The sequence below is a fragment of the Phyllostomus hastatus genome, unplaced genomic scaffold, assembly GCF_019186645.2.
Source record: "Phyllostomus hastatus isolate PE091 unplaced genomic scaffold, TTU_PhHast_1.1 phas_scaffold_78, whole genome shotgun sequence".
NCBI lineage: Eukaryota > Metazoa > Chordata > Mammalia > Chiroptera > Phyllostomidae > Phyllostomus > Phyllostomus hastatus.
In genome coordinates, this window is record NW_025334041.1 from 105,411,870 (window position 1) to 105,555,718 (window position 143,849).

The 143,849-nt window shown below is 48.6% G+C and overlaps 1 protein-coding gene across 1 annotated transcript; it reads right to left on the reverse strand.

Moving 5' to 3' along the window:
- Positions 1-21,186: 21,186 nt before the first annotated feature.
- Positions 21,187-105,849, reverse strand: EPAS1 (endothelial PAS domain protein 1). Its single transcript, XM_045827459.1, has 16 exons — positions 105,252-105,849; positions 58,971-59,161; positions 51,909-52,060; positions 51,392-51,476; positions 47,787-47,905; positions 47,466-47,671; positions 37,669-37,775; positions 32,018-32,165; positions 31,148-31,362; positions 29,817-30,004; positions 29,179-29,289; positions 27,151-27,641; positions 25,990-26,116; positions 25,578-25,695; positions 25,098-25,271; positions 21,187-23,386 (listed from the first exon to the last, which is right to left on the reverse strand). The coding sequence occupies exons 1-16, from the start codon at positions 105,275-105,277 to the stop codon at positions 23,235-23,237; spliced, it is 2,610 nt and encodes an 869-aa protein (XP_045683415.1). The 5' UTR covers positions 105,278-105,849; the 3' UTR covers positions 21,187-23,234.
- Positions 105,850-143,849: the final 38,000 nt, after the last annotated feature.

Genomic DNA, 143,849 nt, shown 5'->3' on the forward strand with positions numbered 1-143,849 from the left:
AGTAGGCCCTGTTCTAGATCCTGCGAATACAGCGGTAAACGAAACACATGAGATTTCAGCCTTTTTCATCTCATGGCACAAATCAAGGCCAGCTGCTGCAAATCACCAGAACTCAGACCATTCTCCAATTGGTCCCCTTTTACTTGCTCATAAATATGACATCATCTTGAGAAGGGGTCTTGCCCTGCAAGCCATTCAAGAGCTGTTCAAAGCCCTGGCTGGGTGGCTCAATTGGTTGGAGCACCATCCTGTGTATCACAAGGTTATGGGTTCAGTCCCCTCTCAAAGCATATACTGAGGTTGCAGGTTCAATCCCCAGCTGGGGTGCATACAGGAGGCAAGCAATTGATCTCTCTCTCTTTCTCTCTCTCTCTCTGCCCTTCCTCTGGTCCCCACTTCCTCTCTCACTAAAATCAATAAACATATCCTCAGGTGAGGATTAATAAAACAGGAGCTGCTCAGGATTGGGATCCAATCTCTCCTTGCCTTTATTGTCTCTACAGGCAATTCCGTCTGGTGCCACCTTGTCCCCATTAGAGAAGGCAACTCTCGACCTGCTCAGCTCACCCAAGAGAGCTGACTGAGGGTTACTTCTGAAACGAGTGGCAGCTTCTGTGCAATGAATTTTAATTGGGACCTCTTGGTCCCGTGTTTTACAAGACGTGAAGGCAGGCTCCAGGCACAGCTCTGCCACTTTAGAATGCTTTGTCACACCTTGGGGGAAAGTTGGGCCAAGGGTAGTGAAAATGGGGGTATTTTATTCTGGACTGGAATCAGATACAGTATTGGGCAGAGGTGCTGGCTGTGACTGAAGAAAGAGACCATCTGGACTATTTAACTGACAACTTTTAAAGCTGTGGGTTGTGTGCTATGTTATCTTTTATTTAGCTTGGTCTACCTGATTCAGATCACAGGCTTCTTGGGAGATTCATGCAGTCTACATTCGTGAAAGAGAATTCCAGGAAGGGGCACCTTGCACATTGTCTGCCATGTATGTGACAATAACTGGCTCATTCTTGTCGGTCTGTATGGATGTTTAAAAATCCTATGTATGCATACATGTGAATAATTAAATATTATTTGTTTGATTATAAATTATACATAAGTTGTATAGTTATAAATCAATTGAAAAAATACTAAAGATAGTACAACTATTTTGGATGCTATCGTCAACATAGCGTGGTGATGTGCTGGTCTCATGATTTGTTTATGAAAAGTCAAAATAACTTTGGGCTCAGAAAGTCACCCTAAATCTGTAACTTTTATTTGAAAATCATAGTTTTAATGGCTGTATATGACTTAGGATAGCTTTTGGCCCAAGCCACAAGTTTCTCCTTGCCCAAGTATGGATATTTTAGCCCTAAGTTTAAAGGAAATATCAATATTTGGCTGGGAAGTAGAGTTAGTGTATTTGTTATTTACACAGTGGACATATTTCTTTTATTTTTCTGTTTTAAATCTGGAGCATGAGAATGCTTGGCTTTATTTTTTCTTCTTGCCCACTGGCATGCTTTGGGCTGTTCGTTTTTTTGCCTGGCAGAAATAAGGACTTGGGGGAATGAGCTGCCCAAACGTGTAATTTCTTGGTCCACCCGGCCCAAAGCAGGTGCTCCTTGGAGAGTCATGGGCTGTCCAGGGTGTTTGTGAGGGAACAGGAAAGAGCCCACCCTGTGAGGAGCCCACCTTGTCCAGACATCGCAATAGCATTGTTTTCTAGTGCCCTACAGGCTCCAGCAACCTGGGCAAGTCCAGATCCTTCTAGGTCTCTAGGACACGTAGGGCTCCCAGTTATCCCTAAAGCTTGGAGGTGAGGGACAGGGACTTGGGCAGTGCTGTGTCACCCACAGAGCCCTGAGGAGGGGCTGGGGCGTGAGCACTGGGGAGTCTCCAGAAGCAGATGTTGGGTTAGGCTCGTGGTTGTTTTAACGTGAGCCTCCCCCAGTCCTTATCTGGAGCGTGTGTAAAGTGGGGACTGAGTGGCCAGTGAAGACGCTGCACTGTGTCCCTAGCTGGTCATGGGACAAATACTTTCTTCACCTATACATGAGAGAGTGGGACTAGTGAGTGATCTATAAGGTCCTTTTGAGGACGCAGATTCTGTGTTTCCTGGTCCCCACTTCTCTGTGTACAGTCTCGCTCTTTTCTGTTACCACCCTGGGGCTAGATGTTGGCGCCGCCTGTAACTGGAAACAGGGTTGGGGAGGGGTGTCAATCAAGGGTGGGTGCAAAGTTGCTTCCCCCCACCCACTTTTGGCTCTTACTCTTTCCTTTTTCTTATCCTCATCTTCTCCCCATGGTGAAAGTGCTGTGGAAATCTCAGAACTTGGAATTATCGAACGAGGCAAGACTCTTCTTGACTGACAACTCTCAGCTAGATGTCCAGAGAAATCAGATGAATTTGGCTTGGATTGGGGAGGAGCAGTGCGTTTGTGTGGGGGGAGGAGGGAGAGAGTGTTAGCATGAGAGCAAGCGCACACTTGAGTCAGTGACATACCCAAATGCGGCCTGGGCCAGTGGCTATTGAGGCTGAGGTGAACACCTTGAGAAACTCTTGTCAACAGAATCTCATCCCTGTCTGCAAGTGGACTGGGAGACAAAACCGGACCTCACTACAGCCCAGAGTGGGTTGGCACACCTCCACTTATAGTACTCACTTTGTCTCCAAAAGCTGAGCCTCATCTTTGCAGCCATCCCCTCCCAGTGCCCTGCGGGGAGGAAGCTAATACTAGGCTTGCCTCACAGCTCAAGGAGGTTATGTAACTGGTCCCGGGCTCTGGGAGAAGGCCAGTCCTGCCAGTGTGCACTCTGGGGTTATGGGGAGGACCCCTAGGCCCAGTCCTAGGGCTGGCTTCCCCCAGCAGGCTGGAGAGAAGGGACAGGAGGGTGTCTTCTGGATCCTCCTGGGCAGCTTCCTGGCAGCTGGGCCTCTTCCCTAGGACTCCTGGCATTTCAGAGCTGCGTCTCTAGGTTTGGCTGGTGCCCTTCTCCCTCTTCTCTCTCCTACATGCTGTCATCCTCCTGTGGCTCTAACTCCACCTCGCTTCTGCTAAGCAATAGACTCACAAATGGTACCTCCAGGTACTGTGGAACTGAGGGGTTAGTAATGCAGGCCCTAAAAACCACACCACGGCTCTGACACAAGTATTCAACCATTCCATGCCTCAATTTTCTCAGCTGTAAATGTGGATAATAACAGCAACCCTTCTCAAAGGGCAATGTGAGATTTAAATAAAATAATTTATATAAAGCTTCCAGTCAGTACTCAGAACCTGTTATTTTGTTATTTCTCTTCTTTACTCTCCCTTCCCTCCAAACCCTCCCCTGTGCCAGTCTTCCCAGTCCTGACTAATGACTCTGTGATGACCCAGGTCATCCAGGACTCTGCCTGTTCCTCATCCTGCATCCCATCACCTTCTGGCCCCAGGAACTCATCTCCTCTCCATCCCTGCTGCCACTGTGCTGGTTAGGAGCTCTTCATTCCTCTCTCCTGTCACAGTGGGCTCCCCACTGGGCTCCTCACCTCCACTCTCGCTTCTTCTAGTCTGGCAGCCCTGTGACCCACCCACTAAATCTGGTCCTTGCTTACAACAAGGCCTCCAGCCTGGCTCGGTCAGGTGCAGGACCGAGCCCACACTCCGCAGTGCACACGGCCTGGCAGCATCAGACTTCCGCCTACCTTTCTGGCCTCATTTCACCACGTGCCACCGTGCAGCAGCCATGCCATGGCACAGCACATGCCCAGACTTCCCTGCCTCTGTTCCCGCCATTCCTGCTTCTGGGAGCACCTTTCCTAGACCCTTCCTTACCAGCTAAGCACCTGCTTCACCTCAAGCCAATAGTATCAATAACTATAGACTCTAATAGCTAGCACTGTTTTAAATGTGCTCTATAGGTGTTAATTCATTTGTTCTTTCAACAACCTTATGAAATAGGTGCCATTGACAGAATGAGGAAACTGAGCCACAGAGAAGTTGAGAAGTTGACTGAGCTTGTAGCATTAGTAACTGGGAAAGCCTAGGTGCAAAGCCAGGCAGCCAACCCTAGAACTTGTGCCCGACCACTACAGCCCACTTCGGGACCCTCACGGACACTGCCCTCTCATGAAGCCCCCACCTCCACCCCCAGCCTCTCCGACCCGTTTGTTGCTTCCCGTTCTGTGCTGGTGATTACTGTTCATTTGTCACAGTGTCTGCCTTACTGCTTTCTCCTGTGACCCTCTGGAGGCCAAAGGCCATGTTCTACTCATTTCCACACCCCTGTTGCCCACGGTGATTGGCATTTGCTGGGTGCCTACTACGTATCTATTAAAAACAAAAGAGCCAAGTAAGTGACTTGTTTCTACCAAGAAGCCTTGCCCAGCCGTCCTCTCTTCCTCGGTTTAAAGCGTTTCTCTCCCTTGCCTGTGGCTGTGCCAATGGTCTGCTCTTGGTTGGGTCTGGTGATGGCAGAGGAGCCACAAGGAGCCCGCCAACTTGGGAAGAGCTCTGGTTTTCTGGTCTCTTTGGTTCGGGAGAAGAAGGCTGGGTGGTCAGATCTTGTCCAGCTGGCCAGAGGACAGAGTGAAGGAGAGTGTGGGGCCGAGGGCAGGAGACAGAGCAGCAGTGGATCCCATTGGGACATGCCTCTGCCATCCCAGCTGCCTTCTCTCCAGTGACACAGACAGTAGCAGACACACACAAATGCAGAACTGGGGAGATGATTTTGATCATCCCCACATGATCGTAATCAAGGAATCCATGTGCAGATAAAGGAACTGTCTTTCTCACAAAGTGTTCATTCTGAAACCAAAACTGTGAGTCAGGGGCCAGCCAGGGCACTCTGAGGCCAATGTAGCATTCCCAGAGCACCAAGAAACTTCCTGCAGTCGGACAGCCCGTGCTTCAGGGGTGCTGATGGGGCTGGCGGTGGGACGGCAGGGGCCGTTTATCACCCACCCTCACCCCTGCCCTACTAGGAACATAGTAAGGTCATAGAAGACTTTCTTATTTCCACAAAAACTTTCTCTAGAACAGTGGTTGTCTGAAGATGGGGGTGGGAGGAAGGAGGAAATTTGGGGGGTGATGGAAACATTTGCTATTTTGATGATGGTTTTGTAAATGTACATCAAAACTGGTCAACTTGTGCACTTTAAATATGTGCATTTTATGGCACTTCAATTATACCTCAATACATTTGGGGAGTTAATTGAAAATATAATTTCAAATGAGCACAAAGACCAATAGTATGTTTTAATGCTAGATTCATGTTTCATCAAACTGCAAGAAAACACTTAAAGAAGGCTTTGCTGGTGGCCACATCACCCTCACAGTTTGCCTGTGAGCTGGCCCAGCATGTGCTGTAACTCACTAGCTCTGCAAGGATTGTGTTTGTGATTATATTCCTTATGCTGGGCTTGGAGCCTAGTGCCCCTTAGGTGGGCAGAGAGACTGCCTAGTGGTTGACTGGATGGATTGATGGACTGATTGGTTGAATGGGTGGATGGATGTGGAAACTAAGATTCAGTTAAAAGAGCGACTGGACATTTAAGCAGCTAGTCCTTGTTAAACGTCCTTCGAAGCAGGATGTTGTCAGTAGTTTCCTCCAGTTTCCCCCACCGTCAGTCTGTCCAGGATGCCATGAAGGACCCTTGGTGACAGCCTCCTCTGTCTGCCCTGTCACCTGCACCCTCCCCCAGAAACCCTGCTGTTCCTGTGCACATTCCCTGGGGCTTTTGTTTCTACCCGACAGCTTCATTGGCACATGGGGGAAGGTGGTGGTGTCTCCCAGATAAAGTATTTCACAGCCTGAAGGAATGTGGACCATGTGTACCTCAGCCCCCTCGTGATGCCGGTGAAGTGTTAGGCTGGATGGCCTCTGGGACCCTGTCCCTCTCTGGCACGCCAGGTGCTTTCACGCCTGGACACCACAATGAAGCAAAGACCACGTTTCTGTTTGGATTAATGAGTTGACACTCTGGCGTGGTACAAAATTGAAAAGGTACAACTGGGTGACTCCCCTCCCACCCAGTGGCTCTTCTGTTGGTGCCCAGCCACAGAGGCGGCCACCACTGCTCATTCCTGGTGTGTCCTTCCAGGGACATTCCAGGGCGAATAAACCCAGAATGAGGCTTGAGGACTCAGGCCGGATTGCATCAACACTCGTGTGTTTGCAGCCCTGATATGCTGTTACTCGGCGGCCCTGTAACCTGTTCCAGCCGCCCCCTGCTCCTGACAGTTAGGCATGAACATCCGCTGCAGTGAGTGTCCTTGTTCGTGTATGTTTGTGCACAGGTGGACGTGTAGAAGGCCAGTAAGTTCAAAGGATATACGTCGCATTTCAATTTGTATGAATATGACCAAATTGCTTTTCAAGTGTATCAGCAATTTATCCTCCTACCCACAACGTAGGCTGCCTGTTTCCCACAGGCACTAATGATACGTATGAAAGTTTTTTCCAGTTGATAAACTTTTATTGAGGTATAGAATTCAAGCAGTAAAGCACATAAATCTTAGGTGTACAGTTAGATGAATTCCCCCAAAGTGAAACATGCTCTGTATGTTTCACTCCCTTCTGTGTCAGAAAGAGAATATTTTACAGTAACTTAGAAGTAACTAACCCCTCCTGTGCTTTCTCCTCACTACTCACCATTCTGCCCAAAGATGATTAACATCTGACATTTAATACCATAGGCTAGTTTTGCCTGTACTAAACGTATACATGGAAGGAAGGAGTTTGTATTCCATTGCTCTGCTTCCCGACTCTCAGCATTTATGATATTCATCCATGTTTTCACATGTGGCAATAGTTCATTCCTTTCCATTCCTGCAGCATATTCTGTTTTTGAATGTGTCACCACTCATTTGTCCATTCTGTTGGTGATAGAATTTGGGTTATTTTTGGTCTGGGGCCCTTGGAAATCACACTGCTGTGTATGTTCTTCTACTCGTCTTGTAGGACAGATGCATTCATCTCTCTTGGGTATTCCTGTGAGAACAGCTGGGTAAAAGAGTAGGCTTGTGTTCCGCTTCCCTAAGTGGTTGTGCCTGTGCGCCCTTCCCGCAGTGCTGCACGAGCGCTCCCGCCCCTCCGTGTCCTCTCCAGGACGTGGGGCCTACAGTTTTCCACTCGAGCCGTTTGGTGGATGTGCGATTCCTCATTGTGGCTTTAACTGTCAATCTCCCGGTAACTATTGAATTTGAACTCCATTTTATATTTTTATTGGACATAAAAACTTGGGTGAAGTGTCTACTCAAGTCTTTTATTTGTTTTTCTATTGGATCCTTAATTGATTTGAGGAGTTATCCTGAACATAATTATTTGTCAGTTGTAAATATTGCAAATATTGTCTCCCGTTCTGGGGATTGCCTTTTCATGTTTAAAAAATCTAGAAGTCTTGCCTACTTTGAGGTCATGAAGATATTTTCCTATTTTATCTTCTAGAAACCTGATTGCTCACGTTTAGATTTCTATCCCATCTGGACATTTTTATGTTTTGTATGAACTAGGAGCCAATAATAGTTTTTTCCCATGCCCTATTGACTTCATGCATTTATTGAAAGCACACCTATTGCCCTGCCTCGAGTGAGTGCCCATGTGTGAGTGGGTGGCTCCATTTCTGGGCTGCGTTTTTTGTTGTTGTTGTTGTTCTATTTGTCATTTGTCTATCCTTATGGAATACCATGCTATCATAATTTTTGTGATTTAAAAATAAGTTTTACTATCTAGTAATAGAAACCCCACAACTTTGTTCTTCTTCAGTATTGTTTTGGATACTCTTGGCTCTTAGAATTTCCACATAAATTTCAGAATATGTTTTTCAGACTTCAAACACACTTATACACACAGACTAAACTGATTGGGATTGGGATTGTATTTAATGTACAGCTAGATATGAGAATTGACATCTCAGATGTGTTGACTTTTCTAATCCATGAATACAGTATAGCCCTTCATTTATCTTTGTACTTTCTCTCAATATTTTCTGAAGTTTTATATTTAGCAATCTTATACATCTTTTAGGCCTATTTTTAGATATTTTATTTTTTATCGAAAGCATGCATATTATCATTTAAAAATGTTACTTTTTAGTTATTTGTTGTTGGTATATAAAATATAGTTGATTTTTTATGTCTTTTTTTTTAAAGGATTTTATTTATTTATTTTTAGAAAGTGAGAGGAAGGGAGGGAGAAAGAGAGGGACAGAAACATCAATGTGTGGTTGCCTTTCACATCCCCGCCCCCCAACTGGGGACCTGGCCCACAACCCTGGCATGTGCCCTGACTGGGAATTGAACCAGCGACCCTTTGGTTCGCAGGCTGGCACGCAATCCACTGAGACACACCAGCCAGGGCAAAATATAGTTGATTTTTGTGTCTTATCTTTGAATTCAGCAATCTAACTTAACTCACTAATAAACCTTAAAAAATTTATCTGAAGATCCTTTTGCATTTTCCTATGGCTCAATACATTATTGATAGTCTACACAGTCATGTAGACTGTATATAATTGCCTTTTTTTTTGTGATCCTCATGATACTTATTTATTTTTCTTGTTTCATTTTCACTGGCAGGGTCCTCTAGTATAGTATTGAATAGAAGTGATAATATTTGGCATCTTTATGTTGTCTCTCTCAGGAGGAAACTTGTATAAGTGTTAATTTTTACCATTAAATACAATGTTTGTTGCATAAAAAGTGCCCTTTATCACGATGAAGAAGTTGGTCTCTATTACTAGTGTGCTAAGAGTAGTTTTTTTAAATAATGCATTTCAAATCTTATCAAATATCTTTTCTATACTTATTGATTTTTTCTTTATTCTGTTAATATGGAAAATTACATCGATCGAGTGTTCAGTGTTAAACTAGCTTTGTATTCCTTTAATAAACCCAGCTCACACACAGTATGTTTTCCTTCCCATGTATTACTGGATTTGATTGGGTAATATTTTGTTGAGGATATTTGAATAGATCCCTGTGAGAGAGATTGGCCTTCTGTAAATTCTTTTTCTTGTTAAATGTTTGCCAGGCTTTGGTATCAAGGGTATGTTGGCCTCATAAATGAGTCCAAAGTGTTCTTTTTAAATCTGTTTGTTAAATAAATCTGAGAAAGTGATTTTCCTCAGAGATTTTGGAGAATGTAATGGTGAAGCCATATGGGACTAGTTTTCCTAGTAGGGAAGTTTTATTTAATGATTCAGTTTTTAAAATAAATAACGGAATTTTATATTTTCTATTTCTTCTCGTGTTAGTCTTAGTAAGTTTGATTTTTCAGAGAGCCTGTTTCATCTTGTTTAATGGCATACATTTTTTTCTAACATTCTTTGATACTCTTTAACTTTAGTTTCTGATATTAATTTGTTCACTTTTTCCTGATACATCTTGCAAGGTGTTTACTAATTTTATTACTCTTTCAAAGAACTAACTTTGGCTTTGTTGATTTTTCTCTATTTTGCATTTGTTTTCTATTTCATTTTTTGTGTCCTATTTGTTGCTTTCTTATTTGTTTTTTCTATTAGGTTTAATTTTTGTCTCCTAACTTCTTGGTATAAATACTTATATCACTGGTTTTCATCCTTTCTTCTTTTCTAATATATCCATTGAAAGTTACAAATTTCCCTTCAAGCATGGCTTTAACTGAATCCTAGAAGCTTTTATTAATACTTAAAGTATATTCCATTATAATTTCCAATGTGACATTTTTTGACCTATGGGTAATTTAGAAGTGAGTTGCTTAAATTCAACACCTTGTGATTCTTAAACTTGCATTTGGTTACTGACTTCTAGCTTAATTTCATTGTGGTCAGGGATTAAGCTGAGTCATTTTAAATCTTTGAAATGTGTTAAGGCTTGCTTAGGGCTAATACTTAGGCCTAGTACATGACTAATTTTAGTAAATCCCCATGTACACTTAAACGAAAGTCTATTTTGTAGTTTTGGGGCACAGGGTTCTACATATGTCAATTAGGTTTTACTTCTTAATTGAGACCTTCAATCTCTTTATCTATTTATTTTTTTATTGAGATATAATTAGCATGCTGTAATAGTCACTCTTTTAAATTGTACAAGTCAATGGTTTTTAGCATTTAACAAAATTGTGCATCCGTCACCACTATCTAATTCCAGAACATTTCATCATCCCAAAAGAAACCCTTCCCATTTTTCACTTCCTCCAGCCATTGGCAAACTACTCATTTACTTTTTGTATCTATGGGTTTATATATTCTTGATAATTCATATGTGTCTTGCATCTTCCACTCTGCATAATATTTTCAAGGTTCATTTATGTTGTGGCATATATAAGTACTTTATTAATTTGTGTGACTGAATAATATTTCATGGTATAGATATGCCACATCTTGTTTATGCATTAATCCATCAATGGTCATTTGAGTTTCCACTTTTTGGCTCTTGTGGACAATGCCATTGTAAACATTTGTGTATAAGTTTTTGTGTGAACATGTTTTCAGTTCTCTTGGGTATTATGTAGGAATGGAATTTCAGGGTCATATGGTAATTCTATGGTTAATGTTGTGAGGCTGCCCAACTGTTTTCCTAAGGGCAGTGCCATTTCACGTTCCAACTAGCGATGTAGGAGGGTTCCAGTTTCTCCATACCCTCACCAACACTCATTATTGTCCACCTTTTAGATTGAAATCATCCTGGTGGTATGTGAAATGGTATCTTTTTGTGGTATTGATTTGCATTTTCCCAGAGCATCTTTTTTATCTGCTTATTGACCATTTATATATCTCCTTTGGAGAAATGTCTAAAATATTTTGCCCATTTTTAATTGGGTTGTTTTCCTTTTAATTGTTGAGTTGTAGATATCCTTTATATATTCTGGATCTTAGTCACTTATCATATATATGATTTGGAAATATTTTCTCCTCTTTTGTGGGTTATTTTCTTGGTCCTTACTTGTTTTTCTGCTTGTGCTATTAGCCATTGAGAAACATGTATTAAAATCTTCTATCACTATAGGTTTTCTATTTTTCCTTGTAGTAATATCAATTTCTAAGGCATATTAGGTACATATAAATATAGAATTAATTATAATATTTTCCTGTTGCATTGCTACTTTTTATTATGTCCCTCTTTATTTTAGTAATACTTCTTCCTTAAAGTCCACCTATCTGATATTAGTAAGCTACAGTGGCTTTTTAAATTTTGTGCTTGTATATCCTTTTTGTCCTTTTACCTTCTTCTGTCTGTATTCTTATTTAGAAGGGATAAATCCTGCAAGCAGCTTATATTTATTTTTTTAACCCAGTCTCAAATTTTTCTTTTTAAAAAATATGTTTTATTGTTTATGCTGTTACACTTGTCCCAATTTTTCTCCCTTTGCCCCCTCTGCCTGGTACCCCCCCCCCCCACTTCCCTCCAGCAATCCACCCCCCTGACCCCTTAGTTCAGGTCCATGGATTGTGGAAGTAAGTCCTTTGGCTTCTCCATTTCCTATACTATTCTAAACACCACCCCACCCCCATCTATTTTGAACCTACTAATTATGCTCCTTATTCCCTGTACCTTTTCTCTTTCCCAGCTGACACCCTCCAAATGATCTCCATATCTATGATTCTGTTCCAGTTCTAATTGTTTGCTTAGTTAGTTTGTTTCTTTTTAGATTCAATTGTTGATAGTTGTGAATTTATTGTCATTTTAATGTTTATAGTTTTGACCTTCTTTTTCTTAAATAAGTTCCTTTAACATTTCATGTAATAATGGCTTGGTGATGATGAACTCCTTTAGCTTTACCTTGTCTGGGAAGCACTTTATCTGCCCTTCCATTCTAAATGATAGCTTTGCTGAATAGAGTAATCTAGGTTATAGGTCCTTGCTTTTCATCACTTTGAATCCTTCTTGCCAATGCCTTCTGGCCTGCAAAGTTTCTTTTGAGAAATCAGCTGGAAGTCTTATGGGAACTCCTTTGTAGGTAACTTTCTGCTTTTCTCTTGATGCTTTTAAGATTCTCTCTTTATCTTTAACCTTTGGCATTTTAATTACGATGTGTCTTGGCTATGGTCCTTTTTGGCTTCCAACTTGTTTGGGACTCTCTCTGCTTCCTGGACTTGTATGTCTATTTCCTTTGCCAAATTAGGGAAGTTTTCTTTCATTATTTTTTCAAATAAGTTTTCAGTTTCTTGTTCTTCCTCTTCTTCTGACATCCCTATGATTCAAATGTTGGTATGTTTGGGGATGTCCCAAAGGACTCTTATACTATCCTTGTTTTTTTTGAATTCCTGTTTATTATTGCTGCTCTGGTTTAATGTTTATTTCTTTCTTATGTTCCAAATTGTTGATTTGAATCCAAGCTTTCTCCCCTTCACTGTTGGTTCTTTGTAGATTTTTCTTTATTTCATTCAGTATAACCTTCATTCTTCCTTTATGTTTTTGCCATTCTCAGTGAGTTCTTCGAGCATCCTGATCACCAGTGTTTTGAACTCTGCATCTGATAGATTGGTTATATCTTTTTGTTTATTTCTTTTTCTGGGGTTTTGTTCTGTTCTTTCATTTGGAGCCATATTTCTTTGTCTCCTCAATTTGGTGGCCTCTCTGTGTTTGTTTATGTGTATTAGGTAGGGCTGCTTTGACTCTCTGTCTTAGTAACATGGCCTTTTATAGAAAAGGAGACTGTAAATTGTGTGGGGCAGAGCCTTAGGTCATTGTCAGGGTGGGGTTATCCACTTTACCTGCTTTGTGGCTCTGTGTGGGAGGAGAGCTTGGAAAAGGGACAGTGCCTCTGCCTGGCTTCTGGGGGTTTACCTGGCACTCACCCCATTTCCAGTTACTTCACCCACTCCCTATATGCAACTGGCACCCTTCTAACTATTGTTCTGTTGGTGAATCCCAGAGTGGGGGGGGGGCTTGTATATATTCCAAGACAATGTGAACCCTTTAAGCAGAGTCTCCTGAAAATCTGCCAGTTTCATCAGAAGTCATCAACACCTTGTGTCATCACAACACCACTGGTTTTTATAGCCCAAAGTTATGAGGATTCATCTTCCTGATGCTAGAACCCTGGGCTGTGCAGTCTGGCCTGACGCTGGGATTGCTTGCTCCCAAGATATCCCTTCTGATTTTTATCTGCCACATGTGAATGTGGGACCACCTGTTCTGCTGCCTCTCCATGCCACGCAGCATTTCCCTGCCCCTCCACCCCTCCTACCCATCTTCATGAATGTGGTTTCTTTAAATTCTTGGTTGTCAGACTCTCATACAGTTTGAGTTTCTGACAGTTCTGGGTGTTATTTGTTTTGAGATTTAGTTGTAATTCTTTTTGTGGTTGTGCAAGGAGGCAAAGTATGTCTACCTATGTCTCCATCTTGACCGGAAGTAATATTTTTCATTTACTGAAATGTTTAACCCATTTATATTTTATGTAGTTACTGATATATTTAGATTTAAATTTAGTATCTTATTATTTTCTATTTGTCCCACTTTCTCTATATTAATTTTTCTCTCCTTTTTTGCCTTCCTTGGGAATAATCATGTATTTTTTAACAATTCCATTTTCCTGCTCTATTACCTTGTTAGTTACACATTATTTTACACATTATTTATCTAGTGATTGCTCTACCAACTACCTTGACTTGTTAAAGTCTAATTTAAATTATTACATTTAGCACTTCCTAGACATTGCAGACTAAAAGTCACTTAATGCCATTCACCCTTCCCACCTCTTGCACTGTTGTTTACATGCCTGAACTTCACGTTTATTTTAACCCTATAATATATTATCATTATTTTGTCCTAACAGTCAGTATGCCCTTAGATTTACTCATTTATCTATCTTTTTCTTTTTTCTCCATTCTGCCTTGCATTTCTTTGTGTTTATCTGACATTTGTATTACACATGATTTTTTACAATAGTTTTAGACTTACAGAAAAATTGCAAAATAATAGAAAATTACCATTTACTATATGCCCACATTCCCTATTATTAATATCATACATTTCTATGGTATGTTTTTTATAATTAATAAGCCAATGCTGATACATCTTTATTAACTAAGTACATACTTTATTCAAATTTCCTTGTTTTTGCCTAATGTTTTTTATCCCCCCCAAGAAATCACATGATCTATTTAATCATCATGTCTCTTTAGGGTCCTCTTGGCTGTGACAATTAAAGTTTACTTGTTGATGACTTCTGACAGTTTGGAGCAATTTTGGTGAGGTATTTCATAGGCTGTCCCTCCATCAGGATTGGCCTGATGTTTTCCTGTGATTAGAGTGGTATTACAGGTTTGGGGATGAAGCACCACAGAGGGGAAGTGTCATTTGTATCCATTGTGCCAAGGACACCTACAATTAACAGGTCTCTCAGAATCTGGGTCTGCCCCCTACTGTGGGTAACTACGCCCCCGGACCACTCCAGGAAGTGACCGCATGTCCCTGAGAAGATGAGGGAGGGGGTGTGGGTCAGATGTGTCCTCGGTGTCTGTCACCACACCCTGTCAAGGTGAGAGCATCCTGTTGTGCCTCGAGTAGTTATGTTTAAAGACCTGCCTTTTCTTTACAACGTGGCCCCTAGACATACTCCAACTATTTCCTCCACTGCTCGTCCAGAGACACCACAGCCATTCCAGCACTGGAGGAAGACCTGGCTGTGCTGGGCTGACTGAGGGGGGGTGCCAGTTTCCAGCCCAGGCACACCTTCCATGGCGGTTCTCAAGGGTCATTTTTGACTCAGGTGCTGTGCTCACTGACTTTACATGTGACTCCAGTCTTCCCCAAAGAGAGGCAGTAATTCTTAGTGACCATCCAGTGTCGTGTGTATTAAGAAAAACATTTTTAAAGCCTGAATTCAATATAATTTGTAGTTTGTTCTGCCCTGACAGAGAAGGGAGAGTATTAGTTCCTCCCCATTCATCCTGGGTGCTGTGGACTGCCTGTGTCTGATGGCCAGGGTTTTTTTTTTGAATGCTATTCTTTTTATTTTATTTTATTTTATTTTATTTTTAGAGAGAGGGAGAAGAGGGTGAGAGAAACATTGACCAGTTGCCTCTTGCAAGACCCCAACTGGGAGCCTGGCCTGCAACCCAGGCATGTGCCCTGACTGGACATCAAACCAGCGGCCTTTAGCTTGGCAGGCTGGTGCTTACTCCACTGAGCCACCCCAGCCAGGGCAGACAAGGTTTTACCTGCACAAAGATATGAACACAGTTTTGAAATTACAGCTTTTCTTTATCTTTGCTAGGTAGCATTCTCTAAATAGCTTTCCGTGGTGATTAGAGGAAAGCTGTCTTCTCCCTGATACACCGAGCAAGCAAACGCGGGGCACAGCAGGGGAGGGGTAAGGTTCACTCTTGAACGTGCTTGCACGGAGCAGAACTCTGTTTTCCTGAGCCTGCCGACCAAGTGCTGTCCTGTGGGGCTGCCCAGAAAAACTCTGCACACTATGCTTTTGTAGATATTGGAAAGTGGGCTTTTGAGTTCCTCTAATCTTCTTTATTTTTGGACAGACTGTCTCAGCTTCTTGTTGTGACATGATTGCATGTCCCATCACCATTTTAGTCACCTTTGTTGAACAAGTTTCTGTTCATGTATGTGTCTGTGAAAGTACGGTGTCCAGAGAGGGACCTAATGTACCCGGGTTGCTGCCTAGCCCGTGGTATTGTGGAACGGTCAGGTCCCACAGCTCAGAAAGGTTCAGAGTTGCTGCTGAACCTTCAGATCATTGATATGTGGGGTGGCGGGCATAACCAACCCTCATGGCAGGACCACCCTGGTCAGCACAGCTGCCTCTCCACATTTAAGAAGCAGCAGGAGCAGACACACACACCCTGGGATTCCCACATCCCTCCGGGCTGGCCTACGCCCATCTGAGTCATCTATCTCATCTGGATTTGAATCTTTAGCTGGAACCCTGCAGTGGCCTTTAAGCAACCGCAGGGCCCCCCAATGATGTCAGTGTTCATGCTTAGCTGCCCTTGCCTCAACAAGGCTAATGAGGATGGGAAAACATCCCTTTGTTTCCGGCCAGTGGGTCCTCCAACTGTAGTTGTCTTCTTTTGTTCCTGCAAATGCTGGGCCCAGCCACAGGGGTTGAAACCCAAGATTCTGGCAGGCGGAGAGGGCGAGCCACCCCCTTGCCACACCTACCTTAGAAAGCAACAGTCCACCTTACAGTCAATGAGTGCACTTGTATGAGGGTCCCCAGGTGATGTAAGATATAAGGGGGCCTAGAAGTCCCACAGACATACTAGGGGAGCTGTTGTACCTCTCTGCCTGACCCCAGCCATGAGGCTTCAAGCCGGAGGGCTTGAACCTCAGAGAGATCTTTGGGATGATACTCCCTCCCTTCCACTCTCTTTACATCTGTCACCAGTGGCAGACCAAGGCTTCCAGGTCCTCTGTCACCACCTGGTCCTTGTCCCTGGACAGTTCATTCTCTCCCGTCTCCCACCCCTCCCCACCTTCCAGATCCTTCCACTGCATTCTCTGGAGCTCTGACATCAGCCACCTCCTAGATCCTCCCCTCTTTTGTGAACATGCCTTCCTGTCCCTTTAAACTGGAGCCCCCCTCTGCTGAGGGCCCCTGCTCCCTGCTGACCTCAGGGAGAGGCTGGGTTCTCTCCCTTGCAGGCAGGTGCCAGGCAGGGACGGAAGTGAAGGGGACCCTCCTAGCTTCTCAATAGCACTTCCAAACCTCTTCTCCATGTTTCCTCCCACTCGTGTCATCAAACTTTTCGTTCTCCTCACAGCTACCAGCCTCGGCCTCTGGTCGCTCCTCCTTTAGTGATTTCAGCTCCCAGTGCACACCCCTCCTCCATCACTGTGCTGGATGTCACTGTACCACCACCTTCCAACCCTGACACTGTCCTCTGTCCCCCACTTCCTCGGACCTTCTCCCCCACGTTATTTCAGACACCTTTGAAATCTCAGAATTTGCTTTTTTTAAAAAAAAATAAAATGTAGTTAATACACAGTATTATATTAGCTTCAGGCATACAAGATAGCTATTCAACATTTATATACCCAACTAAATGCCCATCACAATTCTGGTAACTGTCACGGTACAAAGTTTTTATGATATTATTGACTCTATTCCCTAGGCTGTACATTATACTGCTGTGACCTGCTGATTTTATGACTGGAAGTTTGTACTTCTAACCCCCTCTGTCTACCTCCCCCCAGCCCTCTCTCCTCTGGTAACCATTACTGTTTATCACAGTCATGATAGCAGCAGAGAAAACTGGGTGCAGGAGCTCTCTATACTATTCTTGCGACTTTTCTGTGAATTGGAAATTACTCTCAGATAAAAATTCATTCAGTGGTTAAAAGAAACAACACTTCCCTTATCCCTGTCTCCAGCTACACTCCACTTCCCCACTTCCCTTCCCAGGGAAATCTCCTGGAAGAGTTGCATGTTGCAGTGGTCTCTCTCCCCCACCCCAGCCAGCTCATTCCTCAGTCCACTCCTGTCAGGCTAATGTCCTCAGCTGTCCACCACAACTGCTTGGGTCAAGGTCAGTGTTAATCTCCAAGTTGCTCAACCCTAGAGCCCATTTCTTTCTCCTTATTTGGTTCTTCCTGTGACTTGTAGCAGCATGTACATGGACCAGGGCTCTAGCTTAGGATCCTACCCTTTGTCTATGCCCTTATTGCAGAGGTCTGTTTCATCCAATCTCATGGAGTTAAGTACAACTTATCTACTATTTAAAAAATATATATTTAGAGAGAGGGGGAGGAAGAAAGAGAGGGAGAGAAACATCCACGTGACAGAAAAACTTCAATTGGTTGCCTCTTGTATGTGCTTCAACCAGGGACCGAACCTATAACCCAGGCATGTGCCCCAACCAGGAATTGAACCAGTGACCTTTCATTTTGCAGGATGACATCCAACCCACTGAGCCACACTGGTCAGGGCAAACTTGTCCACTGATGATGCACAAATTGATATCTTCAGCTTTGACCCTATGAAGTAGGGACTATTACTATGCTCCCTTCGCATGACAGTAGACAAAGGCTTGCAGACATTAAGGGTCTTTTCCAGTATTACACAACTAGAAGCTGCAGAGCTAGAATTTGAACCCAGCTCAGTCTGACTCCAGGCCTGTGCTGTGAGTGCCCAGGCTGCGCTGCTGCCTTCTTCCTCCATCCCAGCTCCCTGTGCTGTTTGCTCTCTGGGCTCTCCTGCACGTGCTGCCTAGTCTGCCTCATGCCTTTGTCCCCCTTGTCCCCTTCTCCTGGAATGATCTTCCCCCCGCCTTCCCCCACTCCACCTCTCCAATCCTCTTCCCTCCCAGCTCTGGTGAGGGATTCCTCTGCTCCTAAGGCCCAGGCCAATCTCTCCTGACCTCCTCTGAACTCCCATAGGACCCAGAGTTTACCCTAAAGCAACAGAGGGCTGCATCTGTAAGTTTCTTGCTTTCTGAACCCAATATGGGGGTCCTTGGCCCAAGTAAAGTACATACTTGGGGACATGGAAGCACAACATCTGAGACTGGGGTGCCTGGGAAAATGGGGACCATGGGCCTCCATCTCGAGGGTTCTGAGTTATCCAGGGTTAGTTTTGTTTCCTCCACTAGCTTGGTGAGCTCTTGGAGAGGGAGAGCATGACTTCATCAAAAGTGTGTGTGTGCATGCAAGTGGTTGGGGGAGTGTGTGTTTTTGATCTTGGGTTGGGGACCTGCGTATGCAAAGGCCTGACTTCAGTTCTATGTGGATTCTCAACTGTGTTGGCAGTCAGTGCCCCTGACCCCTGCTTTGTTCAAGGGTCATCTGTACTTCAAAACTCTGTTCTCTTGGGTCCTGGGAAGCCAAGAGAGGTTCAGCCTAGAAGTGAAGGAACTGATTTAGACTTGACCAAGGTTACAGAGAGGCCAAACAGTTTCCACAGGGGCCACTGAGTTCAGGGGAACATTTCAAAGCAATGTGGGCTGTGCTGTGATCATGATCACTGTGGAAGAACTGAAAGTGCCCCAAGGGAAGAACAAGGAAGAGGCTGGAGAGCTGCAAGGCCATGGTGGTGCTGGTGGTGGTGCTGGTGGTGGTGGGGTGAGAACCATGTGTGGGGGAGTGCCTGTATACTGGTTGAGAAATTAGGTATATGTATGTGCCTACTCCTTTTCAGCATTCTGAGTAAATCTAGGAGAATACATCCAGTCTCATGTTACTGGCGCTGCTCCTGCCTCAAGGATGGAAGGGCCAAGTTAACCTGGTCACTCGTACACAGACAGGCCTCCTGATACAAGTTCTTTTCTGCAGAGAGCAGAGGGCGGGCAAGGGCTGAGGAGAGCAGGCGGTGGACGGTTGAATCTTTCATGTTGTAAAGGCAGTGGGCCTACATGCTAACTCCAGTAAAACCCCCAGTTCCAGCCCCCCGCCCCACCCAATCTGAAATGCACATTAGAGATCATGCCTCAGGAAAGAGTAACTTTTGCCCTGTGTGGATCCGACGGAGCCAGGGCTGGCCCTGCTCCACCAGGTGGGGTTGCCTCCTTCCTCAGCTCTGGGTCCGAGTCCCCCTCCTGGAGACACCTCCCATCCAGCAGCTGCCAACCCAGGCACAAGCTGGGAAGGTGTCTTACCTTGCTGAGCCTTGCTTGCCTGGGGGGAACCAGTCTAGAGTCAGGAGGAGCCCCCCGTGGCTGAACGATTGTTAATTCTACACTGGGGCCCTACCTCTGTCCCTGCCCACCTGGCCATGTTGGCACATACCTACTCCAAAGCCACCTGCATTTTGAGAAGTAAAATATGAAATCAGGAGCACCTAAGTCTGTCTTCACTGGATTACTCCAGACAAAACATGAAGGAAGCAGGGAGAGACTGTCTTGAGCTAGAGTGCTTCTAGAGGCCAAGCTCCTACAATCCATCGGGGACAAGGGGGACAAGGCCTTAGTGCACTCCCTCCACCCCAGAGGCTAGAGGACACAATCGCCATCTGCAGGGGGTTAAGGCCGATGGCCTTGCCAAGGATGCTCTGTAGACCCACACCCGCCTAAGTCGTCAGGTCCCAGGATGGGCTCATCCATACGTGAGTCCTGAACTCGCCAACACTCAGAGGCAACTCTGCGGTTGAAGGCCCAGCTGAGATGTCACTCACAGAACAGCTTCAGAAAAAGAAAAAACAACAGATGAGGTTTTCAGGAGTTCCGAGAAAGCAGGCAAAGGTGAGTGGGAGCCAGGCAGGGCCCAGAATATCTGGGCTGAAGGTCCAGGCACCAAGTTTGGGAAGAGAAGAGAGGGGGAAAGAAAAAGGACTACAAGGAGGTGTACAGGATAAAGTAATAAAGACAGAAACGTTCTATTTGGCAATGCAAACAGAGTTCTAGCTTAAAATATGCCCCCTCCCCCAGCCCAGCCGGCAGAGCGGTGTGAGGGGAGAGGAGCATGGCTCAGACTGGGCTTCCGTTTCCCCTCTTCCAGTCACAGGGTGTGGCCTGGGGAAGCCACTTAATTTGGCTGTTTCTTCTGTGAACTGGGTGTTCCCAGGATTGCTCAGCTTGAGGATCAAGAGGGCTAAGAAAGTGAGGGGGGCTGTGCCGTGTGGAACAAACTATTAGGCAAATGAAGTTCGGGGCTCTGGAACGGCTGGTTCTAGATCCGAAGTGCGTGATGAGTGTGCGGGAGGCAGCTGCTGGGTCTGCCCCAGGTCCCGCTGCAGCACCCGCACCCCATGCTCACCCGCCCCCCCCCCCCCGCCTCCTGATTGCACCATGGAGATAGCTGCCTGGTCACGAGCAGGTCATGACTTGGAAAGGCAAACTTGAATCAGGGAACCCATCATGTCCACATCCAGTTTGGCGCTTTCACTGTGCTCTTCCTGGCTGAGGTTTCTTTTTTTCTTTGCCTTTCCCATTCACGTCCTACCTGGGAAGTCCCCCCTTGAGCTCCGCCACCTCCACACTGAAGCCCTTTCTGCCTGCCAGGCCCGGGCCTTCCTGTCATCGCAACGTGCCACGCACATGCCCGCACGGCTCTCACTGTCTCACGTGACTTTTTCCCTTGGGCCCCCCCGCTGGGCACAAAAAGGGCCCCATGACAGACAGAAAGAGGGACGGTATAACCTGGCCTCCAGTAGCAGGTGGGTGCCAGGGATTAACATTAGTCTTTCTTCCCTCCCCCATCTGCCTGTCCTCTGGCCTCCGCTGTCTCACGGAGACCGGTGCCCATGTCCGTGTTCGGTGAGCGAATAAATGCTTTGCTTTACGCCAGCGTAACCCACAATAAATCCACAGGAAATCAGCACCACCAGCAGTGGTAGGATCAGAATACTTTAATAAGATATCAGTGTCAAAATACATTTCCTTATAAAGTTAAGCTCCCATATAGCAATAATGTCAGTAGGAATTCGACAAAAGAACAATGTACATGAATTCATTACGTTGACAGGTAAAGTTAATATTGAAGCTCGGAATATTTTTCAGAGTGTTTTAGTAAAACCGCAAGGGTAACACGCCCCCACCGCCGAGGCAGTGCACGCAGGAATCCACGCCAGCACTGGCGTGGCACTGACCCTTCCGGCCCTGTCGCCGTGCGGAGGACGGAGCTGTGCTGCTGACGCGTGATTTGGGCAACACAGGGAATAGGTCGTTTTTTTCATGTAACTGATGAGTTTTCTGAAATGTAAATTTTGTTTTGTTTTTGGCAGAGTGCATCCAGGCTTGTTGACACTGTTGCACTTCAGGTGTGTGTTTCTAGAAACTTCTTCATTGCACCCATGACAGATAAGTTCCGTATGACTGGTGTGTAAAAACCGAAGGTATCATCCCTCTTACCCAGTGAGTTAAAGTGCTCTGAGAACACTCTGTTTCCAGTGCTTCCTACCTATACAAGTCACTTCAAGTGACAGGCAGACCTGGGGGAGGGCCTGAGGCTGGGGCGGTCCCCGCAGTCTGCCTGCTGCTTGCCAGCGAGGGGCACTGCACCTTGGTCTTACAGGGCAGTGTGAGGAGGGGGCAGCGGGATGGGGCTGGTCAGGTCAGCTGCCCCCCTTTTCTGTACCCCCTCTCAGTTCAGCTCCATGCACCCCCAGGTGGTAAGCTGGGGAGACATGGACTGGGTCATTGCACCGTTTCTGAATCTTTGCTTACTTTCACGAATTCCCATCTAAGCCATCTCATGGTAGTTCTGGAAATACCCAAATGTGCCACGTGAGAGCCCATGAGAGTCCCACAGCTCGGTGCACTCGCAGGGCTAGCAACACGACCTTAAGGGAAATTAAAGCGCTTCCTCTCCCTTCGATGCGCCCCACCCCCAAGCCCCTAGCCCGTGACGCGCCCTCAGGCCCCACCGGCAGCAATAATAATATATACATACATACACGATGCACACAGAACACGAGGAGAGGACAGCCCGCAGCGCTCCCACCTAATGATTCCGCTTCTTGGATTGTTTGTCACGCTATGGCACACCCCAAAAGCAAAAGCCACCAGAGAGGAATTGCGCAGTGTCAGCAAGAAAAGGAAAATTAACAGCTTAAAAAAATCTTAAAGTGATTGTGTGAGCAGGATTGCATTTCCGTTTCTAAGTCTTTAGATATTACAAAGTACCCATATATATGATAAACACTTAACCCAGGTATAAAGTTTTAAAAAACTCAGTTATGGTTTTGAATAATAATAATTAAAAAATAATCCACCAAACCGGGGGGAACACCAAACAGTTCAGGAAAGCCACACGGCAACTTTCCCAGGTAACCACATGCACTGGAGTCCGCCCTTCACATTTCTTTTTTTTCCCCAGAAGTCATGAAGATTAGAGCGAAGAGTTGGCTTAAAAGACTGAAATTTACAGTATGGCGATTAGTTTTAAAGGAAGAAAGAAGGACCGCGAGAGCGCGAGCGTGAGGAGGACGCGAATCAAGCTTGAAAGCAAAATTACTTTGTTTCTCTTTGGCAACAACAACAGCATCTTTTTAGTTAAATGGAGCGGAGCTTCGCCTGCACTGGAACACACACCCCCCAAACTTGTCAGCGTGAATACTGTGCGTGTGTGTGACAGAGAGAGGCTGATGGGTAATATAAATTAGAAGTGATTGAAGTTGGGGAGGGGAATCTTACAAAATTTAAGAATATTTTCATTGACAGAATACAACACAGGCCAGACAATCGTGTATCTTAAAAATATAGATAGTAAAGTGAGCATCTGCAGAAAAAGGCCATACTTGGTGACCTGGGCGAGTTTGCCAGGTGAGAAGAGCATCTTGTAAAAAGGGTTGTGTTAGAAATACCTAGCTGCAAAAACAGACGCAGAGAGTGACGCTGGCGGGACGGCGTGCGGGGGGCCTGCCCTGTGGGAGGCTCTGGTTCAGGTGGCCTGGTCCAGGGCTCTGAGAAGCTCCCCTCCTTGCAGGAGCGTGGAGCTTCCTGGGACAGGGACGTTCACCTCACAGTCATATCTGGTCAGTTCGGGCAGCAGGTAGGGCTCAAACGAGGGCCCGAGCAGCCGGCTTGCCACACCTGAAAGAACGGTTGGTACTGCATCGTAAAAACTGAATCAAACGTTCGGAAAAGGCTCTATCCCATAAGAGGCTACCCGGTATGAGAAGAGCCCAGTGCAGAGAGCAAGGGGCATTTCCAGTTTTCGTGCCTCAGGGGTATGGGTGCGGCAGCCCCACTGTTACTCTGTTTCTTCAATGGCATCTTACCTGAGTGACCTGAGTCTGTGCTCGGAGGGGGACCCAGCAGGGAATGTGTCTGTCTCTGGACCCAGCCCGCTAGGTGGGGTGCTGAACCCCAAGGAACAGAGTGTGTGTGGTGCAGGCAGCAGCAAGAGGACATTTTTTTGGGGGGGTTGTATGGAGGGAGCCCCCATGAAGGCTTCTTGGCCTTGAAGGTGGAGACGTCAGTAAGAGCCTGCGACCCTGTGGCCACTGTGCACTGGCAGCGGGGGTGGGAGGGGGCAGGGCCAAGTGGAGGGAGGGAATTCTGAGCCAGTCGCTGCCTGCACACACAGCACACATCTACAGGCATATGCGCTGTGTGCACACACACTCATGCACACACACACGTATTACAGGGAGGGGGGAAGGGGGATCTCAGAGCACCCAAACCCCACTTCCTTGGAAGGCAGGCCCAGGTACCTGGAGGGCGTGGAGGCCCTTCATTGGGTCCCTGTATGTAAGGGTCCATTGTCCCTTCCCTTGGTGGTGTACGTGCAGTGCCCCTCCCCACTGTCCACGCCTGCATCCCCCACTGGGCCTCATCCCCTGTGGACCAGGGCCAGTCTCCTGCCTCTCTGAAGCCCCCACAGTCACAATGGATACTTGCTTACTGTCCCTTTGTAATCCCTGCTGCTTTTACATACTGTCAGAAATAAGCCCCTTGATTTCTAAGGTTCAAGGGAAAGCCTGGGCTCACAGCAGGCATAACAGTGCTGATTATTGTGTACTGAATACAAACTGTACCAGCACGCAACACTTGGAATGCAGACCTCTCATTGGAAGGTCCGGCTTGCTCTGCCCTCCAGCTGGTTAAGAGAAGGGCTGGAATTTAAGCCCTGGGCTCTCCCTCCAGGATTCTGAAGCTCAGAGCAGCAATTTGCCCCAAGCTGCATGGCTGAGGAAACTCCCTGTTTTTGGTCAGGGGTCTGGTATGTTCCACCGCAGTCTCAAACTTGTTTATGCTAAGGAGTGACCTTTCTGTGACGACATCTATGTTTTGCAAGATGGTAACAGACCAAGGCCCAGGGCAGAAGGCAGGCATCAGGTGACTGACTGTCCAGGAGGCCCCGCAGGGCGACCTCCCCCATGGCCATCCAGGCCACCCCAGCCCCCGCCAGCAGCGTGATCTCCATGCATGTCCTCAGCTCAGCTCCCGCCCGAACTCAGGGTGATGCCCCGGTAGGTCAAGTGGGGCACTGGGAAATTTGGTTAACACAGAGAACTGAGCAAAAACACAGGCTCGAGAACTCTGGATCGAAAGAGCCTTGGATGTCAGCTGATCATTGGAAAGTTCCTTCCAAACCCCGTGGACAGGCGGCCTTCCAGCTCCTGCTGCATCACTTCTGGGGAGGAGGGCTCACCCCTCTCACGGCAGCAGGTCCCCTCACACTGAACTGGGACCTGCGCCTTGTGAAGCCCATCTCCGGGCCCTTGTGCCCCCCTCCGCCCCCCCCGCACCCCCCCACACCAGACCCTGGCAGGGAGGCCTCAGCCCCCAGTGCACCCACCTGCAGCCTTATGAGCTGATGGCAGGCTATAGTCTGAGTACTGAAAGGCGCAGCACTGCGGGGGGAACCTGCTCTTGGCGCTCTCCCTGGGGCTCAGGGCAGCCGGGGGCTGTGGTGGCGGCAGGTGTCTCAGAGGCTGACTCGAGCCCCTCATGGGGTTTTGGGTGAACTCATCTGAAAGATCAATGTCGGAGAGTGAGGGCAGCACTGACCTGGGGGAGGGGAGAGGCTGTGAAGCCCCCGCATCCTCCTTTCCTTCAGCAGAATCACCAGAATTAGAGCCAGCCCCCCACCTCGAAGCCCAGAGATTTCTGACTGACATTGAGCAGGACTGGAAAAGCAAAGTTGGGTGTGTGGAAGGTGGGGTGGTAAGGCAGGTGGTGAGTGAGTGAGAAAACCAGGATGGGCCCTCCAGCCCCCCCAGCCCTTCTGCCAGCAAACCCCCCACCCGACCCCGGGAGGGCCAGGCCTGCGGCTCACCACTCGGGAGGCTGGCATTCAGCTGCTTGTCAGGCATCGAAGGGCAGTTTCCGCAGCCCCTGAGAATCTTCATCCTTTTCCACCTCAGATGTGATGGGCTGCCGCCTGGAGGGTCCCCCTGAGCATGGGAGGGGCAGATGTAGGGGGGAGAGGGCCAGAGAACCAAGTCCTCAAACTGAGTCGGGGGTGGGGTGGGCTCAGGGCAGCGATGCCCAGAATCAGGCGGGTGCCCCCTCTCTCTGAAAGGCCACATCCCCGCCCCTCCCTGCTGCCCTGGCTGGCATGCCCAGCCTGCCCGTGTGTGAGAGCTCCCTGCAGCCTGGATCCCTGCTCTTGGCACCAGTTCCCTACCCAGCCTCCCGCAAGGGCCGTGGAGGGACCCCAAGGCGACCCCTGTCAGGGCGTGGCTCACCCCACTCATGTCTTGGAAGGCTTGTTCCTCATACTCCAGCTGTCGCTTCAGCTTCAGCTTGTTGGAGAGGGCGACCATGGCTGGGCTCATCACGTCCGGGCCTTGAGGCCCGAAGCCCTTCGCAGACCTGCCAAGCCCAAGAGAATGGCCGTGAGGGTGTCTGGAGCCCCCGCCACCCAGCACCTTCACCTGAACTCGGGGCCTTCCGAGGGCCCACCCTGAACTAAGACTTAAGACTGTGGCAGCTCTGAGGCCCACAGGGCAGAGTCCCAGAGGAAGGGTATGGGCCCCAGGGCCTGAGCTGTGGCTCTGCTGCCCTTCCTCAGTTTCCTCTGCCTGGTGGGATGCTAACGGTCCCTGTCACCTGCACCTCCCTCCACATCTGCCCACCCACCCAGCTGTGCCCAGGCAGCCTCTGGGCCTGGCCTCAGCAGCGGCCCAGCTAGGGACCATTGGTCTTCAGGAGGGTCTCTCTGGCCCCTCTAGCCCTGCCTGATCTGTTCCCATTGAGCGCTGCTCTGTCAAGGGCACATGCCCTGGGGCAGCATGACCAACGTGCTCTGGGGGCTGGAGGTCATACACCAGCCAACCGTTGGCCTTAGCCTGCCCAGCAAGTGCCCAGCCAGTGGACATGGGGCTTGTTGGGGACTTGCAGGAGCTAGGGAAGGCAGGGCCTAGAAGGCAGCACTGGGTGCTTAGAGGCAGGGAGAGGCAGAGAGAGGCAGGGGCGTCTTTTCACTTTTCTCCACCAGGGTCCCATGAGGGAACCGAGACAGTCATTACTCAGGTCACTGTGCTCTGTGACTCCAGTAATGAACTCTTAACAAGAGAGGTACTTCAAGGGGTGCTCCGATGAGAGACATTGGTGTTCAAGGCTTGGACAGCCAGATGCTCTCCCTTTTCCTGTCCTCAGTCTCCTCTGGGCCCCCTCCAGCCCTGTAAAAACATCCCCGAGAGAGGCTCCCTGGGGCTCGGGGTTTCTGCAGCCTAGGCTCTCGGATTTCTGAGGAGGGCTAACTCGGGGCTCAGCCGCTGTGCGGCCGGATTGGTTGCTGGGGCAGCGAGCCTTTCCGGGCCCAGGTCTCTCACTGTGGGTGCCCATCTGCCCCTCCCTTTTCCGCACAGCCTTGGCTGGAGCGGCCTGGGGCCACTGCCACATACCTCTTCTTGAACATGGAGAGATGAGGCGAGGTGACCGGGGCCCCCAATGGTGACGTCCCCAGGGCCTCAGTGCGCTGATCTGCCACAGGCCACTTCGCAGGCCTGAAGGGTAATGGTGGGTCAGGGGGCCACTGCGTGTTGAATCTGCCCCCCAAAGAGGAGAGGGGAGTGCTGGCCTGGCCGCAGCATGGTGGCAGGGACGCCTTGTTCCCGCCATCATAAAAGATAGAGGACAGGGGCTGGTGCTCAGGCTCTGTCTTCTTGCTCTCCAGTGGCTGCTGGTACTTGTCCAGGAGGTAGGGGCCGTGAGGAGCCATCGGGGCCAGCGGCTGGAAGATGTTCGTCATGGTGCTGAAGCACTGCTGGGGGAGGAGCTGAGGGTTCTCGGGCGAGAGCTTCTCCTCTGGGCAGATGGGACTCAGCTGGAAGTCCTCCCCATCCATGGGGATGTAGGGTGCCAGCGTCTCCAAGTCCAGCTCACTGAAATCCACCTGGGGAGACACGGGGCAAAGGCAAAGATGCGCTCAGCAGTTGGCGCCGCACCCCAGCACTATTTCCTCTCGGTCCCTCATGCCTCCCTGCTGGAGTCAGTCATCCCGGGCACAGCTTGACAGGGGCCCCCCTGCTCTGACGCCTTTGTTGGCTCCCTGTGGCCCACCAGGACACTCACACTCCTCCTCTAGCCTTTCCGTGCAGTTTGTCGCCTCTTCAGCCTGTGCCACCCATCTGCGCGAGGATATCCCTCCACACACCACACTGGTATCACGCCCCCACCCCACCCCAACGTTCTCTTCTTGCTACTCTACCTGCCCAAACCCCACCTTCTCTCATGAGGCCCAGGAAGCCCCTTCCACAAAACCATCCCTGCCTCCTCTGGCCCACGGTGACTGTCCTCAGGGGACAGTCAGGCCTGTGCTGCACACAGTGGCTCTTGGAGAGCTGAGGGCAGCGTTGTCCTCCTTTTCTCGTGGGCCTCGGCACAGGCCTGGACACACGGCCAGCGCCAGGGCACCGCTGCGACTGCTCAGAGACTGCGGCCCCGGGCGTGGCCTTCACCCCAGTCAGCAAAGTCCTCAGAGATGGCCCCTCAGGCTCCCAGGGCCACAGGGGGCACCACAGGGAATGCCCCCAAGCAGACGCAGAGATGAATTTCCTCCTTCTAAGAATGACACCCTCACTGGAGTGGGAGGGGAGAATGTGCTTAAGGTGTTAGCGATTACAGTGAAACGAACGGTTAAAGACAGAAGCAGACGGTTATGATCAAGTGCTAAGTAATGAATCCTAGTGGAGTTCAGAGGAGAGAGAAGGGAGGGCTGGCACAGGGAGCGTCTGGCAGCACAGCTGGAACTCACGCCTGGCAGCCTAACGAGACAAGCGGAGGCGCAAGGCAGAACTTCGAACAAATGACCCAGGCTAAGACACACAGGAATGGATGACTTTCCTCTGGGTCTCGTGACACGTGCACCCACCCACCCACCTCAGCCCTGCTCACGTGGCTTTTGCAAGAGCATTTGCCCTTATGTAACAAATGCTTTCCTGAAATGTGACAGGTAAATGAAAATTTATGAATCAGATGCCATTTTTAAATGTACCTGAAATAAAATAGTGTTTCAAAGACTCCTAAGATGATTAAGTTTGTGGAGGAGGGAGTAATTGTTTTCTATGCTTATAAATAGCTTATACTTCTAGATGTCCTTTGTAAATGTTGGGCTTCCTTAAAGCCAAGTTCAGTCGCAGTGTTGGTTTGCACGGGCACCGAGAAAGCTGAGTCAGGAGGGGGTGAACAAGGTGAGAGTTAAAAGCGGAGGAGCCGGGCTCGGTACAGGTAAAGCAGAGGGCGGAAGTGGGAGAAGGGTTCTCCACTGGCTCAACTTCCCCGTGCCCTCGACCTGGTTGGGGACCACGGCCCTGGCCAAGCATCTCCACTGGTCTCTGCCCCAAAGAGGTGAGGCCACAGGAGCAGACGTGGGCCTTTGCCAGCTGTAGCTGGCAGGCACGGCCACCCCAATCTCCTTCATGGCCACCTACCTGGGGGCTGCACTGGTCCTTCGCCTCCGTGTCCATGGCAAAGAGCTTCTCAATCACTTCAATCTTCAGATCATCGTTCAGAGACGTGTAATAGTCTTCAGGGCTGTCGGGCTGGAGCCCAGGAAGGAGAGTGACAATGTCAAGGGTATGACACTAGTCTCCCCAAAGTCCAAGGTGGAAGGAAAAATACATTCTTGGGCCTACAGATCAACTGCACTCCAACTACTGATAGAGGTGCCACTCCTTACAAGCTGTGTGTGTTTGGTCAATTCATCAACTCTCTGAACTTCAGTCTCATAAAACGAGCCTGTCTTGAGGAGTGAATGGGCTGAAGGCCATGGCCAGCAGGGCTGGGGGAACTGCACAGCTCTGCACCCTGAGCTGGGATGAGGCAGGGATGGGGCTCAAAACCGTGCAACTCAGCCGCTGCTTTCAAGGAACTTATTTAGGTGAGGACGGGGATGGGCTGGCTACCGGCAACAAGAACACAGCTCAAATACTTGGCAGGTAAGGGTCGCCATCTCTGGGATAAGTTGAGTAGGAGGAGGGCAGTATTTCTGTCCAGGCCGTCCTGCCACCTGGCAGCGGCTAGAAGGAGGAGCCCACCCTCTCTGTGGCTTCGTCCCAGGGGGGCTCACCGTGGAGCAGCTGCTGTTGGTGGCACTGGGGCTGGTGTTCTCTGGCGCAGCTGCCTGGGGCATGGTGAAGGCAGGCAGGCTCCCGGCCTCGCTCTGGGCACCGTGGATCCTCAGCTCCTCAGCCCATGGCTGGCTGGGGGGCAGGATGGTCTCTCCATAGGCTGATGATTCCTCGAAGTTCTGGTTCCCTGCAGAGACAAGGGTCTGGCTTGGTTAACACCCGCAACCACTGGGCTCACCCCCAGGGCAGAGGAAGCCCACAGGATGCACAGGAAATCTCCACAGGGTCTGGAAGTCATGCCTGGGGCTAGGCCCTCCGTGCTCTGAGGCTTAGGTGGGGCAAAGAGCCCTTTAACTGGGGCTCCTGAGTCAACGTACAGACTCCCTTTCAAGAAGACACCCTCTTGGAGCATTTAATTTTCAGAGACTAATGTATTCGGAGCCACGGTTCCTTGAAGAGCGAACTGCATGTAGATGAGAAGGCCGTGAGAGGTGAGTTGGGTGGTTCACCTGGGTGCTACTGCACAGTGGGGAGGCTGCAACCTCCTGTCCCAGGGCTGCCCTCGACTTGCTGAAGGTACTAGTTTCACGTGGCCTCTCAAGAACACGTGTACAGGGGCCGAGACAGACCAGGGCAGGCACTGCAGCTGCACCTGTGTTCCTTCCGCAGCCGTGGCGAGGCTGCGGGCCGCACACAGGCACACAGAGGGGAGGAAGGGGCCCCCGGGTACACAGTAAGTGCCCCCGGCATGGGAGCAGGAGGCTCTGAAAGCTGTTTCTGTGGCTGTATGGACTCGTGTCTTCGTGGGGTCTGCACACGTTTAAAGAAGTAGTGCCTTTGGGGGCCAAATCTGGGCCTGAACCTTTTCTCCATCCATGTGTCTGGAATTCTTTCTCCCAACATTATTTTAGTTTGGCCCTCTGCCTAAAAAGCAATCTGTCCTTTAGGGGGCAGTCAGAGAGCCGCCCTCTCTGTGAAACTGCCAGCGGCCATGGGGCGGGTCTCTTGCTGTCCCCTCTCTCATCTCAGACTCCCCCCCGCCCTCCTGTGCTGGAGATGTGACTGCTCAGGAGCGAGCCCCCATAACCCCTCTGGGTTCAGCACTTCTCGAGCTCAGGAGTAGAGCGGCCTCACCCCTGGCAGGTGTATGTGTGGTTCTTCTGCGCCCAGCACAGAGTCTGGCCACTAACAGACAATTAATGAGACTCGGGGAAGGAATGGGGGCATCTCTGGTTAAGGAAAGGCTGTGGTCAGGGAGGCCTGTTATGGTAGAAACCTCCCCCACCCCCAGAGGGTTCGACAACCCCCAGCTCAGCTGAGGAGCACCCACCAAAATCCAGAGAAATGATGGCATCTCCCGCAGTGGGGGCCAGCTGGGCCAGCTCCTCCGGCTCCTCCTTCAGCTTGGTGTACAGGAAGTGACTCTGCTCAGAAACAGCCACCTCACCACTGTTGTCAAAGATGCCGTTCACGGCCATCAGGTGCGGCTTGAACAGGGATTCCGTCTGGTCCATGGAGAACACCACGTCATTCTTCTCAATCTCACTGATGGGACAAGAGAGCACTTCAGACCTTCCATGCTTTCTAGCCAAGTCCTGTTGCTCCCCAGGCACAGGGAAACCCCGATGCCCAAGCCTCTTCGCCAAACACGTGGGCACGGACACTGGGTCGTCGTTTTGTAAAGAACCACACAGACAGAAGTTTGGAGCAGAGGGAGCAACATCGGGAGTGCGCTCAGACGAGGAACCTGCCTGGGATGCTGTTTTGTGATCGGATGCTGCGTGGTGTGAGTGGGTCTGAAGGGTTTTGTCTGTTTCACTCTAGCACTGACTTTATCCAGCTTTCCTTCCAGGTGCTGCTGAGTGAGGGTGTTACGTCTGCTTTTCTCAAACCACACGAGTGGTTTTCCCCATTCAAAAAATGCTCATTAAGTGATGACTTTGTTCTGCCTCCCCACATGGGTGAGAGGAATGGCACCAGAGACAGGTGAGGAGAAGGACAAAGCACTGGAAAGGGGACATCCCAAGTGTCCCCCTGCTCCCGAGACACCCACCGTAGCCCTCTGGGTTGTAAGGATCAGCACCGCAGAGAGCTGGCGAAGAGCCTTGGGAGAGGCTGGGCTCTCCCTGGGCCTGCCGTCCTCAGGCTGGGGAGCTGGGGCCCCGCGCACCCCGGCCCCCGCTGGCCCTCGCACGCTCACCTCAGCACGTAGTTCACACACATGATGCACTGGGGCTGCAGGTTGCGAGGGTTGTAGATGACCGTCCCCTGCGTCTCCAGCCACACGTAGCCCCCATGCTTCGCCAGCATCCGGTACTGGCCACTCACCACCTGACCCTTGGTGCACACTACGGGAGGAGAAAGGGGCCTGGGGTCAGGGCCGTCCGGAGAGGAGGGGGGCACTTCGGATCCCGAGACAAGTCTGCTCGCCAACTGGCTCCGCCCTCATTTCCCCCTTCCCCTTTCCCCCTACCTCAGTTCAATAACAGGGGTGCCTGCCCCTTCTGTCAGGGACCAAGGGCTAGGGGCGGGCACTTGCGAGCAGGCAGAGAAAGTCTGGCCTCAGGGCAGCCCTTTGTAGTAGACCCAACAGCAATACTCAGCTTGTGAATAAATGAAGTTTTACAAAAATGATATCCTCGATTGTTCCAGGTCATCTGTTGGGCCTGCCACAAAACTTCTGTGGCCCGTACGTAGCAAAGGCACAGGTAGGGGGCTGGGGCCCCAGCAGCATGCACTCAGCCTCTTCAAAAACCTAAGTCCTTCCCACTCCTTGTCTTCCTAGCTGCCCAGCTAGGCTGCCTGCTTATGATTTCTTTCCAATGCCAGATCATTCAAAATGTTCATGTAACATCTGCGTTTACTGTAAAGACACTGGGGAAGGGCTCCCACAGCCTGGAATGTCCTCCTCCCCAGCCCAGAGTGCTCTCTCTGCTCCCATTGAAAAGGAATCGATAAATCTACTCATGTTAGAATTTCTGGTAGTTTTCTGAACTGCCCCATTACTTTCATTCCTTGGGAATTTGTCCTCCAGAACCCCAACTCAGTGACTCCGCCCCACAAATCATGGAGCATTGGAAAGAGGCGTGGTGGCAGGGTGAAACCGTCTTGCCAGCACGGGGACTTTGGGGAAAGAACAACCCGTCTTGGTATTGGTTTCCTCTCCTGCCAAATGACCACTGATTAAGAAATAATTATTATTATCGTTATTAGGGCCAAATCTGACTTATCAGGTACAAGAAGGTGGGCTCAGTGTCACTGGCACATCCTCCCCAAAGTTACTGACACGGACAGCGTCCAGGCCCCGGGACCTCTGCAGGGCGTGTCTGTAGACAAGGTTGGGGAGGCCCAGTGGGGGAGTATCCAGATTCCCCTACGGGGCTGGTGGGCCACCTCCCCACTCCCCGCCCCTGTGTGGTTGAGAAATGCAGTCTGGTTTGTACTAATGCTGCTGGTCATCCTTTTACATTTGTTTTTCTTGGCAGATATTATCCTCTTCAAAAGTTTAACAAGCACCTCCAAGGTACAGGAAATACCATAACTTGCATGTTTATAGTGGTTTGCAGTGTTCAAAACTATCTCATATGATGAATTCATGTCTGCAAACCGATTCCAACAGCCCCTGGCACATACAGCATCGATAAGGGTTACTGGCCCTGTCTGCACCTCATTTTGGACACAGTAGCACCAGGAGGTATCTATTGCTGTTCCTGCTTCACATCTGAAGAAGCTGAGGCTTGGAACTGTTGAGTGATTTGTTCAAAGGCCCCCTCAGTGGAAACAGTAGACAAGGTTATAGTCCAAATTAAAGACTCTTATCTAAGCTTGTTTTTGTTTAAAGTCAGCTTGAGCGAGGCTTAATTTATGTTCAATTTAAAAATGCACCCAGTTAAGCATCCAGTGCAATGACTTTTGACACCCTTGTAACTATCACCACCCTCAAAGGTATGGTGACTTTTCCACCACACAACCCCATCCAAAAACCCTTGTGTCACTTGACAGTCCATCCCCATCTTCATGCGGTCCTAGGCAGCCCCTGATGCGATTTCTGGCACTAAATGTTGAAACGCCCTCTTATCCATTTGCACACAGTGGGATCACACAGGAGCACGTGCTCTGTGCGTCTGCCTTCTTTGCACTCAGCATGTTTCCCAGATCCCTCCTGCTGTTAAAGGTATTCGTGGTTTGTCCCTTTCATTGCTGAGCAAGGCTCCATTATATGGATGTACCATAATTTACCCATTCACCTGTCAACAGGTGTTTGAGTTGCTTTCAGTGTTTAGTTATTATGAACACAGTTACTATGAACATTGGTGTACCGTGCTTTGTATGGATGTACTTAGCATTTCTTGTAGGGCTGTAATGGCTGGGTCGCATGCTCAGTATATGTTTACTTTATAAGAAGCAGCCACATGATTTTCCACAGTGGCTGTATCATCCTAATCTTTTTCAAAAAAGCCTGTGCTGTAGGGGAGACAGAGATTGTTTCCTTTTAACATAAAGAAACTAAGGCCAGAAGGATGGTGACCTGCTTGACATCGCCCAGGACTAGACGAGTGTCTCGTTGCTCCCAGTCCAACATTCTCCTCCTTCCTCCCCTGGGCCACACACAGCCCACCGGGCAGACTGAGTTTGCTGTTGTCCCTGTCCTGAGCCCTCATGGACTCTCCCACCGAAGAAGTGACTTCTGTCCTCCCTGGTTTCTCTTTATCTGCTCCGCTGAGGGCCCCCCCCCCCCCCGCCGCTGCAGTGAAATGATTCTTGCACAATTTCAAGCAGCTAGAGTTAACTTATTTAGACGGTTCTTAATGCAGTCAAAATTCAGGGCTCTTATTCTTGATTAAACAGTGCAGTAAGCAAAGGTTTTAACTGTATTTCTAGCGATTGCAGGCGTGGGCCTGCTCTGTTGGTGGAATATAATTACACCTGTCTTCTAATCATCTGCTCATTAATGCCAGCCTGGGTGAGGGGCCTGCTACTTGGTAGATAGGCTTTTTATGACCTTTAATTTTGTTTTCCTAAGAGCACATAATGTCCTCACACAACAAAGGAAAAGCACCCCCCCCCAACCAACTGCTCCTGCCTGAGAGTAACAATGTATAAATTATCAATCCATTTGGAAATGATGGCTTTCAATTATCTGAATCTGGCTTGAGGGCTGAGCTTCCCCAGCCATTTCAATGGAAAACGTTCGCAGGATAAGACACATACGTGCGGAAATTCGGATACTGGTGTGTCAGCCGGCCTCAAACCTTGGCCTCCAGCTATGTTGCAGCGTGAGTGTGGGGCTGTGGTGCAACTGTATTTGCACAAACCCAATGGTGGGGGTGGAGAGGGTTTCATTGTAGCCACCACTAACCCAGTTTCCAACCCATGCAGATTTCCCTTTGCTGGATTTGCCGGCTGGCTGGGTCCAAGCCCCTGAGCCCAGAGCAGCTGCACCTGGTTCCACCAGGGGAAGAAGGAGCCCGTGGTCTCCACTTGGGCTGGGAATTACCTGTAAGTGTGCCTAATGCTTAAACACATAGATTCAATAAAAAAAAACACCATCTTTTCCCTGGAGTCAGCAGAAAACTGTGACAAATTTTTATCCCAGCTCTTTTTTCATGAATCAAAGCTTTTCTAAGAAAAAGATAAAACAAAAAAAACCCCTCCTTCTTATATGGCTAGGGAGAAGTCATCATTTCTGTTCCCCTGGATAGCGGTTCCCAGAAGACAAAGTATTATGTCATACTGTCCTCCAAGAATTCCCAGAAACTTTTTTGTTTGTGGCCTGCTTTGACTTCACCCTTGGCTGAGGAGAAAAGCCGGACTTCCCCCCAGTTCTACATCTATAGGAGGGAAGGCCCAGAAAGCCTGGCCCTGGGGAATCAGCAGGGCAGCTGGGCGAGAGCCCAGTTCCCTGAATCCCAATGTCAGGACGCCTTTGGGGCCAGGAACAGCCACAGACTAGAAAAGCACGGGGACCCCAAAGCGAAGGCTGGAACCCCGTCCTGCAATTTCAAAGCTAGGGCAGGCTGGTTGGGCATCTCACCCGTCCTTGTGGGCCGGGCGCACACGAGTGCCTCCGCCTCCCTCCCCATCCCTGGGCCCGTAAATGCAGCTGAGTCTAGGTCATTCGTTTGTTTGCTGGAGAGCATAGTGAGAAGCATTTCTGAGACACCACAAAGGGCCCCGTTTCACTGTCCAGCAGCAGAGAAAGCCGATTGGAAAGAGAAGACCTCACTCTCTTAACAGATTAACTGTGCGCAGATACTGCACGTGGGGCTGCTGATTTGTCTGCTGCTGGACTTTAGCTATCCGACCTTGGGAGAGATGGGTGGAGTTAGGAACAATGGACAAACAGCCGTACTTCCATTTTCTTCGTTGCTACTCCAAGCCACAGCTAATCCTGGGAGCTCAAGACCAGCAGAGCCACTGGGAATCTTCTCAGACTCAACTCTTGGCCCCTCTGTCTGCACCACTGTGGGCACTTAGAGATTCTTTTTCAAATATGTTTTATGCCTTTGGGTTTACCATTCATTTAGTGCCTGTGCTGTAGCTAATGCTATGCTCGATACCGTGGCTGAAGGTATGAGCTGCTGGCCTCCCTTGGAGTCTCAGCCCTCCTTTCCCCTCTGAAATGAGACCCCTTAGGGCAGGGATCAATCCTGTCAGGTTCTGTGTCCCCCAGTGGACCAAGAATAGAGGCATAAACCCAGAGTCCTTGCATGTTGGCGGGCTGTACGGACTCAAGAAAACTGTCTCGGATCACCTGCAGACGGGAAGCCTGACTGGGAATATGACCAAGTGAATGAAACAGAACTGCCCTGTGCAATATGGGAGCCACTAGCCGAGGGTAGCTATTTATTTATTTAGTCTTCACTCGAGGATGTGTTGACTGATTTCAGAGAGAGAAAGGGAGAGGGAGGGGAGGAGAGAGAGAGAGAAAGAAACATTGATCGGTTGCCTCGCACATACACCTTGACCAGGATCAGGCCCACAGCCTTCTGGTGTCTGGGACGACACCCCAGCAAATTGAGCCACACAAGCCAGGGCAAGTGTAGCTACTTAAATGGAATTAAAATAAAAAAAATTCATCTCCTCGGCTGCTCTAGACATATGTCAAGTACGGCAGAGGCAGCACGTGAAACAGGAAGGTGTAGAACATTCCCACTGCAGAAGGCTGCACTGGACAGTCCTGTTCTGGAATCCCTTCGTAACTCGGGCTTCTTTCAAGCTGCCAAGCACAGTTTCCGTGTGACGTCCCCGAGTTGCCTACACAGCCTCTCCCACTGAGCTCCCTTGTCCAGCAGGCAGGCTCCTGGAGCACCATCGGTTGTGTTTGTGCCCTCCCGCCCTCCCTGCTGTTTAATCCTCCCCTGTCTCTTCAGGAGTCTGACTCAGGCGCCCTAGCCTCTCCTTTTCTGAACTGCCCCGGCCCTTCTCTTCTCTGATGAATGTGCTTGCTTCTGTAGCACATACCCCAAGGGGATCACCCTCTCGTGTTACCCTTTGCAGGGCTGCTCCACAGGGCTGTGCAGCCTGCTCACCCTGTGTGCAAGGGTGCTCAGTGGAAGTGGTATGTCGGGGCTGAGATTCAGCCCACCTTCTACTACCTGAGCTCTGTGGCTGGACGTGGGTGTGCCACTCTGGGGGAAGAAGCCTTTTTGTCATTTTCATGAAGGTGTCATACAGGCTGGTGGCAGCCTTGGTTATCTAACCATCCTGAGCGTGTGAGTCTCTCAGCTACACAGGGCACTGGCTCGGTGAAGGAAGGGACCGGCTCTCCTCCTGTCTCACCGTCATGCACCACTCAGGGCCAAATTCCATAGACACAAGGGAGCCACCCAGGATACCCCAGGGACTTACGGTTCTGGTGACTTTTGGTCATGTTCTCTGAGTCCAGTGCATGGTAGAACTCATAGGCTGAGCGGCCAAGTAGCTCCTCTGGGTGGTAACCAATCAGTTCTGTGATTCTGAATTAGAAAAAAAAAAGAAAGAAAAGCATGTAGGGAAGAGAAGCCATATAAATGTGGACAGGGGCTCAAGGAGCTAAATCCAGAAGGTAAATCAAATGCACACAACCAGATGAAAACACCACAGGCTTCCTGGTCACACCATTCACGCAAGCAAAAGACACATGGTGGCCGACCTGCCACTGTGGACCTGCCCAGCCCCCACTCCTCCTGCCCTTTCCTGAAGTCACGTTGGGGGAGAAAGGAACTGTGGCTCCCTGGGGGGCTCCCTGCCCCCAGCCCTAATGTACCCATGTGCCTGATCGCCAACAACCGCGGAAGGGCTCTCACCAGCCTCTCTCCACCCCCCAGATTTTGCAGATGAGGGAGTAGAGACCCAGGGAAGGCAGACAATTTGCTGATGTCCACATGTGTCTAAGGACAGAGCCAGCATGAAAACCAGGGCCTCCTGACTACTAGATCAAGCTTAATCTAGTAGAAGGTGATAGAAATGAAAAATGAAAATTACGTGGCCTCTAGTGGGGAAAAGCATGGGGGTGACCTCCGTCTGCGTGAACCACACAGTGAGGAAGAACTGGGGACAGGGAGAATCCCTTCTGTGCTGAGGGCTTCACTCCTCTGGGTGCTTCTCATGTTCTGCCTGGTGACCGCAGACTCCTCTTGGACATGGGGTCTGCCTTCCATGGGTTCTTCCACTTGTCCCTCTCTATTTTGAGGGAAGGAAGGAGAGCAGAGGGTACTGAGAGGAAGAAATAGAAAGTCATAGTCATAGAAAGGTGCCTCCTCATTGCGTTCTGCCATGAACTTGCAGCTCTGAAATGACAGGGCTTGACTCTCCTGCATGTGTCTTGCTTCATCCTGTAAGGCGTCTGGTTTTGATGGAAAGTGGGCAGATGAAAGGCAGAGATGGAGAACCCTAAGAATCACTTAATGGTCCAGGGACCCTTTGGTCTGTGCTGGAGCCATCGAAATGAACCAGCCCTGCCCAAGAACCCCCAGATTAGCCACATTCCCATGTTATACCTAAATGTTATTTTTTGTAACCTTTGTTATTTCACATTTTTCTTCTAATGGGCTTGTTAGCCCATTCTTCTAATGGTCCTTCATTAATCATATGTTAGAAGTGATGCTGTTGTAATCATTCCAAGCTCTGTTTCAGAAAGTGTGACTTCTAGGTACAGCCCCATCATTTATCGTCTATGTTGGAGATGAATCACAGGGAGAGGGAAGCAGACACAGTGTCTCTACTCTCCTCCCCCAAAGGGGTTTCCATACATCTATCAGAAGAAATCATCGCAAAATATTGTCTCCATCCTGTCTCTCCCCTATTTAAGCATCTACAACTTTCCCTATTTCCAACCATATCAGGAGTAAATAAATGCTGCCTAACTTCCAAGTCCCCCCGGAATCTAGTCTCCAGCTTCCATGCAATTTGATTTTCAGCTAACCTTCAGCAGGTCTTGTACCCGCTGCCCTGGTGGGCCCCTCTCTTCGCAGTCCCCCACTCCTGGTGAACTTGTTCTTGCTGCAGAACTTTGATGCCCTTGTCCTCCTCGCCCTTCTCTGTTCTGACTATCACAGGGTCAGCCCAGGGCCTCACCATCTCCCTGGAGCTCTCTCCAGTTCCTCTAGCCCTTGCCAATGTCACTTCATAAAGTCCTTACAGGCAAACACAGTGTCACAGAGGATTATGTGTTTGTCTCTCCACATCCTACCTAGGCTGTCAACCCCTGAACTCAGGGACCGCTTTCTCCTTCAGCGTCCCCTACATGGGTAAATACTTGAGTAGCTCACTGGTGGACTGATTCTCTCTTAGGACCTAAGGCACCACCAGAGCCCAGTCTGTCCCTGCACTGCTAAGGAACCCGGGCGCCCATTCTCACTTTCCTCCTAGAACATGATTAACTGCCTCAGTGCGTGCTGGTGCGCACACACACACAGCTCTCAGCAGAAACCCTCATGATGCTTACTCCATCTTCATTCTGGAGGGTGTGTCCGGTGTTGATGTGGGCAGAGAACAGGCAGGTTCTCTGCCTAGGGGAGGCTTGGGGATCAAAGCCTTTGTCATACAAGGGACAGCCCAACAGGGCTGAGCAGCTTAGGTCTCAGATCAGACAAGATCGGTGCGTTCAGGGTAATATGGCCTCACACTATTGATGTAGCCACTGTGGAAAGCAGTATGGAGATCCCTCAAAAATTAAAAATGGATCTGTGTTTGGCCCGGCGAACCCACTTCTGGGAATATATCTGAAGGAACCCGAAATGCTACTTCAAAAGAACATCAGCACCCCTGTGTTCATTGCAGCATTATTGACAATCGCCAAGATATGGAAGCAGCCCAAGTGTCCATCAGTAGATGAGTGGATAAAACAACTATGGGACATTTACACAATGCAATTCTACTTAGCCTTAAAAAAGAAGAAAAGTTTACCTATTGCAACAGTATGGATGGACCTAGAGAAGATTACGCTAAGTGAAATAAGCCAGGCAGAGGAAGACAAATACTATATGATTTCACTCCTATGTGGAATCTAATGAACAAACTGACCTAACAAGGAAAATGGTGACAGGCTCATAGATGGAGAGCAGATGACAGCTAAGGGGAGGGGGAGGGGAGGTCAGGGGGTGGAGGGATTGAGCAAAAAGGAAAAAGGACTCAAGGACATGAACAACAGTGTGGTGACTGCTGGGGTGGGGTATAAGGGGACTAAATGGCAATGGAAAAAATACAATAAAAAGGAGATAAAAGAGCTTGGGTCTCAGCTGACTCAGCCCAGTGGAGATTCTCCAGTGCGATTCCACCAGCTCACGTGTGCCAGAGCTGGCCTTGGACCAGGAGGACCTGGCCCCTCACTTGGTCTTGAGCAGAGTCTCCGAACTCATCAGCAATGGACATGTTCCTTGTCACCCTGCTCCCAGGGCTGGTGCCCAACAGCACCTTACTGGAGGTGGAGCCTCAGGAGGACAAGGAGACGTAGAACAGTGCTGGCCCTTCCTTTTCCACAACCAAGTAGCTTGTCTGTCAGGCTCAGGGCCTTTCCAGCTTGGCCCGGGGATCAGAGCTGCACAGCCGGCCCTGCCCACGGTGGCCAGCCACATACGGGCTCCCAGGTTTGCCAGAGAAGTGCTTCCTGTCCCGGACCGGTCAGAAAGGGGGCTGTTCTGCGAGAGATTGGATTCTCCTCCCTCAAGAAGTTCAGTTTTCTTTCACGACTGGAATCTTCAAATTAAAATGTTCTCAGCCGGTGTTTGTCACGATCAGCCTCAGAACGTGCCACCCATTTGAAGGCGCACAATGGGCAGGTTCTGGGAGCGGACAAACGGACCTGACTTCGGGGGAGCCAGCTGTCTCCCCCCGCCCCCCGCCCCCAGCAGCCTTCATTTGTCTTGTCAGTGAAAATAAATATTTAACGTCTCCTTCTTCGTTCCTTTAAACAGACTGTAAAAACTGGGAAATACGCATCCCGCGAACACAATGGAAGAACATTCAAGTTGTCCGACTTCACAAAGCCAGGAAGCCCCGACTTACAGCTGATGGCCATTGGCCCTCCTCCGCAGGCACGCCGACGCCAGTGGGAGGTTAACGAACCAGCTTGTTTACACGGCTGCACAGCGCAGAGCAGAGCAGAGCGCCCGCTAGTTTCCCGGGGTCCCCCAGACGCCTCCAGAGCGGGGCTGTGGGAGCACAGCTTCATCTGCTCTCTCTAACGGGGGCAGAGAAACTTGGTTTTCTTCCTCATTAAGAGCCCCTGTCTCACTGGGGCAAAAAAAAATCAGGTTGGGGTCACGTATAAATTTAAAAAGTTCTGTTTGCAGAGAAGAGGGAAATGTAAAAGGGCACCACTTACAGGTTTCGGAAATGAGAATAACAGTCCCTCTCTAATAATAAAGGGGAACAAGAAACAGATCAAGGATGAGGTGGGGAGGGAGATGGAGACATTGGCAGTCACAGGAGGCAGAGGAAGAAGGAAGAAAAAGAGGAAAAAAATACAGAGGAAAAAACAGCTGTTAAATTCTGAAGTTAGCGTCACTCCACTACATGCATGGGCCGAACCACCAGGCCTGGATTCCCGAGTTGGACAATGTAACAGGCCTTCACAATGTAAGGTGACAGCTGCTCACTGCTCTCCGGTTGCTCTTGCCCCTCGGAAACGTTCAGAGGCCCTTTACCACGCAGACTACCTGTGACCGAGTGCCAGGAAGAAAACCATTCCCCAGGCTACAGTGTCGGTGCCGTCACCCGGTGAGGCAGTGGGGACTAAGAGGGCTTGCTCCTCTTCCCCCTGGTGACACTGCCGAGTGCCATGCCCGGGGGCCAGCAGCAGGCTCCCTGACTTGGGGCCACTGCCTGGAGTCGGCCGAGGTCTGACTGCAGTCCTTGCCCCTGTCCCCCACACGAGTAAAGGATTTGCTAAGCAAATTAGTCCTGAAAAACAAGACGGGTTAGACTATTTAAACTATGAAAGAGGATAAAAGTTTTAAGTACTTTATAACCACCTATTTGTTTTTCAAAGAATGCATCTGCTAATAAACCAAACTCCTATTAAAGTCTGCTTTCTTTCCTCCCACCCACCCTTCCTGCAGTGGCCTCTCGGAGGCAACACGGGTTTGACCCAGTTTGGTTCTTGAATGCGCATGTCGGCTTTGAAATGGCATTTCCTAATATCCAGACTACCCACTAACTCGGATGCCGATGCCTTTCGTTTTAATGCATTTTGATCCAGATTTTGTTTGTTTTGAACAGTAGCACTTTGACCCCTGTGCTTTTCTGGAATATTACACGGTATGTGAAATCTATACAAACAGCTCTGCAGGTAATGGGCAATCAGTTTCCAGCCCATCAGTGTGATGTATTAAGAGCTGGTTAATTTATTCACAGGAAGGCGGCCCTGGCCCAGTCTTGGACTCACCCTGCTCCCAGTGCCACCAAACCCTCATTCATCACCCTGGCACCCACACACAGAAAAAATTTGCTGGGCGCTGTAGTGAGAGAGAAGCAGATCATGTAGAAGGAATACCTTTTGAATTGCAAGGTCTAACAAACTTTGAAATAAATTCCAAAGAGCATCTGTAGAGCTGCCCCTTTCAGGGAGTATTTCAAGTAGACTAGATTAGACAGGATGACATGTAAGCATTCTTCACATACATGCTCAGCCTCTGTTAGGCTGACCTCAGAACTCTGTCCTTCGCAGGACGCACAGGTGCACACGGGCAGCATTTAACGTTCCTTCTCACCCAGGGGTTTAAAGAAACACGTGTACCTTCTTGCAAAGATGTGTTGACAAAGGCTAATTAGGGAAAAGGCAAAAATACTTAGAATAGACTATAGATTAAACTAAAAAAAGTACATGCAATGTATTAATCTGAAAGATCACCTTATATTTAAAAAATGTCACCCATTCTTTAAAAAAGTAAAGCAAAACAATATTTACTAAATGTATCTCCATAGGCAATGAAAGTATATAATCTGAACCTATTCAGTTTATTAAGCTTCTGACATTATTATGCCCTATGCTGTCTTAATTCAGTAACCGAACAGGGCTGCCCTCAAACTCTTTGCCTGTAAAGATTACACGACCCTCTTTGTTAATTTCAATTTTTTATGGTGATTTTGATGCCTTCCCCCTGTCCTACCTCCAGTGATACTGATATCATCCACATAATTTGCTTTTATAACTTACTTCAAAGATAGAGGAAGACTCATAAAACTTGACAGAATCACGGAGGGATTATGTGCAATACAGATTTTTCCCTACCCTCCTCCACGGTTTGGCTTCCTTCCCAGTTAGTCTCTTCCACCACTAGATGGCACCTCCACCTGAATGGGGGAAGCACCCTGTTTTAAAGTTAAACCGCTTGGGAACATATTTTGTCTTCCTTTTGGGTGAATGGAATGCTCTGTGTTGTACCATTCACCACGGTTGCATTAAGTTGCTCATGTATCAAACTGGAAACTCATCTCTTTTACTTCTTCAATATAAAAGTCTCTGGCACAGGATTAGACGCATAGCAGATGCTCAGTAAATAAGAATCTACTAATTGGTTGCTCAGTATTTTAGGAAACAGAGAAGGAATGGAGATGAGATCATTAACGACACTGGTAGCTGGGACACTCTTTCCTCAGCCTTATTACTCAGCTCGACTCTCCGTGTGCAGAGCAGTCGACTGTACCCATGTAATGGAGATCGACGTGTATCAATTGTTACAGAGTTCCCTTAAAAAATGTTCACGTGTTTCAGATGGTTAATGTGGGACTTACTATGGTCCTCTGACCCTGTATTACAAGGCGCAGGACAGACGCATTTTGAATCATCTGCATGCCTTCCCTCAGTTTCAGGCGTTTCAGGTTGAACTGATTTTGAAAACTTGAGCATTAGACACCATTAGAGCCCTCTTTTCTTTCTTCTGGTTAAAATGTCTCTTCCCCTTTTCCTCTCTGTTCCCCCTTCTTTCTTTCCCCCGTGACCATTTTTTGGTCATTGTTTGATTATGTCTGTGATCTCAATGCATATAAGAAAAAGTACCAAACGGTCCCCAAAAGTGATTTTTTTAAGATTCTGATTGCCTGACATTTTCATGAGATTCTGATTTTCCTAACAGGAAAACAGTTCCTTTGTGAAAACTCCTAGCCCTTAGTGGGTGTCAGAAGTCATTAAATCTAGTGAGTTCTGTGATTAAAGTGGAAAGCCTGCCCTCCCCCCAAATTGGCTATCCTGTACAAGTGTTGGTTTTTGAAATGCTGATCTTGGAAGGGTATTAAGGAGAGTGTGTGTGTGTGTGTGTGTGAGAGAGAGAGAGAGAGAAAGAGAGAGAATGCATGAGAGAATGAGACTATGAATTTGCTTTTCCTTATCCCAATACAAACAATGAAAACAAAGCAAGCTACCAAAACTAAAAAATACCAGTCCTATCAAAGCAACAGAGAAATAACACTTAGGGATTAAGGACTTAAAATAGTAACTTTATAGATAGTCTAAGCCATGTCTGTGCCCTTGTTCACTAATCTGCTAATCAGTTAAACACAACTTCTATGTAGCCCAGCATTCTGTGTCTTCAAATACCTCTGCACTTATCTCTCCGGCACCACTGAACACAGAGTTGGGCTATGTAATTAGGTTTCGTGAAAGGCAAGATTCTGCTGAAAGTGCACTGTGTCCAGCAGAACTTACACGCAGCGTCAGCGTCCGCGCTCTGAGTCACAAGCCCTGCATCACAGCTCTCTTCAGGCCGTATGGCCTCTGCCTACCAGCCTGGACCCAACTAACCAATAAGCACGGGCCACAACCCTTTCTGTGTCCCTTTCCTCTTCAGCCACCCGCAGGTCCCCAGTTCCTCACAGGTTTCTCCCTCTCCTCTTTGATCCAAAGGTTGGTTGCCTGCAGGAAATGACCTGAGATGCATTCAAAATGAGATCATGAATAAAGAATAACTTCTAATTACCCTTTTCAGAGGAGTTTTCTCCTTCACTTTAACAAGGATCCAAGTCTTAAGCTTAAAAAAAATTCCTCTCCTCTATTATCTAGGAATGACAAGCTATTTTCTGGGACAGTACGGTTTCTCCAGTACGTGTGGGGGACGGGGGACGTGCTGCACTCCGTGGGGCTGCCCCCAGCGCTGTGGATGCCCCCAAGCTGCACGGCGAGTGCACTGAAGCCAGAGCCGCATGGGCTCCGCGGCGGGATTTCCCTCGCCCTCTCGGAAGACTGCGCAGAGGGGGTGCACGCTACAAAACTGTCTCCTGCCAAGAACATTCATTTGAATGGGAAGCCTGAATCTGATAAATATTACACTCACACGGATTTCTCTGGTGCCTGCCTTTGGAACAAGCATTGCCTTTAATCATCATCCTCATTACAATAATAACAGGACTAACGACTATAATTAATGCTGACTATGTCAGTTCCAGGGCAAAAGTCTTCATACATGACATGTCCTCCCTATGAGGTTAGAGCACTTCTTTCTACTTATATAACCACCCGCTACCTCCAGGAGCCTTGGGTCCTGGCACTGTGGGGGCCAGGAATGACTCCAGGATACTGTTACAAACATTTTTTAATGGTCCTGGAGTGGTGGCCAATTCTAAGAGGCACCAGCCAACATCAGGTTAGTTTAGGATCAGGGGAAAGAAAGTCAGCCTTGCCTGGAAAGGAGGGCCCCACCCATAAAGAGAGCTAGGGCACCCTGGATGTCTGGTGGGTGCGAGAAAGGTGGGTGGGGCCGGGAAGGCTGAGCAGGAGCTGTCTTCTGGGCTTCGGTGGCTTTCTGCTGGCTAGGAGAGCAAAGCAGTGTCTTGCTGGCTGTCTCTCCTTCTTCCAGGCCCCCAGCCACTACCTGCCTCCAGCAGTGGTCTTGGCTTCTGGACTTTAGTGGGGGAACTTGCTTTGGGGGAGGACAAGGACAGAGAGACAGAAGGAGTAACAAAAAGCTTCCCATCAGTTGTGGTGCTTGTACTTTTCAAAGGACATTCACAGTCATTTTACAAGTGCCCTGTAAGGCAGGTTGAGAAGGCACCGTCATCTCCATCTCAGACAGCGGGAAGTTGAGATCTTAGGGTTTGTTGAGAAACCCTAGCGGTAAAGAGTAACCACAAAAACTGTGACTCTGGAAGGAAATGGTGACTCTGGATACTGCAGAGGGCTGAGGTCAGGCCGAGCAATCCCTGCCCCAAGGGGCATATCTGGAACACACTGATCAGTAAGCTACAGTGGCATATACTTGATGCAGGCTGACCCGGGCCCAGTCGCGTCTCCTGGCTTTTCCTTTCTTCCTGATGGTGGTCCTTGCTCAGGGCATCTATTTCCCCCCATCTTCCTTTTGTGCTCTCGTCCTCCCACATTCCCATTGCCAGGACGCAGCGGGGAGGGTGGAGGCGGGGCAGTGGGGCAGTCAGGAACTCTAACAGCCCCTCCCGGGCCTCCCTCAGCAACCCAAGCCCTGAGCTAAGAACTAGAGCTGACGCGGCTTGCGTGTGCAGTCTTAGGCACTCTTTGGGTGACTTTGATAAAGAAACCAGTTAGGGTGGGAATAACAGGTAACACTGAGCATCTCCCATTGGATGTGAACCCAGGCTGTCTCACTGCAGAGTTGATGTTCTTAACTTAAGAGAATTTCCAGCTGGGCCTGGCTTTGGGGGTTAGTGTCTGGCTTAGGTCCCTTCATCAAAAAGTCTTCAAAACCAGGCTGGACAGTGACCAGAAGACAGGTGACGAGGAGGAGCAAAGACTGAAGGAAGAGCTCAGTAAAGGAAGAGAATACGCGCAGACCATGTAGCCAGGGGGTGATCTCCAGGCCAGAACCTCAGCTCCCAGCTGGCGCCTGAGTGCTGATGGAAATCTCTCGCAACTCATCTGATCTCCCGGGGAAGCAGACTGGCCTGGAAATTTCCTCGGGAGCCTGACACATATGCGGAGGAATGCACACATCATAGCCATCGACAGTGTCAGGAGTCATGCACCAGAGCAGCTCTGCAGGCAGACCCCAACGCTGACACTGCATCAGCGGGGACTGCCAAACACGGTGTCAGGAGTCCCTCAGCGGCACGGATAGGGTGAAAGGGGCGCAGACCCACAACTGGCACCCAGCAGCACAACCCATGTGCACCCCAGACCTGTGCTTTTATCACAGACACAGCCACTCACACACATGCAGGGAAGAAACACTCTGCCCACAGCCCACACTGCCGGGCCCAACCTGTCGTCGCAGTAGGTGAACTTCATGTCCATGCTGTGGCGGCTCAGGAAGGTCTTGCTGTCCAGGGGGATGTCCATGTGGGACGGGTGCTGGATGGGCTCACACATGATGATGAGGCAGGAGAGCAGGGGCTCCTTGTAGCCGCAGAGACTGCTGTGAGGGGCGCAGTTGTTGTAGACCTTCACCTGGCCGGTGCAGTGCAGGACCTGGAGACCAGCCGGGGGGCGGGGGGTTCAGATGTGGGGCTGAGAGCAGGGTGCAGCGGGGGGAGGGCAAGAGGGGCACCGCTGGGGCTCCCTCCTGTGCCTGAGGCTGTCCTACCTTCCAGGTGGCGGACTTGAGGTTGACGGTTCGGCCCCTGTTGGTCACTGTGCACTTCATCCTCATGAAGAAGTCCCGCTCTGTGGACAGGTCTTTGCTTTTCTTCCCAAAACCAGAGCCTGGATGGGGAAGGGTGGAGGGAACCAGCTGGATTTAGTTTTTCATTTAGATACAGAAGAAGGACCCAGTTGCCGTGTTGTCTGCGCAATGTATTGTTTGTATTTCTCAACTATCTGCTCTTTTAGCACCTGCCAGGAACACTGAGTACCATCCTGGCCTATGGACAAAGCTTTCTCCCCTCCAGCTCGCCTCCCCAACTGGAGTACAAGCAGTGAAAGGGTAGGGGTATAACACTGTTCTGTTTCCATTGCGCCTAGCCTGTGGTCAGTGGTCCCTTCAGAGCAGCAAGGGAATGCATGACATTAGCCATAATCTCAGCTAATCTCTGCTGGGGCAGGTCCGGGCTCCCCAGGAGGAATTCCAAAAGACAGGCTGGGTGAGACCACAGCTACTGCAAGAGGATAAACTTCTCAGATTAGAATGTCCCTCAGACACTCCTGTCTTTTCCTCATTCCTGTCCCACAGGAATTTGAACTTCCTTGTGCCCTATTTTCAACCAGTAATGGCTGCATTCAGGATAATGTACCATCAGCTTTCTCCCTAAAGTGATGTATGTCCAGCTCAAAGAGACCGATGGTAGAAATCTCCTGGGATTTGGTGAGCAAGTCCACGCTGAGAATTGACTCAACATGGATATCCTTTCTCACCCAGAATTAAATAAATCACCAAGACAAACAATATAGCTTCCTTCCTTATAGTTTCCCAATAGCCTGCCTGTTCAGAACTTTCTCCACTTTGTAAAACAAAAGTGACAAATGCAGTAAGTGTCATCTGAGCCCCTCGTCCATGTCTAAATTCTGCCTAGCCCACCATCCCCATCCTGGGCCCTCCCAAGGTGCACGCCTGCTCCTGCCCAGCACCAGAGAACGACCCAGAGCCGTGAGTCAAACACTCAGACCCCTCCCTCCCAGCACGGCCACCAGCCCCAGCACCGCCACCTTCAGAGGCTGGGATTTACTTAACTATCATATCCCAAAGGTCTTTGTGTCCAGTGAATCATGTTGCCTTTAATCTACCTTAAACATCCCTAGGAGAGCCACTAAGTAATGGACCAAATGGTAGATCTTTTTTTTTTTTTAAGAAAACATATCCCTCCATCATGATCATAAAACCATGCCTTCCATACTTGATGTTTCTTACAATTTAAATTTTTATAGGTGGGGTTGCCATATCATGAGATATTCTTGTATCTCGGGGCCTGGACTGACTACTAGGGCTGGTTCAAGTGTTGGTGATGAGAGTGCCTGTGGCCTGGGTTATTACTATGGTGGCCTGCTGACTTGTTAGCCTCTGGATTCTCGCATTCTGCCATTTGATTAATCTTTCTAAATATAGCGCCAATCAGATTACTCCACCCCTGCTCAAAAACCTTCAATAGCACCCTTCTGTCTGCAGGATAAAGTTCGAGGCCCTCCACCGGGCCTTCAAAGTTTTCTGCAATCTGCCTCCTGGTCTTATCTCCCTCTAGGTGCTCGCATTAACCCTCTGCTTCCAGATTATGAGTCCACTCAGGTCGGCACCTTCAATAAGGATCTGCTTGCTGACTTATTGAGTTTGACCCCAAGTCCTTGCTACATGGACCAAGAGACCTAAAGTTCTACCCAGATAAATAGACTGGGATCATGCTGTAAATCATGGCACTTGAGAGCTGGAAGGTTCTAGACTTTGCCTGGTCCAATACTGTCTTTTTGAAAAGAAAGACTCCAAGGAACCAAGCAGTGAGGTAACTTGGTTCAGGTCACATGGTCAGACTGAGACTAAGGTCAGTGGCTGAATGGAGGCTGAGAACCCAAGGGCCCAAGAGTTTCTGGAGCAGAAGATGTAAGAGACCTTGGTTTTCTTAGGCTTCAAGCACCTGCTTTAGAAAGGGATTCAGAAAGGCTGGTAGCCCCTTCCCCGTAGAACCAGACAGGACTTTCTTAGCAGCGCAGATGAGACACTGCACAGCCCTCGGAGTGCCCCCCAGACTGTACTCTGGGAGCCAGCTGGTCCGAGGCCTTCACGTGGAGAGCAGAGGGGCTGTATGGGGGTCAGGGCTGGCTGGGGTGTCGGGGTGGTGGTCACTCTGCATTTTCCAGGCCCAGACCACAAGTTTAGTCTGTAACAAGGGTGGAAGTGGGCTGATGAAGTGTCTGATTTTGCATCGAGTATGGTAACAATAGCCAGACCTTGCAGGCTTAGCACCACTGCCTCTGCTGTTCAGGGTGGACAAGCGCAGTCACGGCAGTGACAGCTGAGAGATGTTAACAGGGATGTTTAGACATGGGCGGGATCTGCCCAGGGCAGAGATCAACGTCAGGTTCAGAGGGACCTTGAAAGTCACTGAGTCCCGCTTCTGCCCAAAGCCTCTGTCCTCTTGATAACATTTCCCATTCTTATGTTTGCTTGAATGTCCCCATTTCTATGAGATGAAGCAGCAACTCCAACTGTCACCACAGAGTACTTTCCGCTTGTAGGGGCCCTCCCATTACCAGCATCTGCTGGATGCCCCACAGGTAGGGTGCAATACACTAGACCTTTTAAATTTCTTCTCCATCAGAAAAGATCTGTCCTTTGTCTCCGAGGGGACCAGATTTAGGCTTTGGCTCCAGGGTTAGCTCTTCTCCAAAGGGGGCCCCAGTGAACCAGCCTCCGGATACTCAGGCCTGTTTCATTCCTCCCACACTGATGCAGCGCTGCACTATAACTCGCTCTACCTGCCAGAATGGGGCAGACTGAGGCTGGGCCGGCTTCAGGACTAAGTCTGAGGAAGCCCCGGCAGCTGCCACTTTCACACTTTTGGGAGCCCTGGGCTGCCATGTAGGAAGTCTGGCTGCCTTGGAGGCCCCAGGTGAAGAGACAGAGGCTCAGAGGCTCCACAGAGTGAGACAGAGTCCCGCTATTCCAGCGTGGCAGCTGAGTACCGGCCTCCAGCCACACTGTCCCAGAGAAGTGGCTGAGCCACCCTGGTCATCCCACCTGGTCCGGCCCCCGACGATGGCAGCTCAACTGATACAACGTGGAGCAAAACCCACAGAACCCACACAGAACCCACTCACAGAACCCACTCACAGAACCCACACAGTTGTGAGAGGTGACAAAATGATTGCTTCAACCACTACATTTTGGGGGGTTTGTTACCCAGCAATAGACAACTGCAGCAGTTCCCAGGGACATGTTGGTACAGATGAGTTTATTGGTTTGGGCATCATACTTGGTAGAGGTGCCAAACTCCAGGGCATGGAACCTCCTGGAGACACTGCCCTGTCCTCAAGGAGGCCCCACCAGCATGCAACCAGGCACCACACAGGGCCAGAGAGACCTTTCTGAGTATCAGGCCCCTTCAGTGCCCTCGATCTCATCTCACAGACTCTGCCTTGAGTTTTTGCATGCCGGTTTTTTCCTGGATCATGACACTCATGGTCTGTCGTTCCCATATATAAAGGGAACAGATCCTCCCGAGGCGGTACAAGGAGGAAGGAGACACACAATAAAGAATACTTTACCATCCTTGATAGTCAGGTTCTCGCGGATCTCCTCATGGTCACAGGGATGAGTGAAGTCAAAAATACTGTGTCCCGTTAGCTCCACCTGTTTCAAAAACAAAGTCAGACTTTGTTTTTCCTAGCACTGACGCAGAACATCCCTAGGGGAAGCTGAGCCGCCTTCTGGATTTGGAGGCAGGGCAGAGACCCAGTCATTTCTCATACGCCCAATCCAGGGTTCGGCCCACAGACATGCGGACGTGACAGAGGACTGCCGTCCATGTCAGAGACTTCATTCCCAAGGGCCTGCCCATCAATCTAGTCAGTGGTGCTGTCCACCAGAATGGCCATTGGCCATGCCAAACCCAACGCCAGGGCGTGGGGGTGTGGTCCTGAGGCTTGTGGTCTGGGATCAGAGAGGGGGCGGGGTGTCTAGGTGTGAGAAGAGGTCAGAGGGGTGTGATCGGAACCTTCCACTAGTTTCTACCCCCAAATAGAAACATTTTCCCTTTTTGAAAGAGCCAGAGGAGGGTGTCACCTGTGTGAGTCCCATGAACTTGCTGATGTTTTCCGACAGAAAGATCATGTCGCCATCTTGGGTCACCACGGCGATGAAACCCTCCAAGGCTTTCAGGTACAGGTTGTCCATCTGCTGGTCGGCCTCAGCCTCAGACTCGTTTTCAGAGCAAACTGGGAAGAGACGGGGGGGGGGGGGGTGGTGGTGAATGGCTTGCGTGAATGTGGTGTTAGCACAGATGTGACCGGCATAGATGGATGCCTGCCAGGGCTGGCACAAAGGCACCAAGTGGACTTCTCTGGAAGTGCATGCTGCCGACCCCCTAAGTGACTGTCACGTGCCCGAACAGGGCATATGGGGTGAGCACACAGGCTCAGGGGGTGTGCCGGAGCTGCAGATGCTGCCCTTCCTGCAGAGGAACAGGCCAGGCCAGCCTTCAGAGTCAGGGGCTGGGCTGTGCAGAGCAGTATCTTGGTGTCTTTCCCTTCGTCTCACTAAAACCATGGAACAAGAGGGGGGAGACCCTTTTCTCTCCACACTCTGGTTCAGGAGGATGACTTCTGTGAGGGGACTCCATCTGGGAATGGCCTTGTGCCACGCACATGCCCACACCTGATCCCTGTTTCCCTGGCGTCTGTGAACTACCTTGGTCAGCCAAGCCGCTGACAAGGGACCAAAGTCCAGGTGAGGGTTTTGCCTCTGACAATGCGAGTGCTCTCTGCTACCGTCTCCATTTAAACAGAGGCTTTAGGAGAGACAATGGCCGGACTCAGGGCTTTCAAACTTCAACATGTCCCGGGATCCCCTAGGAAGCTTGTTAGCACTGGGATTTCTGGGCCCAGGACTGCTGTGTGATTTGGGAGACAGTGCAAAATAAACATGTGGGGACTCTTGTTGAAAAGTCAAACTGACCCCAGAGCCTTCCAAGTGTGGAGCCCCCCGGGGCTGTACCAGCCACACCCTCGTGAAGCGGCCCGCATGGGCCACGTCCCCAGAGCTGCCAGCTCAGTGGGTCTGCAGCGGGGCTGCGAATCTGCTTTCCTAGGGAGCTTCCAGGGATGTCGCAGCTGCTGGCCAAAGGACCACAGACTGGGAACTGCAACCTTACTTCAAGGTCCTGCCCGTGACCCCAACCCTGGGGAAATCAGCCTCTCTTGGCAGGTGGGGACCTATCTGGGGATGGTGAGGGGAGGTGTTCAGCACCTTTGGAATCACACCCCACAGACAGGCGACCACCTTCTCCAGACAGCAGGGCCAGCCCTGGGGTTTCTGGCCTATGAAGGGTTTTTTCTCTTCAGTTTCTTTGATCTCAGTGGCAACACTGACTTCAAAATCTGGAGTCATCCCAAGACAACCTTATTTCGGTTAACCAGGCCCAGAGGAAATAGTTCTGCTTAAAATTTCCTGTTTTTAACAGTTCCGACACAGCTAAACTGGTTTCCATCCATGCCCCGTACTCTTGCTTCCAGGAGGTGGCGAAATTGGCTGCAGCAGCTGGCCGGGCCAGCCTCTGGGAGGGAGGGACGGAGGGAGAAGGGGGCGCTGAGTGGGGGGGGGGCACAGATGGAAACAGAACGTCTTGGAACTGGAGTCACAATGGCTGGAGGACCAGGAAGCCAGCAGGCCGGCCTCTGGGGACCCTGGGACAGCCGGGCCTTTTTCCTTCTGTGGAGCTAGTTGCTCCCACAGCACCTGCTTATCCTCCCAGGGAGCTTCTGAAGGAATCTGGCCAGCTCCTGGTCAGCCTGGAGCTGGGGGCAGTGAAAACAGTGGGGCAGAGGCAGACTTTCATGCAAGAGGCCAGGGGTCATGCACGTCACGTCCCGCTGAAGACTCCTCCGTCTTTCTTCCTGCTCTTTCCTGTGAGCATCTTCCCTACTGTCTCACTGATCTCCATCTGAGGGTCAGGCACGTGGGAAATTCACTCATGAACTGTGCAGTTATTATGCTCCTGCTGCCTGCCCTGTGCTAGTCGCAAAGCAGGAAATCAGGCGTCTGTCACCAAGTGTCCCGCACTCTGTGCTTAGTCCTGTCCTAGGGAGTGCAATGACATGGAGAGGTGTGAGAACCACTCTTCCCCAGGGACTCTGCAGTGGCGGTGAAGACAAAGGCAAACTGCTGTGCGGCTGCACACGGAGGGAGAGAAACCCCTGGTGCAGGTGGAGAGCACCGCAGCAGGTCCTCAGTAAGCTGCTGGGGTGGGGGTGGGGTGTGTGCCTTAAATTGCCTTGGGTTCTTGGTCTCAGTTACTTGCTTCCCAAGACCCTTCGGAGTCTGACCCCAAAGAGGAGGGGCAGGTCACCAAAATCGGAGGCCTTTTGCTGAGATGAAGCCTGCCTAGCCCTGCTCAGCCCAGGGAGCACAACAAGATTCTTTAACGCTAAAAATAGCCCCTGTAAACAGGCTTTGATGACTCCCCACAGCCAGGATATGCGCGGGCTGAGGTTTCGGAGCACTTTTTCCGGAGCACCACTCATTTCCTTCAGGCAGGCAGCACCACCCGAGTGGGGCGGGACCCCACGGGCACCAGGAGCTGGGCATCGGGGGGGGGGCGGTGAGTGGGCAGGGTGGCAGGGCAGGTACTTCAAAGCAGGGCTTCGAGACCAGGCAGTTGCAAGGTGCTGCTGCGAGTTAGGATGCATTTTTATCCAGCAGGGTCATCTTCCTTCTTTGTTTCCTACTCTGAGGGGTTCCAGCGTGGCTCTGACTGTTTTGAGGCTGCTCTGCTGCCATCTGCCTGGTGCAGATGTGCTTGGCAGACAGCCGTTGCTTAGTGACCCATGGCGGGGCTCTCCTTCAAACTGACTCCTCTCCTCCAGCTCTCCCGGGGCCACAGACACCCCCTCCCACCAATTCCTGGGTGTATTGGCTGTAAGAACAGTCTCGGTCTCCATAAGGAAATTATTTTTGGATCCTTACTGGATCATTAGCCATACCTGTAAACTCCACCGTTACCAGGTGGTAGGTTTGGGCTGCCCTCACATCTTTCACAGAAGGCACTGGTTTTACCTGATCTTTCTGGCCTCCCAAAGGGTCTTGAAAGTTCACCCTTAGAGGTTCATTCCTTTGTTCTTCACATAACTTACTATCCTATCTTACCTCTCTGTGTTAACCTTCATAAGCCAGTAGCACAGGACTGGGGTTAGCAAATACCTACTGATTGACCAGATCTGTCTTTGGTTTAAGTCTTAAGAAAATGATCTGAACAAGGTCAGTATCTCTAGGAGAGATTATACATTAGCTGTCTTAGACATTAGCATCCTAGCATGAATCAGCTTATCAGCTCCTCTGCAAACAGCACAGAAAAAGGCCTGGATTTGGAGAGTGCACGGGGCAAGGAGTGGGCGGGAGACAAGTGGGGGGCGAGCACTTGGGAAACGAGGGCTGGCAGCAATGCCCAAGGAGGCACCAGCAACCACATCTGCCCCCACGACTCTCACCTGCTGCTTCCACTTTTCCTGCATGAAAAGCTCATGGTCAAAGCTTTAAGATCACTTGTCCCACATTTTAATATCTTTCCCTTAATGATCTAAAGATCAGGAAATCGTAATCTCTTACTGAGACTGATACCTTCACGAAGTAAATGCCAATGCATCAATCATCAACCTGACATCTCTCTTCAGAAACCCTGCTTCGCGTCAACCTCCGGCTCGCAGATAAAATGACTTGGGTTTCACCACCTATGAGTTGGGGGAGGGGGGAGTCAAAAATCCGCTTTACAGTGAGAAGCCCATTTTGCATATTTACTGCTGCATAATGCCCTTCGAATGCAGAAGTGACCCTCACTTGGTCACAGTTTGTGGAGCTCATCTTGAAAGAGGATTTAAGACAATCCAGTGGCATTTCCACCGATGTTCCCGTCAGAGTGTGTTCTGTTCTCGGCCCAGCGTGGAAGCTAATATCATAAAGCTATTGTTTCAGCGCGCTTCCTGCGATACAAATCTCGGTCGGCAGCCCAGACTCCTAGCCTGAATTTCTTAGCGTTGAGGTTTCCTCTCCAACATTCCCACACAGAACAGCCTACTGTGAAAATCAAAGGGAAGCGTGCTGCTAAGTAAAGAAGTAACTTTTCTAAAGCAAAACCTGGCCCTTTTTAGCCTTTTGAACTCTGAGGTATGCAACCAGCTATTTCCTATCATAAAATGAACCAACATCAGCACTCACCTTTGTTAGAAATGTTTCAATAATGAATCTGTTTTGACGTGAGAAAGCTGGGCAACTGTGCGTTTTGACAGAAATTGCTGAAAGGCAGGTAAAGGGATAGTAATCTTATAGTGTACCGATTATGTATGTATTATTTCTATGTAATTATTAGTCATTTTGATTTCTAAGCTACAACTTATCCAAGAGCCTAATGTGTGGCAGGCCAGAGGCTACGGGTTTTTACACCCATCACCTCAGTCCTCCAACAGCATCACTTGGTACCGTTATTCCCTCCGTGCTTATGAGGACAGTCAAGCTCAAAGCCAGTAAAGAGGTTCTCACGTGGCTGCAGAGAAAGAAGGCGGCCAGTCTGAGGTTCCAACACGGGTCTGTCTGCCCACAAATCCTTACTCTTTTTCATTGAGCCACATGGGTTGAAAAAGCAAAAATATGACTAAGAAAGAAAAAGATCCTGTCTCCTGCACAATTCCTGGAAACCCTCCCAACAACCAGCTGAGGGTGTGTGGGGCGGGAGGCTGGAAGGGAGGGCAGAGAAAGGGGACGCCACAAGCCATCAGTCTTCTCCTTGGCGACGCCTGCTTTGTGAGAGCCGCTCCTTCAAGGACACCAGGACCAGATCACTTTTTCTCTTTTTCTCTCATTTCTTACTTTGGGACAGAGAGGACCAGAGCCCACACGCTGAGGGCTCTGGTTGGTCTGGGGCCGAGCCCAGCCAGGGGCCAGGCCTTTTGTGTCCAGAGCTGCACCAGCTCCTGAATGGAGATGCGGGATGCCTTGCTGTGGCCACTCTGGCCCTTCTCCCTTGGCGTGTCTGGCACACAGGGGGCTCATGCCAGCACACAGGCCAGCAGATAAGCTTAGATGCCCAGTCTCTGGTTCATGGTCATCTTACAGACTCTGAACCACTGAGAGGCCCGTGCACGGGAGAACGTGGAAAACAAGGCCGTGACCCAGGGAAAGGATGGAAACACCCAGCATGTGAGGACCGCCTCCCTCCCCACTGCTCAGGGTCAGCCCCAGGTGCCTCTGTTTACCTTTGGTCCCCCTGCCTTTCCCCTCCTCTTCCCCACACACCCAGGCCTTGTCAACATCTTCACTGGGCCGGGTCCACAGAGTTCGCCTGCCCTCTTGTGTCTGCCTTGCCCACGGACCAAGACTCACAGTGACTTGAGTTTCAGGCGCAGACTCACTGTGTGCCAAATATGTGACTTCAGGCAACCTTAGCTTCTCTGTGCTTCACGTCTCATCATCTGTGCAATGTTCTACCAGTCCCAGTTCAATCAGAGAGCTATCCTAGGATGAACGGATTAGCCCCTGGGGCTCTCTGTTGGTGGGAGAATGGGGATGGTGGTGCAAGGAAGCCATGACTAACCCCAAGGAATTAATGTCGGAGAGCAGAATGTCAAGTACCATTTCCAGGAAGTCAAGATGCTCTTTCTGGATATTGAGAAGGGTCTTCATCTATTCATTTAAACCCTCCACTGCCTCCTCTGTGTAAAGGCAGAGCTGGCCCCAGCACTGCCAGACACTGCCCTCACCTGTCTGGGAAGGTGAGCCTCTTTAACAAAAAGAGGGACTCACGTTCCCTGAGGTGGCATCTCCAAGCCTTTCTCGCACTGCGGCCCGTGCTCCCTCTTTCTGCAGCAGGCGGGGTGACGAGCCTGCCAGTGCTCTGCGCTGTTCCGCTGAAAGTACTTTACCGAGCACGTGTCTGCCCTTGGTTCTCCCCCTGCCGTCCGCACTTTTCCAAGATTTCTCAGACTCGTGGCGCAGGGTTGGCCCTCCCACCCTTGGACCCACTGAGCGGTCATCCTATTTTCTGAAAGTCTTTCCCCCATATCCTTCCTGTGCTCCAGGGCCCAGAATAGCACAGGTCACTCTGGCCTCCCAGCCTCACACTGGATTCCCTTTGCTCAGGGTTTCCTTCCCAGAATAGCCACTTCATAACAGGATGGCAGAATCCACCCGGCTCCAAGGCACTTGGCTTGCTCGGGAAAACCGAAAACCAGCCACCAGAGAGCCTCGCCTTCCCTGCCCACCTCCTTCACGCTCACTGCCTCGGATGCAGTCCCCCGCACAGCGCCACGGCAGGCGAGGAGGGGCCCAGCCCGCTGCCCTGTTTCCCTATGAAATAGGCAGACTAAATGGGGGAGTCCCATGGTATCTACAATTGGGGAACTCCTCAGGCCACCTCTCTCTGGTCAGGACCAGCAGGAAACGGCTCTATGAAAAATGTAAACTCAGAAAAAAAAACACGTTTTGTGAACTTCAGACTTGCAGAGACACCAGGGAGGGTGAAAGTGGGTGAGCTCCGTGGGGAGGTGGTTATCCATCCCCGGCTCCCCCGTGTGGGTGAGCGTGGCCGGGCCAGGGGCCTTACAGGCACATCTGTGCTAACTCTCACCGACACCCTGTGCAATGAGTATTTTCGACCCTTTTTTACAGTTGAGGGAACCAAGGGCAGAGACACCAAATAATTTGCCTGGCATACTGGCCCAGGGGAAAAGGTCATGTGGGCACACCTCGGCCCTTCTGGAGGAGGGAGTTGGAAGGCAAGCACTGAGAACCATTTCCTAGGGACTGAATCTAGAGTGGAGTGTGGGTCACGTGGCCAGATGGAAGTGCGACTGAGAGGCCAGCAAAAGCTGCTTTGTCCTCCCAGCCTGCTCTCTCCTTTTTAGCTTCCAGGTGCCCACGGGTTTCCTTGGTCCTGTCCTTGCCCTTCATCTCACGGCTGTGTTCATTGTAAAGGTCAGTGCTGGAAAGGAGGTGTGTATCACGAAGGAATAAGGCACCAATGATGGTGTCTCCGTGGGCAGAAGTTTTGCAGAGTGGGAATTCCTGGGTGGGGAGACCTTCTCAGTGGCCTCTGTGCCGACTCTGGCACCAGGGAGCCTCCCGGGGTGCCCGCCACCTCACCTGAGGACAGGAGCTTGTGTGTCCGCAGGAAGCTGATGGCCAGCCGCATGATGGAGGCCTTATCCAGGTGGGAGCTCACGCTGTGCGGCAGGGGCAGCTCGTGCGCCAGCTCGTAGAAGACCTCCGTCTCCTTGCTTCGCCGGCACCTTGCGGCATCCCGGGACTTCTCCTTCCTCCTCTCCGAGCTACTCCTAGGTTGAGAGACACGGGGTGAGTCTCCAGAACATCCCTGTCATTCTATCATACCCCGGATCAAGACATCCTGAGGGCCCCCAGCCCAGGCAGGGTGCCACCAAACTCTTACACTGAGCCACTACGGGCTCACACAGCGTCTGAGCCACACAGCCCACCTCCTGTTGCCAGCTCTGCTCCCGTGTGTGTCGCCTTCTCGCACAAAGACTTGCCCACCAAACCCATCCACTGGCAATGCTTTGGACCTGGTTCTGGGCATTATCTTGGGACTCAGGTGAATGTGTGGTGGTGGGGATGAGAGAGCTGTGGCCAGTGACTCAGGTGGCTGTGTCACAAACTCCAGAAAACAAGGTGAGCGACTGCTTCAAGCTTCCCCTTCTAGACAAAATGCACTTAGAAAAAAAGTAAGCCCAGTATTGAAACTTAGGTCTCATTTTTGTTTCAGAGAGTTATTTCCATGCTAAAAATTAAAAGTACCGTCGGAGCCCAAGAAGAACAGGCAGCCAGACGTGTTGGCCTGGCGTCCCCAGGTGCACACTTGCCAGGGGTCCCCGAGGAGTGAGCGCGTGCTCCCCTCCCAATGCGGCCGGCGTAGGGCCACTAGCCTGCCTCGAGCTCGTTTTCCTCTTCTTTGCAGGACAGATGAACAGATGACACACGCCAAACCTGCCCCTTTCAGGGAGTCCTAACAAAATCCTGGATCTTCTTATAAAGCCCATATAACAGTCTAACATGGGCAAGGTAAAAGCCAGACTCTCTGTATTGAAATTCTAAGTTCTCCCTACTTGCCTGCTCCCTACACTCAAATTATTTAAGTGGCTTAGCCTCAGTTTTCTCATCTGAAAACTGGCCATAAGAGTACTTATACCCCAAGAGTTATTGTGAGGATTAAGCATGACAATTTATGTGAAATCTTTAGCACCAGGCCTATCCCACTGGGAGCCATCAATATCAGCTAATATTAACAAATCTGTCCATGAAAAGATGAACATGAGAGTAAAAACATTACAAAAGTAGATAGTACAACTCAGCTTTCATAGAAATATATGTATAATAGTTCTAAAATATTAGAAAAACCTAGAAATGTAATAAAATAGTAACTATTAAGAATCTTACAGCTATCACATATATAGTGCTTACTGCATTATTGGTACTGTTTTAAGAGCTACTACTTCAGCTTCTTTAAGTCTTACAACTACCCTTGGAAGTCTTTATTATTATTGTCTCTAATTCACAGAGGAGGAAATGGGTCCGCAGAGGCTAGTCTACCTGCAGCTTCTCGGCAGGTGAGCAGGGAAGTGGGGCTTTGCACCAGGCAGGTGGGCCCCAGGGCCCAGGGCCTTAACCGTGGGTGACGGTCTGGTCTCTCTCTACACAAACATGTTAGCGGTTTCGGGTTGGAGAAGTTATAGGGGATTTTTTGTACTTTATGCTTATCTGCATTTTCTTATATTTCTCTGAACAGCCTGCACTGTGGGGTCAGTAAACAAGTTTTCCCTTTTGGAAAAGTGGCCGGTGCAGTTCATGGCTCTCACGGCCGCATCCACCCGGCTCCGTTCACACTCCGCTCCTCCCTCCTGAGATCTCCAAACCAGGGCTGCTGCTCCTTCTGTCTGGCTCTGCTTCCTACTATCTGGGCAGATAATCAGTATTTTGGGATTCACGGAATGTTGACGTGCCTTTCAGACCCTTCAAGATCTGGGGCAGAGGCCCTGTTCTGACTTTACAACAGGTCTCATTTGGAGAAACAGAACATCCTGCTCCGTGGATGGATTAAGTCAGCGTCATTTACTCAGACTGCAGAAAGCACATCCCTTCGCTGTGGATGGTCAAGAAGAACCTTCGGCAAAACTGTGAAACGGGTGAAACTTTTCTCCTGCCCTAGCTCTCTTTTATGTTTCCTTTACCTAATCCCTGTTCCCTCCACTCCCCCGACTTCAAGTCCCAGAACTCTCTCCCTGGCCCCCCGCCCATCCCCGCTCTCTCAGATCTGCCCTCACCATCATGCTGCTTTTGCACCAGACCTTTAGTGACGGTTCCTATATTACTTTCTCCCATCTGCATTTTAATCCTGACCTCTGACTGTGGAGCAAAAGCAGTCATCTGAGTTTTGCAGGCCTCCTGGCACAGGAAGTAAGGGTGGGAAGGGGACAGGATGCTAATACTGTGCACACCTCGCCTATGAGTCACGAAAGCCAGTGTGTGGGAGATGCTGGACTCCATTCTCCAGCACCAATCCTCGCGCACCCGACAAAAGCAACATCAACACATGACCAGACACCAGGGACATCCAGAGAAGCCATCCTGGGTGGAAAAGATCCCCAGAGCAGGCTGTGGCATTAATGCCTACATCTGCATGCGCAGAGCCTCCCTTTGCTGCCATCCCTCCCTCAGCGTGGAGGAGCAAAGCAGAGAGAACCAGGAAGGGGAAAGGCAGTCTGGGGCTGGTGCTCTGTCTGGCCATGGCATTCAACATTTGGGTCCTATTGTGCCATCTGGACTACATAAGTATTTGTTGACACTCACTTTTGTGCCTGCGCTACACCAAGTATCTTACACATATCACCTCATTGTAGCCCTCCAACAATGCAATATGGCAGGTCCTGGGAGTGCGGTTTACATGTGGAAACCATGGCCCAGACATAATATGCAACTTGCCCAAGGTCACAAAGAAAACGTCTGCACCGGCCCTTGGAAACTGTTAGTGAGCTGACAGTCAGAAGTCCTGAGGAACGTGGGCGCTCCCTGTCTAACTCCACCCTCCCAACCTACATGTGAGATGGGCAAGACGGGCATTGCTGCTGTCCCATTTCTCAGATCTGGAAGCTGAGGCCTGGCCCAGTTATGTGACTAATGAAGAGCCATCTAACTTATTAGTGGCAGATCTAGAGCTAGAACTCATTTCTTCTTAGGCCAACCTGTTTCTCACTGCTTAATGGTAGGAGATAGTGGCTTTAGCAAGAAATAATAATAATAAAAAACAGCAATATCTTAACATTTAGAAAAAGAAGATCGACTATATCATGTAGCCTCTTGGTTTAAAAGTCATGAGCCCCATTTTAGCTACCTTGTTTCACAGGTGCACTGACATGACTTTAATGAAATTATCTAGTTAAAGTTGACGCAGCCCAGAGATATCTGTCTAATGCTGACTCTTGGAAGAACAAGCGAAAGTGTGTAACACGGCTTTGATTTAGTTAGCAACACTGAAGAGCAAGAGTAATTGATGCTGAGTGTGAAGGTGAGACACCCCGTACCCCAAGCCCAACTGATGCGTATGCAGTCTACTTCCTCACACAGTTCATCATGAGTGAGGCCTCCTAGCCAATGGAACAGGGGGCTGGGAGTAAGGGGGACTGATGTTTCAATATATCGGCCATAGGCTACCCAGCTGTCTGAGTCTGGATGAGAAACTGCACTGCTGGTGCCCCGGCAGCCTCACCAGGAAAATGGGAGACATCTCAGGCCTTACTTGTCAGGATCAAATGAGACGAGTGGAGAAGGGCTGGAAGTGCAGGTGTCCCTCCCTTTATTGCACGTCACAGGTGTTGCTTTTTTTTTTTTAACAAATTAAAGACAAGACCCTTCACAGCAAAGATTACGACCCATTTTACTGTGCTACTCACTTTATTGCGGTGCTCTGGAACTGAACCCACGATACCTCTGAGGTATGCCTGGGTGAGAAAGCTCTCCACAATGAAAACCGTCGTGACAGATGATAATAATTCCATTAAATGGCTAATATGAGTATTAGTCACATCAGACTTTGGCCATCACAGCTGCCCTTCATCACCAAATCAATGCTGTCTCTGGGCCGGGGGTGCAGTGTGGTCAGGCTGACCTTGCCCAGTTCTTTTATTTCTTGTTACTGAACCTTCTTTGGTCAATGAGGCTTTGTTTCCTAAAATACATACTTTAGTTTTTCTCCCTAGATGGGTTCCAGAATGAATGGCAATAGACCAGAATTTTTTTAAATGACAGTTCTAGGCATAGCGTGTTAGAATTCTCTGATTTCTTGTGAAAAGATATTTTATCCTCATCATTAGAAAAGACTCAGACATTTATTTCTTACTCCCAGTTGCTCTTTCAACCAAGTTTCAGCTCCTGTCTTTCTTGGTGGCCCTCCCGTGACCCGTGGGTGGTCCAGCACAACATTTCGTACTCAGAACGCTCAACGTGAACCCCGCCCTGGGTCGGTGGCACTCGGTCGGGGTGGGGGGGACCTCGGTCGGGGGGCCCTCATGCCGATGCGGCAGTGTTTGCTGAGCTCTGCGCTAGACCCTGTGGAGCTGGAGAGTGAATAAAATGTGCATTCCTTGTTTTTAAGGAGAATGCAGTCTCATTAGGGAGCCAACAACTTGAAACATTTCTATTAACTACAGAAATAAGTACCAGCAATAAACACGCTAGGTGGTGAAGATAAGAAACCAGCTGGTGTGAGCACACAAGGTCTGAGCAGGCTGCTCGGGGAGGCAGGGTCTCAGCTGATCCTGGGAGGACAAATGACAATGCCTTCCTGGTATCTGCAGGGTTCAGAGAGCACTTGTTTTCTACGCGTGCTATCTTAGGTGAGTCTCACAAAAGCCCTGAGAGATAGGAACTATTATCCCCATTTAATAGATGAAGAGTAGAGATTTGGAGGGATTAGTAACTTGCTAAAAGATATTGTCTCCACCGTAATTCTTCTGGGTCCAGGATGAAAGATTTCTCTACTGGCAACAAGGAAACTGTTACTTATTGTGTAACTTTCCAAATGCACTGTGTTAGATGCTTTCCCACAAATTGGATGTTTATGTACAGGACAGGGGGAAGAGGAGGGTGAAGATCTGAAAAGGAGCCCTGGCAGGGTGGTTCAGCGGGTTGGAGCATTGTCCTGTACGCTGAGAGGTTGTGGGTTTGATCCCCAGTCAGGGCACATAATGGGGCGTGGGTTCAGTGCTGGGTCTAGCTGGGGTGCGCATGGGAGGCAACTGATCAATGTTTCTCTTTCACATTGATGTTTCTCTTTCTTTCCCTGTCTCTCTCTCCCTCCTTCCTTTCCTTTCTCTCTCAAATCAGTAAAAACATATCCTCCAGTGAGGATTAAAAAAAAAGTACACACAAGTTTATACTTAAGTTCCCCCCAGTTGGAAACTCAAAGTCTGAAACACCGAATCCCAACTAAGGGAAGTAACCATCAAGGACCAGGCAGTCAGTCCAAAGACAGACAAAACTGTCCTAGAGCTCTGCAGGTCTGTGCTATAATTCAACCAGGAAAAGCCTCTTGGGACAGAACTTCATTGTCTTAAAACTGTCTCAAGTTTTGGGTCACTGTTTCAACATGGAGCCATTATCAGTTCTGGGGCACGAGAATCCTGGTTTCTGACTTCCAGGTGAACATAGCCCAGTGGGACCACCACGATGCCGCCAGCTGCTCCAGGCGGTCGGCTGCTTCGGTAGCGATAGTCCCCTGATGTTAACTGCAATCAGGACCCCACATTTAATGCCTGTGGGCTGTCGGGGCATTGGAGCTATTGGGTTGGCCAAAAAGTCAGTTCAGTTTTTTTCTGTAAAGTAAGATATATTTTTAATTTTCACCAATAACTTTATTGATTGGGATATTTTGAGTATGTCAGCTATCTCCTGCTATAGCCTTCTAGTGGGTAGAGGCCAGGGGTGCTGCCAAACATCTTCCAATGAACAAGACAGCCCCACAGTGAAGAATTATTTAGCCAAAACGTCAATAGTGTCAAGAAACTTCACTTTTGACATGTTTGATCAGTCACAGCACCTTCTCCATACACTGCACAAATCTTTTTGTGTGTGCATTTCAGTTGCGTTTTTATCTTTCTTGAAATAATAAAGCACAATATGCTGAAAATGTTGCATATTTTCTTCCATCTTCAATATTAAAATGGCTGCACAAAAATTCACCAATTTTGGTAAGCTTTTTAAAATTACAGGCTGATATGACAGCTGTCACAATACAGTATAACAAAATTGTTTCATATGAAGTTAAAGACAACTAAGCACTCCTAGAGCCATCTTACAGAAAAAACTAAATGAACCTTTTGGCCCTTTGTTCACTACCTATAAGGTTAGATGGCTTAGAAGCATCTGGGGAGAGGCTGAAGCTAATTCAGCCATCTTAGAATCTTAGATGAGTCTGTTGGTTGGTGGTGAAATTCTAAGCAGGTACCAATTTTCAGGAGCTATGAATGGAGAAAATGAAGGTCAAATGCAATTTGGGGGAGCTCTCAGGACCCCTCAGTGAGGCTGTGCAGCTGCCACGCAAAGGCTGCCTGGGGGAGGAACACGCCAGCCTCAGGTCCCAGAGATCAGGACAAGTGGCTGGCCCGCACACCTAGGGGGTGATTGCTTCGTGGATTAAATCAGAGCAGAGCCAAAGCCCGTGCTTCTCAGTCCTGGCTACTCACTGGAACCATCAGATGAGCCTTAAGAACTAATGCCTGGGTTTTCTGTGGGGTCACCCAGAGACTGCCATGTCACAGGTCTAGGGTACGGCCTGGGGCATCAAGGGTTTAAAGCTTCCCACGTGATTCTCAAGTGCAGCCAGGGTGGGCTGGGAGCACTGTTGCAACGCAGTCAGCTTTAAAAGAAAAAGTTCTCCCTCACAATTTTTGGTGGAAGTCAAAGGACACTGAAACTGATCGAGCACTGGGGTCGAGGTGTGTTTCGTCAACACTGTCCTCTGACTCTCACTGGAATGACTGCAGCAGAGTCACCTGGAGGGCTTATTAAGCCACAGGTTTCTGACCCTGTGGCCACATGTCTTTGGAGCACTGACACGCCGCCTGCTTCTTAAACCTCACTTCACTCTTTCCCTCCGAAATGCACTGTGTCCACATTCACCGCGGCCAGCAAGTTTGGAGTCACCATCAAAAACCACAGTTATTCATTGGGGAGCCGTGTGACTGTCCCCGAGGTGCCAGGTGCTCTCACGGGCAGAAAGAGGGAGGGGAAAATAAGGAGGGAGAGGTTTGAACAGATGTCACTTAAAAGGCAGCTGCCCCTCAAAACAGGCACCTTAGGAGAAGGTACAAACTTCACTCCCATGACGTGGTCATTGTACTAAGTGCTTTGGGAGGTCCTTTCAGACTTAGTTTCAGAGCCATACAAGAAAATCAGACATAACGCCACATAAAACAGGCTCCACTTTAAACCCCAGACAATATTATCCCAGGTACCCACCCCCTTTCGTCGCCAGACTTGGCTATGGATGGAATTTGGTTGTTTGAAAAAATAAAATGTGCCCCCAGAGATAAGGTCTTGCCACAATGGGAAGTTTTTTCTTTTTCTTTTTTTTTTTTTAAAGAATGGTCTTTGGCTCTGAAGGCAATTCGAAAGGAGTGGCGGAGCTGTTTCAGAAGAGGGTGGTATTCTGGCGACCAGCTTTCCGGGGACATTCTCGTGTCTGTCCAAAGGCAGACGTGATTACTAGGGATATCTGTTGCAGAGGGGAGGAAAAGGCACCAACATAGGCCAGACAAAAACGAAGAACTCAGATTAGCAAATTCAAGAGGAACTGGGCAGATCAAATGATCCTGGACAAGGGGGGAAAAGGCATCAATAGCCTTCAGTGTGCAGACTGGTGAGGGGCACGCTCTCTCCTGAAAGAGACCACAGCTCAACTGGGAGACAGGAATGCTACTATACAGACTAGCACACTGAAGTCCTGAAAGAGGTATAGGAAGGGGGTGTGAGGGCTGGAGTGGCTAAACAGGGATGGATGTTTTCACTCACCCCCTTCCCTGAAGGAGCAATCCTGAAAAGTGTCTCATACCTCAACCTTCCCACCTGTCCTCCTCTGGGGCTGAGCAGGCCCCACCTGCCCCCCCCCCCCCGACTCACTCTGATGGCCTGTGCCCCTGGAGGGAGGGCCTGGACTGCGTTCAGAGCTGACAGTAATGTCGGAGGCCCACCCAGGACGGGCCTCTAATGGTCAATTCTGCTTGGGGCCCACTGGCGATGCTTATCTGGAGGCCTTCTCCGCTGCAGGCACCCTCGGAGAAGAGAGCCACAGATCCAATTACAGAGCAGCCCCATGGGCTCCAGATCCCCCAGGACCCTGCATAATTGGAGGACAGGTGCAGCCCAGCTGGGTGAAGCCGTGCGTGGTCAGGAGTAACAGCGACTGTCCCTCTGCCTGGCTCCAAGGAACCCCAGCCTCAGCAGGGTTCTCTTGATTCAACAAGTCTGTGAGTTCTATCACTTTGCACTTGTACCACTCAGCATAAAGCACTTACTAAGGAAATCTGTAAACCTTTCTCAGTAGGATAGAAAAAGCAGGCACCAGGATTCCCATCTTAGAGGTGAGGAAAATGGAGGCTCGGAGAGGTAATGGGAATGTGTGGAGTTGGAGCAAATCTCTGCGCTCTGACTTTCTCCGGGGCACATGGACAGCGAGCCCACTGCCGGCCAGCACTGGATGGGCTGCACAATTGGAAACAGAGACCATCACCACGCATTACCGTCTAATAAGCTCATTTATCTCCACAGGTCACTTCCTTTTTCAGGAAGGGTTATGGTGGAAATAAGGGCAATGCATATGCAATGTAGGCAACTGTGAAAATACAGAAAGGTAGAGAGAAAAAAGTTGAAATCCCATTGGATTTATGGCTTTTTACCTAACATTTTATCATATTTTGAAGAGTTCTTTAAACACATTCACAGCAGCAGCACGTTGTGTGGGCGGGCTACAGCGCCCTTGACGGCTGTCCAGACGTGCTTTCCAGTTTCTAGCTGATGCGGAGAACACGATGATGTCTACCTTTTCAACAGGTGTTGCATTTTATTTTTTATAATCAAAGATGACGGGCGTCCAGCTCGCTGCCAGCTCCCCACAGCTTTCCCACAGTAACCCCCTGGGAACCGGGAGGAGAGGGACTTGGCAGCAGCAGTGCCTTCAGGCCTGTGGCCGCCGCTGCTGAGTGTGGAGCCCGGAGGTGGTGATGCCGACAGGCAGCAGGGGGAAGGCAAGCACTCAGGCCGAGCACCCCATCTCAAGCCACTCTCTCCGCCCAGCCTCCGGCTCCCATGGGCACCCTCCTTCCCTCCTGCCACATCCAGGTTAAAGCATCTGAACAGAGATGGCCAACCACTGAAATTGGAGAATCCAATGCTGCGAAGATGGCCACTCCATTGGCCTCATCCCCCAGTGCAGAAGTCAAGTGTTTATTCCACCCACCTCAATCTCACCGCACCCAGTGCCCTGGCAGAGGGACTCGGTGGCATGTGTGCCCATGGAGAGGCGAGGACAGCAAACAGCCACAGGGGGCATTTGCCTGTCTTTCCGTTCTCTCTGGCCTCTGATGCCTGCCACTGCCTGGCCCCCTATGCTGTGCAGACTCCACCTGGGGGACCACTGGACCCCAGCAAGCTGACAGGCCGCTGCTGTTGCTGAGGTTAGGAAAGAACCACTTGCAACACTTGTGCATTGATAAAGAACCCTTGTCCCACTGCCTCTGATTTAATCCTGAAGTGATCTCATGAGGGAGGTATGGTCCCACCCCTACTTCACACAAGGAGAAACAGACCCCGAGGATGTTAGTGACATGCCCAGTGACACCCAGTGACAGAGCCAGCACTCACACTTACCCTTTGACCCTAAATCCCATATTCTTGATTGAAATTGGGCAGTTTTCCCCAGAAAGACCACAGGCAGGTCCCTCTCCCAGTGTCAGAAGGTTTAGCTGAGCTAGGTTTACGGGGCGGCGGGGGGTGGGGGTGAGGGGACGCAGGCCAGGAGCTCTCTAAGGCCACTACCTGATGAGCTCTCAATCTAGCAAGCCCCAAAGATATCCTGCCCCCTCCTACCCTAGGTCAGCCCTCCATAGACTGACCAGGCCCAGTGGAATGCTTTTTCTCTGCTTGAGATGCCTGCCTTTTTTTTCTTTCTTTGCTAGCAGAATCTGTAGGCACCACAGATGAAATGCTTCATTGCCACTAGGCTCTTTTCTCCCCTGCCCCTCCACTGGGCTTGAGGCTATTTCCCCACACCCGAGCTGTGACCAGGTCTGGTTTAGGGTCTGTTGTCTCTAGGGCTTCCACCCATCAGCAGCCTGCTTTCTTGGGGTCCCACAAGCTTCCAACAGCATGGTCTGTGGTTTGGCTCGAGCCATCCTGCGTGTACAGCCACGCGGGTCCTACAACAAAGCCCTCAGCTGAGAACACTGACGAAGAAATCGCACAGCCAAGATAGAGAGGTGCCCAAGCTGTAAAACGGATCCCCAGCATGAAGCACGTGCATTCTCTGGCGCTGACAGGGAATAGCTTGCTGCCCCTGCAGCCCCTGAGTCCCTGCCTCTCCCCCTCCCCGCACCCCTCCTGGAGAACACACACTGCATCTCCTCGGCCTGTCTAAGGTGCACTCGTGTTTCAGGCCCTCCCACGGTCCGCTTTTTCTAGGAAGGCCTCACCGGTGTGGACCTCTCTGCACCCTGCTTCAGAGGTTCCGCACTGCACGGTCCAGCCCCGTGTTGTTCTCTGTTTATTTCACCTCCGCAGCTTCTGTCTCCCTAACTGGACCACACATTCTCGCGGGAAAGGACCCCATCCCCCGTTCTTTTGGCATCCTCTAAAGTACACAGTGGTATGAATTGAAGACGCTGGATAAAAACCACTTAAATGAATTCTGTTCTAGATTTTTCATAAGCATTCTATTCTAATTCTTAATCAGAATGCAAGGTTTTCATCTGGGAAGAGCCATAGTGCAAAGATGCTCAGAGACACTTGTGCACCTGTTCCCAGCCCTGAACCAAGTCTGGGAACTGACCTAGGGTGGCAGATAGTCGCCCGAGATCACCCCGTCCGCACAGCTCAGACTGTGCACACAGATCACCCGGGGTCTTGTTACAATGCAGTTTCTGACTCCCCGTTCTGGACTGGGCCTGGGAGTGCATTTCTACCACCTCGCAGGTGGTGCTACTTCTACCAGTCTGGGACCACACTTTGAACAGAAAGAGAGCAGGGACGCAGGAGATCTCCAGACCGAGGACACAATGGAGATGCGGACATTTGGCAGGGTTAGTGCTACCCTCATGCTGTCCTAATCCAAAGCCACCTACAGTCTGACAAGCCAGCTCTCCTCTTCCGTCAAGAAGAATCTTACCCTCATTTTGTTTCTCTATGGGGTTTCACTAGGCCATACTTCAACGTCTCCTCCGCTTCGTCTTCCCCACCTCTATCATCACATCCTTTCTCATTCCTTAAAACTCCATCCTTGGGGCCAATTCCAGCTCCACTTCCCTCTGACGCTTCTCTGGCCACCCTCAGTTTCTTCTGCAAGGCGCTTCCTGCCCACATTACTCACTTGCCTTCATTAAAGGCCTCCCTGTCTCACTGGCTTCTCTATGCAAACCTCCTGCTTCTATAACTGGACTGTAAGTAGCTTGGTGCCTTGGTGGAGGAGGGGGCAGGGCACAGACTCAACACCTACTTCTGTGCCCCTGTCACGGGACCTTGGGCCATGGCAGACAAACTGGGTAAATATTTGCTAATTGATTGCAAGTACAATTCAAGCATGCCCTTTACTCTTCTCCTTCCCCTCTCAGGGAGGGAAGAAAAAGTGATCCCAGCTGCCTTGGCCTCCATCCCCAGCCCGGGGGCCTTGCTCCTCTCCCGGGAGCTGCAGCTGCGCCAGCTCAGACTTTCGTTCTCTGCCCGCCTCCTCCCTTCAGCGAAGAGTTAAAGCACTGGGAAGGCTGCTTCCCGCTTGGAAATCTCCATTTCCTCATGCAGCATGAACAAGAGAACATCTATGGACAGAGGCTGAGTGAGCCAACTGCACAGGGAGTGAACTCGCTCTGAATGGGGCTGTTCTAATACCCCGCCAGGCCAAGTAATTAAGATGCCATCCCCGAGGTGCAGCCCCTAGCGTCACCTCTAGATATCCCCTGAAGCTCTGCCGGCAGGAAGGATGAATGGAGAGCACTGAGCCTGGTGAAAGCAAACTCTTTCATGAGCAGGGGGGAGAGGACCTCTGCACTGGCACTGGAGAGGGGGCTGGGTGCCGCAGAGGAGGTAAAAGTAGGGGTCCTCCTCCCTCCTGCTTCCCCCTTCCCCACATGGAACTAAAATTAACCTCCAGATTTATGCAGAGTGGCCGAAACAATTGCTTCTCAAATGGCAACTAAGGTGGGAGGTTGGGGGTGGGGGGGTAACAACATTAGAGAAAACATGCGCAATGCCAAAAATAATCCTTGTGTCATGAGAAAACCGAACTGGGCTGTCTCAGGGGCCAGCACTGGGCATATTCAGGAAGGAGGGGCCAGAAATTCCCCCGGCAGTGTCGTCAGACATTCCGGGTGAAAAAATTAAAAAGCTGTAACTGGAATAGGCAGTTGTCAACGAGAGCACGGAATATGGTTTTAAGGGTCAGTTCTCTCTCCTTTACTTCAGACACTGTAATTTCCAAGGAAATAACATTTGTTTCATTTTTTAATAGGGACTGCCCCTTAATCATAAGCTAATAGTGAAATACCCTGGGATCTAATTTACTAATCCCAATTTGACGCCAGAACTTCTGGTGACTGGTATTGAAAGTATTTCCACATGGAAGAGGTGGGGTGGGGGGAAGTCCGGGGTCTCTCCCTTTCCTCCCCCCATCCCATAACCCCTTGTCTTCTCCCTATTTAAGAAAAAGAAGAGAGAAAACAAAGGCAAAGGAAAGTGAAAGGAGCCAGAGAGACTCTGAGACCTTTTCTCTCCTGGGCTTCCTTGAGAACCCCGATCTCCAGTCTATTTACATGGTCACGTGTCTGGAGCTGTGGGATCTGATTCACGGCCACAGTGCGAGCCCACGCTTTCTCCCAATTCTGCCCTGTCACACTACGATGAGAAGTGAGATATTCATGCACATTTAGGAGGCTATGTTCCATTCCTTTGTAGAGGAGTCATCAAAAGGTACCGGAAATGCCAAAAGTCTTCCTTAAGTTACTCTGTGCCGACACCCACCCCTGGGCACTCCCGTCTGTCACCCAGGTGTATCTTTCCCCCCTGAAATGGATCCTTCCTTTCCAACATTCCACACCCTGTGCTTTCAGAACCAGCCTAGGCCCACCGCCTGCACAGAGGATTTCCTGGCCTCTCTGCCCAGCCCACGCTGACCTCCCCTCCCACGCCCACCCTGTACACTCTCAGATGAGAGCATGGAGCAGTTTGGAATATAGGTCTGTGTTTCCCACAGCCTCTGTCCCCCATCCCACCCAGCAATAGCTTTCTTCCTTTACTCATTCAACAAATGTTTGTGAATGCCTCTCCATGTGCTGGGGCTGTTAAGTAATGGAATGAAACATGGGACTGCTATTCCTGACCTCGGGGAGGTTGTGGAGAAGTGAAGAGCTGAGTCCCGAAGGACGAGCGTGGTGTCCATGATGCACTGGGAGGCAGAGGAGGAAGTCTGCACGGCTGGACAATGCTGGGGGAGGGGAGAGCTCGGTGCTGGAGGCGGGGCTAGCAGAAGGAACAGCTATGGGGAGGCAACTGGGCAGGCAGGAGGGATGAGGACAGAGACGCTGCTGGGGCACGAGTGGGGGTGCCAGTGGTCAGGAGATAGGCCGGAGAGCAGGGTGCAAGACAGGAGAAGTCCGAGTGGAGAGAATGCATTCAGTGGGCAAGCACCATTGCGTGTCTGCAGGGCGCCACACACAGACCAGGGCCTTCGACAACAAAGGACAGGTACAGGAAGTCAGATGACCTGATAACCGCCCATGCCATTGGCCAGTTATGGCCGATGTGCCAGGGCACAGGCAGGGCAGAACCCTGTCTGGATCCATCTTCCGCTGGTGGAGCTCTGGCCACACTGCACAGCAGGCATGAGATGCCCTCTTTCTTGGCAGTGAAGCCAAGGGAAATGGGTTCCTTTGGTAGGAGCTCTAAATATGGCAGCCACCCTGGGGCCACCACAGGCTGGAGCTCCGGCTCACCCACAGAGACCTCGGCGAGGCATTCTTGCTGAACAGCAGCTCATAAATGCTACCCAGGGGACAAAAAGCAAACTTTGCCAAGGACACCTGCTTTCTCTGGCTCCAGTGGTGCTTTATTTTCAAATACTTCAGCCCCAATCTTCCAGCTGTTTCCCCTTGCCTCTCCCTCCTTGACCACTGATGAAATACAATTCTAACCAGAACTTGGGCAGAGGAACAACTCATCAGTCCCCCCAAACCGTTTCGGGATATCGCTCTGCATTTAAAAACAGAAATGGCTCCCTACTGCCCTCACCACGAAGTCCAGCCTCTAGGTGTCCCTTGAGATCTGCCTGCCCAGAACCTGCTTTCCCACCCAGCTCCCACAGGCCTGCAGTGCCCTCCCTGCTCCAGCAGCCTGCACTCTGTGCTGACACCCACCCCGAGCACTCCCGTCTGTCACCCAGGTGTATTTTTCCCCCCTGAAATGGGATCCTTCCTTTCCAACATTCCACACCCTGTGCTTTCAGAACCAGCCTAGGCCCACTGCCTGCACAGAGGATTTCCTGGCCTCTCTGCCCAGCCCACGCTGACCTCCCCTCCCACTCTGCACACCCAGAGAATTGATCAAGACCACTTAACTGTGAGGCAGCATCACTTCATTATTCCTTATCTTTAGGGTCTTTTCTGAGGCCACAGGCAGGAAGTCAAATTTCTTATGTATCACAGAGCCTGGCACTGGACCACGCCCCCACAATAACCGTTCCCCTAGCTCTTTTAGACACAGCACGGAAGGCTAGAGTGACAGCTAGCCCAGCCATGACCGCCCCCACCCCCAGGGGCGGGCTTAGGAGTGCAGTTATAATGCTTTGGTGCTTTCCAGAGAAAAGCACCAAAGTAAGTGGGTTAAAAAAGAGGAGTGAGAGTGGCTGCAGTCATCACCAGGTTACCTAACATCCGATGACTCCTCACTGTCCCCAGGAAGCTGATCCCCATCCCCTAAGGATGTTTCCAGACAGAAGGTGCTGGCTGTGCCTGCCGCCCCACTGCAGGGGGTGTTCAGTGAGCCAGATGCCAGTCAGCTCCCACGGACACTGGTGAACAAGCCTGGGCCGGGCGGCCCCCACCCCCAACCCCTGACGAGATCAGGGGCGTTTCTGCCTCTGCTCCCACCTCCTTGACACGACAGAATAACCTGTTGCACAACACCACCCGTCGCCCAAAGGGCTCACATCACATATGTAGATGCCCTTCGTGGAGTCAGATTTCTGCCGGGGAGGATGCCAGGGCTTGGCTAGGGTTGCACCCTGTGGTGATGTAACACGGAGGTGAGAAAATGAGCAGCGCCAAGTCAAAAAAACAGAAAAATAAACAAACAAACAAAAAAAGAAAGCAAGTCACTAAACACAAAAACCCTAAGAAAAAAAATGAAAAACCTAACGAAGACCGTGAAGGCCAGCAAGCGGAGTAGAAGAACGACCCGCTCGGGAATGTGCGCTCTCCGTTCATGTTGGCACACCTGGCCCCCAAACCGCAAGCCCACCTCCCAGCACACACGCCAGGCCAGGAGGGGTTAACAGAACCCAGCTGCTCCCCTTATCTGCCCAACCTACTAATGGCCAATCTCTGCTACCGAGATTCTATCAGCGATTTCTGCAAATCACTTTTATTAGAGATAATGTCATTTTTACTTCATTACCCAGCCCAGCAGTCAAAGGGAAAACAAGTTGATATTTTTTCTTTGAAATGCCAGTTCTGTCCATTAATGCTGATGGTGACAGCAACACTGAAACTCTTGGCCACACTTCTCAAGAGATTTTGGTCAATTAACCCTGGGCAGTTAAACCTTCTGTTTCCTGGGCTGAGCAGAGCACCTCCCACAGCCTCTCCCCAGCAACTCCAAGGCAGAAGCCGGTTTCTCTGTGTGTGTCGCTCACTGCCCCGGCTGCTCCAGGAGGGGACCGTGGTTACACTGTGGCATCCTGCAGACTCAGTTCTACCCAGCAGATAAAAACAGCTGTATGACATCCAGGCAGGCAGTCGCAATGTTAATTCTACTTTGCGGAAAGCAATAATTAACATGTGAGTCAGCAGCAGAGAAAGACTTTAAGCCCAGGGGGAAAGCCCCAAAGTCCCTGAAGCCCCAGAGACTCCGCCGTGTTCGTGTTCGATGGGACGATTTACAAGATTAGCCCAGGAGTGGGGACACCTGAGCGGAGCGTGGTTGTGCAACTCCGGGGGCTCCCGTGAGCTGGCTTTCGGCGGTGCCGCCAGTGTGTGCAAGACAAAGGTCCGCTTCTCCAGGATCCACTCACAAGTGCTCTTTTTGGTGTCCCTGCTTAGTTCCTCATTATTTTTGAAATGCCACATGTAGGCCTGACCAGTGTGACTCAGCTGTTTGGGCATCCCTCCACAAAGCAAAAGGTCGCCAGTTTGATTCTGGTTACAACACATGGCGGGGCTGCTGGTTCGGTCCCTGCTCGGGACAGATGTGAGGGACAACTAACTGACTGATGCTTCTCTCTCGCATCAATGTTTCTCTCCCTTTCTCCCTCCTCTCCCCTCTTTCCAAAATACATCAAAATCTTAAAAATAAAAATAAAAAATAAAATGCCAGCTGCAGCTTTGGTTACATCGGAGTGACTTCTCACTGCCTCACAGACTGTGACAAGTTTGTTCTGTACCCAGTACAGTGGCCGCATTCCGCAAGTCTGTAACACCTAGAAGTTCTGAAGTGCCCAGACTTCAAAAAAGCCAGGACTGAGCTAAACGAGCAAGTACCCCCTTGCATTTTAACATGTTTTTTGCAAGAAGTGAGGCTGTCTGGAATTAACATCCCGCCTGATGTGCATGTTCAGTGAGCCTTAGCTTTCATTCACCCAATGTTTCTTGAGTGCTTACTCTGTGCCAGGCACAGGGGACACAGAGGGAAGGACAGGGCTCTGCCCTCAATGAGCCGACAGCCCGGCGCCAGAGACAGGCAAACCAGCAGAGCAGGGCAGGGGCCAGATGCACGGCCTGGGCTCGGGCGCTCAGGCCCCTCCTCTGTGACCCAGGGCAAGTTACTTGGGTTTTTCTAAACCTCAGTGTCCTGTAAACAGTTACTCTGAAAGTCCCTGCTTCCTAGAGCTCTTGTGAGTGATAACTGATACGTACAGGTATCCTTCCTAGAACTGTGCCGGTGCATACCACACACTCAGCCGTGTTGAAGGGATCGCTGCAGAAATCAGGAATGAGCGCTCTGGGGGCACAGAGCCTGCTATTGCCCAGGGTGGGGAGACCGGGGGGCCTTATGCCGGGTTTTCTTAGTGAGATTTTAAGGACAGAGAGGAATAGCCAGGACAATGATGTAGTGGGATTCTGGTCCCAAGAAGAGGGAGCAAAATCAGGCGTGTGAGGCCTGCTGAAGTAGCACTCGGCTCAGGTTTTAGGGGCCCAGGCCATGCCAGTCAGGGCTGACTGCCAGAACAAGGGCTGGGACCATCCCTCCCGTGGTGTCTCTAGGTGCCCTCAGCCAGGAGCAGAGTCGTGGGGTAGCTGAACCATGGGGCAACCCTGTTGCGGCATTTCTTCTATTTTTGCATTCCTTGTGCTTTGACAATGAGATGATTGTGCGGATATTACAAGAGGTGATTATCTCCATGGGCACTGAGCCTATTTTAGCGCAAAGACCTTGTCTTGCCAGAGCCAAGACTTCTGAGGTCACAGCTAAGTTGCCAATTCTACAGAACCTCCGACAAACCCCAGGGCTGCCAGGGAACCTGTTCTTTGCAGGATGGCTTGTTTTAAAAGGTAAGTGGTATGGACGTGGGGCTGCATACTGAAGGCCTCTGGGTGCCCAGCTTTGCGTGCCGGGACTGGAGGGAAGAGAAAGGCAGCCTCTGCCATGAAGCAGCAACTGCTCAGAAATGATCCTGTGTACATCTGGATTCCACACAGCCCTCTGTGGGGACAGGAGTTCCTGGTGCCCATCGTGCCTGCACAGGGGTAGGGGACACGAAGCTCATTTGATGGACTCTGCCATGGTTAAAAACATTAAGATGGAAACTTGCAGGAAGAGTGTCAAGAAAAGGGAAACGAAATATTACTGGTTCTCCTACATGTTACAACAAACACAGGGCAGCCACAACGTCCTGCGACCCTGATCAGAATGCGTTCAGTGGTGACACATTCTTAGCTGGGTTCAGTCATTCTGTGAATCATTCGTCCTGATGCCATAGGCAGCCTTCCTGGCTGTGAGGGGATAGCTAACTGGGGAAATGAAAAGGTGCAATCTTCCATATGAGGCATGCAGGGGCTACACAGATAGCCAGTGGTATTCTACCTTTAGGACAGTTTTTTTTTTTAAAGAAAGCTTACTGCCCCTATTTTTCCTTAGAACTAGAAAGAAAGATGAGCACACAAACAGGCAAGGTCTCCAGGAGAAAACCAAACCAAACTGGTGTTGGCGGAGGAGGTCCTCAGTCCTACTGCCTTTCAGCTGCTGGCTGCCCTTCAGCATCTGTCCGCCTTCTCTGTTTTGGGTCTCCCCTCACCTCACACTAGCAGAGCCTATATGCTCCTCTCTTGCCTTGCAAGCATGGAGAGAAGAGAGGCGGAGGTCTAGGAAAAGCAGGAGCATTCTAGAAACGGAGCCTCCTACTCTGTTGTCGCCTAGCACCCAAATGACAATCCCCAGACTAGGGTCAGTGGCCAACCATAGGTCTCCGCTTTTGGACATGGTCTAATCAGCCAGGAAGGATTTCTAGAATTGACCTTATTAAGGGAAAAAAATGTAATATGTAGCTTGATTTTAAAAGTCCAAGAAGCTCTAACACACTATCAAGCTCTTAAGACTTTTTCTTTCCTCCACAATCCTTGGCCAAGTTCAAAGGTGAGCACTTTCCCAGAGACTCATTAGGAATAATGTTTATTTCATACATTTGGAGGTTGTAAAGTTTGATTCCATCTTGCTTATTTGGAAAGAAAATAACTTTTTTTTATGAAAGCAAAGGAGGGGCAATGAGACAAGGGTAAAACTGGAAGAGAAGAAAGGTGCTCAGAACACTGGCCTGGAAAGCAGACTTGAGTTCTGACCAGTTTTCGTCTCTCATTTTCTCTGAAGGGTTATAACAGCAAGAAGTCACTGCACCTCTCACCCTTCTGAACCTCCATGACCCCCTGGCCCCCCTGCCTTTGTGGGTGCTTATGGGAAAGGATGTTTTGACAGCAAACACATGTACTTGCGCCTTCACACAGGGTGCTGTATAGACAAAAGGTACTGACAAGCATGACCAGGGTTTCTGGGTTCTCTCCTGCGGAGAAAATTCAGCAGAGAGTTCTGTGATGGTCTGCGGTCCGCTCATCTGAAGCCAGGATGTCATGAACAAACCTGTTAAGCCAGGCCACCACTGACAGCTTAGGTGATGAGGGGGAATTCTCAGTTACTGGTTGAGACCAAAGTGTTCATGCTTGTGCCTCATCTGTCACTTCTGTATCATTTCCTCCCCCCAGAATAAAGCACCAGACCAATTCGGGGATGGGTCAGTGAGGAGTGGAGTGAAGGGTACTGGCCCACCTGGTCTCTACTCACTCTTCAAGGCTGGTTCAAGCCTCAGCACACCCCTTCCAGGGAGTATCTTCAGTTGCCAGGCTGGGGTGACCTCACAGTCTACACCACTCTTTCAGCATGTAGCAGTCTCTGTCAAGTATTGTGAAGCCTCTTGGCACCTGTGTAGGCCAGGGTAATAAATGGCCCAATCTGCATATCTACCTTGAGAGCTATGGGATAGTCAGGTTGCAGGAGAAATTTGAGGCTCTTGCCAAATTTTCCCAAAACCTAATTCAAACACTGCTGGGAAGAGAGGCCCTGTAGTCCCTAAGGTGGGGAAACCTTAGGGAGCAGGAGAACTCACTTTGCGTAAGGTAACAACACTAAACTCTAATACAGCCGTGGCTGGAAGGCTCTACAGGGCTACCTCTGTGTGCTGCCCTCTAGAGGAGGGGCTGAGAACATCACCAGAGTGCTCTGGGCTGTTCAAAGCTGAAGCAGGCAGACCACTAGATTTTTCCACACATTATTCAACATGTGAATTGTTTTGCACCTACTGTGTGCTAGGCACTGTTTTTTTACTAGAAAAATCACTCAAGAATACATGGAAAACCAATGTAAGTCTCTATATGGTTTCAGGCTATACCACTGCTTTGGGCAAGGAGTTTTAATCATGTCCTATCTAAATCCTAAACAGGTAACCATCATTTTTCTACAATTCAACTTGAACTTAAATATTAATGCGATGTTCCCGGCTTCAGAATTCTTGGATTTGGTAAAAGGCCTGAGCTCCTGTCCGTAGTCTTTGTGGTCCTCTATATTGGATCTCTGTTGAATGTCCCAACACTCTGGTCCACTCTACACTCTCCATTCCTATTCCCTTACCACCATACAACCAAGTTTTAGTTTCTAGTGTTCTCTAGCTCTCTAACAGTCTCCTGAAGAGTAACGGCGTTTCTACAAATTGAAGGCAAGACCCTCTACCAGCAAAAGATTACACCTTGCTTTATTGTGATACTTGCCTTATTGCGGTGGTCTGAAACCAAACCCGCGGTGTCTCTGAGGTGTGCCTGTATTAAAGGTTCTGCACAGCGTTTTGGGAGGGAAAAATGCATTGCCTTAGATTATAACTCCCTTAGATTATAGCTTCCTGAGGGCTGGGACCACATATTCTACTTTATCTTTTTCCATCATGCTCAGCACAGTACTGGGCACACAGCAGGCACTTAATATATACTCAGTAGCATTAGAATAAGAAAAATGTTAGCATTTATCCATTTCAATCCTGCCCCTTTAACGTACAGAGGAGGAAACTGGGGCCTAGGAGTGGTCAGTCACTAACTCATGGTCAGCACAGCTCCTCCTTTCTGGTCTTGAAACTAAGACCAACCTCAGGTGCCTTAAGATACACCCTCTGATACAGATACTATAATCACCTCCATTTTGCAGTTGAGGAAACAGAGGTACAGAGTGTTGAACTTATCCAAGATGCCTCAGCTAATAGCAAATGAGTCAGGACTTGAACCCAGGCTCTCTGGCTCCAGAGCCTATAATCTTACCACCACTCCATCCCATTTCTCCTCTTCATAATCCCCTAGGACCCCATGTCCCTATCACGGCATTTACCATCTCCTGCCTTGTCTGTGATCACCAGCCTGCTTATATATATATATATAATTTCCCCCACCCAGCTCCCACTGGACTGTAGTTCTGATGGGCAGGAATAAAGGCATCTGATTTTCTTTAATACTTCTGGGGTCTCCAGCCCAGTGCCTCCCCTGGAATGGGTGTTTGTCCAATAAAACTCTAGGAAGACACCAATAAAGTATGCTAGGCTAGGTAAGGCAATAATTTTTTTCCTCCCAAAATGCTGTGCAGAACTTACAGGCACACACCTCAGAGACACTGTGGGTTTGGTTTCAGACCACCGCCATAAGGCAAGTATCACAATATAGCAAGGTGTAATCTTTTGCTGGTAGAAGGCCTTGCCTTCGATTTGTAAAAAAGCAACATCTGTGGAGTACAGTAAAGCGAAGAGCAACAAAACGAGGTTTGCCTATACTTGTTTTCCCCATGGGGGAGATAAGAATCTACTAGGAGCACAAATGCCTCTGCCAAGGACTCTCCACCCCAGCCAAACATTGCCCAACTCTTGCACAACCATGAAGTCACATGGGAGGTTCACTCCATGGGCAGGTGATCCAGCGACTCTTTTTTGCAGCCTATTCATGGTTTTTATTTCCTTATTCTTTCCCTCTGTACAGAAGACTCCATCCTGACCCCCATGCTTGAGCCACTCCAAAAAGTCTTGCTTCCCTTGATATCATGCAGCAGGGACTGGAAGTTAAGTGAAAACCAGATTCGCCACTCCCCCAGCTTCTCACAGAAGCATAAGCTGACCCCCCGCTGGTGGGAGAGTCAGCAATGACTAGTGGATTCCAGCGTTTCCCAAACCCACACAGGAGAGGAAACTGGGCTATCCCCAGGGGCAAGTGATTCCTGCCCCAGTGCCAGCGCGCAGAGTCGTCTCCATCTGCTGAATGTCACCCTTTTCTCAAATATTCAAAATAGCATCTATGCTATTCCAAGGCTGCCTCTTATGAAGACCAACTGGGCCCCATAATTACAGTTCCTTTGCAGGAAGTAATCGCTACAAGCTCCGCTATTTTCTCTCTTTGGATTCAAAGTGGGTGGAGGTGAGGGGCTTTCACTAACGTTGTAGGTAGCCATTTCTGTTTCTTCAATATTTTGTGTCCTGTTTTTAAAAGCAAAAAGCTCTAACATGGGTTCTAAAAGAAAAACAATGGTAATAGAATTCCAACCTTTTTTTTTTTTTACCAAATTTTTAATCCATGCAGCAGCTATGGGTGAAAGCACATAAAACTTCCCGGAAGAGAAGGCGCCTGACACCACGGCGTTCTTCTGCGGCAGAAGGCCGGGGCGGAGAACATGGTGATGGAGCTCCTGCTCCAGCGTCTGCCTGACACGCCGGGCCCACAGGCCAGAATCCTCCTATTGAGCAACAGAAAGCTGATCAGCTACCGTACCGTTACCCTGTATTGATCTGATTCACCTTGAATCGCGGCTGAACTGCCAGGAGGTCACCGCCAGAGCAACTCATGTCATCATTCACCGGCTTACAGGACGTTCTTGCCCTGAGACTGCTAGGGCCTCCACCGCAAGGGAAGTGCACCCTCAATGTCTCTCCCTGTCCCTCAGCCCCCAGGCAATGCCCATGGCAGCAGTATTTTTTTTTCATGTTCTTCTCCCATCTCCAAAGGATGGCCAAAACAACTCCCTCCTGCCCCCAAATAATTATATAAAAGAATTTCAAAGGGAATTAATAGTCTAATACAATACAACAATGATTTCTTAGAACTATTTACCATCGAGGACTCCCACCCGGAACACCCAGAACCACTGCCCACTGGAGAGCAATGGGTCCCCCAGATGCATGGCAGCTGCGCTCTCTGTGTCTTTAGGTAGGACCTAAGCTCCTCCCAGGGGTCTGTCCTTAGGGAATTTCTCTGCTCCATCTGGAAAGGTCCAATCCATCCTAAGGATAAACTGGAGAGCTTTTCTTCTCTGTCAGTGTTAAATGAGCTACCGAACACATCTAAATATTAACCTCTCTGTCAATGGGGAGCTTCCCACTCCAGCACTTAGCTCAGGTCTGTGCCCACGCTAGGCTGGGCGGAAGTACGGCTCGGGCAGGCGATGAAGTCGGCTCCGGTCGGATCTGTTTTCAGTGCAGGGCAGACACATTGACGGCTTTTGGGTTTTCCTGCCCTGACATTTAACAAACCAGGCTCCAGAAGGAAGGCCCTGCCTCTCCTGGAAAGCCTTTTATTAGGTGCAGTTGGCTTCCCACTTACGTAGCTGCTTTTAATATATGGCCTTAAAACTTAATGCGGAAAATCCCTGACAACCAGAAGCTGCCCAAAGATGACCACTTTGCATTCTAACTACCCCCATCTTGCCCCCCATGGGGCACCATCCAGTCAGAGGGGACAGCAGAGATACTGTCCTTCCTTTTCTCGGGCTCCTAGCATCTACATGCTGTTCCCAAACCAAGTGGATTTGTCAACATACATATATTGTGCAGCTGGGACAGGGGACATCATGACGGCACCTCTTTTTTTTTCCCCCCTCTGGAGGCTCTATGTTTAAGTTTTTTTTAACCATCAAATAATCTGTACTTATGGATCAATTCATTGGACCTTCATCGCCATGGTCAATGGCTTTCAATGGTCATTTGAGCCACCATTGTGTGTCTGCATGAGACTGACTTTCAGCCTCATAAATGGTTTCATCGAAGGCCCATGCAGTATTTTGGAAAGCTTTCTCGTCTCAGGATATATCATTGGATGAAGTTTCCTTCCTTTTGCCAATTAGGCCACATAAGAGGTCTTATTTTTTAAAAAAAGGCATGACTATGAGCACACTCGGTGGAAATACAGGCACTAGGAATGAGTGGACAAAGTTAAATTTTCTATACAAAGGGAGTCCCTGAGGGAGGGATGGGCACGTGCTATAGTTTTTCCTCTTAAAACAATCAACAAGGCAAAACAAAGGAAGACTCTTCCAGGTAAGAAACATTGATGCTCCCTTAACTGCCTCTGGTTTGGCCAGAGACAGCCTTGGACCAGTCTGTTCTTGGGGTTACCTTCCCTCCTCCAACATATACTTTCCCTATGATGCCCTTTTCCATGCTTGACCGTGACCTCATCTTCAGTCTTCTCTGTAACCCCATTAGGTGCCCAGTTCAGATCTGAGATGCAAAGTCACCCAACACTTTGAAGAGTACATACACGCAAGTACCAACAGATGTGCACTCTCATGTCAGACATAGGGGACAGATGTGAAAACACGAGCACCTCCTACACGTACACTGATAATCGTCATGTTGTTTCTTTGCCCCAAGGTTTTAAAACAATGTCTGCACTTTCAGATAATAAATATTTACTAAGTATCTACTACACATAGGTCTTGCGAAGTACCATGTGGGGCACTCGAGACATGCAAAAACATAATTCAGCCTGCCTTGCTTTTAAGCTGCTTACAAACAGCAAATGATACTAGATATCTCCCTGCACACAGAATTGAAGCAGACTGTGTGTTTGTTGCTGGTGATGAGGACAGCCAGATGTTGCGTCGGCCAGGAGACACATGCCAAAGACAGTGACAGCTTATTTCAGAAAACAGGAGAATCACACCCAACACAATCAGCCTCCTTTGATCACTCAGGTATATAGTTTAGAAAACTCTTGACCTTTGTAAAATTCTGCTTTGGCTTCCATTAACTCCCTTTGGAAACTATAAGCAAGGTTTCGAGGGCCATAGCAGTGGCAATGCCTGAAACAATTCATGATTTTTAGGGAGAAAAAAAAGAATTACGTATTCCCTTGATCTGTTTATCTCACTAGTTTTTACTAGTTTCTTGTTTCATAAGAATGCAAAGAAGATACAGATCTATGGATGCCTTTGAAACTCAGAGGTGCTACATAAATGCAAGGCCTTATCTCTGTTCAATCTTACTTATTCCTCCTGCCCCTGTTAAAAGATTTCATCGACTGTGGACACATTTGTCTCCGGTGTCTACTTTGTGCTTATCTTCATTAACAAGTATTGAGCACTATTTTCTACCCATTACTGAACTTAATGCCACATAATGGCCTATAACTTTTGAGTAAACTGTAGCAGAGATGAATTAGACAAATTATGGCTGCTTAAGAAAAATCTCTTCTTATTAATGTCATCTAGATCTTAAACTTTTTAAGGGTAAGGGTTGCTGGCCAAGCATCCTGTCTTGCATGGGTGCTGAATGAAGACTTGGTTGATGAGCAGTGAGGTCCCAGCACAGTCTGGGGCAGTGATGCTTCCCTCCTAAGCACAGCCCACTGGATGGAGCTCAGGCTAGGGTTCTTTCTAGATGTTAATAGATTGCTCTTGCTGATGTCTCTGTTCATGGTACAGGGGTACCATGATTCCACTAATTCCAGCTCCCACTGATGGGTATGTATGGCTGCTCAGGACAGTGTATCAAGAATACCAAGGCCGCCTCTGGGCTCAGAGGTACTGTGACCGATCAGCACTGCTTGTCCTGGGCGGGCTAGAGGGGGGATGCTCAAGGGCTGTGCACCTGCCACTCCTGATGTAATAGCAACAGCAGAGGCTTTGGAGGGAGCACCTCCAGCTTCACTTCTGGGACTTGGCACTCTGACTGCACGACTCAAGGCAAGCCATCGGACCTCCTGACCACTCAGATCCTCTGAGTGAGAACAATGACTATTTCACAGGGTTGATGTAAAGCAGTGGTTCTCAAAGTGTGGTCCCTAGACCAGCAGCATCAGCATCGCCTGGGAGCTTGATAAAAAGGCCAGTTTTCAGGCCCCACCCCAGATCTCCTGAATAAGAAATTCTGGGGCCGAGGCCCAGCAATCTGAGTTTTCATAAGTCCTCCACGTGGTTCTCGTGGATGCTGAAGTTTGGAACTCCTGTTGTAGAGTCACATAGAGAATCGTAAGTCCTACAGCACCGATTTTAAAGACAGAAATCATGTTTTCTTTGGCTACAAAGTGACTAGCAAAGTGCTCAATTAATTCTAAGTTCTTCCCTTTTTGTCAAAATACAAGCAGTCAACACAAGAACCTGGGGGGTGGGGAAGAAGTGGGGGTGTATATATTGTTTCAGGTGGCAAAATTCTATCTAGTGGGGTAGTTTAAAGACCTAAGAAAGCCCTTGGCAAGATGTCTGGGGGACTTCCTCCCTAGGGAGAGGAAGGAGGATGGGTCAGGCTCTGCAGCCGATGACAACAATGCTTGTTCTCAGGGAAGAGGACACTTATGCCCACACATCACACTAACGCAGGAAGGATTATACAGGGCAGGCCCAGCCTGCCGCAGGCTTCCTCAGTGAAATCTCATCCAAAGGGTTTCCGTTATTTCAGCCTCTATTTTAAAACAGTGTCACTTGCTCCACAGTGCAAGCTTTGAAGATGGGTCTACTGAGGGGCCTGTGCTGTATATAATAATGACATGGTGTCTCCTTCCTTTCCACTCTTCACTCCCAAGAAACATCATTGCAGGGCTGGTCTCATTCACCTCAAAGTATAGACAGACAATGGGGCAGTGAGTTCCATTCCTGCGCAGGCCACGGTGGAAACATATCTGTAAAGGCAAACAAACTGCTAATCACTAAGGATATGCATGTTAGAACCACAATTAAATATCACTTCATATCCACCAGGATGGCTTTAAAAGAAAAAAAAGAAGGTGACACATGTTGATGGGGTTGTGGAGAAATCAAAACCCTCATCCATTGCTGGTGGGAGCGTAAAATGGTGCAGGTGCTGTGGGAAACACTATGGTGGTCCCTCCATAAAATTAAACATAGAACTACACATGCTCTAGCAATTCCATTTCCAGGTACACACCCCCCAAAACTCAAAAGCAGAGACTCAGGTATTTGTATACCCATGTCCCTGGCAGCATTATTCACAAGAGCCAAAGGTAGAAACCCAAATGTCCATTTACAGAATAAATGAAATGTGATATGTCCACACAATAGAATATCATTACTCAATCTTAAAAAGGGATGAAATTCTGACATGCTATATGAAACCCAAAAACATTATACTACGTGAAATCAGCCAGACACAAAAGGACAGATCTTACATGATTCCACTCTGATGAGATACCTAGAATAGTCAAATTCATACAGAAAGTAGAACAGTGGTTGCTAGGGAGTCAGTGTTTAATGAATACAGACTTCTCAATTTGGGAAGATGAAAAAGTTCAAGATGGAGGGCGGTGATGACTGCACGACAATGTGAATGTACTTCATGCCACCGAACCGTCCACTTAAAATGGTCAAAATGGTAAACTTTACATTATATGTATTTTAGCACAACAAAAAAATAGTTAACCACCTTCACCCCACCTCACACAACCAAAGGAAAACCACCAAAAGGCAAGCCTTCTAGAGAACTCCCAGGATCTCAAAGTAAATGTCTTGAACAAAAAGGACTCGAAAGCCTCCCCATGCTTGACATCTACAATGACAACAGCAGCCTCACCCTTCCAAGACAGTGTTCCCAGTTTGCCTTGGCGTGCCACTCTCCAAGCACCTCTGCTATGGAAAAGAAACACTTTAGCTGTGGCTTTCCCGTGTGTGTGCACTCGGTGACTTAAAAATCCCCATCCCTTTTCCTGTTAATGAAGGTTTGCTTCGACCTTTCCATTAGCCCACAAAACTACTATTAAAAAAGCCATTTATCAGATTAACACTGAGCACTGCAAAAGTCATCTGCCAGCGGCGTGTGCTTTTCCACGTAGGTATTTCCATGCCAGCAGCTGCTGCATGTTCATTGTACAGAAGAGCAATTTCAACAAAGCCCTGTTTCCTAATTCTGAGGGTCAGTGCAGTCTTGTCATCCCTCCCCGCTCCCCAGAGGTGCACACATGGCAGAGACCTCGCCAGAACCAGGTGATGACTGAGAAAGGGAGCAACCACAGGATCAACTTGCTAAAGACCTACCTGCCGAAAATACTATAAAGCAGGCAAAGACTATATTACTTCCTCTTCCTAACTCCTATCCCCCTCCTAATGCCTCAGGAGTGTGGTTAGGAACAGGGTGTCATAACAGTGTGGCCAGGAATTCTAGAAAAGGGAGCCCTGGGCGACTGAATGGAAGGAGCAATTGTAATTGTGTGAATTGTCACAGGAGGTTACTTCCCTAGAGATGGACAAGATGGTGTAGAAGGTTTGGATGCTACCAATGCTAAATTCTGTTGCAAATTTTTGTTCTAAACAACGATGCCTGAGAACTTTGAAATAAACATATTTAAACTGACCAGAGCTTTTTGACGGAAGAAGAGTCTGCAACAGCTGTGGGAAACGAAAGGAAACCTAACAGGCCCTTTCCAACCACAAGCAACGAGCCCCGGCCTCAAACTAAGACTGATTAAATCAAAGAAATGTCCCATCGACTTGACAATGATTCACACCTGGCTCCCAAATGAGCAGGAGTTCTTCACGTTGAAGTTCACTGTAAATATACGCCCCGCGTCCAACCATACTCAGCAGTGGGAGAGAAAAAGCTCACCACAAAGCTTTCAGGGATGGGACAGAAACATTGTACGGATAGCATCTATTTCAGCCAAAAAAAATTTTTTTAGATCTTCTAACTGCAACAAATATGAATGACATGGATGATGCATTCAAGTTTTCAGTATGGTGAATACACCACTGTGTAAAGAAGGAAGGGAACCTCTTAAAAGACATGGATTATGTCACAACATTTCAGGAAGGCAATCACCAATTAAAATTTCAAATGGAGCTCCTTTGAAATCATGGGCCCAGTAATGCTGCTGAAGAAAAACTCGTTCTCCCAGCCAATGGCCTCTTGCTCCAAGCAGACGCAGGGGCTACACCAGGAGGCCCGGCCCAGCCCTGACAGCCTGCCCGGCCACGGCTGTTCTCTGTAATCACGTGAGAGACTCTGAGCCCGGAGAAGGCCTACACGGGCACAAAACCTTTTAATTTGTAGTTATTTCTGGGACACCAGAGCTCACTGGTGCACTGGTCCGGCACACAGAGGAGATGCTGCATTCGGGTTTGAGAGTAATCTGCAGGCCGGTTAGAGCTTGTTTTCTGAGCCTGGACACGTCAACGAATGGTGGCTGCATGATGCCACCTCTATCGGTACAACTTAATACAGCCGCATCGCATCTGTGCACCTGGATGGCCAGAGATAATTCCGGTCTACTGCTGTATAGAAAATGCATTTTCACAGCAGCACATAATATGAGAATATTCTGGAATTGTATGTCCATATTTATTATGCAGAAGAAGTGTGTTCACCGAAGTGTTAACAGTGGTTACCTCCCGAGGGTGGAATTTTGGTGATTTTTACTTTTATCTGGATGCCTTCCTGTATTGTGACTTTTTACAGAGAACGTGTATATTTTTTATAATCAGAAGAAAACAACGTAGCTACTTTAAAAATAATTTTACAGGAAAGATAACTTATGGGGACTGGTGTATGTGTCTCCCTAACCCCCTTTATGCTAAAATCTTCTGCCAAGTAATTTGGGGAACCCTGTCCCTGCTACCCTCAATCCCAAGGGCCCAGCGCACCCCTGGGTGACGTCCACATGTCCCCGTCCTCCCTCCACATCCTGCTGTCCATCCAGCGGCGTCAGTGACCTGCCCCCACACTGGGGGCAGCCATTCAAGAAGCAAGGAAATATTATGCAAGAGCACAGGAAGTCAGAGGAGACAGGATTCTGGGCAGGCCTGGCAGAGAGTCTGTGTGAACTCCAGTGAACAAGCGGACTTTGCTCAGCGGGGCTGAAGCCAGCAGAAAGCCTTCCCAGGGCAGCAAGGGAGAGCCATCCACCTCAGGTCTCTGGCAAGTGGGAAGCCATCCAGGACTTGATGTACCTGATGAAATGCAGATAAACCCTAGTCCCAATATTTCTACTTTTCTGGCACAATTTCAAGGTGACTCCCCAACAGTCATGCACTGTGACTCACCTCTGTCCTACAGTGCACCCCCCCACCCCGAATGCAGGATAACTCCATTCAGTAATTTGCACGCCTGTTCCTCTCAAGGCTACTGGCTTTCTAACTCAGTTCCCTCTCCCTCCCCTCACCCCTTTTGCCTCAGATCAGAAGACACAGTACTTTCAGGATTGGGTCAATCATCTCACATCAGTATCAACCCTGAACACTGCAGATGTGTTCACTTACATGCACATAAATACATACCCGTGCACATATGAATCACAACAGCAATAATCCCTCTTTTGTAGCAGTTTGTTTTCCCAGCCCCAGACCCATCAGCAAGGCAGCAATTCGTGCAGCCATCTGATGGATGTGGAGACTGAGGCTCAGAATGAGCCCATGACGGGCTGCAGCGTGGTGCCAGAGCTGGGAACCGGGTCTCTTAGTCAGGGCACTGCCACTCACCCTGGCAGCCTGCCCCCTTCTTCCCCGGCATCAGGAGACCAGACGCCGTCCCTCCGAGTAACGCAGCTGTTCGCAAAACCACTGGGCAGTGTGCATTCTGCCTCACCTCAACCCGCTGCTTCCTCGAGGGTGGTCCCGCTGCTGCTGCTGCGGAAGTGGATTCAGACCCTTCTCTCTGGCACCACGCCACGCCCCACAGTGATTCCAAGTCTCTGCCCCTCTCTTCTTTGACAGGACCTCCTCCTGCAGGGGAGGTGAGGGGAACTACAGGAGAATTGAAGAGACTTCCTCCAACCCCCCACTGTTCACCTTTAACCTCCCCTCTTCCTTCTCTAAGGAAGCACCTGGAACTAGGAGTCAGAACTGGGCTCTACTTAGGCTTTACTTCACAATGGAATTGGAACCCTAGAAAGATACCTGAGTTTCTCTCGTCTGGTCCCCATCTACTGGCCCATTTCAATGACGGAGAACACCGAAGCCCTGGAGTCACCCAGCTGGTTAGCACTCCTCTTTCTAGCAGGCCACAGGAATTTCACTGGATGGATCAACAGGGCATTTCTCAAGCAGAAAGGGCCTAGATGTGTGTGGTAGGGCAGATGATACCAGCAGAAGTAGGGCTGTTGCCCTGGCACCCCACTCCCCTTGGCCTCTGCTAGGAGCAGGCAGTGGTGTTTCAACTCGCAGAACCAGCCACATGGGGAATGACACCCACCCAGTCACTACCCCTGGCCCGATAATTGCTAATCGTGGTAAGGACCGACAGGAGCCTTCTCCTGGGCCTCTGTTGTGTATTTCCAGACTCCACCAACATACAATGGCTCCTACTCCTCTGGCGTAAACACATTGCCAAATAAGACAAACGATAACATCACCACGACAGAGAGTGAGGTACCCAGCGAGGCAGCACTGGTGAGCAGAAAGAGGCTGGGGCCAGGGATCTCTTGACATGGGCTCTGCTGCTCTCTGGCTTGGGGATCCCATTTTTGTGCCTCAGTTGTTTGTTTAAAAAAAATAAACAGCAATGAAGGGATGGAGGCTACCTGAGGAAGGTCTAGAAAGCCTTCCCTGAGGAGGTTGTGTTTCAGCTGGGACCCAAGGTCACGTCAGGGGGCCAGCCTGAGAGCAGGTTGAGGGGAGGGCAAACTCAAGGAAGGACGAGAGGTGTCAGGGGTGCTGCTGGTGACAGATCTCAGGCCAGCGCTGAGTGACCTGCCAAGTCTCACCGTCACCATGTGGCAGACCCAGGCCCTTCACATCCAAAGCTTCTTCGCTTTGCGACTTCTAGCGACTCCTGCAGGTCCAGGTCCTTCTAGGCGTCGGCATGCCCCTCCTTTCTAGGTCCACCAGTAAGTTGCCTGGCCTGTTCAAGAACTTGGGTCAGGCACCGGGCCCCTTTGGGAGCCCACCAGGATGTCTTGCAGGTCAGATGAGAACCAACAAGTGGAACCTGAGCAGATGTAACGTGGATCCAGCCCTTTAGGTCTAGGGATTTGGGGGTGCTAACTCAAAGGGCAGATGGCCCCCCATGACTGGATGGCAGCTGGTGTGGACCTTCTGTCTCCACAGGGGAGGGGAGGACAGGCTAGGCAGGGAAAGGGGCACATCTGAGGTCAGACCATTCTTCAGGAGTCCTGGAGGGTTCCTTGGTCTCTTGGTGTTGTCAGGTTTCCTTGTATCTCCGCGTATGGGGAAGATGTAACTCATCCCCCAAAATCACTGGGAAGAACCCATCATCCCAAAAACACCAGCCAGGGGGTGGGGGTGGGGGGTGGGACTTAAAGGCTTGAGAACAAGCATCTCCTTTTAGGTTCTCCTAAGACTCCCAACTGCTGTCAAATCATGCCAACGGGTAATGATGTGCCAAACGATTATATTACTGTGCTTGTTAATAATGGTGCCTTAATGGTCTGCACTTTAAACTTTTCAAAGGTCTTTCTAGTGAGATAACGGTTGCAAAAAGATTTTAAAAGTGAAATACACTTTTAAAGTGCATGGTTTTACTGAAACTCTAGCTCATTTCAATCTCGTAATAACCCTTTTAGAAAGCAGTTAGTGTGTCCAACCCCCAGACAGGAATGGGAAACGTGAAGAGAGGCTGAATTACCTGTTCTACGTCACACAAGTCAGAGGGGGATCTAGAACAGGCAGCTTCCCAGAGCCTTTTGAGAGCTGCTCTGCACCTCATCGGCAGGCAGGCTTTGCCGGGGACCCAAAAGAAGGTGGCCCTGGGAGCATTTACCATCTGTTCTGCAAAACAGAGGCTAAGAAATATGGGACTCTTGCAGTCAGCCCCTGATGCTTATTTCGGAGGAATTCAAGAAGGTGAAAGTGTGTGCCTTTTCAAAATAAACATGTACTCTGCCTTGTCCCGGAAGTTCTGACTCAAGGAGAATTCAGCTGTCATAACTACCGCTGTAATATTTGGATCCATAGAAGAAGCTACAGGTGGCCCAGGATCATAAGGTGTATGTAAGTGGGGCTGAACATGTTGATCTGAACGTGGAAAATGGTTTCTCATGTGCTTCAATGAATGGCTCAGAAAAGAAGGAGTCAACAGTCACAGTCATCTCAGACTCCCACGGCCCGAAGCTGGCCAGAGTCTGTGGTGACCACACCACCCCTGAGTGTGGCCAGGCCCCATTACCTCACTGAGTCAGGTAGGGAAAGCAGTTTGCTTGGAGTTCAGCAGAGACAAAGTGGGAAGTTTCAAAAGCAATTTTTATTTTGAAAAGGAAAGGAAAAGAAAAAATCACGGTAAGTTTATGGGCTTCATCCCCTCACAGTGCAGTCACAGATCAGCTTGGTCAGGACGCCTTCTTTTGCCTTTGAGGCCTGTCTGAAGCTGTGGGAAGGGAGATGCTAGACTCAAATGTCAGGCTTTGGCTAGGTTCAAGTAAACACCAGTTTCTAGCCTACAGGTTTCTTTGGATGACCCTGGAGCAGCTTCCTGGGGGATGCCCAAGGCTCCAGGGGGCCCTGTGTCTGGGCTGGGCTGCACAGGCTGTGCAGCGATCTGCCCCCTAAAGTCCCAGAGATGGGGGCTCCTTCCACTGGGCTCCAGACGCCTCTCCCTGGATTCAGACCCAATGTTCAGCAGCCTGCACAGACTGAGTATTTAAATGACTACTGAGCATACCACTAAATAAAGCAATCCTGCCTGAGCTGGACAGCAGCTTCCCAGTTCTACAGCCATTTACTGGTTACAAAGCGGGTAGAAAAGGAATGAGATGAGACAGGCAGTTGTCATGATGAGATTAAGTTCCAAGCCAAGAGCATTCAGGAGCTGTGGCCTCCCTCGAAGTACCACTGGGCATGGTGCACTCAGTGACTCGCTTGGGCTCTGCTGGTGTGGGATCTACTCCAGTGATTCAGAATCTCTGGCCAAGGCCCGGCTCCCAAGTGTCCAGCCATGACCTTAAGAGCTTCTAAATACCTCTAGGTGAAAGGTTAGACCTGTTGGGGGAAGGGGAAGCCTCAGCTGCCCTACCCAGGTGACTCCAGAAAGATGGCTCCTTTTTCTTTCTCTTCTAGCAACATCTGGTCAAGAACGTCAGAGCTGGGGCTTTGGGGGACAGCCTGATGCCTCACAGGAGAGGAGAAGGCCCAGGAACAGCTTGGCTGCAGCGCTCTCCACAGGGAACACAACAATCACTTACTGGCAGAGACGACAAAAGGGGTGGTCTGACTTGGATTAGGCCACCTCCCTACAAACAGGGGAGTGTTGAAGAAACTGTCCTATCTTTCCACAATGATCGGACTCAAAAAACCTAGGCTCTGGACTGAGAAAAGGCAAGAAGGGATCAAATGAAAGCCTTTAGCAAATTCTCAAGGGGATGAAGACTTGACCAGCAAAATGAGAGCACAGGATGAGGGTCAGTGCACCTGTCCCCAGAGCCTGGGGGACGCTATGTTGGACTGCGGTGCTCTGTCCCCTTCCAGCTCCCCCTTCACACACGGGGAGACGTTTATTACCCTGAGAAGTGGTCAAGTTTAAAAATATATATATTCCAGAATGATTTGGGCACGTCTTCAGGTGAGTGATTTCCTAAGGGAAAGAGGGAGACACTTTCAGCCTTTGAGGTCACTCTTAGAACAACCGTGGGCTTCTCCAGCCACCCCTTGGTGCTCACCTTAGGGCCAGGCTCCTGACTGGAAGATAATGGAGGTGCCCTGAGCAGCTCCCCCAGGTTCCACTAATGCCTGAGAGAGGCATGCACTGCTCACATGGCCCCAAGGCAGCCCAAAGACCCCATCACAGCATGACTCAGGGGGGACTGTCCCTATACTTCCTTACACTGGCCCAGGCCCGGTCCCCATTTCCCGCCCATAACGAAGTGCCAGAGTCAGCTCTGGAAGGAGTCGCTCCACAGCCCTTGCCTGTACACCCTGTTTGTTCCTGCCCCCTCACATGGCACCAGTTGTTCCGCCCAACTGGGATGCCCCAAATGCATCTGCCTATCAAAGTTCTACCTAATCTTCAAGACCTAGATCTTAATGCTCCTCCACTAAACCTTCTTCTAATCTACGCTGATCTGTTCACAACACACAAGATCTATTTACCCTTACTCACTCTCACTTAATTACTGCCAGTCTTCCACTGTTTGCTTAATGTTTTATCTCAGCTAGTTTTGACTGCCTAACAAGATAACAATGTCATAAAGATGGACCTGGGGCATCCATTAACAAAACCATCTTGCAGTGTTTTATGAAAATACTTTTAGGAACTTCTTGACTCTCCAACTAGACTATAAACCTCCTGAGGGTGGAGGGTCCATCTAATACCTCTTTGTAACCACACTGCATGGCACGGCACTTGGATTTGGTAGGGAACCTGCAAACACTGACACACAGTGATGGTGCCAGTATTTCCACACACTCACTGCATCGTGGTGGGGGACCAGTGAGGATGGGTAAACTGACGTGAGCACGGTTTCTGCCGGTGCCTCTGACCCTCTGCTGAGCTCCCAAAGTTTCTGACATAGAGCTACTGAGTCTACACATAGTTACTGGGCCTCTGTTCTGGGTGCTGGGGCAAGAAAAAAAAAGATGACTATGTTCCTGCTCTTGGAGGGCTTACCACCTGAGTGGTAATCAGGGATAGACACACACATACACTCTCTCTCTCCCTCTCTCTCTCTCTCTCTCTCTCTCTCTCAACAAAAGCAAGTTGTAAGGGCCTCATCCAAATAATGCAATGCAGACTGAAGGCAATGTAAATACAGGGGTACCCAATGTGCTGCTAATCAGGGAAGGCACCCCAGGGAAGACGATTTCCAAGTGAAAGCTGGGACTCTCCTGCACACACTTTCCTGTCTGGCTTTTTACACTGAGAGGAAGCTGCAGTGCTTTGTCTGGCTGTTCCTTGCCTCAGTGTACAGAGCATTCTTGCAGTGAAGCTCTGACATGATACTAGCCTGATGTTTGACTTTGTGCAAAATTATTTATCAACTAGACCTGCCTGTGGTCCTCCTGATTTTTCTTTTCAAAGCAAAAATGAGTACAGGGCTCAAATCTACATGAGTGAAAACAGCAGAGCCCAAGAGGCAGGATTTCCCAAAACCCAAAGCAATTCTATGACTTTCTAAAATGGTGATTTGAGGGACTCATGATATGCACAGTATTACAGGGCACATCAGAAAATTAGACATCCTTGCCCTTGAGCAACATGAGATCTTGTTGGAAAGACAAGAACACGGAGAATGTCATTAGATAACAAGGAAATATAATCAGGCAGGCTCTTTGGCAAACGGAACCAGGAGTCAGAAACAAGTGGAGGGGGAGGTGCCAGCGTGGGAATCACTACAGAAAGGTTTGTAGGAACTGGGGGACTTGGGCTCACACTAGGAGACTGGGAGATATTTGAGTAGAAATTGAGGAAAGGATCGTCCCAGATGCAGGGACTAGGGTGAGGGAGCCGAGGTGGGAACGAGTCCTGTGACATTGGGCCAAGAAGCCTTTGGGGCAGAGGGAGGAGGTCGGCATAGCTGGAGCTCAGGAGGCATGCCGGGTGCTGGTGAAGGGTGGGTGAGAGCAGGGGCGGGGCCCCTTACTGTCAGTGAGACGTGTTCCCACCGCCCTGTGGGCTGCCCTTGGAAAGAAAACTGGACCAAGGATCCACGTGTTCGTTCAGGCTCTGAGTGTGCCAACTAATCCTTGATGATCTCTAAGAGAAACGTTCAAATCCACAAAAGACACCCCCTTCTCACCCTGAAGACTCCTGTGCTCTGAGGACATGACAACCCTGCCTAAAATAGGCCCAAAACAGAGCTGGTCTCAGCACCAGCTAAACCTCTTCTGAGAGGCTAGGAAAGCCATTTGAGCCACCAGAATGCTTCCTAGTTGTCAGATAGCAGGCAAATGCACAGGCCACTCATGTCCATGAAATGCCAGAAGTCTCCAGAGGCTGGGGAGGCCACAGAGTGAACTAGGGTTATTCCCCACTTCTTGACCACCCCAAAGGGCCTCACCCAATGGAAGGAGCATTTCAGGTTCGCCAGGACATCTAGAGTGAAGGCAAGAAAGTAAAAAAAAACTGGGAAGGGCCACAGCCAGCTCCCACACCCCTCCCACCATTAATTCTCCTAAGTCCCTGGTATAGAATAAAAGACAGACGCCGGCTGCATGGTGATATGGTTACATTTATAGAAGCTCTCTTGTCACCAGTGAAATGTGACCTTCATACTTTTCTTATCTTAATATCTGGGTAAACATCTGTTGTGCAAGCACACAAATAAAGGTTCTAAAGGTGAAATGCGGTGTGTCCGGTGACACCACACTGCTCCAAACCCAGGCACCAGAAAGTCCTCTTGGCACTGCAGATGACTTCTCTCTCCCTTTACCCTGGCACCAAAATTAGCTTCACCAACCTCAGCCAATGCTGGAGTGAATGCTGCCATTCTAAAATAGCATCTGAGCACTCTTGCAAGCACAGGAGAGAAATACAAGGGTGCAGTGATTTGCAGACAATTCCTGCAGAAAGCAGTTTCACTGGAATGCTTTGCAAACCAAATAAAGCAAAATGGGCATTATCAAGATGTCCTCTAGAATCTTTGTAAAGTAAATGATATTCTTCTAACTCCCCGAGTCCCCCACACGGCATATTTTATACGGTCCCATTTTACACCATTAAACAAGATTGTTTTCATTCAGAAAAATAATGTAGAGGTCATATGTTCATTAAAGAGTGTGCATCAAACAGCCTGTGTTTTAATTCAAAGTTTTACTTTACTCACTTGCACAGTCCTGTTATTTCCAGAATACTCTCCAAAAATATCATGAAGCATAGTGTGTCCCATTTCCCCGTGTATTTGATGGCCCAGAGCTGATTTGTAAGAGTTTGTTTGGAAATTCAAAGACTGAATTCTCAAACAGTCCCTCACGAGCATCATTTTTTGTTGTTTGCACACAGAATTATAGACAGAGCCAGGCGACTGATGCTGAGTTTGTGCTGAGTGCCGGCTGCTCTTTCTGCACCTTTGTATGATGTATTTTTCCAGGACGGTCTTTCCCAATACTCCAAAGTGCTGCAGCAACAGGAAGTCGTAAAGGTTGGAAGGAGGCCTGCAAATATTTGCCGTAATCACTCATTAGCAATGAGAATAGTTAGTATTCAAGTTTGAGTCATCCCCTTTGTGCTCCGGCCTCCTCACCGGAGCCCGAGGTGACACACAGGGGCCTCGCCTCACCTCGCCTCACCTCACCTCGCCTCACCAGGGATGTAGGAATCCAACTCTACATTTCACTGCAGACGGTGAGGTTTGCTTCTTTCAAGCAGCTCAATTTCCCAAATATTAGGAAAACAAGCTGCCCTTCCTTCCCTCTGCCCCCCAGAGGCAGTCGAGATGAATCTTATGCAAAGTAGTGACAATATGAATATGGAGAGTAAATGAATAGTAAAGTATACATATTTGTTAATATAAATAACATCAGTAGACACAGAGGGAGTACCAGCTGGCTAGGCACAGTGATTTAAATGATTACTACCAAAAAATAACCATACACTTTCATTCATGCATTTTTTAAAAAATCCTTACTCAAGGACAGTTTTCATTGCCTTTAGAGAGAGGAAGGGAGTGAGAAACGTCAATGCGAGAGAGGGGCATCGGCTGGTTGCCTCGGACTGGGGATTGTATGCACCTGCACCTGGGACTGAACCTGCAGCCTAGGCATGTGCTCTGACCGGGAATCGAACCAGCAACCCTACAATTATGGGTCGATGCTCCAACCCACTGAGCCACACCGGCCAGGGCTCACTGATGTATTTTTAAGAATTTAGAAAATGCTTCTGAACTGTCTCAAATCAAGCCCCTGCCCTCTTACTCATAGCAAACCACTAACTCCCCACAGTCCCTGGTCACGAGTAGAGCACTTCAGGCTGAAAATGAGACAGAAAGAACCAACTAGAGCTATTATAGAGTTGATTAATCTCTAAAAAGACTACAAGACCGGCTGTACCCGCAGCATTTGTGGGCTGTGGGGGTTAACCTTCAGCATCACACTCATGAGTGCAATGTAACAAGTCATTGTTCCAGCTGTGTTTTATCCCACGGCCTAAGACAACAAACTCCCTCTCTGTTAGGGTTTCCAGCACTGACCTCTCAGGTTTGAATTTTTCACTGGAGGGCGCCACGGCGAGGAGGTGCACTGAAGGGGACTCACTGGAGGAATGGAAGAAGAGTTTTAACAATCCACTCTCGTGGCTTCGTAGCACTGGGGGGAAATGTCAGGGGGGTGAATGGTGAATAAACACATGTATATTTTTAATGGGGTCATTTTCCTCATTGACAAACCACCCTTTCTGAAATATCTTTCTAAATGCGGAGAGGAACTGTCTCCCAGAGTCATTATCTTGCACAGAAGTTACTTGTAACTTTGAAGCTGAAGAATTTTTCCATTTAAGGGGAAGGGGAGGGTGCACCTCCTGGGAACTCATGATGCTTCTGGTAGTCATGCCGTGCAGTAAGAATCTGGCCGACGTGCGAGTGGCCCCTAGAAACAGCCCCAGGCAGTCAAGCAAACCAGTATTTCTTGAGGAATTAGGGGGAAAAACAAGGCCTCTGAGGAGTAGATAAGGTCTGTTCTACACCCGTTTCCTCGGCACCAGAGATTTTCAAGCTCCAGCCACTCTTCTTGACTTCATGCTTGCAGATCAGTTCGGTGGCTTCCAGTAGCAGGACCAGGTAGCTGGCAGCAAATGACACCCAACCTCTATGTGAAAGTCACAGAGCTGTGAACGACATGCACCCATATGTGACCACCACACATAGAGTGATGTGCAATTGCTGACATGGCTTGCCTCTCTTTCAGCGTGTTACCTGAGTCCGTGCAATTGCTTTACAGCACAGTGAAAACTCAAGATGACTTCTAGGTTCACCGTGCAGAGTCAATAGTGTGATGGTTATGAACGCTCAGGGCTCATGAGAACAAGGGCTCTATAAAAATGCGACATTATTATTGCAACGATCATAGCTATTCTTTATTCCCCCATCCATTCTTTCCTTCCTGTGCTTGAAATTTCAAAAGATCAAAAGAGCCAGAGGAAGTCTTGTGCATCTTGATTTGGAGATGGTTTTTCAGAAGCCACAGAGGAAGACTTCTAACAGGTTCTTCTGCACAATGGAGTCCAAAGGCTAAAGTAATTATTGAAGTTTTGCCACCAGTTAAGGGTGGGAGGTGGAAAGCTTTGAACTCCTTAAGGGCAAGAAAGAACCACCTCCTGCCAGAGTTGAGGAAAACCCACGAAAAGAAGAATTTCCAGGATGGCCAAGTCCACCCTACGGATCTTCAACCCATGCCTGAGTGCCAGGCTCAATACAAATGACGAGTCACAAAAAGGAAAGTAATTATAATAATTATAAATCCAGTAACAAAAGCAGTTATCATTTATGGAGTACTTACCACGAGTCAGAATGGTAATAAACACTTTATGGATCTCTCAGAGAAGGTAAGGCAGTATGCATCATTGGTTAACACAATAGCCTCTGGAGCCATTTTGCCCTGTTCGAATCCTAGCTCCGCCCACGCTACCTATTTGAACTTTGGCAACTCACCTTTCTACACTTCAGTTTTCCCACTAGTGAAATGGGGGATAATAACAAGGTTTATCTCACAGGGTTGTTATTAGGACTAAATGAACTGACCCATGTAAAGTTTTGAAGGAGAGTGCTTACACAAATAAGACTAAGTGCTCCAATTTTTCTGTTTTGTCCTGTTGCACATGTGATTTCTCCTAGGACACACACATGCACTCCTAGTGCATGAAATGACCTCCGAACAACTGCGGGGCTGTCAGTCCCCTTTCTTCCATGACTGAGGGCAGACACGGGTGCAGGTATGGCTAAGCAGTACCACAGAGTCTTTGCTGGATGCACATGCCGACCAAGCCCATCTCCAGGGCATTGAGAGACACTGGTGGTGAAACATTGGAACCGTTCGGACTCAAACAGAAAGACACCGAAATGTAAGGCAGTCGCTGAGCCAGGCATCTAAGCGTCAGGGCTTGCCTTGTCCAGATCACAGAACCTTTGAAAGGCTATTGACAGCCGAACAGACTTCCCTCAGGAAAAAGAAATGTTCATATACATAATACTTTGCATGTAATTTCAAAGGCCCACAGACCATCCTCTGAAACTCATTCACAAAGTCCAATTCAAGAAGCTCCATCTCCCCTGCCCTCTCTGGAGTCGTAGCTGCTTCCACTGTTATCCTTAGTGGGACCAGAATCTCAAGCCCTATCCCTCCTGGAGCCTCACTAAAGCTTCCCTCCATGCCTGAAGCAAGCGGGTAGAGAACAGCAAACAGTCAGTGAGGGCCCTTCTGACTTTGGTGTCGAAGTACGCAGCAGGGAATGCACTTGAACCCTCCACTTTTTCTTGACTCTCATTAGCCCCAATACTGACCGGTGGAGTTTGACCTGAACTCAGAGCCAGTTTATGCTGGTGGTCAGCACCTACCCTGGGTGATTCCAGGGAAAACTATGAACCAAATCTCCTACCTCCAAACACACACAATACTTAATAATTGTGTGCACTTTTGTGTATGATTACTACTGCCTGAAATGTTGCCGAGAGCGTCTTATCCTTGGATTCAAAATATTTGATCCCAACAGAAAAGCCACTTGTAAGCTGCCAGCTACCTGCATTTTCAGGGAAACTTCCTCGTATGTCTTTCCCCGCCCCCTACCAAACTAAGGAATTTGAAGACAAGGACCATAGTCTCCTTTTCAGTATTTTATCCAGAGTGGGAGTGGGTGTCCAATACCTATTTGTTGTCTTATTGATTTATACTATGGTGTAAACGGCAGAGCTGGTTTTCATCACCAGGACAGACAGCATAGTACTGGAGAGGGTGGGGGACTGGGGGCCCAGTGAACAAACTTTGCTGACTTCACATTATTGGAAAATGCCCTACCTATTATGAACTATCAGTGATGGTCAGTACTAAAAGCAAAAGAGAAGCTTCATTAGTTAAAAATTAAAAGTTGGTGTGGAACAGAACTGGAGAAAATACAAAAAAAGCAAATACTACTGGATTGATTTCCTGAGAAGTAGAAAATCTTGAGATAATTAATGACAGCAAATATTTTTAGACATATTGGGCTGAAATCCTGGAGCACTAAGATGATCTGATTGGTTTCTTCTATTTGTAAACACTTTATACAATAGATTCCTAGAAAGTTGAGGATCACTGGATGTGTGTATGTGCACATGCAGAAACTGATAGGTTTACATTAAAAATGAATCAAACAGTTTTAGTCTCATGGTTTTCACCCCTAGTGAAAATGCTACCTAACTCAAAATAGGAATCAGTCTAATAAATGTTTGAATGTCTCCTCCAACAGGGGTTCTCTCCTTCACAAAGCAATCTGCTCCCCTGGGGAGCAGCCCTTGCACTGGTTTTGTTTACTGATGTCCACATACAAGTGAAGTTTTCCTAAGCGAAATATAGGGAGAGCATGAAGCAATGGATTCATACTTCCCAAAGTTTACAGACACTAAGATCAGCACCAACTCTACTTTTTTTGTCTTTTTTGCAAAAAGCAATTAGAACCACTCCTGGTGCAACCTGAAGTCTTTTATAATCTAGAAAAGCAAGTCTCCTTCCTGTAAGGTTCAGTGCTTGGGGTGGGGGTTGGGGGCACTGTCATCCTTTGGAACTCATCTTCTCTGTCTAGAGGCAATCTGGGCCTGGAGGGACTCTTTTGCCAACGATAGGAGAATATACAGTTAATTGAAAGTAATGAACCAGAGTTCTGATTCTTACCAGTGCTAACTTTCTTTGTGGCTAGAGATCACTTAATCTCTCTGGGCCTCAGTTTCCTAATCCAGAAAGGGAAACATTTGACTAGATGATTTCCGTAGCCCTTATAAAATAATTCTAAGCTCCCAGCAGCAGCAGTGAAAAACCCTGCAGCCATGTCATTTTTCCGAGCTTCATAGAAGCTGTGTGAATTAAATGGTAAATACCTGAACCTATAATGTGTTACATCAATTCCTCATCCCTGAATTCTGGTAATGCAACAGAGAAAGGTGTCAAATGTTGAAGGAATATTTACAGAAAATATAAATTGAGAAAAACTGTTCACTATATTTCTGTCTTTGGTATTGGAAAAAGATGGACTTGGGTTTTATTTTAGCAGATGAACAACTCTGTCCAGGTGGCAGGGGGAGGAAGAGATAGTCCGGAAACTTCTGATCCAGCGGTCTCTGACCCTTTCCACCAGTGGTCCCACGCTAAGTGATACAAGCCTTTGTTGGAGAAGGCATTCTACGCTGGGTCTGGCTTTGGGAATGGACTTTGAGCCCAGATTGCCCACTGGAACCACTTTCCGATCTCTATGTACCTAAAAACGTCCAGACTCTTTACTCTCCCAGGGAGGGAACTCAGAAATGGTCTTATCAGGAGGTCAGTCACCCAGACACTTTCCATCTCTTCACTGAATCAGGAACCTTGACTAATGAGGCCTCCACTTCACTCCTGGCAGATCAGTGCAGCAAGGTGAGGGCAGCTCTCTCACCTGGCGTCAGTTCCTGACCTCTCTGATATCCCCCGGGAATGCCCACTACCCCCAAATGAGTGCACTTTGGTACCTTCTATCAAAGCCGGCCTGCCAGCCAGCCAGCCAGCCAACTCTTAGAAAGCAAACTATTATTAAACATTAACATATCCTTCAACACACGAACATTTTGAAACAAAATGAACCTGCCCATTTCTTAAAGGGCTATTAGAAGGAACACTGCAAATATCATTCATCTTGAATTTGTGGGGAAAGAAATGGCTCTGCTGAACCATAAAGATCAAAACCCTTAAGAACTAATGTACAGAATCACCACTGGAGAGGCCCCTTGGCGGGCAGCACACTGCACTTGGGAGGCACCGCAGGGAAGCTAAGGACATCCACTTACACGTTACACTAACTTCCAATGTACCGGTTCCCATATTTTCACGACGCCTTTGTCCTGCAAGGACAAAGCCAGCCTGCAAACAGAGCCAGGCACAAAAAGTAAACATGTTTCTAAACAATTAGCCCAACAGGAATTGGACAACCGTTTACGGGTCTCTGGACAGTGAGGGACACGCTGTTTGCCTTGCCAGACTGCGACAGAAAAATCAAGGCAAGTCACAGAGGGCAGCCACGCTGGGCACTGTAGCACCCATACTGGCCTCCTAAGCAACTCACAGACAATCCTGGCAATGGTTCTTAAAATTAGCAGCTCTCACGAAGAATCAGGAGTCTGATTACTCCACTTTTTTCTCTCCTGCTCCTCTTCCGGCTCCCTCTATCTCTAAGGAAGAGAGATCACTGCCACTAGGTATGTCAAAAAAATGTGTCTCCTGTCCCCAAGTTTCTTGCATGGATTAATAGCCCAGAACCAGCGCTGAGCCGCACGGGGGAAGTTACACTTCACACATCTGCCAAGTTTACCTTCAGGCCCCACCTGTGGCTGTGACACTCACCAATGGGCATCGCAATTGTAAATGTGAATTAGGGGGCTGACTGTAACTTTTTGTTGTTGTTGTCCTGTCCTTATTATTGGTATATTATGATGCAGACTACAATGGTTTTATAAAATGCGTTGGAATCTTAAACTCTCCTCCCCGCTTCGCTGCACTTAAAGACACGGGACTCCACAGCTGTTCCGGGGCCCCGCGGGCGCCGTCTCAGGGCCCAGGGTGGCCGGGCCAAGGCTCCCTCACCGTCTCAGGCCAGGGGGTGCCACAGTGACACCAGAGGGGGAGTTGCGGTCCGGAAGAGGCAGACTCAGCCCCCCCTCCCCCCGCTCCCCCTCCCCCAGCCAGCGATCACAGAGCGAAGGGACCGGGAGCCGGGAGCCAGGCCAGACCGGGCGCTTTTCTCTTCCTTTTATCAAACCCTTATCGGTGCCCCGTGGTGGGAACCGCCGTTTTCCACGAGAGGATACACGGTTTCCGGCTCCAATCTCTCAGTGGAAGTCAGAACAAGAGCAAATCAACACAAGCACGGAGCTCTTCGGGACCCCGGCTCAAGGCCAGGCACCCCCTCTCTTCGTGTCTGGGTCCCCCATCCCCTCACTTCCTCACGGACGCCCAGCAGCTGATCTCCAGACGCTCAGGCCATTCGGCCAGCTATGCATACGATTCCAGCCCCCCAGCCTAAGCCCTGCCAAGCCGCCGCCGCCGCCGCCGCCTCCGAGCGCGGGGCTGAAAGTCCCAGCGCGCTGGGGCGGCACCGGTGGGGATCGCAGAAGTGAGGGCCGGGCAGCGAGCCGCGCACGACCGCGGGAAGCGAAGCGGCGCCTACATCCGCGCGGACGCTCGGTGCACTCTCACCCTTGCGGGGAGAGGGCCAGGCGCGCAGCGGCCGGGAGAGGGCGGCAGGGCAGTGAGAGTTGGCCGGAGAGTTGCCTCTCACCCAGTGCCTAGAGGCTCTCGAGGGCAGGCAGCAGCAGGCAGCTCGAGGCTGCCCTTCTCTGTCCTCTTGCGGGAGAAACACCAGGATCTGGCGGGAGCGCCCGGTGTCGCCATCACCTCGCGCACACCAAGACCACTGCCCCCCGCGACGAAGCCGGTCCACTACCCACTCCCTCCCGCGGAGTGAAGGTGCGGGCCCATGAATGTGGTTTCTCCAAGCTCCAGTGGGATCTGGGGCCTCGGAATGGGGGCCCTTGGCTGTGTCCTGGCCCCTCCGCGCGGTAGCGTGTCAGCGCAGCGCTCCACCTCCGACCCCTTGCCAATTTGGGGCGCAGAGGACACAGCAACTCATCTGGAAGAACCCAAAGGGTCGGAGTGAATGCTGCACCGCTAACGAGAATTAAAGTCGAAAGTTGACCTGAGTTAAATCAACCAAAAAAACATTTCAACCCGCGGGCGCCGGAGTTTCAGGCGGGGGCGATTTTGGAAGACACCGCGGGAACACCTCCGACCTGCAGGGCCATCTCCCTCGGCCTCACGGCCTCTTGCACGCTCAGATCCCCGATTCCTTCGGGCCACAGAACTCTCCACTGTGAAGCCGCAGTACCGCGCCCCCAGACGGAGCACCTGGTTTCCTCACCCCCCCCCCCCGCCCCAAACCCTTCCGAATTCACCGTCGGACCTCAAAGACCTCTCTACACTCCTCCCCCAGCTGCTCTCGGCCGCGTCGGCCCTGCGAAGCCCGGCCATCCCCTCGGGTGAGCTTCCTCGCAGGCTCGGACGCCCGCTTACCTTTTCTTCTCCTTGTCAGCTGTCATCGTCGCTGTGGCCCTCTGAGACTCGGAGCACTGGGGCTCCCCAGCCGGTGGGGCTGCAGCCGCCGCCTTCGCTGTGGCCCTGGCCCACCCCCTGAGGATCCGGTCGATGTGAAAGGTGCTCGCAAGCCTGAGAGCCCAGCACAGTCAGGTGGAAGTTTGCGGGCGGCTGGCTAGGTACAGAGTAAAGGGGTGGAGAAAGGTGACAGGGAGGAACCTGCACGGGGAGGCGGGGTCTAGGACAGGAGTGGGAGGAGGCTGTCAAATGCCAAAAAGAGGGCAGCGAGAAAGGGACCGAAGTTCCTTTTCCCCTCAAAAAGTAGTCACTTTCTTGGGTGTTCAGAAAGAAAGAAATTAAGAAAGAAAGAGTAAAAAAAAGTGGCTCCAACGGCAACAGAAGACTCCGGGGCCGGGCAGCGCGGCGGCTGAGATGACCATACAGTCTCAGGACACTGCCGAGGATTGTACGGCCGGCTCAGCAGAGCTGGGCGGGAGCGCAGCAAACGCCGGCGCAGCGCGGCAGGCGGTTCCCGAATGTCTGGTTCTTGGGGCGGCCTGCCCACTTTAAAAACTCCGGCGGCCCACGCAGGGGAGCGCACGAGGAGCGCGCGCGCGCCCCGAGGCCCCGCCCGCCCCGCGCCGGAGCCCCAGGCAACCCACCGGTCCCGGCCAATAAAGAGGCGCCGCCGCATCCCCCGCCCGGACCGCGGCCCGCCCCCTGCCCCAGCGCCCGGTTCCGCTGCGGCCCGCCCGCCTTTCCAATTGCGGTAGTTGTTTATGAGGTTGGCAGGTAGCGAGATGGGACCCCGGGTCAAGCAGGCAGTTTATACGGGCTAAGCGACAGCCATACGTCCCCGTCTGGCAGTGCCCCTCTGTGCTGCTGTCCTGCCACCCCGCCGTGCCCTTGGGACCGGGGCCGGACCGCGAGCGCACAGGGTCCCGCGCGCGGACGCGTTTGGTAGAGCCGCTGCGCGGTCCCTGACCCCGTTGCGTAAACTCTAGGGCCCGCTGGGGATCATTCCAAGAGCTTCAGCGGCCGCGCTGCAAGCCAGGGCCGTGGGGCTCTTCCCCCAAACCGCCCCCGCCCCCACCCCCGGCAGAACGCCCTGCTTTGCCTTTTGGAAATAGAAGGAAACCGATCACCTGCTCCTGTCGGGTCTGGGGGAAACAGGGCAGTGGAATTGTGGTAGGGCTACTCCGGTTCTTTCCTTCCCTCAACCGGCAAGTCGGTTGGTTGCTTGCGCGGTTGGACTCAGAAGTATACCGGTTTTGACAGGGGTGCGGGAGAGTAGGGCCTTGGAACTGTTGGGTCTGCCACACCCTACTGCCAACACTTGGCCACTTGGCCAGTTCGGGATTGGACAAGTGAGCCTGGCTTCCCAGTGTTATCTTGGGATAAGAGTTGACACTGTGTCGGCCAATCACGAGATCTCAGACCTGCTCCGTGTGTCTCCGGGGTCTGATTGAAGCCCTAGGAACGTGAAGGCTGCAAATGTTAGGTGTGGGGAGATCAGAAGTCTAAGGGGCGAGTGGTGAGAGCTCAGGGATTTTTTCCAGCTGTGCTTTAACTGCTTCCTTCAATCCGCAACTGCGTCTCTGCCCTGTGCTCAGTATTCTCCCAAGAATCCCACCTCAGCCCTACCAACCAGTAGAGTCCGTGACCCAGCAGGGGTATCCCAGGAAGGGACAGGGAGGCGCTTCATCTTTGAAGCTCTGCCAGGGCCCACAGGCTTCACCGGTGTGAGTGGAAGAGGAGGGCCAGGGAACTGGTCATCCCTGGGGCCCGACCCTTTGCTGCACCTCCCCCCACTTAGCCTCACCACATTTTATATTACCACAGTCTGCAGGATGAACCTCCAGGACTTTATGCTAAGTGATGTAAGCCAGTCAGTAAAGGACAAAGACTGTAAGACTCCACTCATATGAAATATCTAAAGTGGTCTTTCATAGAAACAAAGTAGGAAGATGGTTACAGGACCTGGTTGGGGGGGGAGCTGGAGGAGGGGTGAGCAGGGAAAGGGGTGGGAATAAGTATTCAATGGGTATAGAGTTTCAGTTTCGCAAGATGAAAAAGTTCTAGAGATCTGTTGCACAACAGTGTGAGTATATTTAACTATTGAACTGCACACTTAAAATGGGTTAAGATCGGAAATTTGATGCTATGCATTTTTACCACAACACAAAAAACATCAAGAAAGAGTTTTACCCCAGCGGAATTTTGGCAGTATAGTTTTGTGTCACCACCAAAATACAAAATAAACGTGTATTTTTCCCTTGCATGTGGTAAGAGGGGCAGGGATAGTTTTCAGGAGCCTTTGGAAGGCACTGGAAAAGCAGAATTAGGGAGAAATGAAAACACCCTTGAGGAGTTGGAAACCCGGGCACATTTTCTCATTTTCCCAGAGCCAATGAGCACTGTACACACACTTTAAAATCAGACGCTGGGCCTAGCAGTCAAGGCATTTGAACAAGAATTGCAAATTCTCTAGGGAGCCACTTCTTGTGGCTGGTAGGTTTCAGCAACAGGGTGATTTCCTATTGGGCTTCCCCAGCCAGCCAATCCTAGTGGACACATACTTATCTCAATGAGGAATTCAACTTGGTTAGACACAGTTCGTTCTCCCACAATCACCAGTGAGCTTACTCATCTCACTTGGGACTGTAGTGGGGGAAGAAACGGGCTCTCTGGTGGCTTCCAGGTGCCCAGAGCCACTCACTGCCGGAGCAAGGAGAAACCACTGAGTCCTGGACTGTCACAAAACAACACCTCCAACCCACAGAGGACACTTCAGCAGAGTTCGAGCTTATGGAATTAGCTTTTTAGATGTTAAAAAAAGAAGAAGAAGAAAGGTGAAAGGTCACTGGAGAACAAATCAACAATAATAACTCCTTCTCCATGGCCAGCCTGCCCATCTTTCTAATTGGAGTTTTGTCTTCTAAGTGAAAGGTCTCCAAGATAATATAAACAGTTGGACAGATTTTTGTGGAAATCCCATCGCATAACTTTGAAGTCTGGGATTTTGGCAGTGTCTGGAGAGTCACCAAAAGCCTGTATAATTCCCAGAAGCACTGGACCCAGCCTTGCTTAGTTAGAGCAGAGCCGAGGAGCCCTTCCAGGATTCAGTTCAACAAACTTTGCAGGAAGGAGTTGGGAGTATAAACCAGACAAAGGCTTGCAGCTGGAGTGTCCCATTTTACTTTTTAAAGCCCATAGAGAACTAAAGGAGAACCACTTTAAAAGGTGATAGTGGGGACAGCTGAATCCCAGGACCTGAGCGTCTCTCGAGACATCGATGTTCTGGCCACAGAGGGCAGCAGAGGGCACCGCTAAGCAAAGCTGCCAGGCTGCTTAAAATGGGAACGAACCGCCAGTCTCCTAGCAAGTCCCTCTCCATCTGCCTCCCAACTCTGCACTGGGCTGCTGGGCGACAAAGGCTGTGGCAGCAGGGAAACACCCACTTGTTTTAACAAAAGACAAAACCAAGTCTCTAGCTTCCTCTCTCCCCTGGAGAGCACACCCTTAGGAGGATGGGACAGAGATAAGGAGTTAGTTTATAAACCTGGTGGAAAGCAGGCCTCGATCCCACAAGGGATCCCACCAGGGATCTTGTGGGCAAGTGGAGGAAAGAGGGCCCCAGGAATCCCATTAACGTCCAGGATGTGGTTGGAAATCGGGCTGGAACAGGTGACACCTAACAGCAGAAGAGATCTTGGGAGGCTGGGCTCTCTCTTCAGTGTTTTAGCCCCTCCTGCTTCAATGACTGTCAGTGCATTGAAGCAGGAGGGGCTCCTGGGGTGAAAGAGAGGGCCCTCACAGTGTCATGCAAGTCCTTGTACTAGTCCTGGTCCTACCACATGTGGTATCTCCAGGATTCCTATTTGGCCCTGGTCTAGCCATTTAGTTGCTTTTGGCCTGGAGAGAGCAGACAGGGTAGGGAGCAGAGGTGGAGGGAAGGACAATCCTCTGTAGCTGGAGCACTTTTGCTGAGTTACCCCTCCCCTTGCATGCTACTCCCTCTCAACAAAACCAACTCTTACACTGTGACCTCCCAAAATTTATTCTCACACTCCCTGTCACCGAACTCCAGGACAGGAGACCATACCCTCTGGGGTTGGCTTCAGGGTAAAGCTGTGGAATATTTCACAGAGTCGTATGCTGTGACTACCATTAAATGCTGTGACTTTTGATGTCAAAAATCCAGAATCTGTCATCTTTCAAAAAGGGATCCGTGATTTTTTTTCGTTGTTGAAAAAAGGGTCAAGCTGGTTTTTTTTTTTTTCCCTACTGATAGGGTCCAGTTTTAAAGAACCACAGCTCTTCCTACCCCTTGAATCTGGATTATCAATAACATAGAGACTAATGTCTTTCATTTCCAGGTCTAGGCATGAGATTTTGGCCCATGAAAGGTCTCGTATGTTTATCATTCTATCATTCAGCTAATAGTGAAGGAGTCATTGGTCCCTGACCACCATGCTGTGCTGCTTCAAGGGGTTAGAAGGCATCCACCTGCCAGAAAAGAGAGCCCATGGCCCATTCCCTCCAGGAGGAGACAGCCCAGCTGTGTACACTGCTTTTCCCAGATAATGACAGACACACATACCTTTTAAGGCTTCTGAAATCAATAAGCATCTTTTAATGTAATGATTCCAAGATTAGTTTTTAAATTCATATATACAATTTACATATGCTCAGTTTTTAAAAAAATATAAAAATTGAGAGCAAAACCATGTACTCTAAACAATAGGTGTTGTAAGAATTTGGTGGTGGCAGGTAGAAAAGTGGAATGAGTGAGTGAAAAAGCAGAAAAAGCTAGAGTCCCAGCCATGGGCACTGCCAGGACCCAGAAAACCCTCCCCTAGACTGGCCCGTCGGCCAGGCGGGTGGGTAACACCACTGAGGCATTAGAATACCTCTCATGTGAGAGGGATGGCCAGTAGGAAGGACATACCAACCCCACCTTAGAGAGAAAAAGGCACAAACAGACATTTAGGTGCTACTGTCGCTAAAAATGATGGCATTGGACCTGGAGCCTAGACAACAAGAATGACACAGAGTGGGGGGTCAAGGATACCCTCCCCACTCCTGTAGTGGGGCTTTGGCCTGTACCAAGTGTGAAAACAGGGCTTTTCCCAGCTCAGTTTCAACAGAGGTCCCAAGACATTAGGCTGCCCTTGGGGAAGGGGGAGACCTTTGACAACAGCACTTGGGGACCATGTCCTGCATTCCAGGAGGATGATGTGGGCAGCACGGCAAGGCCTTGCACAGCACACGGTGTCTGATAGACAGATGGGGTGCCACAGGGGAGTGCCCATCTAGGGTTTTTAAAGGGATCCTGTCCATGTAAGCTTCTCCAAGTAGACCTCAGCAGAAGGCAGCGGCAGTGCTGTGGGAGGTAGAAGCTGAGGGAAGACCACACGTGGCCAGTGGAAGGGGGTCCTTCTGGAGCCACAGGGATGTGGCTGAAGGGGCCACAAGGAAACATTCAAAGAATGTTGAATAACACCGAAGAGAATAACCACCGCCACGGCCAGGGAAAACCAAAGACAAGTGACACCCATATTAGGAAGAAAAAAAACCCCAAACAAACAAACAGAAACCCAACAGCAACAACAATAAAAACAACAAGACTTTCTTACTCCTGAAGTAGTCTATTAGGGGGATAGGAGCGGAGGTGCTGGGTGAGGAAATACGTCAGGGTCCTCATCGCCTCGCAGGGCACTTGGCATGAAACCGTCCCTTGGTCAATGCTGACCAAATGAAAGTGTGAGGGTGTAAACAAAGGAACAAATGAATGTATCTGTCAAGATTTAAGTTGTAGGCAACAGACAACAGACATCACCTCTCCTCCTATCCACATAGGCTGCAGGAGGTCTGAGCTGGGGAAGACAGAGCTTTAGTTTGAGATGAAGCCCTAGAGTTTTCACTATTACACTGGACTCAGATGTTTTATTAAATATGAGCACAGGAATGTCAATTTTTATTATTAAAAAGTGATTAGAAGATTCTTGGAAACTAAATGAGGTTTTATGCAAAGTGGGAATGCAATAATCCATCACATAGTCTTCTTAAACGTTTAATGGGAGAAAATAATAGTGTTGCTTTCTAATTATACTGTACAAATCCTACTTGTTCAACGTAACTATTTTAGGGGTCTTTGGGCCCCTTCAAGTCTGTGCATGCGGATGATGTCAGAAGCCACAGCAATGCTGCTGACTCATTGAAAGGGATTCAAAAAATGGCCCAGAAAAATGAGAAACGTGGGTCCAGCAGGCAGTGGCAAGGGTACTGACCCATAGACAAGGAGACCTTGATTATGGATATCACAGGAAGTGCTGTGCAAGATTGGGAAGCAAACAGCAGCTACAGACAGAAAAATGCTTCAGGAACTCCCAGAAGTATGTGATGAGGAGACTGCAAGAGCCAGCCAGATGCACAATGCACTAACATCTTGCACCTACATTTTCTTAATTCATTCATGGTAATGGGCATCTTTCTTTCTTCTTAGCCCCTTAGCATCCAGAAGACCTTAGCATCTGTCTATGCTTGGGGAGTTCCTCACTCATGTTAGGAAGGAAAGCCTTCCTTTCACTATAGAAAGCAAAAATGCCAGATACTCTTAGCCTCCCTGGACGCCTGGGTATGGACGTGGACCTGGGTTCTTTGAATCATATACATCTGCCCAGACTTTGAATCCAGTGACTGAGGGAAACAGGCACCTTGCAAAGTGGATGCCATCTTGGTGGCAGTGGCAGTTCTGGCGCCAGCATCCAGAATCATGAGTTGGTGGGCTGGCCATGAGAACTACAGCCATCTGCAGAGGCAATGGTGGTGTTCTCTTGGTTCCAGTTTGGGGCTTCCTTCCTGGTTGCTGAACATCTGAGCCTGGCTCGCCAGCCCTCCCAGAGACCTTGTGAGATCCCCAGAACCTTTATCAATAAGCCATTTCTTCTCACATTAGCTAGAGGTCATTTCTGTTACTTGAAGCTTAGAATCTTGTCTGATACATTCATTCATTCATCCATCCTTTCATTCCCTCATTCATTTATATACAGTATTTACTTGGTTGGCATCTGTTGAATGCTCACTATTTGCCAGGCACTCTGCTAGGCATTGGGGACACTGAGATCAATGAGACATACTCCATCCGTCTAGGAACTGGCAGTCTGGAATGAGTTTCTGTCTCTGGGCCTCAATTTCCTTTCCTATAAAGGGAGAGGGCTGGATCTTTAGAGTTCCTTCAAGCTCTGGCATTCGGATACTCTGCTTCATTGAATTTGGGGGTGGTCTCTGCCCATTGGCCTATGCTGGTAGAGAAGTACAGTTGGGCCATAAACTGGGCCATCAGGGCTTTCATTTCCTACACAGGGAACTAACTACTCTGGGCACCTCGTCCTTGCAGAGGTTCTGCTGAAGCCTGACTTGGCAGGATCTGGTCTCCAACATCGTCTTGCCTCGGCTTCTCTTGATCGTCTCATTTAGAACAGTTCTGCCGGCTTCAGACCACTCCCACTGCAGAAGACAGCACCCAGCCAGGACCTCGAGGGAGCTTAGGTACTGACAGAAGATCGTATTCATATCTGGTCCACTCTGCAGACTTAAACCCCAGATTTAAACTCATAGAAGTGAAATGGGAAATGGGAAGGAAGGGCCTCACAGACTCAGAAATGATCCCTCACTCAAGCCATCATCATGCCTCCCCCACAAACCCCCTTCACATTGCAGAAGTGGTCCGAGATGGCAAGACAACTGAGACTGACTGAATGGAAGAGGATGGTTACATGGCACTCAGGGAATCCGGGTACTGCAGGAGTTTGATTGTGAAACGTATCAACATACAAAGAAAGAGGAAAATGTTTGCTTCTTTATAATTTCCATGGTTGTGTAAAGCCATGCATCAGTCTGGGAACGGAAGCTGGGTCCTTCTGTGATATTGGTGTTAGAAGGGAGAGCTTCAGGGGCGACTTCTAAGCACACATTAACAAACACCCAATACACTTGCACATCCATACATGCATATGTGCAGGTGCCTACCCAGACACCAAGCCAAGAAATAAGTTCCCATACAAACCTTATTTTAAACTTTTCATTTATCTAGAGTGCATGTCTCTGTCTTTCCCCTTTGAAGAAAACCAATACAATGCTGAGAATGTACCTGTACATACTTAAGATTTTTAAACCTTAAGGATTTTCTCTAGGTCTCCCTCAGAAGGTCGTGGTCTCTGGTGTGTAAGTGCTGGACTTCCTGTGCTCTGTGTGCTCAGGGATCCACCCCCATGGGGTAAAGAGGAGGCACAGACACTTCAAAGCCTCTAGACAGTGGGTCTTGGCATGCCCTACCTTAGGTGGTTAATTTTATATCATAGCACATTAGCCTTCCTAATTATTCTACCTTGGGATAAATTAAAGTGGATCCTAATCAGACAGTAATTTATGGTAGAGAGATGCCTTCTGACCTAAAAACACGCCAGTGGTAAAGCTCTAAGCAGGTGACCCCAAGGCAGAGAAAGCAGAGGTCACTGTGCATAAGAGCATTACAGAGTGAAACAAGCCCAAGGTTTAACAGTGAAGGCCCTAACCAGAACAGTACCGGGAGGACTCACAGACAAGTCCAAGCTAACTTTTCCTATTAGGAATAGAAAGTGCATTTTTGAAATAATAAAATGATAGAGTTTATAAAATGAAACTCTCCAAATTCCACTGTACTTGAGGTGCCATCCCCTTTGAGTGAGCGTATTCTAATCTTTCTTAAATATTCCCATTCACTCATTCTTCCATTCTTCAGCATTTATTGAGTGTCCACACCACCGATGTGGTTGAAACTCAGCTTAGAAAGATACATAAGACACAGCCCTACTTGCTAAAGCTCACAGTCTACTGTTGGAGGTAAACTTGTAAACATATAAAGTATCATGCCTAAGAAGTTAAAACCCAGTTTTTGGGGGCGTTCGGAATGGAGAACGCTGCTGTCTGCTTAGTTAGGGGTAAGGAATATTAGGGAGAACATCCAGAAAAGGCAACTTTTTGGCTGAATCTTGAAAGGTGACCAAGAGCTTGCTTGTCAGAGAAGGAGCAGAAGAGTATTCTGGGCTGACGATCGCGACAAAGTCTTCTCTTAACTCTCAGAACAAAGGACAGGGATACAGAAGCAATGCACAAGCTCCTCTGAGGAAGTTTAGTTATTATTGCCCATCTGAGGTCACTACTACGAGCTTTGCACAGCATTTGGGACACCTGATGGGGCATTTTGAGGGTGGCAGTGACACCTGTGCTGATGAGGAGTGGGAGGTGACCCTCGGTTTTGCCCTTGACTCTCCAGCTTTCCCACCATGGGCTTGTTCCCAGTAACTAGGTGGCCATCATGGCAGTAATGCCACCGAAGTACACTGGCGAGCATTTCTCTGCAAACTGTCGGAGCATCTGCGGAGCAGAACGTAGATGTCCTTGACCTGGGCAGCCTTGGGCTTGGTCACCAGGTACCTTCTTCCAGTCTTCCACCAGAACAGTTTATTGTTCTTGTTCGACATAATTTTTATGAAATTGTGCTTTCTTTATACTGAAATTTTGCACAATAACCATTTGCAACAGAGAATAATTTCTGTGGATTCTAGAATCTCCTGAGTAGGCCTCCTCTAAGCAAGGATCCAATTGTTACAGGCCTGACATTGGAGGGGACCCTGGTCTCTATATGTGGCCCTGGAAGTATAGAGGGGGGTGGGGGAGTGGGGGGGTGGGGAGGCCGTCACATCTTGGGGAAGTGCAGAAGGGTCAAAGGCACAGCAAGCTTTCCCCACCTCTGCCACCCCAGTCCAACTCAGGGGTTATTTATGTGCAGGAATGAGGGAAACCCTGTGGCTGGGAAGAGTGGACGTGGAGGAAGTCCCCAGACCTGCACGTTTCCACTCAGTTCTTGCCCTGGGCAATGCCAGCCCCCACCACCTGCTCTCTGTGCCTTCTCCTTTTCTGCTCTCCACTCCTTCTTTCCCCGTCGCCCATTCCTCTTCCCCAGTGAACGTATCATTTTTCTCCAGAGGTTTCTTCTGACTTTGAGGTTTTCAATGACCAGATTTTCCAAGCCATGGTGATCACAGGGATAAGAAGATCATTTCCATTAGTCTCTGCATAAAAGAAAACAGAACTGATGAGACTCCTGTCCACTGGCCTGGTTGGACTGCTCACGAGGAACTGTAGGGAAGAGAAGTGCACGGGGGAGGCCATGGTCCAACCAGCTTCTGTGGCTGGAAGTCCCTCCAGTCAGGGCCGAGAGCCCAGGCCCTTTCTGGGGCGGCGCTGAAGAGGGCGTGGGAACCACAGATGCTGGCGAGCAGTGGCAGAGAGAGCTGGAGAGAAGGTGTTAGGAACAAACAGATCCCAGCTGCCACATTTCTTCCTACATTTATTTTTCTTCCAAATCAAAGGAAACCTATCCTTCTTACAAGGGGAAAAATTAAGTGAGACATGGGACGGGAAAAGTCTAAAAGCTCTATACAGCATTAAGGGCTTGATCTGACCGAACCGGGTCCGTGTGAGCTAAGGTGCTCCAGACTGGGGTGAAGCCGAAGGAGGTGGTTTGAAGCAGGGGCTCCGAATTGCAGGGCTGCGGACCAGTACTGGTCTGAGGCCTCTTAGGACCTGGGCCGCACAGCAGGAGGTGAGCGGTGGGGGAGCTGGGGAAGCTTTGATCCACCTCCTGTCGCTGTGGGCGAAACTGGCCCCTGGTGCCGAAAAGGTTGGGGACCGCTGGTTTAAAGGGCTCCCTCTTCTCCTTGGAGCCCAGAAGCTTCTGTACAGGAGGGTGCTGTGGAGCCCGCTGGGTGGGGCTTGGAGTCTGAAGCCTCCGAGCCCAGGCTAAGACCCTCGCCGACCTCCTTACATCTCTGAGTCAACATCTCCCTCATCTGCCAGACGGGAACACTAATAACTCCTACTTCACAGACTTAGGGACAGGATCAGATGCAATATGGTGCCTAGAAACACCTCACAAACTATAATACAAATGTGGATGTTAATATCCCATTGATAATCATGGCTTCTTATACCATTATGGAAATCCAAAGGGAGAGCGTTAGTAAGATAGAATAGGCTCAGCACAGACAAGAGAAACTGAAACTTGCACACTAAGATAATATCGATTCTATATATCTCAAAGCTCAGTTTTAATTTGAGATCATTTTCTATTAAAATTAAAAGACATTTTTAAGAGTTGGGAAGGACCCCTCCCCAGCCCTGTCTGCTATTGCTAAGTTAACCTGCTGGAGGCAGGGTCCACTTCTCCCCTCCCCACCCACTAGGGAAGGGCTGTGAGGTACACTTCCTTGCCTTCTCCCTGAACAGATGGGTGGAGACAAGGTGAGCCTCTGGTTACATTTTTAAAATAGTGTGGAGAGAGAGAGGGAGGGAGGCCCACTTGACAGGAAGGGCAGGTTCTTCTGCCTCCCTCCCCCAGCCTACGGTCCCAAGGCCGGCCAGGCAGCTGAGCCCCACACCCTGTCCCTTGTCACCTCAGAGACGCTCACTTTAGAGGGCAGTACACTGGCCCCACACAGTCTTTCCACAAGAATCTGTCCTTTCCACTGATTTTCCCTTTTCCCCAGGGGCCTCTCCCACATAGAAAGAAAACCCTTCTCCTAACACAGTCCCTGCACCCAGGCCCTTGGGCAGCCTCAGTCGCCCAACCAGTCACCAGCGAGGAGCTGGCAGTGCTGAGAGGATGGCTCTGTAGGGAAAATGGACAGTAGGGCCAGGGTCACCGGGCCTTCCTGAGATGTGGGTACAGGCTGTACTTGGCACTCCCAATGGCCCTGTCCTGGCTTCTTCTATGCTCCAGAGGGATCCAGGGCCCTGAGTCCCAGGGCCTGGGAAGGGAAGCAGGCAGGCCCTCTGGCTTTCCTACGGTAGCAGCTGAGTCCATGCCATCACCCTCTGCTGCCTTTCTGTATCCATACACCCTGCCTCACCCTAAGCCCTGGTTAGCTCCTTCCTTAGGGGCTGGCCCCGCCCCTCCCCCCGGGCATACATGTGGCTGTGCCTTGTTCTTGAATTATTCTCAAGTTTGTATACTTCCTGCCTCCCCTTCCAGACCTCTTGCCCAGGCCCTCAAATACTATTTGCTGGGTGAGTGGTTATTTGTCTTCTAAAGGACAGAGTGACAAACCAACCTTGAGGTCTGAGCTTGTCCTCCATCATCTCTAGCCTGAGGGGTTCCCAGGATGTCTGGCATGCTGGCCTTCATGGAATGGAGAAGAATCTCGAATGCTTTAGACTGTAAGCCAGAGGACTGTAGCACATGAGGCCTTGGAATGAGGCTGACCTGGGCCAACTCCCAGCTGTGGAACTCATATGAGGTCCTTGGACAAATCCATTACTTTCTGTGCATATCAGCTGATGACACCTACTTGGAGGGATTATGTGAGGATTACGTGAGATTTAACACAGACGCAGTGTTTAGGCTAAAAATCACCCAAATACCATCCAAAGGGTACATGCGAGTGGAGTCTGGCTTCTTACTTTTTTTGTTTGCTTGTTTTATTTTTGCTAAAAACAAAACAAGCAATGTGTGTTCAAAACAAATTCTCTTCTGTTGGAATTCAGCCTGCAGGGCCGGGGCTGGGTGCAGGGCGACGTGCCCAGGCGTTCTTTCCCAATGCACAGACAACGGACGCAGTTCTCTCTGCAGCGGTGGCCACTCGACTGGCACGCCAAGGCCAGCATGTGTCCCCAAGGGTTTCTGTTGATCCCACATCTCCCTGTGAGGAAAGCAGGACAAAGTTCTCATCCCTATTAGCCTTAGAGGAAATCACCATGGAAGGGAAGTGAAGCAAGTCAGCAGGCTTGAAGCTGGCTTTCATTCACTCCGAGATGTTGCTCTCATCCCCACACACAGGGGGCTGCCCCTGGGGTGGGGAGGGGCCACTCTCTCCGTGGGTCTGGTAGTGATCGGTGACATCCAACTGAAAGCTGTCTGATCAGCTCGGGATCAGGAGGAAAAGGATCTGGCTGGCACTGGGGTTACTCGGTTGAGTTTGGCCTCGTGAACCAAAACGACTAACCAGCTATGAGTGAGTGAGGTCTCAGAAGCCACCATGTTCATGTAGGAAATTAGCTCAAGTGATTATTATACAGACCTCACTTAATCAATTGAATTTAGGAAGTGCTTAATATACCAAGGGGACAAGAAGATACCATCGCCTTTGCTTTTGTATAGTCCTTTGTTCTTTAAAAGAGATTTTTAAAATGGCCTAGTACTGATTGTCACCCCGTCTCTAGGACATAAACAGCATAGACATCACCAATGGCATTTTAAGGACTGATAACACAGGAGAGGAGGGGACACATCTAAGATCACACTGGGCATGCTGAGGAATCCAGGGCTCCTATCTCTCAGTCCATTGTTTGGTTTTGTTTGGTTTTTCTCTCGTCACTGCTCCAAACTATTCTTTACACAGCAGCCAGGGTCACCTTTTACATCTTAAATGAGATCTTGTCACTCCCTTGTTTGTACCATCCAATGGTTTCCCATTAGAGGCAGGATACATTCCAGATGCCTTACCTGGTGCGGCTGCTTGTCCTCCTCTGAGCCCCTCTCTGCCCACCTCTAGTGCTGCGCTGCCTGTGTTCTGCCCACCCTGGCACGCCTCATGCTCCTGCTTCTCCCCACTGGGCCTTCGTAGCCTGCCTCCCTCTCATCAGTCCCAGGGTCTTCCCAGACTTCTGGGCCTCTCCAAACTACTGGAAGTTTTGCTCTCTGGAACCACACTTGTTTCTTGTCTCTTACCGTCAGAACATCAGCTTGGTGGGGTCAGGGACTTTGTCTTGTTCATGCTTGAAGAAAAAGTGAAGTAAAATGGAGTCACTATAGTCAAGCCGCTAAATTATTAAAATCAAGTAGTCTAAGATATGACCAAGAAAATCTAGTCTTGCTTTAATTTTCCTGGCAACTTAAACTTTTGAAATGTTTGGTTGTGCATCAATGCCTGGGGGTATATAAATTCCTATTGATAAGCCTCTGAAGGCCTCAGGAAAGAAAGAAGAATTTAGGAAAGAATGCCCGCATGTCCACATTGCCTAACATTCATTATCCAGATCACTGGACCTCTGGAGAATGACCATCTTGGAACAATTCAGAGGCTAAGAATGTAGGACTCTCAAGAATACACGTTTTACTGTTAGAACTCTTAAGTTTTTTTTCTTCTTCGCAACACTCTGGTCATTGCCTAGATGTATTTCCTGTTCGCAAATCTTAAGACCCCTGAATAAATATTTGCCATGTATTTCTAGCTAAAGCCTCCTGACTGTTCAGTACTTGGTTGACATATAAGGCATCAGAGTCATAGAATCAGAAGAATACTCTGCTTAAATTCTGGTTCCTGCATAGAGCAAGGTAACTGCTTAAGCCCTTTGTGGTCTGGGATTACAGTGGTGAGTTCTCTCCATGCTTTTGCTGAGGTTCAGATCTTTTATTCTTGGGTCCTCTGATACTGGTTTTTGCAATGGGGCATCAGCTAGCTCTGCCTGGAAGAGACAACCCTATTCTGGAACGCCTGCTGGATTTACACTCCACCCTCTGCGAAAGATTTGTCTTGGTGGATTTCTGATACAAGGAACAATTTGGAATTACAGTGGCCACTTCAGAGATCTTTCGAGATTCCATGAGTAGTATACTTATGTCCCCAATCAGAGAATCTTAAAAATGTTAAACAAACAGAATGGGAAGCATTTTCAAAGACTAGCTAGAGGCCATTACGAAGTAACATGATTCAAAGATAGTCTTGACTTGTCTTTTCGTCCAGTCATGCTCACTTTCAGGGGAATTTGTCTTTCACGTGGATCCTTCACCCTCTAATGAAAGTTCCCCAGAAGTTTCTTTCTTAGGAACTCTAGTTCTATATACAGAACATTTTGGTTCCTCCTCTTGGGCCTTTTTAATAAAATGAATCAACTTAGCCAGATAATTTACAACTCTAATGGTCACTCAGGAAAACCTTTGTTATAAGCCCACCTCAAGGGCTATCCCTCAGAGAGAGAACACCAACCACCAGGGGACAATGGAATGCATCCTCTGGTTAATATGCAGAACCTCTACCAGACAAGCGGATGTTAAACAAAATCGCCTCTCAGAGGATCCTAAAAGAAGCTGTGGCCCTCTGAACACGTACTTTAAAATTTTTTCCTGTTTCTCCTACTTGAAACTGGACAAGATATTGGAGAGGATTTAATGATTCTTTTGATCAGAAACTTGGCAAAATTGAAAGTTAAAGATTCAAAGCCCAGCAGAATTTTTTAAAAGAATAAAACCTCCTCCCCTGAGGTAAAATAAAACTATGTACCCAAAGGGAAAGAAACAAGTTAGGAATGATATAGTTGGATATAGTTAAGTGACTCCTTGTGATGTCACTTAAGAATTCTCCAGTTCTTTGGAGAATTGAGAGTGACTGTCCTCACCTTACAAATCTCTTTGAAACCGGAAATGGAAAGCTAGAAACAGTTCAAAACACCCCTGTCTTTACCATCCTCCATTCTTAAGACTGAAGGGGGAAAAAAAAAAGAAAATGATGGTTTTTTTAAAGCACAAACTGTTGCTCTGGCTCCAAGGCTCCTTACCAAAGACAGAAACAAATCTTATTGTCTTCTCCACAAGTATTAATAAGGAAAGGCCTTAGCCATTTGAACAAATAAACTTAACGTATTCCAACTGCTATAAATTAGTGGGTTTTGTGCCTTATTGTACCTGTCTCATGGCTAAACTTTTACGTTTAGTTTTTCAGTTATGGTTGATATTCAACACTAGTTTCAGGTACATAGCACAGTGGTTGGACATTTATATAATTTACGAAGTGATCCCCCCTGATAAGATCCCCCTGATAAGTCTAGTACCCACCTGGCACCACACACAGACATTATATTATTGACTATGTTCCCTCTGCTGTATTTTACATCCCCATAACTATTACGTGACTGCCAATTTGTACTTCTTAATCTCTCTATCCTTTTCATCCAGCCCCCCAAACGCCCTCCCACTGGCGACCATCAGTTTGTTCTCTGTAACTATGACTTTGTTTCTATTTTTGTTCATTTACTTTGTTTGTAGATTCTACATGTAACTGAAATCATATAGCATTTGTATTTCTCTGTCTGACTTACTTCACTCTGCACAGTTCCCTCTAGGTCCATCCATGCTGTTGCAAACGGTAAAATTTTATTTTTTCTTATGTTGAGTAATATTCCATTGTATATATATGCACCATATCTTCTTTATCCATTCGCTTATTGATGGACACTTAGACTGCTTTCATATCTTGGCTATTGTAAATAATGCTTCAATGAACATAGGGGTGCATATGTATTTTTGAATTAGTGTTTTGGGTTTCTTTGGATGAATATCCCGAAATGGACTTGCTGGGACCTTCTTTGTCTTTTGCTGATAGCATTTGTTTTAAAATTTATTTTGTCTCATGTAAATATGACTACTTCAGCATTTTCATGAAATATGTTTTTCCACCTCTTTATTTTCAACACACGTATGTCTTTCAATATGAAGTGATCTCTTGTAGGCACCGTATGCATGGGTCTTGTTTTCTTATCCATTTAGCCAGCTTATGTCTCTGGCTGGAGCATTTAATCCATTTACATTTAAAGTAATTATTGATAGGTATGCAGTTAAAGCCATTTTCTTATTCATATCTTTGATCTTTTAAAAAACTCTTCTTCTTAAAGAAGCCCCTGCAACATTTCTTGTCATACTGGTTTGGTGGTGATAAACTCCTTTAGATTTTGCTTGCCTGGGAAGCTCTTTATCTCTCTTTCAATGCTAGATGATAGCTTTGCTGGGTAGAGTAATTTTGGTTGTGAGTTCTTGTTTCTCATCACTTTAAATATTTCATGCCAATCCCTCTGGCTTGCAAATTTTCTGTTGAGAAATCAGCTGACAGTCTTATGGTAGCTCCCTTTTAGGTAACTAACTGTCTTTCTCTTGCTGATTTTAAGATTCTCTTTTTGTCTTTAACCTTAGGTAGTTTAAATTATGATGTGTCTTGGTGTGGGCCTCTTTGAGTTCATCTTGATGGGACTCTCTGTGCTCCTTGGACTCGCATGCCTATTTCCTTTGCCAGAATAAGGAAGTTTTCAGTCATAATTTCTTCATATAGGTTTTCAATCCCTTGCTCTTTCTCTTTTCCTACTGGTATCCAAATGATGCAACTGTTGTTTTGCTTGATATTGTCCCAGAAGCCCCTTAAACTATCCTCATTAATTTTTTTTTCTTTTTGCTGTTTGGATTGGATGTTTTCTGCTACTTTGTCTTCCAAATCACTGATTTGATCCTCTGTTTCATCTAGTCTGCTGAATATATGAATTCCTTCTAATGCATTCTTCATTTCAGTTACTGTATTCTTTATTTAGGAATGGTTCTTCTACATGGTTTCTATGTCTTTTTTTATGCTTACTATCTCTTTGCTGAAGTTACCACAAAGTTCTCTGAGCATCCTTAAAACCAGTGTTTTGAACTTTGTATCTGGTAGATTGTTTGCCTCCATTTTGTTGAGTTCTTTTTCTGGAGTTTTGTCCTTTCTTTAATCTGGGACATGTTTCTTTGTCTCTTCATTTTGATTGCCTCCCTTTGTTTGTTTCTACAAGTTAAGTAGCTCTCCTTTGTCTCCCAGTCTCGGCAAGTGGCCTTATGTAGCAGGTGTCCCCTGAGGCCCAGTGGCATGTCCTTCCTCATCGCCTGAGCCGGGGGTGCCAGGTGTCCCTTGTGTGAGTTGTGTGTACCCTCCGGTTGTAGTTGAACCTTGGTTGCTGTTGTCATGTTAATGGGTGGAACCGAACTTCAGGCTGAGTGGCTATGGGGACTGGCTGTGCCTGCAGTGGATGTGCTGTTGTGTGGGGACTGACCCCGCAGAGTAGAACTCATTCTGGCAGGGCTCTGGGGCCTGCTGAACCCATCTTTCAGTGTTTCATTTGTGGAGATAATTGGGTGGTACTTTGGAGTGATCTGAAGCCAGTCACCAGGCAAGTTAGTTCTATGGCCCTTTAGAAGGAGCTCTGTTGCAGACCTGTGTCAGCCCCTTCCTATGCCTGGCACAGGGCCACCTGGTAGGAACTACAAAGTGATCTGCAGTTGGTAGCTGCTTGTGCTGGGCTTGGAGGCATCTAGGAGAGGCTTTGGTGCAAACCAAAGCCAATGGCCAGTAGTGCCAGGCTGGGGTCAGCTTAGCAAGAAGTACAGAGGATGCTGAGGCCAGCCACTGCTGGTTGGGGTTTGTGGACCCTTTCAGAGGTTTTAGGGGAAGTCCACAGCATGAAATGAGGCCAGCCATTTGAGAGTCTCAGTTGCTGAAAAATGTTCCACTGGTGGGGTGGGCTCTCAGGGAATCATAGGGTGGGTAAGTTGGATTGAGACACTGATTTGGCACCTGTCTGTGCCAGTAGGCTGGGTTGGGGAAGTGCTCAGCAAAGGAAGAATGGTGCCTCTCTGCCATCTCTTTGGGGGGAGGGAGGGAGGGGGTGCTCAACAAAGGAACAAAACAGTGGAGAAAACTTCCTCTCTAGCCCCTACTCTGAAGCCAGACAGTTCACTTTCTCCCCATGTGTCTCTGGAATTTTTTTGATCTGCTGGCTAGCATGGGAGTTTAGAGTGAGTAAGCCCATCAGTGTGTAAGTCTGTGTCTGGACCCTTTAAGAGGACTCTGAGGCCTCCAGTAGCCCTCTGTCTCATCTGGATGGAATCCCCACAGATTTTTCACAGCCTGCTGTTATGAGGTTTTCTCTTCCCTGCACTGGTGGTCCAGGCTGGGGAGCCCACTTTGGGTCTGAGACCACTCACTCCTAAAGGGGGACCTCTGTAGCTGAGATGTCCCTCTTGATTCTCAACCCACCACGTGTGGGTATGGCGCCAGCCCATTTCACATCTCTGCCCCACCTACCATTCTCAAGGTGGCTTTTTCTTAATATCCTTAGTTACAGGAGTTCTGTTGAGCTATCACTTCAAGCAGTTCTCAAGGGTGGTTGCTCTACAATGTAGTTGTGATTTTGATGTAATCATGGGAGGAGGTAAGCACAGTTTTACCTATTCTGACATCTTGACCAGAACTCCTCACGTCTGAAACTTTAAAACAAAATGATGGGGTCTTTGGTTGTATCTGGCTATGTATGTCTATCTCTGAAGGATACTACTACAGCTGGTTTGTGAAAAGGTCTGTTTAATTGGCTTAGAGGAATTAAGTGCTCATACAAAAATTCTCAAAAATATAATAGACACTTACCCAAATGCTTTTCAGAATTAGGTGATCCTGGAAAATATTTAGTAGTAAAGCTGGTTTGAGTTTGGTTTGGTTAAATAGACATGTCTTTAGAGTTATCAGTATCAGCATAATACTTTTGTTCTACCTGGATTTTTTCATCAAATAAGTTCACATTATCTCTGTTGCACAATTTATCAGCTAAAAAAATCAGTATGATAAAATTTTCATAAGTAATCTAAACATAATTGTTAAGCTAATAAACCAAAAAAATGTAAGTAGGATAAAAAGGATTCCTTTAGGTAAACTCTTTAGCAATAATTATATTTTATGTGTACACAAATAGTTTCCTGAAATCTTCTGGTGACTTGAAATCTAAACTTTTTGTAGCTGAACTAAATAATGGAGAGTCATTGACTATCCCTATCATTTCCAAATACGATACAACACTGACATATTCATTGCTAAATAAGCCCAAGTTTACCTAGTTTTGGTTTCTTGTTATAGATTAGCTATATGATAAATTTGGATCTGTTAATGAATATATGTAATTGAGACTAAGAAATAACAAGGGAAACAACAGAAACACATTTAAGGGATTAAAAGAAAGTGGTTTGTCCTAAAATAGGTTGGTTATTTCTGAATGAGTAGGAAGAGACGAACTAAAAGGGGCAAGGGGAATTGTAAAGTTTTTAAAAAAGGAATGTTGGGAAAAGAAATTTTATCAATTTTGGTCAAGCTACATAAAATTAAAATGAATTTAATTAAGTGAATTTAAATATCAAAAGTAAGCTGGTGCAAAATTAGAGTTTGGTTCTTTCTTTGTTAAAAAGGCCAAATATGTTCTATACTATTGATATACCCTAGGAGATTATGAAGGGAAGCAAAGATTTTATGTTTTATTAAAATGATTCCCTGTGCTCTGTATCTTTGGGTCTTTGGTTGTTTAGGTAATCCACAGATTCTCGACTCTGCTGAGGATGTGGTCTCCAGGGCCCCTCCGGTCCCTAATGTCAGTGCAAGAGATAGTAAGGAGGCCCTCACCGCTTTGGAAATGCACAGGTGGGGACCAACCAAAGACTGGGCTGCTACACACATGCTTGGAAAGACGATGAGTAAATGATGGAGGCAGCTCTTGGGGGGTTATGAAGGGATGAGGAATGCTAGGATGTGTTCTTGAACTTCAAGGCAATCACTAGAAAGATGCAAGCTGGCCCCAAGCCAGGCCCCTTCCTGGTTTCCAAGTCCCCCAGCACTTTGTTCTTCCTTCTGCTCCGCAAACGTTCCCAGTCCCTGACTTCTACTCATCCTACAGAACATGCTCAAGTCCCACCACTAAGGCTTCTACAGGTACTGTTATCACTTCCTCTCCATTTTTTTTTCTGATCAAGAGTTCTGAAGCTAGCAAGACCCAGGGTTAAAGCCCAATGAGACCACTGACCAGTTGGATGGCCTTGGGTAACTCACTTTCCTCACTGATTCTTGGTCTATTCATCTGCAAAAATACAGATAGTTTCTTATTTACTATCTATCTACTTGGAAAATTCTTCAAGAATTAATATGATAGGTATAGGGTTAATATCCTTAAAACAGAAAGATTCCATCTAAAACAATGACACAAGGACAAAAACAATAAGCAAATAGTGGGCATGAAGAGATAATTTCATAAAAATAAACTACAAGTAGCTAATAACATTTCAAAATATTATGAATAATAAAAGTGAAAATTAAAGAAGTGAAGCACAGTTTGCTAATGAAAAGCTATTATTGTTTTAATATAATAAACAGTATTTAAAGGGTGTAGTAAGATGGTCAGTTTCTGTTTAGTTAATAAGAATCCTTTTTGGAACACAAGTTGGCAATAGGTACCAATGCTTTGAAAATGCTTGTATATTTTGACCTGGCAATTTCACTTCTAGGAATATGTTTAAAGTACATAATTAGAGATGAGGTCAAAGATTAGTATTCATAGATGTTCATATATTCATAATGGAGTTATTAATGGAAAAGTTTGGAAATAAAATATAAGTTGCTATGAGTACATTAACACAAATTTATATGCTGCATTCTTAAAGTAGAATTGCACAACTAGTAAAAATAATATTTTCAGCCCTGGCTGGTGTGGCTCAGTGGACTGAGGACTGACCTGCGAACCAAAGGGCCACCAGTTCGATTCCCAGTCAGGGCACATGCCTGGGTTGGGGGCCAGGTCCCTGGTAGAGGGCACATGAGAAGCAACCATACACTGATGTTTCTCTCCCTTTCTTTCTCCCTCCCTTCCCTTCTGTCTAAAAATAAATAAATAACATCTTTAAAAATAATATTTTCAAAGATAGTTAATAATATAATGATTATAATACAATGCTTGCTGATAAATAGGAATAGCATTGTATATACTATGTAATTCCAATTTTTATGAAGCTATATTTATTTACATATATATATATATATATATATATATATATATATATATATATATATATATATATATATCATTGGAAAAAGGACTGAGAAATAAACACCCCAAAATGTTAATAATAGTAATTTGAAAGGTTATAAATGACATTTTCTTTTTTTATGTATTCTAAATATTTCAAAATAAACAACTCTTACTTTTAAAATCAGAAAATAAAACTACTATTTAAAATCACAATTACATTGTTTGACCCGGTGACTCCACTTCTTTTAAGCTATCCTAAAAAAAATAATCAGAAATTCAGAGAAAAATGTGGGTACAAACATGTTAGTGAACCATTGTTTTAAATTTCAAAAGACAGATAAACGGATGTTCAGCAGTTGGGGAACAGTTAAGAAACTAGTTGGAATCCACGTAATGGGGCACCATGAAGACACTGCGTATGCTTTTTAAGGATTTTTAATGACATGAAAATATTTTTGTCATTAAGGTCAATTCTTAAAAAGAATAGACAGTTGTACGTACAATGTGGTATTGCATGTCTTCTGAAAGAATTTTAAAAATGGGAATATACATCTGTAGGTGCTAATAATTATTATACTTGTATCTTTGTTGAGAGATTATAGATGACTTTTCTTCCTCGCACTTTTGTATTATTTTCTTATAACATGTCTATAATGAACACTAATTACTTTATGACCAAAGAAGAAATAAAAAGGAAAAACAATAATGGAGAAGGTGCGTGAGAGGAAATAAACTTCCCGTCGAGAACGCAGCTCATGACAATTAGCCCCCAGACTGTTGGGAGGACTAGATGAGGGTAGCAGATGTGCGTGTGACTCGCACGGTGGTGCCTGACTGACAGCAGAGCTCAGTAACCGCATGGCCGTCCTTCCCTTCCCCTTTACCCCCACTCCCACCTGTCCCGCTTGGAACCCCACACACCATCCACACTCAGTCTCACGTTCCTTCCATTGAGGAGAATTAGTCTCCCCAGTGGGTCTGTGAGCTCCTCCCCACAACTCTTCCTCCTGGGCAAGGTGCTGGAAGGAGCTCCGGGCAGCCTTGCTGACCAGGGACAAAGGGACAGGGATGACACTGGTTTCCCTCTGCTCAGACAACCCATGCACAAGGTTGCTTCTCAGGGGTGACATCTAGGGAAGTGGAGTTTGCATGGGGTGAAGGGGTGAGAGGTGAGCTTCCTTGTAAATGGGTAGTTTCTTTCTTCTCTTTTTACCTCTGGGTCTGGAACTGGCAGAACACCCAGGCAAAGAAGGCAGGGAAAACAGGGTCCAATAGAATGAAGCCAAGACAGAAGTTTCTGAAGAAGATTCTAACATTGGTAGGAAAGGGTAGGGACTGTTAGAGGGTGAAGAAAGGCAGTAAGCCAGCAGACAATCCAGGCCATCCATCCAAGTGCAAAGACAGGAACGTGGATTAGGACTGTGGAAGTGGGAATGGGCAGGAAAGGACAGGGGCTTTTACAAGAAGGCTGAGCAGGCCTTGAGGGGTGAGTGGTGGCCAGCCAGCCAGCTCACTGCACTCTCTGTCCCTGCCAATGCCCCAGGAGTGCTCAGAGTCCCTGGGAGAGGGAGAGGAAGCCCTTTTCTCACCAGGGTTTCCAGGCGTTGTGTGGCCAGCTGCAGACTAGCACTTGGGGTTGGGGTGGAGCCAGGGAAAAGGGCAGAGTCTCCTATTCTCTCCGACAACAATGCTCCTTAAGCCAGTCATTTTCTGTAGTTAAAATGAAGGCCTTTCTCCATGCCAGTGCCTCACCCACAGGAAATCCGTGTCCTGGGAGTTTACAGCTGTGAATACAGTCTGTTAAATAGCCAAGGAGAGACGAGAGACTGCCTGACTCAGGCCCCGAGGGCCTTTTCAGGGGACCAAAGCAGCCAAGCACTGGGCACTCAGTCAGCATGCCTTTACTGAACACCTGCTCTGTGCCAGGAAGGTGCTGGATGCTGGGCATACAGAGGTGAGGGCCACAGGGCCACAGCCCACTTGGGTCTTGGACAAGTCAACACATAAATGCAAAGCAGCCAGACACCTGCCAGTCAAGGTCTGTGCCAGGTGACATGCAAGCAGAGGTTGGGGCTGGAACGTTCAGGGGAAGGTGTAATAAAGCTTCCTGGAGGAGGTGATGTGGAACAGCATCCTGAAGGAAGAGTAAGGGCTTGTCAAGTGGACATTGGTAGAAGGTAAGTGCGTGGCATTCGAGGACATGCCAAGTGCCAGGGCTGGAAGCAGCATGGTGCACCAGCAGAACCACAAATCATGGGTCAAGTTGCAGGTGCAAGAGGAAAGCAGTGGGAAATGGGCCTGGAGAGGGATGCAGGGTCCAAGTAGTGAGGACACCTGTGGGCATCCCGAGGTGTATAAATTATCCTGCAGATCTTGTGTCAGGTGAGGCACAGGAGCCTGAGAAAGAAAAGCCTCTGTTTATAATTCACTTCCACCCCACTCAGGGCCTTGCATAGTCTGTTTCATCTACCTAGATGCTCTTCTTGCAGATAGCCCCCACGCCACTACGATTTCCCCACTCTACTCTTTCTTTCCAAAGCACTTATCATCTGCTGTGTAACATACTATGTCTAGTATTCATTGTCTCTCTGCTAGAATGGGAGCTCCAGAGAGCAAGGATCTTTATGTAATTTGTTCCCTCGCTGCACCTACAGCACCTAGAACAGTGCCTGGCACAAGCAGAGGCTCAATAACTATTTGTGGAAGGAATAAATGAGCAAATGAATGAATGAATGAATGAATGAGGGCAGCAATTGTGTTTGCAATTCCAGATCCAACACAGATCTTGGGAGTAAAAAGTGCTGTAATAATTAGGGGAATGAAGGAAGCCAGGAAGGGAAGAAGGGGCCAAGAAGTGAGTGCACCAGGTTTCCCCTGCAAACAACTAAAGGCCTGGTTTGAACCCCAGCGTGGTGCCATCCTCCCTTCCCCCGCCCAGTGGGGCACTTGGCACAGCCAGAGGTGAACGTGCCACTTGGAGAATCCAGTGCTTCCTCGGGCGGGACCGCCCTGCCAGGCTGCTGGGCCATGGGTCCCGGAAGCCCTCCCCTCAATGCTGGGCCGGGCTTGGGCACAATGGCTCACAGGAAGACAGTGCGGTCAAGGAAGCCTGGGTGGGGTTTTCTAGGAAGTGGCCCCTACTCGCCTGGCCTCCTCCTACCCAGACAAGGACAAAGAACCTGGGGTCCTCTGAGCCACGCCTCCACTGTGCAACAGCCCCAGAGACCCCCTACACGGGGTCCCAAGCACTGAAAATATCATGGGGTCCTGGTTCCCCTTTGTAATTTTAGAATTACATTGCATTTATTCATTTATTTAGACAAATAGAAAGTTATAAAAACCAACAGAAATGTAAGATTAGGACTAGGGTGTGAATACAAGGGCATTCAGCCTGTCTGAAATGTTTATTTCTTAGAAAATAAAACGATTGGAAGCAAAGGGGGAAAATATCTTAGCTTAAATTTTAGGTAGTGAAAATGTGGATGCTGTTCATCTTATTCTTTTCACGTTTCTGTAATTTTAAAATATCTTGAGATTAAAAATAAAATATACAGAAGGAAGAGTGACATGATTCTTTTTTTTCCATGATGACTCTTGGGGATTTACTGAATTAACATCCTGGGTTGCAGCCCTGGTGCTATGTTTAACCAGCTGGGAGACCACAGCGCGATGACAGTTCTGTGGGCAGAGGAGATTATGGGGGGTTTGCAGTAGGGGTAGGGTCGGGCTGGGGGGCAAACGCAGTGTCTAAGGGTCTCTCTAGTCTTGCCACCCGGAGAGCCACCTGTTCTTCCCACATAAAGGCCAGGCCCACCTCCTTGCCTTCCTGCATTTTTATTTTCTGCTTCTGAGTTAGACCTTGATTGTTGCCCATGAATGGGAGGTTCGATGAGGTGGGTGAAGGGAAATCCGTATGTGAGGTAGCCTCTGGCAGGAGGGTGGAGGCAATATCATCTGGGAACTATATCCATCTCTGTAATTTCTGAAGGTGCTCTTAGATTCATAAGAGACAATAAAACTCAGCACCCCTAAACAGCACCCTCCATGTCCCAGAAAAACATGTGAAAATTCTGCAGACTCCTGTTTATCCACAACGCAGAAATGAAAGCATAAACCATAGGTCTTTTCTTGCTCTGTGACAGACAAGATCTTCCTTTTTTATAATGTCTGGGTATCTCATAGGGTCCCATGAGGTCGGTGTGGACTCAGCACTGTCTCTTGAATCAAAGATTCTCTGAAGGTGTCTTAGTTGCTGTTGATGTTGCAAAACACCAAAGAGTGGTTGGCTTCATAAACAGTTATTTCTCATAGTTCCAGAGGCTGGGAAGTCTAAGATCAGGGTCCTGGACAATTCCATTCTGGATGAGGGCCCACTTTCTGGTGTGTCGTCAGCTAGCGTCTCACTTTGTGGTGGAGAGAGAAAACTCTGGAGTCTCTTCCTCCTCTCCTTATAAGGGCACTGGCCCTTTGGTGGGGGCCCCACCCTCACGTCCTCCTCTAAACTTCATTACTCCCAAAGGCCCCATCCTCTTGTGCCATCACATTGAAAGTCAGGGCTACAGCATACGGATTTTGGGGACACAAATGTTAAGTCCACAACATGTGGGAAGTGTCATGGGAGCCAACTCCCATGGGTGACAGAAACACCCCTTTTGACTGATGCACGTGCAGTGTCCTTTTGAACTTCCCAAGTGGCAGGAAGCTCACGACTTCCACCCACTTACACAGCTCTGTTCTCTGGGATGCACTAAGTTTGTCTGGCTCTTACCCACAAGGCATCCCTTCCCATATTGGGAGACTGTGCCTTTCTTTCTGTAGTCTAAATGCCCTGGCTCCTCCCATAGCTACTCTCACTGAACAGGTCTGTGCAATGTGAAGGATATTCCCAAGAGTACTTTGAAATCCCAAAGTATCCTGAAACACTTCTGACACATCAGAGAAAAATGGTCAGGTTTGCCGGACAGAGGAATTCTTTATAGACTGATCAACAGTCAGTCCACTAGCCATGGAGTGAGCTAAGCTAGAAAATTACCCGGAGCTATTTATTTCCTGTTCTGCAGGGTTATGGACTTGGCTGAAGACGGACTGACCTCCTAGAATTATTTAATTGGGGGCCCACATTGGCTCAGAAGTTTCAGGACTTCTTTCCAGGAATATTCATCCAGTTATGGCTCCATGAAAGTTGTCAGTATTGACTCCTCTGGGCAATGGAAGTCTAAGGAATCTTCTACATTTAATTCAGAAAATAGACAGCGTAGCCTGACCTAAAGTCCTAAAATACGTATTTTGTTTAGTTTCAATGACCCTCCACACCCCCCTGTTTCAGGGTCGGGCACAATGTTCAGCTACAGCAAATGTCTGCTGTGAGCGGGAGGTGCTGGCCAGGACTGCTGTCTCCTGGGAGAGAGCGGCGTGGGGTGGGGGCTCCAATCACAATAGAAGAATGGTGCTGGGGGGCCTGACTTTCATCCAGAATCTAGCCCAGTGCCCTGGCGGCTCTGCACTCTCTCCGCCTCCACCCGGACTCGTGATCTCCTTCCAGAGACCGTGGGCACTGTGAGGCAGCCATTTTTAATCAGGGTTGCCCGGTGACTCAGTTTGACTCCAGGTAAGGACACTGGGCCGGGCGCAGTGTCTAATACAACACTCCGCAGCTCAGCTCCTGGGACCCAGCCTGACATCCACACATGTCAGGAGGTCCTAGGGAGAGGGAACAACAGGGTGTCAGGCCCTGGGCGCCCGGACTACAATATGCCTCTGGGGGCTCTGTGAACGCAGTTCTCCTCTCTGGGCAGGGGGAACAGGGTGGGGGAATGGGTGGAGCAGCACCCAGGAGGCACAGAAAAGTACCTGCTTATGGAAACCGCAACAGTGGGGAAGATGATGCCATCTCCCATCCAGTAATTTATTTCTGAGGAAAGAAGGTGGAGATGTGGGGTAAAGAACTGGGTTAGCAGCTGGCTGGGGGAGTTGGAAAGGAGTCACGGAGGGAGGACAGTAAGTCTCTTGGCAGGGAGCGGGGAAGAGGCATTTATTCCGTTCTGCAATACTGAGAGCAGCCACTTGTGACAGGCATCTCGCTGGCTGGGGTCTGGGCACACGACGAGAAGTGCAGCATCTGCCTTCTCCATTCCCGACTCTAGCAGGTCACAGCGCGCTGTCTGGGATTGAGGTACGCATGAAGAAGCGGGGCAGGGAATGGCGTTTCCATGGGGGACATTCTACTAAAGGTGAGCAGAAAAGGGAGCCCCAATGAGAGGAAAAGCATGAAAGGAAAAATGAAGCTTAAATGACATCCTGTCCAGAGGCAGGGGTTGTGCTACTTATCACCTAAAATCCCAAACTGCAACTGCAGGGGTGTGTGTGATTAGAGCAACAGTCCCTCAGGGAGAGAAACAGCAATCCCACAGAAGTCTCACGCCAGCCAGCTTCCTGCCCACAGCACCTCTGCACCAGCCACAGCTGCACCTGCTCCACGCACCCCTCGCCCCCCCCCCGCCGCACACACAGGCTTTTGAAGATGAACTTCTCCCCCCAGGTGTCCTCACAGCAGCCTTGGGGGCCTCGGACTGGCCTCCAGGGAGCCTAGGTTGTCTTCCCAACCCCTTTGTAAAAATGTGAGGCCTTGAAACCAAATGGCAGGTCAGGTCTGGAGAAGTTTCTTACTAGTGTTCCCCTTGTGAGTATTGGAATTGTCTGCCCTTTGGGGCAACAAGTGCTTTCACCCTAGAGAACAGACCAGCCTTTTGCAGAAACCTTTCTCAGTCACAACAGTCCCACCTGCCTGACTGTTTCTGTCCAGATCTCCCAAGTCCTGATGAACTGCTCCACGCCACCGCCACTGCCACCGTATCCAGGCAAAGCAAGGTACTGGCTTCTGTCCCCAGAACAGGAGTATACCCAGCTCTGCAAAGCCATTACCCTTACCACACTCACTGGCCAATTACAGTCCACCCTGAATTAATAAGACATTAATGCCAAACAATAACAAAAGATTAACTTAAGCAAATAGAGAAGCTGGAGCTTGGACACTCTGTGTGTCAGATTGATTTGCTTTCCTCGAGGCCTGGGCTGGGTTCTGGGAGGCCACGGGGTTGGTGCAGGGACCTGGGCCAAGGACAGCTTCTAAGGGGAGGTGCGCACCTGGAGAAAAGGGTAGGGTTAGCTTGAAGGGCCCGGGGCATCAGCAGCTCTCACCTGCTGAGGGATGTGTCAGGTTGAATAAGTCTGAGGTTAGACACAAGGAGGTTCCAGCCAGGGGCTATCGGTGCACAGTAGGGTCAGAGGCCTAACCTCTGTAGGCCTCGGTTTTTCTCCTCTGGTCTTGGGGCAGGAAGATAGATACCTCAAGAATGTCATACAAATAAAATATAATCGAATAGTCACATTGTAAACTCTTAGCAGGGAGTAATGTGAGGTAATCTTTCCTTGAATTTTCTACAGTACTTATCAGAGTATTCAGCTCTTAGAAGCCACTCAACCAAACAAATATTCATGGGGCAAATGAATGAATCTGTTTCCTCCCAGAAATCCCCATCCCAGAAAGGGAAGCAAGTTTGCGGTGAGTCACAAATATTCCAATTGTTGTGTCCAAGACCCTTCATTTCCATATTGTCTGTAGTTCTAGGAATTTGCTGAGAAACATCAGCGCAGTAAGGTTTTGCTTTATAAAGGAACAATGATCTCAAAAAGTTGGGTATAAATCAGATTTTTGTGAAACAATTTAGTATTTTATATGCACAATGGACACTGGCTATTTTAAGAATGCTACGAATGTGTATAGAAGTGGAGTGATGTGTTAAGTTAGTTTAAAGGGAAATCCAGCCAAGTCACAGAAATCAGGTGCACACACAGATACACGCTCACTGCAGGCATTCTCCCATGTGTTTATCTGTGGCTCAGATTACAGGAGTCAAAAAGAAAAGAGAAAAGAAAAAACACTAGTGCTAGTGCTAAAAATGCGGATAAGTGATAAGGATTCTCCTCATCTTCCAGGACTGGGCATCACTAATCTACAGTATGCTGGTTAGCTTCTGGGAAGCCAGTGAGTCAGGCGGCGGCCCCTGTGGGCAACCCCAGTGTGCTCCTCGTCAATGGCCACCAGGCTACCCTCAGAAGGATCAGGGTGGGACACTCACAGCCATCTGAGAAGACCCAGCCTGGAGCATGGAGATGGAAAAGGAAATGAACAGATATGGGGGAGGCCAACAGAGACCTCTAAACACCAAACAAATTCCCCTCATTGGGCTTTGAGGCCTCACCTGAGAAGGCAGAAGCATTAAGGGTTCTTTCAATAGGGCAGAGCATGTGGGGTGAAGGTAAGAGGGGTGAAGTTCTCTCTAGCTCCCAGATTTCTTCCTTTGGGGGTGAGGCCAGTATTGGGGGCTGGGTCAGGGCAGTGGACTGTATTACTGTTCCCCAAGAGTCAGTGCTCTCCCTGCAGGATGATAATTTCCCACCTCTTTTAAGCCATGCTCTGCCATACGACATGCTTTAGATAATGGAATGTGAGCAGAAGCAGCAGGGTCATTTCCAGCCATAGGCTTCAAGAGCCAGCACCCACAGCCACCACAGTGCTCCCAATAGTGGCTGTGGCACCCTCCTGGGTCCCAGAGGGATGGTTACACAGAGAACAGTCCTGGCCAACCTGTGGCATATGTAAAGAATGAGTAAGGAATACACTCCTGACATTTCAGGCCCTGAGATCTGAGGGTTGTTTATTACCACAACGCCTACTCACATGGCTTTGTGCGTAAATCCCATGGGAAGATCTCACAGGGCCCAGGAACGCCCACAACCTGAGCCAGCCCCTCAGGAAGCTGGAGAAGGCGGCTGGGGGGACAGCATGCCTCTCCAGGGTACCCCAGAGCCTCCAGGAACCAGGCCTCAGAGATCTGAGGAAAGGCTCGATGTGTCTCTGGGAGATTAAGATAACCTTCAATGAAACCCTGTTAATAGTTTCCCTCAAGTCAACAGGATTTTTCTTTCTGCACTGTGACCTTTTCCATCTCGTGCCGATCCCTATCTGTGGATGAAGCACGCACTGATACCCAGCTCTGCCTCAAAGGACAACTGCGTCAGACCCAGGTCACATGGAGTCTAGCTGCCGCAACTATGTAAACGTGAGACAGCACAGAAGCCAGTGCTCAACTCTGCAGTCCTTGTTTTGTTTTGTTGTGAATTATGGATAAAAACACATAACATAAAATGTACCATCTTAACCACTGTCAAGTGTATAGTTCAGTAGCAATAAGTGTGCACACACACTACCAATGTATCTATAACTGTTAATTTATAAATGAATACACATATACCCCTATACTAATATAATGTGTATTTTAAAACATAGCAATAAAGCTTTTATTCCTTGCTTTTTTTTTACATTTTTATTTTGAAAAATTTTAGATTTATAGAAAGTTTGCAAAAGCAGTAGGGTTTTTGTACATTTTTCTCCCAGTTTCATATGTACTCACAGGACAACTGTCACAGCTAAAATGGTAACATGGGTACACCACCATTAACCCAACAGAGGACCTCATCTGGATTTTCACTAGTTTCCCACTAATACGCATACGTTTGCTATACGAAGTGAGGAGGTAGAGCCCAGCCTGGACTGAGGTGGTCCAGAAAAGCGCTTGGGCAGGAAGTGGGCAGGGTGGGGTACAGTGGGGGAGTGATGGTGTTAAACAGGCTCTTTAGCGGGGAGGAGTATCTGGCCGCCGCATCCTGGATCCCAGCTTGGGGGCACCAACTCAAAGTCCTGTGGTGGACAAGAAGATAGCAGTCAGCCTGAGGGGCAGAATCTTGTCTTTGGCAATCCCTGCCTGATTCTCACAACTAGGCCCATCTGTAAGGTGCTTGTGCGTGTCATCCCCATGATCTCCCTCAACCTTCATAACCGCCCTTCGAGGCAGCCACTGAGATCACTCCCCCGGCACAAACGAGGAAACTGGCTCGGAGGGGTTAAATAACTTGGCCAAGATGACCCAGTTCTAAGCAGCAGAACCAGGACTCATGTCTAGGTCAGTTCATTGTAGACCTTGGGCTTTTGCTATTATCTATGCATGATGCGGGGAGGGTTGCCATTGTCTCCACACCTCAATCCTGGCTTTATTTTTACAGACAGATATAACCATGCAGTCTATAAACATTTACTGAGTCTCTACAGTGGGTAGAGATTCTTGGGTTGGGTAAGGGCTCAAAGATAGTTAGGACACAGTGTTTACCCTAATGGACCTACCCAAACACAAACAATATTTTTGTCCTTGGCCAGGACCATGCCCTATAACTGCACCCTCACACCCAATTGCCCACCTGACATCTCCACTAATAGACAACTCAGTATCTAATGTCTAATAGACATTTCAAACTTGAAAAGTCCGAAGCCACACTCCTGCTCTCCCCCAGCCCCCACCGGCCCTTCTGGTCTTTCCCCTCACTTAGTGACCCCACCCTGCTAGTTGCTCAGTCCTTAAGGCTTGGAGTCATCCTTGACTCTGTTCTGTTATTTCTAACCACATTCAATTCATTAGCAGGACTACGGGCTCTGCTTTGGGACCTATCCAGGAGCTGACCGCGTCGCACCAGCTATCGCGCAACCACTTGGTCCCAACTGCTGTTGTCTCTCCTCGCGTCCCCTACAATCTCTTCTCCACAGTGAAGAGATTCCACAGGTTCTTAACAGTGAACCTGTTAAAATGGAGTCAGGTCCTGTCAGGCCCCCCCTAAAAAAATAAAAGCTGATGTTCTTACAATAGCCTCCGAGGTCCTGCATGATGTGGTTCACCTCCCACAAATGCTCCACCCTCCTCCACTCCACCCCAGCCCGCCAGCCCCACACTGTTCCTGCTGTCACTCTCTTACTTTGGTGGCCTTGCACTTGCAGTTGTCATTTTCTGGACCACTCTTTCTCCAGATCAACGCACAGCTCGCTCCTCAGCCTCCTTGGACTTTCTCAAACCTATCCTCAGTGAGACGCCCCTGACTGACCCCCCGCCTACCCTGCACCCTCCATGCATGCACATTACTGAGCCCCCTTTCCTACCTCGTATTTCTTCATAGTATTGATCACCATCTGATGTCATAAACATAGGATGTTCTATTTATTCTTTTGTGTATCTGTCTCTTCCCACTAGAATATAGGCCCTAGGAGGCATCAACTTTATCTGTTTTGTCCCTAATGTATCCCAGTCCCTAGAACAGTGCCTGTCACACAGAAGCTCCTCAACAAACACACACATGTTGAATAAAGGAAGTAACTATTACTGGAAGAAAGGGATCCGTGTCACAGGTAACTGAATGAGCACTACTGGATTGCCAAAAGATGGATGGGACCACATCAGAGGGAGTGAGACAGAGGAGGGAACCCGAATGGCCAGGGGAGAAAAGGACTTATTCTGTAATTCTGCATGAGCGCCTACACAGCTTGCATTTTTTCCCCTCTATCTTCCCAACTCTTGGCTTGTTTTGAAGCATTTAAGACTCGGGTTTAGGAGCAGCAACTTAAAAGTAAAATTGTTCTTATCACCAGTGTGTGCTTACACACATGCAAAAAAATGGTTCTTAAAAAAAGCCAATTTTAAACAACCCTGATCTAATGCCCTTGCCCCCTTCTCCACTGTACCAGGAAGCCGCCTCCGCCCCGTGGCTGAGCTAAGGACGCCTTCTTCAGGGCCCGCTGTGCCTGGCGCTGCCCCCACCCCACACTGCTCGTTTCCTCATAAGTCTCTCCCCTCTTTTCTTGTCACTGGAAAGCCCGGAGGACGTGGGGTCCTCTTTACCCTGTCCCCATCTTTCCCACACCAAAGAAATTTTAAATAAACCCCAACTGGGTAGCTCTATGATGAAGAGTTTTTCCATTCCACCCAGTGGCTGGAAGAGAGGTGGCTTTGGAGGCCCCTCCTATTAGACCTGCAGGTGAGGTGTGGCGTTTCTTCACCACGCCTGACCACAGGTCATTATTAACCCTCCTCTACTACCCAGGTGGCTCCCAGGCCCCCCGAGGGGAGAGAGAGAGGGAGGCTGCTGACCAGGGGCTCCTGACACAACAAAGTGGAAGGCCTTTCTCTCCTTCACCCCTGACTCCAGACCCTTCTTCTCTACCCTCTGCAACATTCTGCTGGGCAGAACCGGGCTGCTGGTTCCTGTCCTGCCTCCTTCCTTCCCCAACTCAGGCAGGCCCCACCCCCGCCCAAATCCCTGACTCACTCACTTATTCAATCAACAAACATGGGCTATCCTACTTGGTGCCAGGCCCAGGGCAGAGTCGCGGGCTAAAGAGACAGGGAAGGCCCATTCCTACTCCTGCAGAAGTCCTGAGGTTCAAGTGCTCACACCTCATCTGTGTTTTGGGGCTAGAGTCTTCAAGGAAACCTATCCCTGAAAGCTTTAGGAACTCTGGGATGAAGCAAGGGAAAGTTTGGAGTATGGTGAGATAATGGCAAAACCAGACAAAATGATCTAGATGAAGTGGGGGAGATGTCTCTAGGAGAAAAAATTTACAACACATTGGGGGGAAAAGTGAGTTTACAGTTGTGAGCACGTGAAACAGCAAATTTATTCTTGTGTTATTATTTATTAATTATTGTATTATTTTCCACACAAAGAGCTATGAACCTACTTTGCCCCACCCTGTATATTCCCCAAAGAGTAAATCAATAGCATTTAAAAACATTTTTCAAACCCTCCTATGTATTATTCTCTCATCACAACATCCCTGTGAAATAGGCAGGGCAAGAATAGTTACTTCCAATTGATTAATGAAGCAAAGGAAGGCTCAGATGGGTTAAGCAGCTCACCCAGCACTGTAGACTAGTGAGTCTGTGGTAGAGCTGAAACCACATTTGGAATTTTCTTTCTCTGCCTCTAGTGCAGGGGTGTCCCGCCTTTTGGTGACTCTGGGCCACACTGGAAGAAGAGCTGTTTGAGGACACACATCAAATACACAAACGCTAATGAAAACTGATGAGGAAAAAAAAAGTCCATGCATAATTTTCATAATATCTGCTACCCCCAGATAAGCAAAAAAGTTCTCACATAATAACCCCAACTATGCAGCGGCCCTTTTGATGATCTTTTAAAATTGTCGAGCAGGTCCCAAGTGCATGATCACTAATATAGAAAATGTACATACCTAAGTAATAAAACATCATTGATTTTTAAAAAATACTTTCTATTATAAAAGGAAAGAAAAGAGGGCAACATAGAACTAGCGGGATGCTTGACCTTGTGTTTGAGAAACCGGCACACTGCTAGCTGGTTTGATGGAAGGAGCTGCAGTCTCAGGGGGTTCTCCAGGGGCTCATCAGGTGCTTCGGCTCTCATTTTACTCTTTGTGAGTTTCATTCTTGAAAATAGTTGCTTGCAAATGTAGGTGCTTCCAAATAGCAATGACATGAATAAGACGTGACTGTGAAGCAAGGGACATTTGTCTCTGGGAAGATGGGACCTATAAAAATCCAGCGAAGAGACATGGTTACATTTTTCTTTAAGTTGAATGTCAGATTGCCGCTCTATGCATTCCGTTTGAAAATTGGCAGGTAACATACTTATGCTGACTGAAAATGGAGTCACAAATGTAGGAAAATATTGATTATTTTCCTCAAAATCTTGAAATCTGCTTTCAAATTCTTGTATCAAACTGAAAAGCAAGGCTGCACATTTTTTGCTGTTTACATGGATGTGTTTAGCCAACGTGTTGAAGTGCATAACATTCTTTGCCCTGACGTGAGCCTGCCACAATTTCAGTTTCATTAGGAATGCTGTTATGGTTTGAAACATGGCATTGATCATTGGTTTTCACCTTGAAGATGCATGTTTAACTCATTTAAGTGAGCGGGTAAAGCCACTAAAAATGCTAAATGTGTAAGCCAGTTTTCATTGTCAAGTTCCGGCACAAATTTGTTTTTTGGTTCAATAAACAGCTCGATAAAATCTTTTCCACGTTTGGCCTCAACTTAGCCATCTTACTTCTGAAAAGTAAATGATGTCATATCAGCGTCAGTGCCTTTAAGGAATTCCTGGGATCAGTGGTGATTCAGTCCCTTGGCTCTTACGAAATTCACAGTCTTGATGACTTGCCTGATGTTATCCACTTTTAAAGCTTTTGTGCACAAATTTTCTTGATGCCCTATGCAGCAATACTTCATCAAATGTGAGTTTTGGGTGGCAATTTTATCATCTATTAATTGTACAAGTCCCTCTCTTTCACCTGCCATTGCTGGGACACCGTTAGAAACTATACCAGATATGTTGTTGGCAACAGACAAAGAAAATCACTCTAACATATTTTTTACTGCTTCATGTAAGTCTCTTGATTTAGTTGTGTCTTTTAATGGCGCTAAAACGCCATTTCTTCAGTGACATTATATTAATCATCAAGACCTCTAGCAAAAATGGCAAGTTGAGCTATATCTGTGGCATCAGTGCTATCATCCATCGCCAAAGCATAAAATTTAAAATTAGTAGCTTCACTGCCCAAACTTCTTTCGATAGGTCTTCCAATTTCTTCAATCTGCCTGGCTATAGTCTGGCAGAACAAATCGCTTTTAGAAATATCCGCCCTTTTTCCAGGGCAAATTATATCTGCCATGCTTTCTATACATTGCTTAATAAACTTCTCATCAGTAAATGGTTTTGATTTTTTTGCTATTAAATATGCTACCACACAACTGCCTTTTACAATGGAGTCTGCCTGAGTTGTAACTTTATGAAAAAAATTTTGTTGAAAAGACAGACTTTTCTCCAGTTCAATCAAACCTCCTGGTTTGATCGACTGTATTGGCCACTCAGCCTTCTCTGTAGGTTTCTGATCCAGAACATTTTCCTTCCCCATATAGAACCTGATGTGCAGATTCTCCATAATCAAGGTTTTCCTAGTCCATGCCAGTGAGTGTAAGAGCCTTGTCATGCATCCTTGGAGTGGGGGACCCTTTCAATCAGAAAGAGGCCACTCAATAGCACCAATTGCTGTCCTGTCAAAAATGTGGGCAGAGTGTGACCAGATTTGATAGTTTTCTAAAAGATACTGGAAATCACATTTTTTAAAAAAAATTCCTCAATGTTTAAATACTGGCTCAAAAAATTTTAAATGCTGTAAATTTTATGCGCTATGTTTCTTTGGGCTAGAATCAATTATTTTTTATTTTAATTTATTTTAACTTTATTATGTTAAAAATTTCAAGTCCAGGAAAGTTGGAAGAGGAGTAAGATCCATATTCCAACTTCCCTTCAACCCACCTCTTATTAACATTTTACTACATCTACTTGGTTTTTCTCTCTTTCTACACAAACTTCCTAAATGTTTGAGAGCAAGTTGCAAACATACAATCCTTTGCCCCTAAATATTTCAGCATGTGTCTCCTAAGAACAGGAGATATCCCTGCATAGCCAGAATATGATTGCCACATTTGAGAAACTAAACATGATATAACATTAACTAATATATGGTCCGCATTCAAACCTCCCCAGTTGTCACAACAATTTCCCCTGTGACTCTTTCTTTTTTTAATTCATGATCTAATTCTCACTCACACACATCATTAGTGTCCTTTGATCTTTAACAGGCCCCCTGCCTCCTTTGTCCTTCACCACACTGGCAGTTCAGGAGAGTCCCAGTTTAGGCCTGTCATTTGGAGCCCGTCTCTGGATTTGTCTGATCATGTATTCTGAGGAGTGGAAGGTCAGGCATTTCTGGCAGGAACACCGCACGGATGACACTGTGTGCCTCCTGGTGCATCACACCGGAGGCACATGTTGTCCATACGTCCGTGCTCTTACTGGCTGATGCCAAGCTTGACCACGTAGTTGAGACGGTTTCCACAGATTTCCCAGCTGTCAGGTTACCTTTTTACCCTTTGTAACTAATAAGTCATCTGCGGAGTGGTATTTTGACTGTCACCTTTGGTTTATTTAGCACCTTTGCAGTTGTTTTGGGAACACAAAAAGAGACTGTGGTACAGTAGTAACCAGATGCCTCTGCTCCCGAACACTTATCCAAGGCCAGGTGCATTGGAATCCACGGGGGCCTTGGCAAGCTGCTGGCCTCTGGGGCTGAGAGCTATCTGTAGCCATCAGAAGTGTGGGCTGTATTTTTCACAGAAGGCAGAGCACTGTCAGCCCAAAACACGCATGCAAACTAGGGCAGACCAGCTGAAGCACAGCTACATTGGGAAGACCCCCAGCTGCTTTTTCCCACTAGGCCTCAGTTTCCTCATCTGTAGATTCTTATTACATTGTTTCCAAAAGTCCATTTCACCTATAATATTTTTATTTTTAAAATTACTGAGCATCTACTATGTGCCACGAGTTTTCCCAGGTTGTATCTTCCTGGAGTTGTCAAGAACTCAGGTTTGTCCACGTGAGCATTCTGAGGCTGAAGAAGGCTAAGTGATGAGTCACAAAGGCTCGTCGGCAGGTGAACCAGGGTTGGGACAGTGGTGTTCCTGAGTACAAGGATAGTGCGTGCCAGCACTGTGGGATTGTGTCCCTGAATCCTATGTAATTTTATTAACCAATGTCATTCAAAAGAATTTAATAAAACAAACAAATAAATAAATACAATTTTGATACACATTAAAAAAAGAATAGTGTGCTTTAGTCCACAAGGGCAGAAAGCAGATTAGTGACGGTTGGGGGAGTGGGACCAGGGAGAGACAGTGGGAGGGGTACAGGGTTTCTTTTTGGGATGATGAGAGTGTCCCGGAATTAGTAGTAATGGCCGTTCAACATGGTACATGGACTAAAAGCCACCGAATTGCACACTTTCAAAGGGTTAAAATGGTGAATTTTATGTTGTATGAATTCTGCCTCAATAATTTAAAAATATACATAAGAAAAAAGCGTGCTTTTCTATGTAGCATGTTGACTTTCTGATCAAAGAATAAACCAAAAACTAGTCAGAAA

What these genes read in the sequence shown, in the direction of transcription:
- EPAS1 (XM_045827459.1), bottom strand. Translation starts at nt 105,277, where the DNA reads ATGACAGCTGACAAGGAGAAGAAAAG. An exon ending in TTCACCTACTGCGACGACAG is followed by an intron (nt 37,776 to 47,465) that starts GTTGGGCCCGGC and finishes TTTCTAATTCAG; the next exon opens with AATCACAGAACTGATTGGTT. An exon ending in AGGACCAGTGCAGCCCCCAG is followed by an intron (nt 27,642 to 29,178) that starts GTAGGTGGCCAT and finishes GTGTCTCCCCAG; the next exon opens with GTGGATTTCAGTGAGCTGGA.